The sequence below is a fragment of the Scyliorhinus torazame genome, chromosome 20 (assembly GCF_047496885.1).
Source record: "Scyliorhinus torazame isolate Kashiwa2021f chromosome 20, sScyTor2.1, whole genome shotgun sequence".
In the NCBI taxonomy this organism is placed as follows: Eukaryota; Metazoa; Chordata; class Chondrichthyes; order Carcharhiniformes; family Scyliorhinidae; genus Scyliorhinus; species Scyliorhinus torazame.
The window spans coordinates 32,674,853-32,815,121 of record NC_092726.1 but is presented as its reverse complement, the minus strand read 5'-3'; the positions used below and the strand labels follow the sequence as shown (position 1 = coordinate 32,815,121).

General features: G+C 48.9%; 1 protein-coding gene, 31 non-coding genes and 5 pseudogenes across 32 annotated transcripts; 18 read left to right on the top strand and 19 right to left on the bottom strand.

Moving 5' to 3' along the window:
* Positions 1-258: 258 nt before the first annotated feature.
* LOC140397105 (U2 spliceosomal RNA) lies at positions 259-448 on the top strand. Its single transcript, XR_011936702.1, has one exon. It is a non-coding gene; the product is annotated as a U2 spliceosomal RNA (small nuclear RNA).
* Positions 449-6,593: 6,145 nt separating this feature from the next.
* Positions 6,594-6,778, top strand: LOC140397305 (U2 spliceosomal RNA). The gene has a single exon (XR_011936809.1). It is a non-coding gene; the product is annotated as a U2 spliceosomal RNA (small nuclear RNA).
* Positions 6,779-12,922: 6,144 nt separating this feature from the next.
* LOC140397232 (U2 spliceosomal RNA) lies at positions 12,923-13,107 on the top strand. Its single transcript, XR_011936775.1, has one exon. It is a non-coding gene; the product is annotated as a U2 spliceosomal RNA (small nuclear RNA).
* Positions 13,108-19,183: 6,076 nt separating this feature from the next.
* Positions 19,184-19,367, top strand: LOC140397331 (U2 spliceosomal RNA). Its single transcript, XR_011936821.1, has one exon. It is a non-coding gene; the product is annotated as a U2 spliceosomal RNA (small nuclear RNA).
* Positions 19,368-25,516: 6,149 nt separating this feature from the next.
* Positions 25,517-25,701, top strand: LOC140397187 (U2 spliceosomal RNA). The gene has a single exon (XR_011936751.1). It is a non-coding gene; the product is annotated as a U2 spliceosomal RNA (small nuclear RNA).
* Positions 25,702-32,175: 6,474 nt separating this feature from the next.
* LOC140397164 (U2 spliceosomal RNA) lies at positions 32,176-32,361 on the top strand. The gene has a single exon (XR_011936735.1). It is a non-coding gene; the product is annotated as a U2 spliceosomal RNA (small nuclear RNA).
* Positions 32,362-33,146: 785 nt separating this feature from the next.
* LOC140397485 (U2 spliceosomal RNA) lies at positions 33,147-33,337 on the top strand. Its single transcript, XR_011936921.1, has one exon. It is a non-coding gene; the product is annotated as a U2 spliceosomal RNA (small nuclear RNA).
* A 785-nt stretch (positions 33,338-34,122) lies between these two features.
* On the top strand, positions 34,123-34,313 carry LOC140397754 (U2 spliceosomal RNA). Its single transcript, XR_011937183.1, has one exon. It is a non-coding gene; the product is annotated as a U2 spliceosomal RNA (small nuclear RNA).
* Positions 34,314-35,098: 785 nt separating this feature from the next.
* LOC140397616 (U2 spliceosomal RNA) lies at positions 35,099-35,289 on the top strand. The gene has a single exon (XR_011937049.1). It is a non-coding gene; the product is annotated as a U2 spliceosomal RNA (small nuclear RNA).
* A 785-nt stretch (positions 35,290-36,074) lies between these two features.
* On the top strand, positions 36,075-36,265 carry LOC140397644 (U2 spliceosomal RNA). The gene has a single exon (XR_011937077.1). It is a non-coding gene; the product is annotated as a U2 spliceosomal RNA (small nuclear RNA).
* A 785-nt stretch (positions 36,266-37,050) lies between these two features.
* On the top strand, positions 37,051-37,241 carry LOC140397764 (U2 spliceosomal RNA). The gene has a single exon (XR_011937192.1). It is a non-coding gene; the product is annotated as a U2 spliceosomal RNA (small nuclear RNA).
* Positions 37,242-38,026: 785 nt separating this feature from the next.
* LOC140397742 (U2 spliceosomal RNA) lies at positions 38,027-38,217 on the top strand. The gene has a single exon (XR_011937171.1). It is a non-coding gene; the product is annotated as a U2 spliceosomal RNA (small nuclear RNA).
* Positions 38,218-44,365: 6,148 nt separating this feature from the next.
* LOC140397204 (U2 spliceosomal RNA) lies at positions 44,366-44,547 on the top strand. Its single transcript, XR_011936757.1, has one exon. It is a non-coding gene; the product is annotated as a U2 spliceosomal RNA (small nuclear RNA).
* A 785-nt stretch (positions 44,548-45,332) lies between these two features.
* LOC140397759 (U2 spliceosomal RNA) lies at positions 45,333-45,523 on the top strand. Its single transcript, XR_011937187.1, has one exon. It is a non-coding gene; the product is annotated as a U2 spliceosomal RNA (small nuclear RNA).
* Positions 45,524-46,310: 787 nt separating this feature from the next.
* Positions 46,311-46,501, top strand: LOC140397112 (U2 spliceosomal RNA). The gene has a single exon (XR_011936709.1). It is a non-coding gene; the product is annotated as a U2 spliceosomal RNA (small nuclear RNA).
* A 386-nt stretch (positions 46,502-46,887) lies between these two features.
* On the top strand, positions 46,888-47,053 carry LOC140397327 (U2 spliceosomal RNA; annotated as a pseudogene).
* An 816-nt stretch (positions 47,054-47,869) lies between these two features.
* On the top strand, positions 47,870-61,171 carry LOC140397081 (scavenger receptor cysteine-rich type 1 protein M130-like). The gene is made up of 5 exons (XM_072486114.1): positions 47,870-48,230; positions 51,696-52,010; positions 53,107-53,424; positions 53,657-53,839; positions 60,978-61,171. Exons 1-5 carry the CDS (start codon positions 47,870-47,872, stop codon positions 61,169-61,171), a joined length of 1,371 nt encoding a protein of 456 aa, XP_072342215.1.
* Positions 61,172-75,295: 14,124 nt separating this feature from the next.
* On the top strand, positions 75,296-75,486 carry LOC140397836 (U2 spliceosomal RNA). The gene has a single exon (XR_011937262.1). It is a non-coding gene; the product is annotated as a U2 spliceosomal RNA (small nuclear RNA).
* A 3,289-nt stretch (positions 75,487-78,775) lies between these two features.
* Positions 78,776-78,966, bottom strand: LOC140397835 (U2 spliceosomal RNA). The gene has a single exon (XR_011937261.1). It is a non-coding gene; the product is annotated as a U2 spliceosomal RNA (small nuclear RNA).
* A 785-nt stretch (positions 78,967-79,751) lies between these two features.
* Positions 79,752-79,943, bottom strand: LOC140397275 (U2 spliceosomal RNA). Its single transcript, XR_011936799.1, has one exon. It is a non-coding gene; the product is annotated as a U2 spliceosomal RNA (small nuclear RNA).
* Positions 79,944-86,087: 6,144 nt separating this feature from the next.
* Positions 86,088-86,265, bottom strand: LOC140397272 (U2 spliceosomal RNA; annotated as a pseudogene).
* Positions 86,266-92,414: 6,149 nt separating this feature from the next.
* LOC140397884 (U2 spliceosomal RNA) lies at positions 92,415-92,604 on the bottom strand. The gene has a single exon (XR_011937307.1). It is a non-coding gene; the product is annotated as a U2 spliceosomal RNA (small nuclear RNA).
* A 5,805-nt stretch (positions 92,605-98,409) lies between these two features.
* LOC140397119 (U2 spliceosomal RNA) lies at positions 98,410-98,584 on the bottom strand (annotated as a pseudogene).
* A 6,146-nt stretch (positions 98,585-104,730) lies between these two features.
* LOC140397501 (U2 spliceosomal RNA) lies at positions 104,731-104,921 on the bottom strand. The gene has a single exon (XR_011936936.1). It is a non-coding gene; the product is annotated as a U2 spliceosomal RNA (small nuclear RNA).
* A 785-nt stretch (positions 104,922-105,706) lies between these two features.
* LOC140397263 (U2 spliceosomal RNA) lies at positions 105,707-105,897 on the bottom strand. Its single transcript, XR_011936791.1, has one exon. It is a non-coding gene; the product is annotated as a U2 spliceosomal RNA (small nuclear RNA).
* Positions 105,898-106,682: 785 nt separating this feature from the next.
* LOC140397640 (U2 spliceosomal RNA) lies at positions 106,683-106,873 on the bottom strand. The gene has a single exon (XR_011937073.1). It is a non-coding gene; the product is annotated as a U2 spliceosomal RNA (small nuclear RNA).
* Positions 106,874-107,657: 784 nt separating this feature from the next.
* On the bottom strand, positions 107,658-107,848 carry LOC140397515 (U2 spliceosomal RNA). The gene has a single exon (XR_011936950.1). It is a non-coding gene; the product is annotated as a U2 spliceosomal RNA (small nuclear RNA).
* Positions 107,849-108,633: 785 nt separating this feature from the next.
* LOC140397541 (U2 spliceosomal RNA) lies at positions 108,634-108,824 on the bottom strand. The gene has a single exon (XR_011936976.1). It is a non-coding gene; the product is annotated as a U2 spliceosomal RNA (small nuclear RNA).
* A 785-nt stretch (positions 108,825-109,609) lies between these two features.
* On the bottom strand, positions 109,610-109,796 carry LOC140397169 (U2 spliceosomal RNA). The gene has a single exon (XR_011936739.1). It is a non-coding gene; the product is annotated as a U2 spliceosomal RNA (small nuclear RNA).
* A 6,136-nt stretch (positions 109,797-115,932) lies between these two features.
* On the bottom strand, positions 115,933-116,122 carry LOC140397847 (U2 spliceosomal RNA). The gene has a single exon (XR_011937272.1). It is a non-coding gene; the product is annotated as a U2 spliceosomal RNA (small nuclear RNA).
* Positions 116,123-121,918: 5,796 nt separating this feature from the next.
* On the bottom strand, positions 121,919-122,109 carry LOC140397725 (U2 spliceosomal RNA). The gene has a single exon (XR_011937154.1). It is a non-coding gene; the product is annotated as a U2 spliceosomal RNA (small nuclear RNA).
* Positions 122,110-122,895: 786 nt separating this feature from the next.
* Positions 122,896-123,086, bottom strand: LOC140397789 (U2 spliceosomal RNA). Its single transcript, XR_011937217.1, has one exon. It is a non-coding gene; the product is annotated as a U2 spliceosomal RNA (small nuclear RNA).
* Positions 123,087-123,869: 783 nt separating this feature from the next.
* Positions 123,870-124,044, bottom strand: LOC140397308 (U2 spliceosomal RNA; annotated as a pseudogene).
* Positions 124,045-125,511: 1,467 nt separating this feature from the next.
* LOC140397528 (U2 spliceosomal RNA) lies at positions 125,512-125,702 on the bottom strand. Its single transcript, XR_011936963.1, has one exon. It is a non-coding gene; the product is annotated as a U2 spliceosomal RNA (small nuclear RNA).
* A 785-nt stretch (positions 125,703-126,487) lies between these two features.
* LOC140397333 (U2 spliceosomal RNA) lies at positions 126,488-126,662 on the bottom strand (annotated as a pseudogene).
* Positions 126,663-128,129: 1,467 nt separating this feature from the next.
* LOC140397414 (U2 spliceosomal RNA) lies at positions 128,130-128,311 on the bottom strand. Its single transcript, XR_011936861.1, has one exon. It is a non-coding gene; the product is annotated as a U2 spliceosomal RNA (small nuclear RNA).
* A 6,140-nt stretch (positions 128,312-134,451) lies between these two features.
* LOC140397890 (U2 spliceosomal RNA) lies at positions 134,452-134,641 on the bottom strand. Its single transcript, XR_011937313.1, has one exon. It is a non-coding gene; the product is annotated as a U2 spliceosomal RNA (small nuclear RNA).
* Between the last annotated feature and the right edge of the window lie 5,628 nt (positions 134,642-140,269).

Sequence of the window (140,269 nt, the reverse complement as noted above, 5' to 3'; positions counted from 1 at the left end):
GTGGCTAATCCACCTACCTCTCACATCTTTGAGTTGTGGGGTGAGACTCACGCAGAACCGGGGAGAACGTGCAAACTCCACGCGGCCAGTGACCCGGGGCCGGGGTCGCAATGTGGACTGGGAACTTAAGGAAATTAGGAGAGCAAAAACGGTACAAGAAAGGATACAGGCAGGTAAAATGAACGAACGTCCTAAGTAATTTTACCAGCTCATTAAGGGTAAAAGGATAACTCTGGATATAGCCGGAAAACATGGGCTATCGCATCTCGGCCTTTTGGTTCAGATCAAGTGTAGTATCTGTTCTTATCAGTTTAATATCTGGAATGTCCCCTTCGGGTGACCGAATATTAAATTGATTTTTGGGACACGGAGATGGTTCAGGGGCTTTCTTGCTCCGCTCCAGGCATCAACCTGGTCTTGCAATGTTTCCAGGAATGGTGCCTTCACCCCGCTTTGGGCACAAATAGTGCAAAAGCAGAAAATGGCGCAAAACCTGGCTTCCCCTCTTCTGTCTTGTCCAGTTGTCTCATCCTGACCAATTAAAACATTTTCAGGCTCCAGAGCATTGCTAGCTTTTCTGCTGGCGGGCGCTTCGCGCACTAATGTCGTGAGCCTATGGGCTCGCGGACTTGCGGCAGCCAGGCTCCGTTTTCAGCTGATATGCCAAACAGATTTCCTGCTGCTTTTTACAGGCCACTCACTCTCACCCTCGGATGCCGACTTGCCTTCTCCTCACTTCAGTTACCACATCCCTTCATCCTGCACAACGGGGAAGTGTGGCGACAGACTGAACGGCATCCTGATTTGGATGTAGGTATACCTTCACGGCATCTCTTTTCGTTCTCCTGACTCCACGACTAACACGCCAGGGTGGAGCTCAGGGAGACTAGACATTGCCCTCTGTTGGATTCCGCCAGTACTTGCTGCTTGCACGGATTGCCCTTTGTTCGGCAAAGGTGGAGATTTTTTCGACTCCCTCCGTTGGGTGTCATTGGGACTTCACAGCGTCTCCATTTAATCTGGTGACGACAGGGGGCGGCTTGCCAGACGATGTCTTCCTATTGTGTTTTACTGGTTCTGCATGCACAGACTCCACCGTGCTCGGCCAAGCTGGAGGCCTCTTGACCAACAGTGACCGTAGACTAAAAGTTCCAAAGCACAGTCGAGCGCAGCAAGGTGCTCCTGAATGTCGGTGGACGAGGAGGACAAGAGCCATAGCCGGAAAATAATGGCTATCGCTTCTCGGTCTTTTGGCTGAGATCAAGTGTAGTCTCATTTGATCGAGGGAAGCTGAGGATCTCGATGACGATCGTGGATTGGAGAACTCGGAGGGATTGAAGTCGTCAAAGAGGAAACGTTTGGAGCTTGGCTGCTATTGGTGGATCTACATGCTGTCCTAAACCTCGGGTTTAGGCCTAACGCCGATACAGTTTCACACCCAACGTACGAGCTATGGATGCAGCTGCATCCCGACCACCAGGCTGGGGAGTGCGAAACACTGTCCGAGTCACAGTAAAGAAAATGGAGGGAGAGTCACCTTTGAACCGGAAACACTTCGTGAAGAGGGTGCTGCTCGAGTGTTGTGGGTTTAAAGCAACAGAGATCTTCTGCTTGCAAAACTTCCCAAAGAATGGTTTCTTTGATGTCACCTTCAAGAGCGTCGCAGCGTGCATCAAATTCTTGAACGCCTTCAAGGAAAAAGGTGACCAGAGTCCCCTGTCGATCCTGACTGCGGAGCCTCTGTTTACGCTACCGGCACAGCGAAATCGGGTTGTTACACTGCACACGTACAATCCCCACGTCCCTGTGTCTGATGTGCTCACGTTCCTCGCCAGGTACGCTGAGCTGAAAAGTGACAGCGTGCAAGTGAAAGACACCTTCGGCATCTGGACAAGTGAGCACCAGGTCAAGGTGACCCTAAGAACGGACAGCAACGGAGCCATCCTGCATCCCCCCTCCAATTTCGCTATTGGAGTAAATCGTGGCTACCTCTACTACGTGGGACAGCCACGAGTATGCCACACCTGTGGCAAAACGGGGCATGTTGCCGCAAGCTGCAGTGTGACCTTCTGCAAGAACTGCAGGCAGGAGGGACACATGACTAAGGACTGCAAGGAAGACAAGTGCTGCAACCTGTGTGGGGAGGCCGGCCATCTTTACAGGGCCTGCCCGAAACGCGGGGCAACATACGCTGAAATCATCATCAGCGGAGTTAAAAAGGCGACCAGAGAGGAGGTGCATACACCCTCCACCGAAAAAGACACCACGGCTCAGAATGAGGAAAAGCAACAAAAGGGCCCCCAACAAAAAGAAGAGGCCCCAGCACCTCCTGACAACCCAACCCCAGCCCCATCTGATGAGGAACACTCAATGGAAGAGGAAGAGGATGGGACAAAGAATAAAGAGCCCTGGGAAACAGTGAACAGGGACAAACGAAAGCGGAAACAAAAAAACTAACTGAAGAACCCCCCGAGGGGTAGTGGCAAAAAGAGACACCTCTCAGCCGGCGCACTTAGCGCCGACACCTCATCCGATGAGGGAAAACAGGACAAGAATCGGCCTCAAATAAAGAGGCAAAGCACCAACGTGGAACGGAAGGCACAGACCCCCCAGACCACCGACCGGGAAGGAAACAAGGTCACAGACCAACCCCCGATAGTAACGAGCAGCAACAACCCAGGTGAAGACCGGCCTGCAACCCCAACACCTACTGACTGCCATGACGAACGCCAGGGCTACATCACCCCCCCAATGCATCTGCATCAAAATCACGGGGCCAGTACGGACCAGAACAGCTTTCTCAGCCCTGCAACTGTGCTAAAGTTTGCGAGCACCACCGGCATGCTGGGGAACATCGAACAGCTGGAACAGCCAACTGTATAGACTCTGGACTCTTGAGACTGGTAAATCTATCTTTTTTATAATGGGTTTAAAAATTGCATCCATAAATGTGCGAAGCATCAAAGATACTTCGCGGTGTGTAGCCACACTCAACTATTTGGCAAATGTAAAAGCTGACCTACTGTTCCTGCAGGAGTGCGGAATTCCGCACCTCAGCAACTACAGGCGCTGGTCGAGCTGGTGGTCCCACGGGCCATCCATCTGGTCAGGAGGAAACGACTGCCGCTCCTCCGGCCTGGGTATTCTGCTGCGGGGGGGCAACTTCACCATCTCCGACGTTAAGGAGGTGGTGGGCGGGCGCCTCCTCGTAGCAGACGTGAAATACAAAAACACCCCTCTCAGACTTATTAATGTGTACGCCCCGGCCGTAAAAAGTGAGCGGCTGGCAGTTCTTCAGCAACTCCCACTGCTGTTGGCCACCTCCAAGCCGGTCATCCTGGGTGGTGACTTCAACTGCATCATCGATGCGGCTGGACGATCCAGCAAAGCCGACAGCAAACTAGACGCTACGTCCAGACTCCTGATGGAAACGGTAAAAGACGCCAAGCTGCTCGACGTCTGCAGCAACCCTGCAGACGGCGCGCAGCGTAGATACACGTGGTCACGGCCAGACGGGTCCGTCCGCTCCAGGATAGACTTCTTTTTTGTGTCCCGAGCTTTCACGGTCAGGTCCACCGACGTAACGCCGGTGTTCTTCTCTGACCACTGCCTCCTACTGGCCGACTGCCACCTGCAGGAAGACCAGGGGGTAGGCAGGGGGACGTGGAAGCTAAATGTAAAACTGCTGACCCCTGAGAACATCGAGGAACTCAGGAGGGATTACAAAGGTTGGAGAACCGTGAAACCCCTCTTTGAGGCCCCACATCTCTGGTGGGAAGCAATCAAGGGGAATATCAAGAGGTTTTTCATCCTCAAGGGCGTTCAAAAGGTGAGAGAGAGACGAGGGGTCATGTCCAGGCTCCAGAAAAGTATGCAAAATTTGCTCCAGCTGCAGTCGATGGGGGTGGATGTCAAGGAGGATCTCCAAGAGGTGAAGAGCCAGCAAGCCTCGCTCTACACCTCGGAGGCCTCCAAGGTTATCTTCCGTTCCAGAGTCCGCTCCGTGGAGCAGGACGAAAAGTGCTCACGCTTCTTCTTCCAAAAGGTGCACAGAGACACCTCTGTGATCAGCAGCCTGAAGGAAGAAGATGGCTCTGAAAAGTCATCGCAGTCTGACATCCTGAGGATCAGCCAATCCTTTTATGCCGGACTGTATGACCTGAAGCCAACAGATAGCACTGTTTCCCAGACCTTCCTGTCGACTATCACGGAGGTCATAGGCGACAGCGAGCTGGAAAACCTGGACAAACCACTAACTCTGGACGAGCTGACAAAGGCCGCCAAGTCCTTCGAGACGAGTAAAACTCCCGGAAGCGACGGCTTACCGGTTGAGTTGTATTCGGCTCTGTGGGACTGGATGGGCCCAGACCTGCTGGAAGTGTACGAGAGTATGCTTCTGGAAGGCAGCATGTCAGAGTCCATGAGGAAAGGCATCATCACCCTCATCTACAAGCAGAAGGGGGAAAGGGAAGAAATTCGAAATTGGCGACCCATTTCACTGTTGAATGTGGACTACAAAATTCTAGCAAAGGTCATCGCCAATCGGGTCAGGTCTGCTCTGGAGTCGGTGATCCACCCTGACCAGACCTGTGCTGTACCCGGCAGGAAGATCTCTGATAGCCTCGCGCTACTCAGGGATACGATCGCCTACGTGCAGGACAGGGGGGTGGACACTTGCCTCATCAGCCTTGACCAGGAGAAGGCTTTTGACAGAATATCACACACCTACATGGTGGATGTGCTCTCCAAAATGGGGTTTGGGGAGGGAATTCGCAATTGGATCAAACTGCTCTACACAAACATCTATAGCGCAGTCTCAATCAATGGGTGGGAATCAGAAAAGTTCCAGATCAAATCTGGAGTCAGGCAGGGCTGCCCTCTCTCCTCTGCCCTTTTTGTGTGCTGCATAGAACCTTTTGCCGAGTCCATCAGGAGGGATCCGGGCATAAGAGGAGTGACGATCCCAGGCAGTGGAGGCATGCAAGTCAAGGCCTCCCTGTACATGGACGACGTTGCCGTCTTCTGCTCGGATCCTGCGTCTGTACGCAGGCTCTTAACCACCTGCGACCAGTTTGAACTGGCCTCTGGAGCCAAGGTAAACCGGGGCAAGAGCGAGGCCATGTTCTTTGGGAACTGGGCCGACCGGTCCTTTGTCCCCTTCACTGTCAGGTCAGATTACCTGAAGGTGCTGGGGATATGGTTCGGAGCTGCTGGGGCGTGCACCAAAAACTGGGAGGAGCGCATAGGAAAGGTAAGACAGAAACTGGGCTGGTGGGAGCAACGCTCCCTCTCCATTGCGGGCAAAACCCTGGTCATCAGGTGTGAGGTACTCTCGGTGCTACTGTACGTGGCGCAGGTCTGGCCCATAACCCGACCCTACGCCACAGCAGTCACCCGGGCCATCTTCAAATTTATCTGGCGATCCAAGATGGACCGTGTCCGAAGGGACACCATGTACAAACCTCTGGAGAAGGGAGGGCGGAACGTACCCAACGCCTCCCTCATCCTGTTGGCCACCTTTGTGTCCAGCTGCATCAAGCTGTGCGTGGACCCCCAGTATGCAAACACCAAGTGTCACTACATACTGAGGTTCTACCTGTCCCCGGTGTTGCGAAGGATGGGCCTGGCCTCATTGCCGCGGAACGCTACAAGTAGTTGGACCGTACCGTACCACCTGTCCTTTGTGGAAAAGTTTTTGAAAGAAAACACCTTTGACCACAAGGCAATGAAGCAGTGGTCAGCACGTAATGTCCTCGAGGCCCTCAGGGAAAAAGAGACCGTGGAGGACGTTGGATGGGTCCCTGAGCAGACTGCCAGAGTCATCTGGCAGAACGCCTCATCACCAGAACTTTCAAACAAGCACCAAGACCTAGCTTGGCTGGTGGTGAGAAGGGCCCTCCCTGTCAGATTCTTCATGCACACCCGAAGGCTCTGCACCAATGCACGCTGCCCTCGGAGTGGCTGTGGGGGAAATGAGACGGTCACACACCTCCTTGTGGAATGTGCCTTTGCAAAGAAGGTCTGGAGAGAGATGCAGTGGTATTTGTCAAGGTTTATCCCAAATAGATCTGTGACACAGGACTCTGTGCTCCACGGACTGTTTCCAGGGACACACACCGAGACAAATATCAACTGCTGCTGGAAGGTCATCAACTCGGTGAAAGACGCTCTTTGGTCTGCCCGAAACTTGCTGATCTTCCAGTGCAAAGAATTGTCCTCGACCGAGTGTTGCAGACTGGCACATTCCAAGGTCCAGGACTACGTGCTGAGGGACGCACTCCAGCTTGGGGCAGCTGCCGCCAAGGCGCAATGGGGAAAGACCACTGTGTAAAGTCTTTCCAGCAAATGTACACCGAGGGGCGGGTAACAGTGTAAAGCCCCTCGGTCGGGGCAACCAACACTACAATGTATAAAACAAACATGCCACTGTAAATATTTAAGAAGGAATGGTAATGTAAAGAGTGATATGTGTACGACAATATCAAAATTGAATGGAAGAAAGTCAAGGCAACATGTAACCCTGCCGGAAATGTACAGTCAAGACAATTTGAAATGTTTCTGTAACGCTCATGATAAATTTTTATGAATAAAGTATATTTTTTTGAATAAAAAAAAAAAAAAAAAATCTGTTCTTATCAGTTTAATATCTGATATGTCCTCAATCTGGGGACCGAATATTAAATTGATTTTTAGGACTCGGAGATGGTTCAGGGGCTAACTCCTTCCGCTCCACGCATCAACCTGGTCTTGCAGTGCTTCCAGGAATGGTGCCTTCACCCTGCTTTGGGGCGAGAATGTATAAAAGCAGAAAATGCTGCAAAACCTGGCTACCCCTTTTCTTTGTTATCCAGTTGCCTCATCCTGACCAATTTAAGGCATTTCAAGCTCCAAAGCATTGCTAGCTTTTCTGCTGGCGGGAGCTTCGTGCACGAATGTTGCGAGCCGATGGACTCGCGGACGTGCGGCAGCCAGGCTCCGTTTTCAGCTGATATGCCACACAGATTTCCTGCTGCTTTTTACAGGCCACTCACCTTCACCCTCGGATGCCGACTTGCCTTCTCCTCACTTCAGTTACCACATCCCTTCATCCTGCACAACGGGGAAGTGTGGCGACAGACTGAACGGCATCCTGTTTGGATGTAGGTACACCTTCACGGCGTCTCTTTTCGTTCTCCTGACACCACGACCAACACGCCAGGGTGGAGCTCAGGGAGATTAGAGATTGCGCTCTGTTGGATTCCGCCAGTACTTGCTGCTTGCACGGATTGCCCTTTGTTCGGCAAAGGTGGAGATTACTTCGACTCCCTCCGTTGGATGTCACTGGGCCTTCACAGCGTCTCCATTTCACCTGGTGACGACAGGGGACGGCTTGCCAGACGATGTCTCCCTGTTGTGTTTTACTGGTTCTGCATGCACAGACTCCACCGTGCTCGGCCAAGCTGGAGGTTTCTTGACCAACAGTGAGCGTAGACTAAAAGTTCCAAAGCACAGTCGAGCGCAGCAAGGTGCACCTGAATGTCGGTGGACGAGGAGGACAAGAGCCATTGCCGGAAAATATGGGCTATCGCTTCTCGGCCTTTTGGTTAAGATCAAGTGTAGTCTCATTTGATCGAGGGAAGCTGAGGATTTCGATGACGATCGTGGATTGGAGAACTCGGAGGGATTGAAGTCGTCCAAGAAGAAACGTTTGGAGCTTGGCTGCTATTGGTGGATCTACATGCTGGCCTAAACCTCGGGTTTAGGCCTAACGCCGATACAGTTTCACACCCAACGTACGAGCTATGGATGCAGCTGCATCCCGACCACCAGGCTGGGGCGTGCGAAACACTGTCCGAGTCACAGTGAAGAAAACGAATGGAGAGTCACCTTTGGACCGGAAACACTTCGTGAAGAAGGTGCTGCTCGAGTGCTGTGGGTTTAAAGCAACAGAGATCTTCTGCTTGCAAAACTTCCCCAAGAATGGTTTCTTTGATGTCACCTTCAAGAGCGTCGCAGCGTGCATCAAATTCTTGAACGTCTTCAAGGAAAAAGGTAACCAGAGTCCCTTGTCGATCCTGACTGCGGAACCTCTGTTTACGCTACCGGCACAGCGAAATCGGGTTGTTACACTGCACACGTACAACCCCCACGTCCCTGTATCTGATGTGCTCACGTTCCTCGCCAGGTACGCTGAGCTGAAAAGTGACAGCGTGCAAGTGAAAGACACCTTCGGCATCTGGACAAGTGAGCACCAGGTCAAGGTGACCCTAAGAACGGACAGCAACGGAGCCATCCTGCATCCCCCCTCCAATTTCGCTATTGGAGTAAATCGTGGCTACCTCTACTACGTGGGACAGCCACGAGTATGCCACACCTGTGGCAAAACGGGGCATGTTGCCGCAAACTGCAGTGTGACCTTCTGCAAGAACTGCAGGCAGGAGGGACACATGACTAAGGACTGCAAAGAAGACAAGTGCTGCAACCTGTGTGGGGAGGCCGGCCATCTTTACAGGGCCTGCCCGAAACGCGGGGCGACATACGCTGAAATCATCAGCAGCGGAGTTAAAAAGGCGACCAGAGAGGAGGTGCATACACCCTCCACCGAAAAAGACACCACGGCTCAGAATGAGGAAAAGCAACAAAAGGGCCCCCAACAAAAAGAAGAGGCCCCAGCACCTCCTGACAATCCAACCCCAGCCCCATCTGATGAGGAACACTCAATGGAAGAGGAAGAGGATGGGACAAAGAATAAAGAGCCCTGGGAAACAGTGAACAGGGACAAACGAAAGCGGAAACAAAAAAACAAACTGAAGAACCCCCCGAGGGGTAGCGGCAAAAAGCGACACCTCTCAGCCGGCGCACTTAGCGCCGACACCTCATCCGATGAGGGAAAACAGGACAAGAATCGGCCTCAAATAAAGAGGCAAAGCACCAACGTGGAACGGAAGGCACAGACCCCCCAGACCACCGACCGGGAAGGAAACAAGGTCACAGACCAACCCCCGATAGTAACGAGCAGCAACAACCCAGGTGAAGACCGGCCTGCAACCCCAACACCTACTGACTGCCATGACGAACGCCAGGGCTACATCACCCCCCCAATGCATCTGCATCAAAATCACGGGGCCAGTACGGATCAGAACAGCTTTCTCAGCCCTGCAACTGTGCTAAAGTTTGCGAGCACCACCGGCATGCTGGGGAACATCGAACAGCTGGAACAGCCAACTGTATAGACTCTGGACTCTTGAGACTGGTAAATCTATCTTTTTTATAATGGGTTTAAAAATTGCATCCATAAATGTGCGAAGCATCAAAGATACTTCGCGGTGTGTAGCCACACTCAACTATTTGGCAAATGTAAAAGCTGACCTACTGTTCCTGCAGGAGTGCGGAATTCCGCACCTCAGCAACTACAGGCGCTGGTCGAGCTGGTGGTCCCACGGGCCATCCATCTGGTCAGGAGGAAACGACTGCCGCTCCTCCGGCCTGGGTATTCTGCTGCGGGGAGGCAACTTCACCATCTCCGACGTTAAGGAGGTGGTGGGCGGGCGCCTCCTCGTAGCAGACGTGAAATACAAAAACACCCCTCTCAGACTTATTAATGTGTACGCCCCGGCCGTAAAAAGTGAGCGGCTGGCAGTTCTTCAGCAACTCCCACTGCTGTTGGCCACCTCCAAGCCGGTCATCCTGGGTGGTGACTTCAACTGCATCATCGATGCGGCTGGACGATCCAGCAAAGCCGACAGCAAACTAGACGCTACGTCCAGACTCCTGATGGAAACGGTAAAAGACGCCAAGCTGCTCGACGTCTGCAGCAACCCTGCAGACGGCGCGCAGCGTAGATACACATGGTCACCGCCAGACGGGTCCGTCCGCTCCAGGATAGACTTCTTTTTTGTGTCCCGAGCTTTCACGGTCAGGTCCACCGACGTAACGCCGGTGTTCTTCTCTGACCACTGCCTCCTACTGGCCGACTGCCACCTGCAGGAAGACCAGGGGGTAGGCAGGGGGACGTGGAAGCTAAATGTAAAACTGCTGACCCCTGAGAACATCGAGGAACTCAGGAGGGATTACAAAGGTTGGAGAACCGTGAAACCCCTCTTTGAGGCCCCACATCTCTGGTGGGAAGCAATCAAGGGGAATATCAAGAGGTTTTTCATCCTCAAGGGCGTTCAAAAGGTGAGAGAGAGACGAGGGGTCATGTCCAGGCTCCAGAAAAGTATGCAAAATTTGCTCCAGCTGCAGTCGATGGGGGTGGATGTCAAGGAGGATCTCCAAGAGGTGAAGAGCCAGCAAGCCTCGCTCTACACCTCGGAGGCCTCCAAGGTTATCTTCCGTTCCAGAGTCCGCTCCGTGGAGCAGGACGAAAAGTGCTCACGCTTCTTCTTCCAAAAGGTGCACAGAGAGACCTCTGTGATCAGCAGCCTGAAGGAAGAAGATGGCTCTGAAAAGTCATCGCAGTCTGACATCCTGAGGATCAGCCAATCCTTTTATGCCGGACTGTGTGACCTGAAGCCAACAGATAGCACTGTTTCCCAGACCTTCCTGTCGACTATCACGGAGGTCATAGGCGACAGCGAGCTGGAAAACCTGGACAAACCACTAACTCTGGACGAGCTGACAAAGGCCGCCAAGTCCTTCGAGACGAGTAAAACTCCCGGAAGCGACGGCTTACCGGTTGAGATGTATTCGGCTCTGTGGGACTGGATGGGCCCAGACCTGCTGGAAGTGTACGAGAGTATGCTTCTGGAAGGCAGCATGTCAGAGTCCATGAGGAAAGGCATCATCACCCTCATCTACAAACAGAAGGGGGAAAGGGAAGAAATTCGAAATTGGCGACCCATTTCACTGTTGAATGTGGACTACAAAATTCTAGCAAAGGTCATCGCCAATCGGGTCAGGTCTGCTCTGGAGTCGGTGATCCACCCTGACCAGACCTGTGCTGTACCCGGCAGGAAGATCTCTGATAGCCTCGCGCTACTCAGGGATACGATCGCCTACGTGCAGGACAGGGGGGTGGACACTTGCCTCATCAGCCTTGACCAGGAGAAGGCTTTTGACAGAATATCACACACCTACATGGTGGATGTGCTCTCCAAAATGGGGTTTGGGGAGGGAATTCGCAATTGGATCAAACTGCTCTACACAAACATCTATAGCGCAGTCTCAATCAATGGGTGGGAATCAGAAAAGTTCCAGATCAAATCTGGAGTCAGGCAGGGCTGCCCTCTCTCCTCTGCCCTTTTTGTGTGCTGCATAGAACCTTTTGCCGAGTCCATCAGGAGGGATCCGGGCATAAGAGGAGTGACGATCCCAGGCAGTGGAGGCATGCAAGTCAAGGCCTCCCTGTACATGGACGACGTTGCCGTCTTCTGCTCGGATCCTGCGTCTGTACGCAGGCTCTTAACCACCTGCGACCAGTTTGAACTGGCCTCTGGAGCCAAGGTAAACCGGGGCAAGAGCGAGGCCATGTTCTTTGGGAACTGGGCCGACCGGTCCTTTGTCCCCTTCACTGTCAGGTCAGATTACCTGAAGGTGCTGGGGATATGGTTCGGAGCTGCTGGGGCGTGCACCAAAAACTGGGAGGAGCGCATAGGAAAGGTAAGACAGAAACTGGGCTGGTGGGAGCAACGCTCCCTCTCCATTGCGGGCAAAACCCTGGTCATCAGGTGTGAGGTACTCTCGGTGCTACTGTACGTGGCGCAGGTCAGGCCCATAACCCGACCCTACGCCACAGCAGTCACCCGGGCCATCTTCAAATTTATCTGGCGATCCAAGATGGACCGTGTCCGAAGGGACACCATGTACAAACCTCTGGAGAAGGGAGGGCGGAACGTACCCAACGCCTCCCTCATCCTGTTGGCCACCTTTGTGTCCAGCTGCATCAAGCTGTGCGTGGACCCCCAGTATGCAAACACCAAGTGTCACTACATACTGAGGTTCTACCTGTCCCCGGTGTTGCGAAGGATGGGCCTGGCCTCATTGCCGCGGAACGCTCCAAGTAGTTGGACCGTACCGTACCACCTGTCCTTTGTGGAAAAGTTTTTGAAAGAAAACATCTTTGACCACAAGGCAATGAAGCAGTGGTCAGCACGTAATGTCCTCGAGGCCCTCAGGGAAAAAGAGACCGTGGAGGACGTTGGATGGTTCCCTGAGCAGACTGCCAGAGTCATCTGGCAGAACGCCTCATCACCAGAACTTTCAAACAAGCACCAAGACCTAGCTTGGCTGGTGGTGAGAAGGGCCCTCCCTGTCAGATTCTTCATGCACACCCGAAGGCTCTGCACCAATGCACGCTGCCCTCGGAGTGGCTGTGGGGGAAATGAGACGGTCACACACCTCCTTGTGGAATGTGCCTTTGCAAAGAAGGTCTGGAGAGAGATGCAGTGGTATTTGTCAAGGTTTATCCCAAATAGATCTGTGACACAGGACTCTGTGCTCTACGGACTGTTTCCAGGGACACACACCGAGACAAATATCAACTGCTGCTGGAAGGTCATCAACTCGGTGAAAGACGCTCTTTGGTCTGCCCGAAACTTGCTGATCTTCCAGTGCAAAGAATTGTCCTCGACCGAGTGTTGCAGACTGGCACATTCCAAGGTCCAGGACTACGTGCTGAGGGACGCACTCAAGCTTGGGGCAGCTGCCGCCAAGGCGCAATGGGGAAAGACCACTGTGTAAAGTCTTTCCAGCAAATGTACACCGAGGGGCGGGTAACAGTGTAAAGCCCCTCGGTCGGGGCAACCAACACTACAATGTATAAAACAAACATGCCACTGTAAATATTTAAGAAGGAATGGTAATGTAAAGAGTGATATGTGTACGACAATATCAAAATTGAATGGAAGAAAGTCAAGGCAACATGTAACCCTGCCGGAAATGTACAGTCAAGACAATTTGAAATGTTTCTGTAACGCTCATGATAAATTTTTATGAATAAAGTATATTTTTTTGAATAAAAAAAAAAAAAAAAAATCTGTTCTTATCAGTTTAATATCTGATATGTCCTCAATCTGGGGACCGAATATTAAATTGATTTTTAGGACTCGGAGATGTTTCAGGGGCTAGCTCCTTCCGCTCCACGCATCAACCTGGTCTTGCAGTGCTTCCAGGAATGGTGCCTTCATCCTGCTTTGGGGCGAAAATGTATAAAAGCAGAAAATGCCGCAAAACCTGGCTACCCCTTTTCTTTGTTGTCCAGTTGCCTCATCCTGACCAATTTAAAGCATTTCAAGTTCCAAAGCATTGCTAGCTTTTCTGCTGGCGGGAGCTTCGTGCACTTATGTTGCGAGCCGATGGACTCGAGGACTTTCGGCAGCCAGGCTCCGTTTTCAGCTGATATGCCGCACAGATTTCCTGCTGCTTTTTACAGGCCACTCACCCTCACCCTCGGATGCCGACTTGCCTTCTCCTCACTTCAGTTACCACATCCCTTCATCCTGCACAACGGGGAAGTGTGGCGACAGACTGAACGGCATCCTGTTTGGATGTAGGTACACCTTCACGGCGTCTCTTTTCGTTCTCCTGACTCCACGACCAACACGCCAGGGTGGAGCTCAGGGAGACTAGACATTGCCCTCTGTTGGATTCCGCCAGTACTTGCTGCTTGCACGGATTGCCCTTTGTTCGGCAAAGGTGGAGATTTCTTCGACTCCCTCCGTTGGGTGTCACAGGGCCTTCACAGCGTCTCCATTTCATCTGGTGACGACAGGGGACGGCTTGCCAGAGGATGTCTTCGTGTTGTGTTTTACTGGTTCTGCATGCACAGACTCCACCGTGCTCGGCCAAGCTGGCGGTTTCTTGACCAACAGTGAGCGTAGACTAAAAGTTCCAAAGCACAGTCGAGCGCAGCAAGGTGCACCTGAATGTCGGTGGACGAGGAGGACAAGAGCCATTGCCGGAAAATATGGGCTATCGCTTCCCGGTCTTTTGCCTAAGATCAAGAGTGGTCTCATTTGATTGAAGGAAGCGGAGGATTTCGATGTCGATCGCGGATTGGAGAACTCGGAGGGATTGAAGTTGTCCAAGAGGAAATGTTTGGAGCTTGGCTGCTATTGGTGTATCTACATGCTGGCCTAAACCTCTGGTTTATGCCTAACGCCGATACAGTTTCACACCCAACGTACGAGCTATGGATGCAGCTGCATCCCGACCACCAGGCTGGGGAGTGCGAAACACTGTCCGAGTCACAGTGAAGAAAACGGAAAGAGAGTCACCTTTGGATCGGATACTCTTCGTGAAGCGGGTGCTGCTCGAGTGTTGTGGGTTTAAAGCAACATAAATCTTCTGCTTGCAAAACTTCCCCAAGAATGGTTTCTTTGATGTCACCTTCAAGAGCGTCGCAGCGTGCATCAAATTCTTGAACGTCTTCAAGGAAAAAGGTAATCAGAGTCCCTTGTCGATCCTGACTGCGGAGCCTCTGTTTACGCTACCGGCACAGCGAAATCGGGTTGTTACACTGCACACGTACAACCCCCACGTCCCTGTGTCTGATGTGCTCACGTTCCTCGCCATGTACGCTGAGCTGAAAAGTGACAGCGTGCAAGTGAAAGACACCTTCGGCATCTGGACAAGTGAGCACCAGGTCAAGGTGACCCTAAGAACGGACAGCAAAGGAGCCATCCTGCATCCCCACTCCAATTTCGCTATTGGAGTAAATCGTGGCTACCTCTACTACTTGGGACAGCCACGGGTATGCCACACCTGTGGCAAAACGGGGCATGTTGCCGCAAACTGCAGTGTGACCTTCTGCAAAAACTGCAGGCAGGAGGGACACATGACTAAGGACTGCAAGGAAGACAAGTGCTGCAAACCTGTGTGGGGAGGCCGGCCATCTTTACAGGGCCTGCCCGAAACGCGGGGCGACATACGCTCAAATCATCAGCAGCGGAGTTAAAAAGGCGACCAGAGAGGAGGTGCATACACCCTCCACCGAAAAAGACACCACGGCTCAGAATGAGGAGAAGCAACAGAAGGGCCCCCAACAAAAAGAGGAGGCCCCAGCACCTCCTGACAACCCAACCCCAGCCCCATCTGATGAGGAACACTCAATGGAAGAGGGAGAGGATGGGACAAAGAATAAAGAGCCCTGGGAAACAGTGAACAGGGACAAACGAAAGAGAAAACAAAAAAACAAACTGAAGAACCCCCCGAGGGGTAGTGGCAAAACGCGACACCTCTCAGCCGGCGCACTTAGCGCCGACACCTCATCCGATGAGGGAAAACAGGACAAGAATCGGCCTCAAATAAAGAGGCAAAGCACCAACGTGGGACGGAAGGCACAGACCCCCCAGACCACCGACCGGGAAGAAAACAAGGTCACAGACCAACCCCCGATAGCAACGAGCAGCAACAGCCCAGGTGAAGACCGGCCTGCAACCCCAACACCTACTGACTGCCACGACGAACCCCAGGGCTACACCCCCCCCCCCCGCCCAATGCATCTGCATCAAAACCACGAGGCCAGGACGGACCAGAACAGCTTTCTCAGCCCTGCAACTGTGCTAAAGTTTGCGAGCACCACTGGCATGCTGGGCAACATTCAACAGCTGGAACAGCCAACTGTATAGACTCTGGACTCTTGAGACTGATAAATCTACCTTGTTATAATGGGTTTAAAAATTGCATCCATAAATGTTCGAAGCATCAAAGATACTTCGCGGTGTGTAGCCACACTCAACTATTTGGCAACTGTAAAAGCTGACCTACTGTTCCTGCAGGAGTGCGGAATTCCGCACCTCAGCAACTACAGGCGCTGGTCGAGTTGGTGGTCCATTTAGTCATGAGGAAACGACTGCCGCTCCTCTGGCCTGGGTATTCTGCTGCGGGGAGGCAACTTCAAAAAACCCCTCTCAGACTTATTAATGTGTACGCCCCGGCCGTAAAAAGTGAGCGGCTGGCAGTCCTTCAGCAACTCCCACTGCTGTTGCCCACCTCCAAGCTGGTCATCCTGGGTGGTGACTTCAACTGCATCATCGATGCGGCTGAACGATCCAGCAAAGCCGACAGCAAACTAGACGCTACGTCCAGACTCCTGATGGAAACGGTAAAAGACGCCAAGCTGCTCGACGTCTTCAGCAACCCTGCAGACGGCGCGCAGCGTAGATACACATGGTCACGGCCAGACGGGTCCGTCCGCTCCAGGATAGACTTCTTTTTTGTGTCCCGAGCTTTCACGGTCAGGTCCACCGACGTAACGCCGGTGTTCTACTCTGACCACTGCCTCCTACTGGCCGACTGCCACCTGCAGGAAGACCAGGGGGTAGGCAGGGGGACATGGGAGCTAAATGTAAAACTGCTGACCCCTGAGAACATCGAGGAACTCAGGAGGGATTACAAAGGTTGGAGAACCGTGAAACCCCTCTTTGAGGCCCCACATCTCTGGTGGGAAGCAATCAAGGGGAATATCAAGAGGTTTTTCATCCTCAAGGGCGTTCAAAAGGTGAGAGAGAGACGAGGGGTCATGTCCAGGCTCCAGAAAAGTATGCAAAATTTGCTCGACCTGCAGTCGATGGGGGTGGATGTCAAGGCGGATTTCCAAGAGGTGAAGAGCCAGCAAGCCTCGCTCTACACCTCGGAGGCCTCCAAGGTTATCTTCCGTTGCAGATTCCGCTCCGTGGAGCAGGACGAAAAGTGCTCACGCTTCTTCTTCCAAAAGGTGCACAGAGAGACATCTGCGATCAGCAGCCTGAAGGAAGAAGATGGCCCTGAAAAGTCATCGCAGTCTGACATCCTGAGGATCAGCCAATCCTTTTATGCCGGACTCTATGACCTGAAGCCAACAGATAGCCCTGTTTCCCAGACCTTCCTGTCGACTATCACGGAGGTCATAGGCGACAGCGAGCTGGAAAACCTGGACAAACCACTAACTCTGGACGAGCTGACAAAGGCCGCCAAGTCCTTCGAGGCGAGTAAAACACCCGGAAGCGACGGCTTACCGGTTGAGTAGTATTCGGCTCTGTGGGACTGGATCGGCACAGACCTGCTGGAAGTGTACGAGAGTATGCTTCTGGAAGGCAGCATGTCAGAATCCGTGAGGAAATGCATCATCACCCTCATCTACAAGCAGAAGGGGGAAAGGGAAGAAATTCGAAATTGGCGACCCATTTCACTGTTGAATGTGGACTACAAAATTCTAGCCAAGGTCATAGCCAATCGGGTCAGGTCTGCTCTGGAGTCGGTGATCCATCCTGACCAGACCTGTGTTGTACCCGGCAGGAAGATCTCTGATAGCCTCGCGCTACTCAGGGATACGATCGCCTACGTGCAGGACAGGGGGGTGGACACTTGCCTCATCAGCCTTGACCAGGAGAAGGCTTTTGACAGAATATCACACACCTACATGATGGATGTGCTCTCCAAAATGGGGTTTGGGGAGGGAATTCGCAATTGGATCAAACTGCTCTACACAAACATCTATAGCGCAGTCTCAATCAATGGGTGGGAATCAGAAAAGTTCCAGATCAAATCTGGAGTCAGGCAGGGCTGCCCTCTCTCCTCTGCCCTTTTTGTGTGCTGCATAGAACTTTTTGCGGAGTCCATCAGGAGGGATCCGGGCATAAGAGGAGTGACGATTCCAGGCAGTGGAGGCATGCAAGTCAAGGCCTCCCTGTACATGGACGACGTTGCCGTCTTCTGCTCGGATCCTGCGTCTGTGCGCAGGCTCTTGACCACCTGCGACCAGTTTGAACTGGCCTCTGGAGCCAAGGTAAACCGTGGCAAGAGCGAGGCCATGTTCTTTGGGAACTGGGCCGACCGGTCCTTTGTCCCCTTCACTGTCAGGTCAGATTACCTGAAGGTGCTGGGGATATGGTTCGGAGCTGCTGCGGCGTGCACCAAAAACTGGGAGGAGCGCATAGGAAAGGTAAGACAGAAACTGGGCTGGTGGGAGCAACGCTCCCTCTCCATTGCGGGCAAAACCCTGGTCATCAGGTGTGAGGTACTCTCGGTGCTACTGTACGTGACGCAGGTCTGGCCCATAACCCGACCCTACGCCACAGCAGTCACCCGGGCCATCTTCAAATTTATCTGGCGATCCAAGATGGACCGTGTCCGAAGGGACACCTTGTACAAACCTCTGGAGGAGGGAGGGCGGAACGTACCCAACGCCTCCCTCATCCTGTTGGCCACCTTTGTGTCCAGCTGCATCAAGCTGTGCGTGGACCCCCTGTATGCAAACACCAAGTTTCACTACATACTGAGGTCCTACCTGTCCCCGGTGTTACGAAGGATGGGCCTGGCCTCATTGCAGCGGAACGCTCCAAGTAGTTGGACCGTACCGTACCACCTGTCCTTCGTGGAAAAGTTTTTGAAGAAAAACACCTTTGACCACAAGGCAATGAAGCAGTGGTCAGCACGTAATGTCCTCGAGGCCCTCAGGGAAAAGGAGATCGTGGAGGACGTTGGATGGTTCCCTGAGCAGACTGCCAGAGTCATCTGGCAGAACGCCTCATCACCAGAACTTTCAAACAAGCACCAAGACCTAGCTTGGCTGGTGGTGAGAAGCGCCCTCCCTGTCAGATTCTTCATGCACACCCGAAGGCTCTGCACCAATGCACGCTGCCCTCGGAGTGGCTGTGGGGGAAATGAGACGGTCACACACCTCCTTGTGGAATGTGCCTTTGCAAAGAAGGTCTGGAGAGAGATGCAGTGGTATTTGTCAAGGTTTATCCCAAACAGATCTGTGACACAGGACTCTGTGCTCTACGGGCTGTTTCCAGGGACACACACCGAGACAAATATCAACTGCTGCTGGAAGGTCATCAACTCGGTAAAAGACGCTCTTTGGTCTGCCCGAAACTTGCTGATCTTCCAGTGCAAAGAATTGTCCTCGACCGAGTGTCGCAGACTGGCACATTCCAAGGTCCAGGACTACGTGCTGAGGGACGCACTCAAGCTTGGGGCAGCTGCCGCCAAGGCGCAATGGGGAAAGACCACTGTGTAAAGTCTTTCCAGCAAATGTACACCGAGGGGCGGGTAACAGTGTAAAGCCCCTCGGTCGGGGCAACCAACACTCCAATGTACAAAACAAACTGGCACTGTAAATATTTAAGAAGGAATTGTAATGTAAAGAGTGATATGTGTATGACAATATCAAAATTGAATGGAAGAAAGTCAAGGCAACATGTAACCCTGCCGGAAATGTACAGTCAAGACAATTTGAAATGTTTCTGTAATGCTCATGATAATTTTTTATGAATAAAGTATATTTTTTTGGAAAAAAAAAAAAAAAAAATTCTGTTCTTATCAGTTTAATATCTGATATGTCTTCAATCTGAGGACCGAATATTAAATTGATTTTTGGGACTCGGAGATGGTGCAGGGGCTTGTTCCTTCCGCTCCACGCATCACCCTGGTCTTGGAGTGCTTCCAGGAATGGTGCCCTCTCCCCGCTTTGGGGCGAAAATGTATAAAAGCAGAAAATGCCGCAAAACCTGGCTACCCCTTTTCTCTGTTGTCCAGTTGCCTCATTCTGACCAATTTAAGGCATTTCAAGCTCCAAAGCATTGCTAGCTTTTCGGCTGGCGGGAGCTTCGTGCACGAATGTTGCGAGCCGTTGGACTCGCGGACTTGCGGCAGCCAGGCTCCGTTTTCAGCTGATATGCCGCACAGATTTCCTGCTGCTTTTTACAGGCCACTCACCTTCACCCTCGGATGCCGACTTACCTTCTCCTCACTTCAGTTACCACATCCCTTCATCCTGCACAACGGGGAAGTGTGGCGACAGACTGAACGGCATCCTGTTTGGATGTAGGTACACCTTCACGGCGTCTCTTTTCGTTCTCCTGACTCCACGACCAAAACGCCAGGGTGGAGCTCAGGGAGACTAGACATTGCCCTCTGTTGGATTCCGCCAGTACTTGCTGCTTGCACGGATTGCCCTTTGTTCGGCAAAGGTGGAGATTACTTCGACTCCCTCCGTTGGGTGTCACTGGGCCTTCACAGCGTCTCCATTTCATCTGGTGACGACAGGGGACGGCTTGCCAGACGATGTCTTCGTGTTGTGTTTTACTGGTTCTGCATGCACAGACTCCACCGTGCTCGGCCAAGCTGGAGGTTTCTTGACCAACAGTGAGCGTAGACTAAAAGTTCCAAAGCACAGTCTAGCGCAGCAAGGTGCACCTGAATGTCGGTGGACGAGGAGGACAAGAGCCATTGCAGGAAAATATGGGCTATCGCTTCTCCGCCTTTTGGCTAAGATCAAGTGTAGTCTCATTTGATCGAGGGAAGCTGAGGATTTCGATGACGATCGTGGATTGGAGAACTCGGAGGGATTGAAGACGTCAAAGAAGAAACGTTTGGAGCTTGGCTGCTATTGGTGGATCTACATGCTGGCCTAAACCTCGGGTTTAGGCCGAACGCCGATACAGTTTCACACCCAACGTACAAGCTATGGATGCAGCTGCATCCCGACCACCAGGCTGGGGAATGCGAAACACTGTCTGAGTCACAGTAAAGAAAACGGAGGGAAAGTCACCTTTGGACCGGAAACACTTCGTGAAGAGGGTGCTGCTCGAGTGTTGTGGGTTTAAAGCAACAGAGATCTTCTGCTTGCAAAACTTCCCCAAGAATGGTTTCTTTGATGTCACCTTCAAGAGCGTCGCAGCGTGCATCAAATTCTTGAACGTCTTCAAGGAAAAAGGTAACCAGAGTCCCCTGTCGATCCTGACTGCGGAGCCTCTGTTTACGCTACCGGCACAGCGAAATCGGGTTGTTACACTGCACACGTACAAACCCCACGTCTCTGTGTCTGATGTGCTCACGTTCCTCGCCAGGTACGCTGAGCTGAAAAGTGACAGCGTGCAAGTGAAAGACACCTTCGGCATCTGGACAAGTGAGCACCAGGTCAAGGTGACCCTAAGAACGGACAGCAACGGAGCCATCCTGCATCCCCCCTCCAATTTCGCTATTGGAGTAAATCGTGGCTACCTCTACTACGTGGGACAGCCACGAGTATGCCACACCTGTGGCAAAACGGGGCATGTTGCCGCAAACTGCAGTGTGACCTTCTGCAAGAACTGCAGGCAGGAGGGAGACACGACTAAGGACTGCAAGGAAGACAAGTGCTGCAACCTGTGTGGGGAGGCCGGCCATCTTTACAGGGCCTGCCCGAAACGCGGGGCGACATATGCACAGATCAAAAGCAGCGGAGTCAAAAGGCGACCAGAGAGGAGGTGCATACACCCTCCACCGAAAAAGACACCACGGTTCAGAATGAGGAAAAGCAACAGAAGGGCCCCCAACAAAAAGAGGAGGCCCCAGCACCTCCTGACAACCCAACCCCAGCCCCATCTAATGAGGAACACTCAATGGAAGAGGAAGAGGATGGGACAAAGAATAAAGAGCCCTGGGAAACCGTGAACAGGGACAAACGAAAGAGAAAACAAAAAAACAAACTGAAGAACCCCCTGAGGGGTAGTGGCAAAAAGCGACACCTCTCAGCCGGCGCACTTAGTGCCGACACCTCATCCGATGAGGGAAAACAGGGCAAGAATCGGCCTCAGATAAAGAGGCAAAGCACCAACGTGGAACGGAAGGCACAGACCCCCCAGACCACCGACCGGGAAGGAAACAAGGTCACAGACCAACCCCCGATAGTAACGAGCAGCAACAACCCAGGTGAAGACCGGCCTGCAACCCCAACACCTACTGACTGCCATGACGAACGCCAGGGCTACATCACCCCCCCAATGCATCTACATCAAAATCACGGGGCCAGTACGGACCAGAACAGCTTTCTCAGCCCTGCAACTGTGCTAAAGTTTGCGAGCACCACCGGCATGCTGGGGAACATCGAACAGCTGGAACAGCCAACTGTATAGACTCTGGACTCTTGAGACTGGTAAATCTATCTTTTTTATAATGGGTTTAAAAATTGCATCCATAAATGTGCGAAGCATCAAAGATACTTCGCGGTGTGTAGCCACACTCAACTATTTGGCAAATGTAAAAGCTGACCTACTGTTCCTGCAGGAGTGCGGAATTCCGCACCTCAGCAACTACAGGCGCTGGTCGAGCTGGTGGTCCCACGGGCCATCCATCTGGTCAGGAGGAAACGACTGCCGCTCCTCCGGCCTGGGTATTCTGCTGCGGGGAGGCAACTTCACCATCTCCGACGTTAAGGAGGTGGTGGGCGGGCGCCTCCTCGTAGCAGACGTGAAATACAAAAACACCCCTCTCAGACTTATTAATGTGTACGCCCCGGCCGTAAAAAGTGAGCGGCTGGCAGTTCTTCAGCAACTCCCACTGCTGTTGGCCACCTCCAAGCCGGTCATTCTGGGTGGTGACTTCAACTGCATCATCGATGCGGCTGGACGATCCAGCAAAGCCGACAGCAAACTAGACGCTACGTCCAGACTCCTGATGGAAACGGTAAAAGACGCCAAGCTGCTCGACGTCTGCAGCAACCCTGCAGACGGCGCGCAGCGTAGATACACATGGTCACGGCCAGACGGGTCCGTCCGCTCCAGGATAGACTTCTTTTTTGTGTCCCGAGCTTTCACGGTCAGGTCCACCGACGTAACGCCGGTGTTCTTCTCTGACCACTGCCTCCTACTGGCCGACTGCCACCTGCAGGAAGACCAGGGGGTAGGCAGGGGGACGTGGAAGCTAAATGTAAAACTGCTGACCCCTGAGAACATCGAGGAACTCAGGAGGGATTACAAAGGTTGGAGAACCGTGAAACCCCTCTTTGAGGCCCCACATCTCTGGTGGGAAGCAATCAAGGGGAATATCAAGAGGTTTTTCATCCTCAAGGGCGTTCAAAAGGTGAGAGAGAGACGAGGGGTCATGTCCAGGCTCCAGAAAAGTATGCAAAATTTGCTCCAGCTGCAGTCGATGGGGGTGGATGTCAAGGAGGATCTCCAAGAGGTGAAGAGCCAGCAAGCCTCGCTCTACACCTCGGAGGCCTCCAAGGTTATCTTCCGTTCCAGAGTCCGCTCCGTGGAGCAGGACGAAAAGTGCTCACGCTTCTTCTTCCAAAAGGTGCACAGAGACACCTCTGTGATCAGCAGCCTGAAGGAAGAAGATGGCTCTGAAAAGTCATCGCAGTCTGACATCCTGAGGATCAGCCAATCCTTTTATGCCGGACTGTATGACCTGAAGCCAACAGATAGCACTGTTTCCCAGACCTTCCTGTCGACTATCACGGAGGTCATAGGCGACAGCGAGCTGGAAAACCTGGACAAACCACTAACTCTGGACGAGCTGACAAAGGCCGCCAAGTCCTTCGAGACGAGTAAAACTCCCGGAAGCGACGGCTTACCGGTTGAGTTGTATTCGGCTCTGTGGGACTGGATGGGCCCAGACCTGCTGGAAGTGTACGAGAGTATGCTTCTGGAAGGCAGCATGTCAGAGTCCATGAGGAAAGGCATCATCACCCTCATCTACAAGCAGAAGGGGGAAAGGGAAGAAATTCGAAATTGGCGACCCATTTCACTGTTGAATGTGGACTACAAAATTCTAGCAAAGGTCATCGCCAATCGGGTCAGGTCTGCTCTGGAGTCGGTGATCCACCCTGACCAGACCTGTGCTGTACCCGGCAGGAAGATCTCTGATAGCCTCGCGCTACTCAGGGATACGATCGCCTACGTGCAGGACAGGGGGGTGGACACTTGCCTCATCAGCCTTGACCAGGAGAAGGCTTTTGACAGAATATCGCACACCTACATGATGGATGTGCTCTCCAAAATGGGGTTTGGGGAGGGAATTCGCAATTGGATCAAACTGCTCTACACAAACATCTATAGCGCAGTCTCAATCAATGGGTGGGAATCAGAAAAGTTCCAGATCAGATCTGGAGTCAGGCAGGGCTGCCCTCTCTCCTCTGCCCTTTTTGTGTGCTGCATAGAACCTTTTGCCGAGTCCATCAGGAGGGATCCGGGTATAAGAGGAGTGACGATCCCAGGCAGTGGAGGCATGCAAGTCAAGGCCTCCCTGTACATGGACGACGTTGCCGTCTTCTGCTCGGATCCTGCGTCTGTACGCAGGCTCTTAACCACCTGCGACCAGTTTGAACTGGCCTCTGGAGCCAAGGTAAACCGGGGCAAGAGCGAGGCCATGTTCTTTGGGAACTGGGCCGACCGGTCCTTTGTCCCCTTCACTGTCAGGTCAGATTACCTGAAGGTGCTGGGGATATGGTTCGGAGCTGCTGGGGCGTGCACCAAAAACTGGGAGGAGCGCCTAGGAAAGGTAAGACAGAAACTGGGCTGGTGGGAGCAACGCTCCCTCTCCATTGCGGGCAAAACCCTGGTCATCAGGTGTGAGGTACTCTCGGTGCTACTGTACGTGGCGCAGGTCTGGCCCATAACCCGACCCTACGCCACAGCAGTCACCCGGGCCATCTTCAAATTTATCTGGCGATCCAAGATGGACCGTGTCCGAAGGGACACCATGTACAAACCTGTGGAGAAGGGAGGGCGGAACGTACCCAACGCCTCCCTCATCCTGTTGGCCACCTTTGTGTCCAGCTGCATCAAGCTGTGCGTGGACCCCCAGTATGCAAACACCAAGTGTCACTACATACTGAGGTTCTACCTGTCCCCGGTGTTGCGAAGGATGGGCCTGGCCTCATTGCCGCGGAACGCTCCAAGTAGTTGGACCGTACCGTACCACCTGTCCTTTGTGGAAAAGTTTTTGAAGGAAAACACCTTTGACCACAAGGCAATGAAGCAGTGGTCAGCACGTAATGTCCTCGAGGCCCTCAGGGAAAAGGAGACCGTGGAGGACGTTGGATGGTTCCCTGAGCAGACTGCCAGAGTCATCTGGCAGAACGCCTCATCACCAGAACTTTCAAACAAGCACCAAGACCTAGCTTGGCTGGTGGTGAGAAAGGCCCTCCCTGTCAGATTCTTCATGCACACCCGAAGGCTCTGCACCAATGCACGCTGCCCTCGGAGTGGCTGTGGGGGAAATGAGACGGTCACACACCTCCTTGTGGAATGTGCCTTTGCAAAGAAGGTCTGGAGAGAGATGCAGTGGTATTTGTCAAGGTTTATCCCAAACAGATCTGTGACACAGGACTCTGTGCTCTACGGACTGTTTCCAGGGACACACACCGAGACAAATATCAACTGCTGCTGGAAGGTCATCAACTCGGTAAAAGGCGCTCTTTGGTCTGCCCGAAACTTGCTGATCTTCCAGTGCAAAGAATTGTCCTCGACCGAGTGTTGCAGACTGGCACATTCCAAGGTCCAGGACTACGTGCTGAGGGACGCACTCAAGCTTGGGGCAGCTGCCGCCAAGGCGCAGTGGGGAAAGACCACTGTGTAAAGTCTTTCCAGCAAATGTACACCGAGGGGCGCGTAACAGTGTAAAGCCCCTCGGTCTGGGCAACCAACACTCCAATGTATAAAACAAACATGACACTGTAAATATTTAAGAAGGAATTGTAATGTAAAGAGTGATATGTGTGTGACAATATCAAAACTGAATGAAAGAAAGTCAAAGTCAAGGCAACATGTAACCCTGCCGGAAATGTACAGTCAAGACAATTTGAAATGTTTCTGTAATGCTCATGATAAATTTTTATGATTAAAGTATATTTTTTTGAAAAAAAAAAAAAAAAAAAAATCTGTTCTTATCAGTTTAATATCTGATATGTCCTCAATCTGGGGACCGAAAGTTAAATTGATTTTTAGTACTCGGAGATGGTTCAGGGGCTTGCTCCTTCCGCTCCACGCATCAACCTGGTCTTGCAGTGCTTCCAGGAATGGTGCCTTCACTCTGCTTTGGGGCGAAAATGTATAAAAGCAGAAAATGCCGCAAAACCTGCCTACCCCTTTTCTCTGTTGTCCAGTTGCTTCGTCCTGACCAATTTAAGGCATTTCAAGCTCCAAAGCATTGCTAGCTTTTCTGCTGGCGGGAGCTTCGTGCACTAATGCTGCGAGCCGATGGACTCGAGGACTTTCGGCAGCCAGGCTCCGTTTTCAGCTGATATGCCGCACAGATTTCCTGCTGCTATTTACAGGCCACTCACCCTCACCCTCGGATGCCGACTTGCCTTCTCCTCACTTCAGTTACCACATCCCTTCATCCTGCACAACGGGATAGTGTGGCGACAGACTGAACGGCATCCTGTTTGGATGTAGGTATACCTTCACGGCGTCTCTTTTAGTTCTCCTGACTCCACGACCAACACGCCAGGGTGGAGCTCAGGGAGACTCGACATTGCCCTCTGTTGGATTCCGCCAGTACTTGCTGCTTGCACGGATTGCCCTTTGTTCGGCAAAGGTGGAGATTACTTCGACTCCCTCCGTTGGGTGTCACTGGGCCTTCACAGCGTCTCCATTTCATCTGGTGACGACAGGGGACGGCTTGCCAGACGATGTCTTCGTGTTGTGTTTTACTGGTTCTGCATGCACAGACTCCACCGTGTTCGGCCAAGCTGGAGGTTTCTTGACCAACAGTGAGCGTAGACTAAAAGTTCCAAAGCACAGTCGAGCGCAGCAAGGTGCACGTGAATGTCGGTGGACGAGGAGGACAAGAGCCATTGCCGGAAAATATGGGCTATCGCTTCTCGGTCTTTTGGCTAAGATCAAGTGTAGTCTCATTTGTTTGAGAGAAGCTGAGGATTTCGTTGTCGATTGTGGATTGGAGAACTCGGAGGGATTGAAGTCGTCAAAGAGGAAACGTTTGGAGCTTGGCTGCTATTGGTGGATCTACATGCTGGCCTAAACCTTGGGTTTAGGCTTAACGCCGATACATTTCCACACCCAACGTACGAGCTATGGATGCAGCTGCATCCCGACCACCAGGCTGGGGAGTGCGAAACACTGTCCGAGTCACAGTGAAGAAAACGGAGGGAGAGTCACCTTTGGACCGGAAACACTTCGTGAAGAGGGTGCTGCTCGAGTGTTGTGGGTTTAAAGCAACAGAGATCTTCTGCTTGCAAAACTTCCCCAAGAATGGTTTCTTTGATGTCACCTTCAAGAGCGTCGCAGCGTGCATCAAATTCTTGAACGCCTTCAAGGAAAAAGGTGACCAGAGTCCCCTGTCGATCCTGACTGCGGAGCCTCTGTTTACGCTACCGGCACAGCGAAATCGGGTTGTTACACTGCACACGTACAACCCCCACGTCCCTGTGTCTGATGTGCTCACGTTCCTCGCCAGGTATGCTGAGCTGAAAAGTGACAGCGTGCAAGTGAAAGACACCTTCGGCATCTGGACAAGTGAGCACCAGGTCAAGGTGACCCTAAGAACGGACAGCAACGGAGCCATCCTGCATCCCCCCTCCAATTTCGCTATTGGAGTAAATCGTGGCTACCTCTACTACGTGGGGCAGCCACGAGTATGCCACACCTGTGGCAAAACGGGGCATGTTGCCGCAAACTGCAGTGTGACCTTCTGCAAGAACTGCAGGCAGGAGGGACACATGACTAAGGACTGCAAGGAAGACAAGTGCTGCAACCTGTGTGGGGAGGCCGGCCATCTTTACAGGGCCTGCCCGAAACGCGGGGCGACATATGCACAGATCATCAGCAGCGGAGTCAAAAAGGCGACCAGAGAGGAGGTGCATACACCCTCCACCGAAAAAGACACCACGGTTCAGAATGAGGAAAAGCAACAGAAGGGCCCCCAACAAAAAGAGGAGGCCCCAGCACCTCCTGACAACCCAACCCCAGCCCCATCTGATGAGGAACACTCAATGGAAGAGGAAGAGGATGGGACAAAGAATAAAGAGTCCTGGGTAACCGTGAACAGGGACAAACGAAAGAGAAAACAAAAAAACAAACTGAAGAACCCCCTGAGGGGTAGTGGCAAAAAGCGACACCTCTCAGCCGGCGCACTTAGCGCCGACACCTCATCCGATGAGGGAAAACAGGACAAGAATCGGCCTCAAATAAAGAGGCAAAGCACCAACGTGGAACGGAAGGCACAGACCCCCCAGACCACCGACCGGGAAGGAAACAAGGTCACAGACCAACCCCCGATAGTAACGAGCAGCAACAACCCAGGTGAAGACCGGCCTGCAACCCCAACACCTACTGACTGCCATGACGAACGCCAGGGCTACATCACCCCCCCCAATGCATCTGCATCAAAATCACGGGGCCAGTACGGACCAGAACAGCTTTCTCAGCCCTGCAACTGTGCTAAAGTTTGCGAGCACCACCGGCATGCTGGGGAACATCGAACAGCTGGAACAGCCAACTGTATAGACTCTGGACTCTTGAGACTGGTAAATCTATCTTTTTTATAATGGGTTTAAAAATTGCATCCATAAATGTGCGAAGCATCAAAGATACTTCGCGGTGTGTAGCCACACTCAACTATTTGGCAAATGTAAAAGCTGACCTACTGTTCCTGCAGGAGTGCGGAATTCCGCACCTCAGCAACTACAGGCGCTGGTCGAGCTGGTGGTCCCACGGGCCATCCATCTGGTCAGGAGGAAACGACTGCCGCTCCTCCGGCCTGGGTATTCTGCTGCGGGGAGGCAACTTCACCATCTCCGACGTTAAGGTGGTGGTGGGCGGGCGCCTCCTCGTAGCAGACGTGAAGTACAAAAACACCCCTCTCAGACTTATTAATGTGTACGCCCCGGCCGTAAAAAGTGAGCGGCTGGCAGTTCTTCAGCAACTCCCACTGCTGTTGGCCACCTCCAAGCCGGTCATCCTGGGTGGTGACTTCAACTGCATCATCGATGCGGCTGGACGATCCAGCAAAGCCGACAGCAAACTAGACGCTACGTCCAGACTCCTGATGGAAACGGTAAAAGACGCCAAGCTGCTCGACGTCTGCAGCAACCCTGCAGACGGCGCGCAGCGTAGATACACATGGTCACGGCCAGACGGGTCCGTCCGCTCCAGGATAGACTTCTTTTTTGTGTCCCGAGCTTTCACGGTCAGGTCCACCGACGTAACGCCGGTGTTCTTCTCTGACCACTGCCTCCTACTGGCCGACTGCCACCTGCAGGAAGACCAGGGGGTAGGCAGGGGGACGTGGCAGCTAAATGTAAAACTGCTGACCCCTGAGAACATCGAGGAACTCAGGAGGGATTACAAAGGTTGGAGAACCGTGAAACCCCTCTTTGAGGCCTCACATCTCTGGTGGGAAGCAATCAAGGGGAATATCAAGAGGTTTTTCATCCTCAAGGGCGTTCAAAAGGTGAGAGAGAGACGAGGGGTCATGTCCAGGCTCCAGAAAAGTATGCAAAATTTGCTCCAGCTGCAGTCGATGGGGGTGGATGTCAAGGAGGATCTCCAAGAGGTGGAGAGCCAGCAAGCCTCGCTCTACACCTCGGAGGCCTCCAAGGTTATCTTCCGTTCCAGAGTCCGCTCCGTGGAGCAGGACGAAAAGTGCTCACGCTTCTTCTTCCAAAAGGTGCACAGAGACACCTCTGTGATCAGCAGCCTGAAGGAAGAAGATGGCTCTAAAAAGTCATCGCAGTCTGACATCCTGAGGATCAGCCAATCCTTTTATGCCGGACTGTATGACCTGAAGCCAACAGATAGCACTGTTTCCCAGACTTTCCTGTCGACTATCACGGAGGTCATAGGCGACAGCGAGCTGGAAAACCTGGACAAACCACTAACTCTGGACGAGCTGACAAAGGCCGCCAAGTCCTTCGAGACGAGTAAAACTCCCGGAAGCGACGGCTTACCGGTTGAGTTGTATTCGGCTCTGTGGGACTGGATGGGCCCAGACCTGCTGGAAGTGTACGAGAGTATGCTTCTGGAAGGCAGCATGTCAGAGTCCATGAGGAAAGGCATCATCACCCTCATCTACAAACAGAAGGGGGAAAGGGAAGAAATTCGAAATTGGCGACCCATTTCACTGTTGAATGTGGACTACAAAATTCTAGCAAAGGTCATCGCCAATCGGGTCAGGTCTGCTCTGGAGTCGGTGATCCACCCTGACCAGACCTGTGCTGTACCCGGCAGGAAGATCTCTGATAGCCTCGCGCTACTCAGGGATACGATCGCCTACGTGCAGGACAGGGGGGTGGACACTTGCCTCATCAGCCTTGACCAGGAGAAGGCTTTTGACAGAATATCGCACACCTACATGATGGATGTGCTCTCCAAAATGGGGTTTGGGGAGGGAATTCGCAATAACATAGAACATACAGTGCAGAAGGAGGCCATTCGGCCCATCGAGTCTGCACCGACCCACATTAATCCCTCACTTCCACCTTATCCCCGCAACCCAATAACCCCTCCCAATCCTTATGGACACTACGGGTAATTTAGCATGGCCAATCCACCTAACCTGCACGTCTTTGGACTGTGGGAGGAAACCGGAGCACCCGGAGGAAACCCACGCGGACACGGGGAGAACGTGCAAACTCCGCACAGACAGTGACCCAGCAGGGAATCGAACCTGGGACCCTGGCGCTGTGAAGCCACAGTGCTAATCACTTGTGCTACCGTGCTGCCCAAAATTGGATCAAACTGCTCTACACAAACATCTATAGCGCAGTCTCAATCAATGGGTGGGAATCAGAAAAGTTCCAGATCAGATCTGGAGTCAGGCAGGGCTGCCCTCTCTCCTCTGCCCTTTTTGTGTGCTGCATAGAACCTTTTGCCGAGTCCATCAGGAGGGATCCGGGTATAAGAGGAGTGACGATCCCAGGCAGTGGAGGCATGCAAGTCAAGGCCTCCCTGTACATGGACGACGTTGCCGTCTTCTGCTCGGATCCTGCGTCTGTACGCAGGCTCTTAACCACCTGCGACCAGTTTGAACTGGCCTCTGGAGCCAAGGTAAACCGGGGCAAGAGCGAGGCCATGTTCTTTGGGAACTGGGCCGACCGGTCCTTTGTCCCCTTCACTGTCAGGTCAGATTACCTGAAGGTGCTGGGGATATGGTTCGGAGCTGCTGGGGCGTGCACCAAAAACTGGGAGGAGCGCATAGGAAAGGTAAGACAGAAACTGGGCTGGTGGGAGCAACGCTCCCTCTCCATTGCGGGCAAAACCCTGGTCATCAGGTGTGAGGTACTCTCGGTGCTACTGTACGTGGCGCAGGTCTGGCCCATAACCCGACCCTACGCCACAGCAGTCACCCGGGCCATCTTCAAATTTATCTTGCGATCCAAGATGGACCGTGTCCGAAGGGACACCATGTACAAACCTCTGGAGAAGGGAGGGCGGAACGTACCCAACGCCTCCCTCATCCTGTTGGCCACCTTTGTGTCCAGCTGCATCAAGCTGTGCGTGGACCCCCAGTATGCAAACACCAAGTGTCACTACATACTGAGGTTCTACCTGTCCCCGGTGTTGCGAAGGATGGGCCTGGCCTCATTGCCGCGGAACGCTCCAAGTAGTTGGACCGTACCGTACCACCTGTCCTTTGTGGAAAAGTTTTTGAAAGAAAACACCTTTGACCACAAGGCAATGAAGCAGTGGTCAGCACGTAATGTCCTCGAGGCCCTCAGGGAAAAGGAGACCGTGGAGGACGTTGGATGGTTCCCTGAGCAGACTGCCAGAGTCATCTGGCAGAACGCCTCATCACCAGAACTTTCAAACAAGCACCAAGACCTAGCTTGGCTGGTGGTGAGAAAGGCCCTCCCTGTCAGATTCTTCATGCACACCCGAAGGCTCTGCACCAATGCACGCTGCCCTCGGAGTGGCTGTGGGGGAAATGAGACGGTCACACACCTCCTTGTGGAATGTGCCTTTGCAAAGAAGGTCTGGAGAGAGATGCAGTGGTATTTGTCAAGGTTTATCCCAAACAGATCTGTGACACAGGACTCTGTGCTCTACGGACTGTTTCCAGGGACACACACCGAGACAAATATCAACTGCTGCTGGAAGATCATCAACTCGGTAAAAGACGCTCTTTGGTCTGCCCGAAACTTGCTGATCTTCCAGTGCAAAGAATTGTCCTCGACCGAGTGTTGCAGACTGGCACATTCCAAGGTCCAGGACTACGTGCTGAGGGACGCACTCAAGCTTGGGGCAGCTGCCGCCAAGGCGCAATGGGGAAAGACCACTGTGTAAAGTCTTTCCAGCAAATGTACACCGAGGGGCGCGTAACAGTGTAAAGCCCCTCGGTCTGGGCAACCAACACTCCAATGTATAAAACAAACATGACAATGTAAATATTTAAGAAGGAATTGTAATGTAAAGAGTGATATGTGTATGACAATATCAAAATTGAATGAAAGAAAGTCAAGGCAACATGTAACCCTGCCGTAAATGTACAGTCAAGACCATTTGAAATGTTTCTGTAATGCTCACGATAAATTTTTATGAATAAAGTATATTTTTTTGAAAAAAAAAATAAAAAAAAAAATCTGTTCTTATCAGTTTAATATCTGATATGTTCTCAATTTGGGGACCGAATATTAAATTGATTTTTAGGACTCGGAGATGGTTCAGGGGCTTGCTCCTTCCGCTCCACGCATCAACCTGGTCTTGCAGTGCTTCCAGGAATGGTGCCTTCACCCTGCTTTGGGGCTAAAATGTATAGAAGCAGAAAATGCCGCAAAACCTGACTACCCCTTTTCTTTGTTATCCAGTTGCCTCATCCTGACCAATTTAAGGCATTTCAAGCTCCAAAGCATTGCTAGCTTTTCTGCTGGCGGGATCTTCGTGCACGAATGTTGCGAGCCGATGGACTCGCGGACTCGCGGCAGCCAGGCTCCGTTTTCAGCTGATATGCCACACAGATTTCCTGCTGCTTTTTACAGGCCACTCACCTTCACCCTCGGATGCCGACTTGCCTTCTCCTCACTTCAGTTACCACATCCCTTCATCCTGCACAACAGGATAGTGTGGCGACAGACTGAACGGCATCCTGTTTGGATGTAGGTATACCTTCACGGCGTCTCTTTTAGTTCTCCTGACTCCACGACCAACACGCCAGGGTGGAGCTCAGGGAGACTAGACATTGCCCTCTGTTGGATTCCGCCAGTACTTGCTGTTTGCACGGATTGCCCTTTGTTCGGCAAAGGTGGAGATTACTTCGACTCCCTCTGTTGGGTGTCACTGGGCCTTCACAGCGTCTCCATTTCATCTGGTGACGACAGGGGACGGCTTGCCAGACGATGTCTTCGTGTTGTGTTTTACTGGTTCTGCATGCACAGACTCCACCGTGCTCGGCCAAGCTGGAGGTTTCTTGACCAACAGTGAGCGTAAACTAAAAGTTCCAAAGCACAGTCGAGCGCAGCAAGGTGCACTTGAATGTCGGTGGACGAGGAGGACAAGAGCCATTGCCGGAAAATATGGGCTATCGCTTCTCGGCCTTTTGGCTCAGATCAAGTGTAGTATCTGTTCTTATCAGTTTAATATCTGATATGTCCTCAATCTGGGGACCGAATATTAAATTGATTTTTAGGACTCGGAGATGGTTCAGGGGCTAGCCCCTTTCGCTCCACGCATCAACCTGGTCTTGCAGTGCTTCCAGGAATGGTGCCTTCACCCTGCTTTGGGGCGAAAATGTATAAAAGCAGAAAATGCCGCAAAACCTGACTACCCCTTTTCTTTGTTATCCAGTTGCCTCATCCTGACCAATTTAAGGCATTTCAAGCTCCGACGCATTGCTTGCTTTTCTGCTGGCGGGAGCTTCGTGCACGAATGTTGCGAGCCGATGGACTCGCGGACTTGCGGCAGCCAGGCTCCGTTTACAGCTGATATGCCGCACAGATTTCCTGCTGCTTTTTACAGGCCACTCACCTTCACCCTCGGATGCCGACTTGCCTTCTCCTCACTTCAGTTACCACATCCCTTCATCCTGCACAACGGGGAAGTGTGGCGACAGACTGAACGGCATCCTGTTTGGATGTAGGTACACCTTCACGGCGTCTCTTTTAGTTCTCCTGACTCCACGACCAACACGCCAGGGTGGAGCTCAGGGAGACTAGACATTGCCCTCTGTTGGATTCCGCCAGTACTTGCTGTTTGCACGGATTGCCCTTTGTTCGGCAAAGGTGGAGATTACTTCGACTCCCTCTGTTGGGTGTCACTGGGCCTTCACAGCGTCTCCATTTCATCTGGTGACGACAGGGGACGGCTTGCCAGACGATGTCTTCGTGTTGTGTTTTACTGGTTCTGCATGCACAGACTCCACCGTGCTCGGCCAAGCTGGAGGTTTCTTGACCAACAGTGAGCGTAGACTAAAAGTTCCAAAGCACAGTCGAGCGCAGCAAGGTGCACCTGAATGTCGGTGGACGAGGAGGACAAGAGCCATTGCAGGAAAATATGGGCTATCGCTTCTCGGCCTTTTGGCTCAGATCAAGTGTAGTATCTGTTCTTATCAGTTTAATATCTGATATGTTCTCAATCTGGGGACCGAATATTAAATTGATTTTTAGTACTCGGAGATGGTTCAGGGGCTAGCTTCTTCCGGTCCACGCATCAACCTGGTCTTGCAGTGCTTTCAGGAATGGTGCCTTCACCCTGCTTTGGGGCGAAAATGTATAAAAGCAGAAAATGCCGCAAAACCTGGCTACCCCTTTTCTTTGTTATCCAGTTGCCTCATCCTGACCAATTTAAGGCATTTCAAGCTCCAAAGCATTGCTAGCTTTTCTGCTGGCGGGAGCTTCGTGCACGAATGTTGCGAGCCGATGGACTCGCGGACTTGCGGCAGCCAGGCTCCGTTTTCAGCTGATATGCCACACAGATTTCCTGCTGCTTTTTACAGGCCACTCACCTTCACCCTCGGATGCCGACTTGCCTTCTCCTCACTTCAGTTACCACATCCCTTCATCCTGCACAACGGGGAAGTGTGGCGACAGACTGAACGGCACCCTGTTTGGATGTAGGTACACCATCACGGCGTCTCTTTTAGTTCTCCTGACACCACGACCAACACGCCAGGGTGGAGCTCAGGGAGATTAGAGATTGCGCTCTGTTGGATTCCGCCAGTACTTGCTGTTTGCACGGATTGCCCTTTGTTCGGCAAAGGTGGAGATTACTTCGACTCCCTCCGTTGGATGTCACTGGGCCTTCACAGCGTCTCCATTTCATCTGGTGACGACAGGGGACGGCTTGCCAGACGATGTCTTCGTGTTGTGTTTTACTGGTTCTGCATGCACAGACTCCACCGTGCTCGGCCAAGCTGGAGGTTTCTTGACCAACAGTGAGCGTAGACTAAAAGTTCCAAAGCACAGTCGAGCGCAGCAAGGTGCACCTGAATGTCGGTGGACGAGGAGGACAAGAGCCATTGCCGGAAAATATGGGCTATCGCTTCTCGGCCTTTTGGCTCAGATCAAGTGTAGTATCTGTTCTTATCAGTTTAATATCTGATATGTCCTCAATCTGGCGACCGAATATTAAATTGATTTTTAGGAGTCGGGGATGGTTCAGGGGCTTGCTCCTTCCGCTCCACGCATCAACCTGGTCTTGCAGTGCTTCCAGGAATGGTGCTTTCACCCTGCTTTGGGGCGATAATGTATAAAAGCAGAAGATGCCGCAAAACCTGCCTACCCCTTTTCTTTGTTGTCCAGTTGCCTCATCCTGACCAATTTAAAGCATTTCAAGTTCCAAAGCATTGCTAGCTTTTCTGCTGGCGGGAGCTTCGTGCACTTATGTTGCGAGCCGATGGACTCGAGGACTTTCGGCAGCCAGGCTCCGTTTTCAGCTGATATGCCGCACAGATTTCCTGCTGCTTTTTACAGGCCACTCACCCTCACCCTCGGATGCCGACTTGCCTTCTCCTCACTTCAGTTACCACATCCCTTCATCCTGCACAACGGGATAGTGTGGCGACAGACTGAACGGCATCCTGTTTGGATGTAGGTATACCTTCACGGCGTCTCTTTTAGTTCTCCTGACTCCACGACCAACACGCCAGGGTGGAGCTCAGGGAGACTAGACATTGCCCTCTGTTGGATTCCGCCAGTACTTGCTGCTTGCACGGATTGCCCTTTGTTCGGCAAAGGTGGAGATTACTTCGACTCCCTCTGTTGGGTGTCACTGGGCCTTCACAGCGTCTCCATTTCATCTGGTGACGACAGGGGACGGCTTGCCAGACGATGTCTTCGTGTTGTGTTTTACTGGTTCTGCATGCACAGACTCCACCGTGCTCGGCCAAGCTGGAGGTTTCTTGACCAACAGTGAGCGTAGACTAAAAGTTCCAAAGCACAGTCGAGCGCAGCAAGGTGCACCTGAATGTCGGTGGACGAGGAGGACAAGAGCCATTGCAGGAAAATATGGGCTATCGCTTCTCGGCCTTTTGGCTCAGATCAAGTGTAGTATCTGTTCTTATCAGTTTACTATCTGATATGTCCTCAATCTGGGGACCGAATATTAAATCGAATTTTAGCACTCGGAGATGGTTCAGGGGCTTGCTCCTTCCGCTCCACGCATCAACCTGGTCTTGCAGTGCTTCCAGGCATGGTGCCTTCACCCTGCTTTGGGGCGAAAATGTATAAAAGCAGAAAATGCCGCAAAACCTGGCTACCCCTTTTTTTTGTTATCCAGTTGCCTCATCCTGACCAATTTAAGGCATTTCAAGCTCCAAAGCATTGCTAGCTTTTCTGCTGGCGGGAGCTTCGTGCACTTATGTTGCGAGCCGATGGACTCGAGGACTTTCGGCAGCCAGGCTCCGTTTTCAGCTGATATGCCGCACAGATATCCTGCTGCTTTTTACAGGCCACTCACCCTCACCCTCGGATGCCGACTTGCCTTCTCCTCACTTCAGTTACCACATCCCTTCATCCTGCACAACGGGATAGTGTGGCGACAGACTGAACGGCATCCTGTTTGGATGTAGGTATACCTTCACGGCGTCTCTTGTGGTTCTCCTGACTCCACGACCAACACGCCAGGGTGGAGCTCAGGGAGACTAGACATTGCCCTCTGTTGGATTCCGCCAGTACTTGCTGCTTGCACGGATTGCCCTTTGTTCGGCAAAGGTGGAGATTACTTCGACTCCCTCCGTTGGATGTCACTGGGCCTTCACAGCGTCTCCATTTCATCTGGTGACGACAGGGGACGGCTTGCCAGACGATGTCTTCGTGTTGTGTTTTACTGGTTCTGCATGCACAGACTCCACCGTGCTCGGCCAAGCTGGAGGTTTCTTGACCAACAGTGAGCGTCGACTAAAAGTTCCAAAGCACAGTCGAGCGCAGCAAGGTGCACCTGAATGTCGGTGGACGAGGAGGACAAGAGCCATTGCCGGAAAATATGGGCTATCGCTTCTCGGCCTTTTGGCTCAGATCAAGTGTAGTATCTGTTCTTATCAGTTTAATATCTGATATGTCCTCAATCTGGGGACCGAATATTAAATTGATTTTTATGAGTCGGAGATGGTTCAGGGGCTTGCTCCTTCCTCTCCACGCATCAACCTGGTCTTGCAGTGCTTCCAGGAATGGTGCCTTCACCCTGCTTTGGGGCGAAGATGTATAAAAGCAGAAAATGCCGCAAGACCTGCCTACCCCTTTTCTTTGTTGTCCAGTTGCCTCATCCTGACCAATTTAAAGCATTTCAAGTTCCAAAGCATTGCTTGCTTTTCTGCTGGCGGGAGCTTCGTGCACTTATGGTGCGAGCCGATGGACTCGAGGACTTTCGGCAGCCAGGCTCCGTTTTCAGCTGATACGCCGCACAGATTTCCTGCTGCTTTTTACAGGCCACTCACCCTCACCCTCGGATGCCGACTTGCCTTCTCCTCACTTCAGTTACCACATCCCTTCATCCTGCACAACGGGATAGTGTGGCGACAGACTGAACGGCATCCTGTTTGGATGTAGGTATACCTTCACGGCGTCTCTTTTAGTTCTCCTGACTCCACGACCAACACGCCAGGGTGGAGCTCAGGGAGACTAGACATTGCCCTCTGTTGGATTCCGCCAGTACTTGCTGTTTGCACGGATTGCCCTTTGTTCGGCAAAGGTGGAGATTACTTCGACTCCCTCTGTTGGGTGTCACTGGGCCTTCACAGCGTCTCCATTTCATCTGGTGACGACAGGGGACGGCTTGCCAGACGATGTCTTCGTGTTGTGTTTTACTGGTTCTGCATGCACAGACTCCACCGTGCACGGCCAAGCTGGAGGTTTCTTGACCAACAGTGAGCGTAGACTAAAAGTTCCAAAGCACAGTCGAGCGCAGCAAGGTGCACCTGAATGTCGGTGGACGAGGAGGACAAGAGCCATTGCAGGAAGATATGGGCTATCGCTTCTCGGCCTGTTGGCTCAGACCAAGTGTAGTATCTGTTCTTATCAGTTTAATATCTGATATGTCCTCAATCTGGGGACCGAAAGTTAAATTGATTTTTAGTACTCGGAGATGGTTCAGGGGCTTGCTCCTTCCGCTCCACGCATCAACCTGGTCTTGCAGTGCTTCCAGGAATGGTACCTACACCCTGCTTTGGGGCGAAAATGTATAAAAGCAGAAAATGCCGCAAAACCTGCCTACCCCTTTTCTTTGTTGTCCAGTTGCTTCATCCTGACCAATTTAAGGCATTTCAAGCTCCAAAGCATTGCTAGCTTTTCTGCTGGCGGGAGCTTCGTGCACTAATGCTGCGAGCCGATGGACTCGAGGATTTTCGGCAGCCAGGCTCCGTTTTCAGCTGATATGCCACACAGATTTCCTGCTGCTATTTACAGGCCACTCACACTCACCCTCGGATGCCGACTTGCCTTCTCCTCACTTCAGTTACCACATCCCTTCATCCTGCACAACGGGATAGTCTGGCGACAGACTGAACGGCATCCTGTTTGGATTTAGGTATACCTTCACGGCGTCTCTTTTAGTTCTCCTGACTCCACGACCAACACGCCAGGGTGGAGCTCAGGGAGATTAGACATTGCCCTCTGTTGGATTCCGCCAGTACTTGCTGCTTGCACGGATTGCCCTTTGTTCGGCAAAGGTGGAGATTACTTCGAGTCCCTCCGTTGAGTGTCACTGGGCCTTCACAGCGTCTCCATTTCATCTGGTGACGACAGGGGACGGCTTGCCAGACGATGTCTTCGTGTTGTGTTTTACTGGTTCTGCATGCACAGACTCCACCGTGCTCGGCCAAGCTGGAGGTTTCTTGACCAACAGTGAGCGTAGACTAAAAGTTCCAAAGCACAGTCGAGCGCAGCAAGGTGCACCTGAATGTCGGTGGACGAGGAGGACAAGAGCCATTGCCGGAAAATATGGGCTATCGCTTCTCGGCCTTTTGGCTAAGATCAAGTGTAGTCTCATTTTTTTGAGAGAAGCTGAGGATTTCGATGTCGATTGTGGATTGGAGAACTCGGAGGGATTGAAGTCGTCAAAGAGGAAACGTTTGGAGCTTGGCTGCTATTGGTGGATCTACATGCTGGCCTAAACCTTGGGTTTAGGCCTAACGCCGATACAGTTCCACACCCAACGTACGAGCTATGGATGCAGCTGCATCCCGACCTCCAGGCTGGGGAGTGCGAAACACTGTCCGAGTCACAGTGAAGAAAACGGAGGGAGAGTCACCTTTGGACCGGAAACACTCCGTGAAGAGGGTGCTGCTCGAGTGTTGTGGGTTTAAAGCAACATAGATCTTCTGCTTGCAAAACTTCCCCAAGAATGGTTTCTTTGATGTCACCTTCAAGAGCGTCGCAGCGTGCATCAAATTCTTGAACGCCTTCAAGGAAAAAGGTGACCAGAGTCCCCTGTCGATCCTGACTGCGGAGCCTCTGTTTACGCTACCGGCACAGCGAAATCGGGTTGTTACACTGCACATGTACAACCCCCACGTCCCTGTGTCTGATGTGCTCACGTTCCTCGCCAGGTACGCTGAGCTGAAAAGTGACAGCGTGCAAGTGAAAGACACCTCCGGCATCTGAACAAGTGAGCACCAGGTCAAGGTGACCCTAAGAACGGACAGCAACGGAGCCATCCTGCATCCCCCCTCCAATTTCGCTATTGGAGTAAATCGTGGCTACCTCTACTACCTGGGACAGCCACGAGTATGCCACACCTGTGGCAAAACGGGGCATGTTGCCGCAAACTGCAGTGTGACCTTCTGCAAGAACTGCAGGCAGGAGGGACACATGACTAAGGACTGCAAGGAAGACAAGTGCTGCAACCTGTGTGGGGAGGCCGGCCATCTTTACAGGGCCTGCCCGAAACGCGGGGCGACATATGCACAGATCATCAGCAGCGGAGTCAAAAAGGCGACCTGAGAGGAGGTGCATACACCCTCCACCGAAAAAGACACCACGGTTCAGAATTAGGAAAAGCAACAGAAGGGCCCCCAACAAAAAGAGGAGGCCCCAGCACCTCCTGACAACCCAACCCCAGCCCCATCTGATGAGGAACACTCAATGGAAGAGGAAGAGGATGGGACAAAGAATAAAGAGCCCTGGGTAACCGTGAACAGGGACAAACGAAAGAGAAAACAAAAAAACAAACTGAAGAACCCCCTGAGGGGTAGTGGCAAAAAGCGACACCTCTCAGCCGGCGCACTTAGTGCCGACACCTCATCCGATGAGGGAAAACAGGACAAGAATCGGCCTCAGATAAAGAGGCAAAGCACCAACGTGGAACGGAAGGCACAGACCCCCCAGACCACCGACCGGGAAGAAAACAAGGTCACAGACCAACCCCCGATAGCAACGAGCAGCAACAACCCAGGTGAAGACCGGCCTGCAACCCCAACACCTACTGACTGCCACGACGAACCCCAGGGCTACACCACCCCCCCCCCCCCAATGCATCTGCATCAAAATCACGGGGCCAGTACGGACCAGAACAGTTTTCTCAGCCCTGCAACTGTGTTAAAGTTTGCGAGCACCACCGGCATGCTGGGGAACATTCAACAGCTGGAACAGCCAACTGTATAGACTCTGGACTCTTGAGACTGGTAAATCTATCTTTTTATAATGGGTTTAAAAATTGCATCCATAAATGTGCGAAGCATCAAAGATACTTCGCGGTGTGTAGCCACACTCAACTATTTGGCAAATGTAAAAACTGACCTACTGTTCCTGCAGGAGTGCGGAATTCCGCACCTCAGCAACTACAGGCGCTGGTCGAGCTGGTGGTCCCACGGGCCATCCATCTGGTCAGGAGGAAACGACTGCCGCTCCTCCGGCCTGGGTATTCTGCTGCGGGGAGGCAACTTCACCATCTCCAACGTTAAGGAGGTGGTGGGCGGGCGCCTCCTCGTAGCAGACGTGAAATACAAAAACACCCCTCTCAGACTTATTAATGTGTACGCCCCGGCCGTAAAAAGTGAGCGGCTGGCAGTTCTTCAGCAACTCCCACTGCTGTTGGCCACCTCCAAGCCGGTCATCCTGGGTGGTGACTTCAACTGCATCATCGATGCGGCTGGACGATCCAGCAAAGCCGACAGCAAACTAGACGCTACGTCCAGACTCCTGATGGAAACGGTAAAAGACGCCAAGCTGCTCGACGTCTGCAGCAACCCTGCAGACGGCGCGCAGCGTAGATACACACGGTCACGGCCAGACGGGTCCGTCCGCTCCAGGATAGACTTCTTTTTTGTGTCCCGAGCTTTCACGGTCAGGTCCACCGACGTAACGCCGGTGTTCTTCTCTGACCACTGCCTCCTACTGGCCGACTGCCACCTGCAGGAAGACCAGGGGGTAGGCAGGGGGACGTGGAAGCTAAATGTAAAACTGCTGACCCCTGAGAACATCGAGGAACTCAGGAGGGATTACAAAGGTTGGATAACCGTGAAACCCCTCTTTGAGGCCCCACATCTCTGGTGGGAAGCAATCAAGGGAAATATCAAGAGGTTTTTCATCCTCAAGGGCGTTCAAAAGGTGAGAGAGAGACGAGGGGTCATGTCCAGGCTCCAGAAAAGTATGCAAAATTTGCTCCAGCTGCAGTCGATGGGGGTGGATGTCAAGGAGGATCTCCAAGAGGTGAAGAGCCAGCAAGCCTCGCTCTACACCTCGGAGGCCTCCAAGGTTATCTTCCGTTCCAGAGTCCGCTCCGTGGAGCAGGACGAAAAGTGCTCACGCTTCTTCTTCCAAAAGGTGCACAGAGAGACCTCTGTGATCAGCAGCCTGAAGGAAGAAGATGGCTCTGAAAAGTCATCGCAGTCTGACATCCTGAGGATCAGCCAATCCTTTTATGCCGGACTGTATGACCTGAAGCCAACAGATAGCACTGTTTCCCAGACCTTCCTGTCGACTATCACGGAGGTCATAGGCGACAGCGAGCTGGAAAACCTGGACAAACCACTAACTCTGGACGAGCTGACAAAGGCCGCCAAGTCCTTCGAGGCGACAAAAACTCCCGGAAGCGACGGCTTACCGGTTGAGTTGTATTCGGCTCTGTGGGACAGGATCGGCCCAGACCTGCTGGAAGTGTACGAGAGTATGCTTCTGGAAGGCAGCATGTCAGAGTCCATGAGGAAAGGCATCATCACCCTCATCTACAAGCAGAAGGGGGAAAGGGAAGAAATTCGAAATTGGCGACCCATTTCACTGTTGAATGTGGACTACAAAATTCTAGCAAAGGTCATCGCCAATCGGGTCAGGTCTGCTCTGGAGTCGGTGATCCACCCTGACCAGACCTGTGCTGTACCCGGCAGAAAGATCTCTGATAGCCTCGCGCTACTCAGGGATACGATCGCCTACGTGCAGGACAGGGGGGTGGACACTTGCCTCATCAGCCTTGACCAGGAGAAGGCTTTTGACAGAATATCGCACACCTACATGATGGATGTGCTCTCCAAAATGGGGTTTGGAGAGGGAATTCGCAATTGGATCAAACTGCTCTACACAAACATCTATAGCGCAGTCTCAATCAATGGGTGGGAATCAGAAAAGTTCCAGATCAGATCTGGAGTCAGGCAGGGCTGCCCTCTCTCCTCTGCCCTTTTTGTGTGCTGCATAGAACCTTTAGCCGAGTCCATCAGGAGGGATCCGGGTATAAGAGGAGTGACGATCCCAGGCAGTGGAGGCATGCAAGTCAAGGCCTCCCTGTACATGGACGACGTTGCCGTCTTCTGCTCGGATCCTGCGTCTGTACGCAGGCTCTTGACCACCTGCGACCAGTTTGAACTGGCCTCTGGAGCCAAGGTAAACCGTGGCAAGAGCGAGGCCATGTTCTTTGGGAACTGGGCCGACCGGTCCTTTGTCCCCTTCACTGTCAGGTCAGATTACCTGAAGGTGCTTGGGATATGGTTCGGAGCTGCTGGGGCGTGCACCAAAAACTGGGAAGAGCGCTTAGGAAAGGTAAGGCAGAAACTGGGCTGGTGGGAGCAACGCTCCCTCTCCATTGCGGGCAAAACCCTGGTCATCAGGTGTGAGGTACTCTCGGTGCTACTGTACGTGGCGCAGGTCTGGCCCATAACCCGACCCTACGCCACAGCAGTCACCCGGGCCATCTTCAAATTTATCTGGCGATCCAAGATGGACCGTGTCCGAAGGGACACCATGTACAAACCTCTGGAGAAGGGAGGGCGGAACGTACCCAACGCCTCCCTCATCCTGTTGGCCACCTTTGTGTCCAGCTGCATCAAGCTGTGCGTGGACCCCAGTATGCAAACACCAAGTGTCACTACATACTGAGGTTCTACCTGTCCCCGGTGTTACGAAGGATGGGCCTGGCCTCATTGCCGCGGAACGCTCCAAGTAGTTGGACCGTACCGTACCACCTGTCCTTCGTGGAAAAGTTTTTGAAGAAAAACACCTTTGACCACAAGGCAATGAAGCAGTGGTCAGCACGTAATGTCCTCGAGGCCCTCAGGGAAAAGGAGACCGTGGAGGACGTTGGATGGTTCCCTGAGCAGACTGCCAGAGTCATCTGGCAGAACGCCTCATCACCAGAACTTTCAAACAAGCACCAAGACCTAGCTTGGCTGGTGGTGAGAAAGGCCCTCCCTGTCAGATTCTTCATGCACACCCGAAGGCTCTGCACCAATGCACGCTGCCCTCGGAGTGGCTGTGGGGGAAATGAGACGGTCACACACCTCCTTGTGGAATGTGCCTTTGCAAAGAAGGTCTGGAGAGAGATGCAGTGGTATTTGTCAAGGTTTATCCCAAACAGATCTGTGACACAGGACTCTGTGCTCTACGGACTGTTTCCAGGGACACACACCGAGACAAATATCAACTGCTGCTGGAAGGTCATCAACTCGGTAAAAGACGCTCTTTGGTCTGCCCGAAACTTGCTGATCTTCCAGTGCAAAGAATTGTCCTCGACCGAGTGTTGCAGACTGGCACATTCCAAGGTCCAGGACTACGTGCTGAGGGACGCACTCAAGCTTGGGGCAGCTGCCGCCAAGGCGCAATGGGGAAAGACCACAGTGTCAAGTCTTTCCAGCAAATGTACACCGAGGGGCGTGTAACAGTGTAAAGCCCCTCGGTCTGGGCAACCAACACTCCAATGTATAAAACAAACATGCCACTGTAAATATTTAAGAAGGAATTGTAATGTAAAGAGTGATATGTGTACGACAATATCAATATTGAATGAAAGAAAGTCAAGGCAAAATGTAACCCTGCCGAAAATGTACAGTCAAGACAATTTGAAATGTTTCTGTAATGCTCATGATAAATTTTTATGAATAAAGTATATTTTTTTGGAAAAAAAAATAAATAAATCTGTTCTTATCAGTTTAATATCTGATATGTCCTCTATCTGGGGACCGAATATTAAATTGGTTTTTAGGACTCGGAGATGGTTCAGGGGCTTGCTCCTTCCGCTCCACGCATCAACCTGGTCTTGCAGTGCTTCCAGGAATGGTGCTCTCTCCCCGCTTTGGGGCGAAAATATATAAAAGCAGAAAATGCCGCAAAACCTGGCTACCCCTTTTCTCTGTTGTCCTGTTGCCTCATTCTGACCAATTTAAGGCATTTCAAGCTCCAAAGCATTGCTAGCTTTTGTGCTGGCGGGAGCTTCGTGCACTAATGTTGCGAGCCGATGGACTCGAGGACTTTCGGCAGCCAGGCTCCGTTTTCAGCTGATATGCCGCACAGATTTCCTGCTGCTTTTTACAGGCCACTCACCCTCACCCTCGGATGCCGACTTGCCTTCTCCTCACTTCAGTTACCACATCCCTTCATCCTGCACAACGGGGAATTGTGGCGACAGACTGAACGGCATCCTGGTTGGATGTAGGTATACCTTCACGGCGTCTCTTTTCGTTCTCCTGACTCCACGACCAACACGCCAGGGTGGAGCTCAGGGAGACTAGACATTGCCCCCTGTTGGATTCCGCCAGTACTTGCTGCTTGCACGGATTACCCTTTGTTCGGCAAAGGTGGAGATTACTTCGACTCCCTCCGTTGGGTGTCACTGGGCCTTCACAGCGTCTCCATTTCATCTGGTGACGACAGGGGGCGGCTTGCCAGACGATGCTTTCCTGTTGTGTTTTACTGGTTCTGCATGCACAGACTCCACCGTGCTCGGCCAAGCTGGAGGTTTCTTGACCAACAGTGAGCGTAGACGAAAAGTTCCAAAGCACAGTCGAGCGCAGCAAGGTGCACCTGAATGTCGGTGGACGAGGAGGACAAGAGCCATAGCCAGAAACTATGGGCTATTGTTTCTCGGCCTTTTGGCTCAGATCAAGTGTAGTATCTGCTCTTATCAGTTTAATATCTGATATGTCCTCTATCTGGGGACTGAATATTAAATGAATTTTTTGAACTCGGTGATGGTTCAGGGGCTTGCTCCTTCTGCCCCACGTATCAACCTGGTCTTGCCGTGCTTCCAGGAATGGTGCCTTCACCCTGCTTTGGGGCGTAAAATGTATAAAAGCAGAAAATGCCGCAAAACCGTGCTTCCCCTTTTCTCTCTTGTCCAGTTGTCTCATCCTGACCAATTTAAGGACTATCAGGCTCCAAAGCATTGCTAGCTTTTCTGCTGGCGGGAGCTTCGTGCACTGATGTTGCGAGCCAATGGACTCGCGGACTTGCGGCAGCCAGGCTCCGTTTTCAGCTGATATGCCACACAGATTTCCTGCTGCTTTTTACAGGCCACTCACCCTCACCCCCGGATGCCGACTTGCCTTCTCCTCACTTCAGTTACCACATCCCTTCATCCTGCACAAAAGGGAAGTGTGGCGACAGACTGAACGGCATCCTGATTTGGATGTAGGTATACCGTCACGGCGTCTCTTTTCGTTCTCCTGACTCCACGACCAACACGCCAGGGTGGAGCTGAGGGAGACTAGACATTGCCCCCTGTTGGATTCCGCCAGTATTTGCTGCTTGCACAGATTGCCCTTTGTTCGGCAAAGGTGGAGATTTCTTCGACTCCCTCCGTTGGGTGTCACTGAGCCTTCACAGCGTCTCCATTTCATCTGGTGACGACAGGGGACGGCTTGCCAGACGATGTCTTCCTGTTGTGTTTTACTGGTTCTGCATGCACAGACTCCACCGTGCTCGGCCAAGCTGGAGGTCTCTTGACTAACAGTGACCGTAGACTAAAAGTTCCAAAGCACAGTCGAGCGCAGCAAGGTGCACCTAAATGTCAGTGGACGAGGAGGACAAGAGCCATTGCCGGAAAATAGGGCCTATCGCTTCTCGGCCTTTTAGCTCTGATCAAGTGTAGTATCTGTTTTTATCAGTTTAATATCTGGTATGTTTTCTGTCGGGCGACCGAATATTAAATTGAATTTTGGGACTGGGAGATGGCTCAGGGGATTGCTCCTTCCTATCCACGCATCAACCAGGTCTTGTCATGTTTTTAGGAATGGTGCCTTCACCCCGCTTTGGGGAGCAAAAGGTACACAAGCCGAAAATGGCGCAAAACCTGGCTTCCCTTTTTCTCTCTTGTCCAGTTGTCTCATCCTGACCAATTTAAGGCCCTTCAGGCTCCTAAGCATTGCTAGCTTTTCTGCTGGCGGGAGCTTTGTGCACTGATGTTGCGAGCCGATGCACTCGCGGACTTTCGGCAGCGAGGCTCCGTTTTCAGCTGATATGCCACACAGTTTTCTTTATGCTTTTTACAGCCCACTCACCCTCACCCTCGGATGCCGACTTGCCTTCTCCTCACTTCAGTTACCACATCCCTTCATCCTGCACAACAGGGAAGTGTGGCGACAGACTGAAAGGCATCCTGATTGGATGTAGGTATACGGAAAATATGGGTTATCGCTACTCAGCCTTTTGGCTCAGATCAAGTGTAGTATCTGTTCTTATCAGTTTAATATCTGCTGTGTCCTCTCTCTGGGGACCGAATATTAAATTGATTTTTGGGACTGGGAGATGGTTCATCGCCAGGCACGCTGAGCTGAAAAGTGACAGCGTGCAAGTGAAAGACACCTTCGGCATCTGGACAAGTGAGCACCAGGTCAAGGTGATCCTAAGAACGGACAGCAACGGAACAATCCTGCATGCCCCCTCCAGTTTAGCTATTGGAGTAAATCGTGGTTACCTCTACTACGTGGGACAGCCACGAGTATGCCACAAAACGGGGCATGTTGCCGCAAACTGCAGTGTGACCTTCTGCAAAAACTGCAGGCAGGAGGGACACATCTTTACAGGGCCTGCCCGAAACGCGGGGCGACACATGCACAGATCATCAGCAGCGGAGTTAAAAAGGCGACCAGAGAGGAGGTTCATACACCCTCCACCGTAAAAGACACCACGGCACAAAATGCGGAAAAGCAACACAAGGGCCCCCAACAAAAACAGGAGGCCCCCCCGACGATTCTCCCGGCCCCGATGGACCGAGTGGTCGTAAAGCTTTGCCCAGTCCTGCCGGCATGAATTACTCACCTCACACACAGCGGGACCTGGCAGGTAAGTGTGCGGGGGTCATCCTGTGGTGGTGGGGGTGGGCGGGGGGGGGCGGGGTATCCTGACCCGCGATCGCCGCCTACTGATCTGCTTAATTAAACAGCTTATACTTAGTTGGAATCTATACAATGTCGCCTTTAAACCCTCTATAATCGGTAATATTCCATCAGATTGATTTTCAGGATGAACACTCACATTTGAGTTGAGGCAGCTTCTTAAAAGTGTCCCGCACCATTTTAACTCCTTTAAAATGATTATTTGGTGAACATGAGCAGTGGGTATAGGTGCCTTGGTATCATTTACTTTCCTTACTTTTGACGTGTGACTATTCTAATGGATATCTACAAGTTACGTGGGTCCGTGTTTAAATCCGAAACAGGACAACATGGTCCCCGATTGGTTGGTGGCCAGGACAGGTGCTCAGGACGGGACGAGGTGTTACACGGAGACCGCTGGGGGACGCTGTGTGATGTTTACTTTGGTTTAGAAGCCGCCAGTATGATCTATGAGCATCTTCAGTGCGGGGCGGTAAAGAACATCATGAGAGGTGCTCCCTTTGGAAAGGGAACCGGCCCAGTGTGGAAGGAGAACTACAGGTGCGGCGGGAGCGAGTCCAGGTTGTGGCAGTGTCCGCTTTCATCCGTGTTCGATTTTAGCTGCTCCCATGGAAATGAAGCCAATGTCATCTGCTCGGGTGAGTGCCCTCAATCCAGATAATCAGAGCAAAGTACAATGTGGCACAGAAAATGAAGCGGCCATTCGTTCCATCGTGACCGTGCAAGCGTTTTGGAAATGTAACTCAACTTTTCGCAACTCTGGAGTGCCTTCACAGACCAGTGTTATTTCCCTTCCACATAATTGATCAATTCTCTTTTCAATTACATGATTGATCTTCACCTCCATTATACCCACGCTGTCCATTTCCGATCCAAACCACTCACTGCCTATGAAAGTACTCTGAGGTCACAATTGTTATTTTGTCAAATATCTTAAACCTGCCCCTCCTCCCATCCTCGCCCTATGCCGACGGGAACATTGCGTCCATATCTGTGTTTCACAGAACTCTCAGGATTCTGAACACCCGGTCAAATCGGGAAGTTAAAAAATCCTCAGCACTACATTGAGGGTAATTAGAGGAGATGTCCGGCGTGTCCACTCCTGTATTTTGTTTCACTCAATATCACACAGGACAGATTATTGGCCACTCTCACATGGCTGTTTTCGGGACTTTGGTCTCCTCCTTAATGTCTCTATTTTCTTTTTCATTTTGCATATTCCTGCAGCTGTTTGAGACAATTCACCGTTGCAATGGCAGAATAATAGTTCTCGTATTCGGCACTACAGGCAAATTCTTTCCCACACTCTGAATTTACATACCTAGACTGCAAGCATAATTTCAAAGGAGTTACAGTCTCTTCTCCTGTAATCCCAGATAATGCCGCAATATTCCCTCCTCTCGTGCGAGCTGCCTGTACCGATTCTCTGCACGTGATTGATTTCCCCTAATGTTACCTCATAGCTCCAAAATGCCTTCCAAATCTGTCCTGACCATACCGATGGAACTAGCCAATTGAATGGGGGTTGATGAAAAGATTGATGAATGGGGGTAGCAGGTGTGATGGCCGAGTGGAGATTTACTACAACCGCAGCTGGGGCAGAGTCCAGGAGAGCCTATGGGACCTGAATGACACTGACGTGGTCTGTAGACAGCTGGGCTGCGGAGCCGCGATAGCCGCATATAACTCTTCACAATACGGAGAGGGTGAAGGGTCAGTGTGGGTGAATTATGTCCATTGTAAAGGAAACGAATCGCATCTCTGGAACTGCAGCTCAATCCCACCGAAGTCGCCTCACACTGACAGCATCGACGTAGGTGTTCTGTGTTCAGGTGAATAAACAGGTCACTGTGACTGAAATGAATGGGACATGTGTCATGGGCAATGGGAACATGTTATTTCTTCCTCAGGGGCCTGTGGACCAATTATTTAACATTGGAGCCAGGATGAACATGGGCAGTAATAACACATATTTGGAACTATGCTGACAGATTGAACAACGTTATAAATCTCTAGGTCCCGCCCCACAGTAAATACAGACAAAGCCAATAAGGACCAATGACAACGATGACAAATGAATTGGCCAAAGGGGTAGGTTTCAACAGCGCAACTGAAAGGGAGAGGAAAGGTTTATGATTTATTTGTTCTTAAGGGCAGCACGGTAGCATTGTGGAGAGCACAATGCTTCACAGCTCCAGGGTCCCAGGTTCGATTCCGGCTTGGGTCACTGTCTGTGCGGAGTCTGCACGTCCTCCCCTTGTCTGCGTGGGTTTCCTCCGGGTGCTCCGGTTTCCTCCCACAGTCCAAAGATGTGCAGGTTAGGTGAATTGGCCAATGATAAATTGCCCTTAATGTCCAAAATTGTGCTTGGTGTTGGGTAGAGGTGTTGAGTTTGGGTAGGGTGCTCTTTCCAGGAGCCGGTGCAGACTCAAATGGCATCCTTCTGCACTGTAAATTCAATGATAATCTATGATTAATCTACGACAAAGGTTCGGCACAACATCGTGGGCCGAAGGGCCTGTTCTGTGCTGTATTTTCTATGTTCGATGTTCTATGTAAAGGAATTCTGATATTGTCTGTCAAAAGCCAATGTCGGGGCTGTTGATTTTCTTTGTTCGTTCTTGTGGTGTGGGCGTCGCTGTCTGGGCCAGCAATTGTTACCCAAATCTAATTGCCCTTGAACTGAGTTGAGTGCTAGACTATTTCAGACTGGGGGAAGTTAAGACTGAACCGAATTGGTGTGTGGGGCGATAGTCACATGTAGGTCAGAGCGGGTTAGGACAACAGATTTCCTCCCTGAGGTATATTAGTGAATGAGATGCGTTTTTACGACAATCGACAATGGTGACATGGTCATCAACAGACGTCCAATTACAGATTTTAGTTGAATTCAAATTCCACCATTTCGCAAGATGGGATTAGAAGCCGCGGCCCCAGAGCTATCCCCAGGTCTCTGCATTAGTAGTCCAGTAACAATACCACTACGAAGACGCCTCCTCATTAAGTATGTGGGGTCGATTGATGTATTTGTGCATTTGAACATGACAATGATATTCTAAAGCTAAATTATATTATGGGATGAAAGTGCAGGATAGATCAAATAGGTGATTTTGGTAGGCGGGGGGGGAGTGTGTGAGGCAATGTAATTGCGGTGGGCATTATTGGTGAGATCAAATTTGCGCGGTTCGCTTTGGAAAGTGTAGTTTGCATTAGCGTTTTTGAAGGGAGCAAGATTGGTTTCCCAGCTAGGCATTTGAGAAATCCTCCTGTCTTGAAAGAACATGGATCTTCTGAAACTTTCAGCCGGAAGTGTGGTGAATTCGCGGGGAGGGTCAGTGCTTGAGCGGTTAAGCCGCTTTTTCTCTCAATGATGCTACCAACCCATTGAACATTTTCTGATTTGTACCATTAAGAACGTTATGGCGATATCTGATGAAATATGGGCAGCAAAACAGTATGCAGTGAAAAACATAACATAAAATGTTTGCTTAAAGGGATTGTGTTTAGACTCATTAATTAGTATAATTAGACAATTGCGGGCGAACCATTCTATCCAGCATAGAACGGGCCAATCCCGAAAACCACGGTGCAGATTTTATAAAATAAATTGAGAGTACCCACTAATTTTTTCCAATTAACGGGCAATTTAGCGTGACCAAATCACCATATGCTATCCAGGTTTGGGTTGTGGGTGTGAGAACAACGCAGACACGGGGATAATGTGAATTCTCCACATTGCCAGTGACCCAGGGCCGGGATTAATCCTGGGACCGCTGCGCGGTGAGGCAGCGGTGCTAACCACTGCGCGCTTTATCAATTTCCAAATGATTTGTATCGGTTGATTCAGATTTTCGGAACAGGCATTTCCCTACGTCCCATTGAAGAGCAGTTCCACATTGCCTTCACGGCGTTATTTTCCAGTCACCATATTATACATTTAGGTAAGACTACAAACGTGTTGGACAACAAGTATTCATTTACCTGTGAACAGCAGCTTGAAAGGGAGATTTTAATTCAGCCGGCTATTACACAATAGTTTGAATTAAACAGTGATATGAATTTGTGTTAGAAGGATAATATTCCACTGCATTATTTTCTATCAGGACACAAACAGTTAAGGCTGTCTGACGGGGCAAGCCGGTGTGCTGGCCGATTGGAGATTTATTACTCTGGGACCTGGGGCTCAGTTTGTGACGATTCCTGGGACCTGACAGACGCTGAAGTGGTTTGCAAACAGCTGGGTTGTGGAAATGCATTGCAGCTTCCATTTCCTGCTCCGTCTGGACCAGGCACAGGCACCATTTGGCTTGATGAGCTGGACTGCTCCGGGAACGAATCGTCTATCTGGCAATGCCCCCATGCATTGTGGGGAAAGCACGACTGTAATCATAAAGAAGATGTGGAGATCATGTGCTCAGGTAAAGATCGTATTTCCTTCAGTTATAAGCGAAGTTTCATACTGAAGATATATCCCCGAATTTGGTCGGAACAGCACTGACGTAGGTTAGTCGGACTAACCCCGAGTGTGGCGTTTATTCTGCACACAAATAGCTTTAAAACGTTGGTTCAGCCTACCGGATCTATGTTCCCTTCCGATTCTTTCTCCTCTCACTTCCGTTTATACTCTCAGTGTAAAAGCATCGGTGCTGTCCGCCTCAAGTATCTTATGTTTTCTGAGTTTCACTTTCTGCCAACTTTCTGGCAATCAGAAGAAAAACATGTTCTCCTGAACTCACTGTGAATGTTATTCGTACAACAGATGGTCGTAACAGGGTCATACAGATCCACAGTACAGAAAAGACCTCTCGGCCCATCGTGTCTGTTATATATTGTGCAGTCCTCTTCAGAATTAACTGCTTGCCCCATTTTCTGCCTCCTATAAATTTGGAACTTTTACTTGTGAGGGCAAAGTACGACGAGTTGATGTATATCATCAGGAACAGTAACACCTGCACCAATCCATGTGAACATCCCGTTCGTACTTCTGCTATTTAACTAACAGAATAATTTACAGCTAATTTTACAGCAACTTTCCTACTGACTCGCTGGTTTCTCATTTTCTGACATGAGTTAACAATGTGGGAACTTGTCAAAGCTCTGCTGACAATCCAGGCTGATTTAAAGGAACGCATTCATCATAGATTATCATAGAATTTTCAGTGAAGAAGGACGCCATTGGGCCCATCGAGTCTTCACCGGCTCTTGGAAAGAGCACCCTACCCAAGGTCAACACCTGCACACCCAATCCCCATAACCTAGTAACTCCACCCAACAATAAATTTTGCAAAGTTTCCTAGTCATTCAATGCGGTACATCATGTAAATATCTGGTTTGGAATTCACATTTACTTATTATGGACTGTATCGTTTGATTTCAGCTGCTCGTTTCCGTTAATTTTCTGAAATAATATCAATGAAAATGTTAACTCAACTGGCGCAACATATATATTGCAGTGCACTCTGGATACACAATTGGTCAGTAGAAGCAACTAGATGTTTGTTATTTCATTGATAGAGCACAAAGAGATACGTCTGGTTAATGGAAAGCATCGCTGTGAGGGGAGCGTGGAAGTGTTCTACAATGGGACCTGGGGCACAGTGTGCTCTGACAAACTGGAGAACCGTGACGCAGATGTGATCTGTAAACAGTTAGAGTGCGGCACCGCCGATTTCATTGACTATGACGCAAAATCATTTGGAATGGGTACCGGCCACATTTGGCTCGATGAGATCGAATGTCTGTCACATGAGACGACGCTTTGGCAATGTCAGGGAGACCCGTGGGGTGAACACAACTGTGAACATCGGGAAGATGCGGGTATTGTTTGTTCAGGTAACACAATGAACTACTTTGTTTGCAGATGTAATTTCACATATTAATGTCATCTTCATTCAACATGTCTGTCTTATCAACAGGGGGAAACACAATAAAGGGACCACACTACAGTCTCAAGGACTGCGGTGGAGAATCAGGTTCTCCTTCATCTTTTCTAACAGCTGCCTGATTGTATTCTGCGCTTGTGTCACGTCAGGTGTAATAATTATTTTTTCTTTGACAAATTCAGGACAAATCTTGCGCTTGGCTGGAGGTGACACCAAATGCTCCGGGCGAGTGGCGATATTGTGTAACAACACTTGGGGTACGGTATGTGATGAATCCTGGGATATGAACGATGCCAGAGTTGTGTGCAGGCAGATGGATTTTAGTCCCCCTCTATTGGCCACAGGAGGGGCCGCTTTTGGCCAGGGTAATGGTACTACTTGGCTGGATGAGGTGAAGTGCACTGGAAATGAATTCTTTCTCTCTGATTGTCCTTTATTATTGTGGCCTCAAAGCTGACTGTGATCACAAGGAAGACGCCAGTGTGGTTTGTTCCGGTAAGCATCGCACAGAGTGGTGGGAGCTTGAGCTGGACAGGGGTGTTTGGTTCTTGGTGCTGAATTTGAAGCACGTATATAAATTAAGATTAACAGCTGAATTTCGAACATCAAACCCAAATAATTGTTTATTTTTCATCTCGTTGATAGAAACCATTCAATATTATTGTTATTTTTATATTCGGGGAATAATTGGACATTGGAATTGCCTTGTTGCGAGGATTTCTCAAAATGATAATCATGTAAACATTGAAAATTACACGGTGAAACCTTTATCTGTGAAAACTTTCCTGAATCTTTAATACAGCTCCTGAAGATGAAAGCACTTCCATTCCTCTTGTTATCTGCATATGACTCGGAGTCCTATTGATCTGTGAGTTACTCGCCCTGGTGACAGTAATGCAGAGGAAGATGTCAATAAAAGGTGCGGCTCGAATCGGATTGTGAACCTCACACTGAATTTTGAATGTTGCTTTATCTTCTCTTCAATGACTCTTTCCCCAAACTGTACCCAGTCGGTTGTAAGACAGAAAATAACATGCTATTGGTCAGTCATTTCGTTCAAGGTATTCGAGAAACAGTAACATCATAGAATCATAAAAACTGTACAGTACAGAGAGACCAGTCGCCCCATCGAATCGGCACCAACCCTCCGAAAGAGCACCCGACGTAGGCCTGATCCAACCCTCTATTCCCGTACCCGCACCTAACCATAGGCACTAAGGGGAAATTTAGAATGGTCAATCCGACTAACCTCCACATCTTTGAATAGATTCAAAACATTACACTTAAAATAGGGAATTTTCATCAGCCGTCCAGGAGACTCGAAATTAGTTTCATTTCGTAACAATAGATCAACACATTGAATGAAAACACTTTAAACTCTGAGCTCAGTATTTTGTTTAGCTGCTTATATATATTATTCCATTCAGTGTTCGTTGTAAGCCTGCACAGTCTGTGCCAATGTCCACTGTCAACTTCTCTGAATGGAATCAGCCGCCATTTTCAGAAGTGATGGAACATTTCCTATCTTTTACATTCTGCACCCCAGCACAACAAACACTCTGATATCAGTGGATCTCTGCTGGTGGTGCAGTGAGAACTGGGCCCACAGCCGAGTCAGAAGCTCCGCTTCAGGTTCAAAGACTTCCTATACCAAGGAATATCAAAACACCTTGAAAGTTCTTTCCAAGGCCACAATGACACACGGTAAAGTGGGGGAAAGTCCTGCTCCGTCAAGCTTGGTATGGATTAGTGACCGTTTGGCGACAGGCTGGCGACATTTTCCAGACAGAATTTTGGCTATAGAATCTGATGAACCTTTGTCTTGTGAACCACTATGATTGGGGCTGAGAAACAAAACAGCTCCCCGTATCTTAACTCGCACCAAGTTATTTTGATTCATATCTGATGGACAGAACAATAGTGGCCCGGAAATCCCTCCGTCACTGATCCTTGAAATCGAGTCAGTGGAATTATTACTGGGCCAATCATCCAGAGACACAAAGTAATTCTCTGTGTTCCCTGGTACAAATACAGCCTCGGCAAAGAGGGAGATTTGAAATGAGTCAATCTGGAATTATATGTCTAACTATGATTGTAACAATATGCTAATCGTTCCGCTCTCCCGCCAACAGGTCCTCTCACTGGCGGCTGGGACTCACCACCTGGTTTCTACCAACCAATTTATGCAGAAATATATAATACTCCACCTGACAAGGTTTCCATCCAGACCCGTGCTTCAGGTTTGCATTCTGTATTCACTTCCAACCCAAGTTACAAGGGCAAATGCCGCTTCAGGTTTAACAAGTTTAATTTTCAGTGCACTGGATGCACAACACCATTCTCGTGCAACAAGGAGATCTGTATTTCTTCATCTTCAGATGACGAATGATTTTGATTCGATTCCCACTCTCCCGAATTGTTCCAGAATGTTTTTTGGCAGCCAGTGCATAACCTAGAGAGGACCGTAGGAGTTTCCCTCAAGGCTGCACCGCGGCTCCATTTGCCTCCACCAACGTTCAGCTTCAAATAAGTATCGGCAAAGCGGCTGCTGGAGTATGTAAATGAACAGCAGCACGGTAAATTGGGGCAGCACGGTAGCCTTGTGGATAGCACAATTGCTTCACAGCTCCAGGGTCCCAGGTTCGATTCCAGCTTGGGTCACTGTCTGTGCGGAGTCTGCACATCCTCCCCGTGTCTGCATGGGTTTCCTCCGGGTGCTCCGGTTTCCTCCCACAGACCAAAGATGTGCGGGTTAGGTGGATTGGCCATGATAAATTGCCCTTAGTGTTGGGTGGGGTTACTGGGTTATGGGGATAGGGTGGCGGTGTTGACCTTGGGTAGGGTGCTCTTTCCAAGAGCCGGTGCAGACCCGATGGGCCGAATGGCCTCCTTCTGCACTGTAAATTCTATGATAATCTATGAACATTTCAAAGCTTGCAGATGATACCAAGTAAGGTGGGAGGGTGAACTGTGACGAGGATGCCGGAATCCAACAGCATGCTCTGGACAGGTTGGGGGAGTGGGGAAATCAATGGCAGATGCAGTATAATTTGGATAAGTGTGAGGTTAATCACTTTGGAAGCAAAAGCAGGAAGGCAGATTACCACCTGAATTGTTGTAATTTGGGAAAGGGGAGTGTGCAGCGGGACCTGGGAGTCATTGCGCACCAGTCGCTGAAGGTAAGCATGCAGATGCACAGGCGGTAAAGGAGGTTAAGGGCTGGATGAGCTCAGTGGGCTCGACCGTTGGTTTCTAGTGCAGAACAAGGCCAGCAGCGTGGGTTCAATCCCCGTACCAGCTTACGCGAACAGGCGCCGTAATGTGGCAACGAGGGGCTTTTCGCAGTAACTTCATACATGTGACAATAAAAGATTAGTATTATATTATGATATTTTGGCCTTCATTGCAAGAAATGTCGAGTACAGATGCCGGGATGTGTTGTTGCCACACCTCGAATATTGTGCACAGTTTTGGTATCCCTTTCTGAGAAAGGATGTTCTTGCTCTCGAGGTAGTGGAACGAAAGTTTATCAGACTGATCCCAGGTATGGACTGATACCAACAATGGTTGACCTGTCAAATGCGGAGAGATTCAGTACGTTAGGATTGTCCTCTCTGAAGTTCAGGAAAATGATCTCATCGAGACTTACAAAATTCTCACAGGTCTAGACAGGGTAGATGCAGGGAAGATGTTACCAATAATGAGTGTGTCCACAACCAGGAGTCACAGTCTGAGGATTCAGGGTAAACTTTTTCGGACAGAGATGAGGACACGTTTCTTCACCCAATGTGTGGTGAGCCTGTGGAATCCATTCCCACAGAATGTATTCACGAGGCGGCAAGATATAGCACTTGGGGAGAGTGGGACATAAATGGAAAAGATAGCAGAGGCAGTACTGCAGTTATTTACTAATCATGACTAAAGGTGTAATGTCAGGCTCCTAGCGGAAAGCTAGGGATATTACTAATAAATAATATTACTAAAGGATATTACTAATAAAGGATGAGAAGAATGTCTAGGAAAATAAACATCAATCCGCTGAACATTATCGAGAGGAAAATTCCGACTAAAGGAGGGAAGAAAATCAATACAAATAAAAGAATATTAGAACGGTCAGCGTATCAATCAAATAGGATAATCAACAACACCGAATTGTTTTAAAGGCGCCGGAGCAGATATGGTTTACACTGTAAATCTTGGTGTCTAATATTAGGCTAGAAGTTAGCACCTAATACACTAATGAATGAGACCAGAGCACAGCTGTCAGCTAGGTGATAAGTAGGTGCAATGTGGCCTCTGAGTCAGACGTTTTCAGGTTCAGGTTCCACCCCAGAACTTGGACAGATAAATGAAGTCTGGCACTGCGGTGCATTGCTGAGCGGGGAGCTGTGCATCTTCGGATGTCAGCTTTCATTGGAGCTATTGAAGAGAGTAACATCATGTCCTCTGTTCTGAGTATAAAGTATCAATTGACCATGCTGAAGAAGTCTTGAAGGTTTGCCGTTTTGACCTGACCAATAATGACCCCTGTCACAAATTCACACAATCAGGTGACATGTTCTTTTTGTTGAAATGCTGTGATGTCAGTGGTATATTGCAATTCACAAATTGACTGCTCTGTTCCCATATTGTAACAGCGACTAATTTTAATTGTACATCTTTAGCTGCAAAGAGTTTAAAACCTGCTGATCATGAAAAACACGAAAAACAAGTGGTTATTTCATGAGTATGAAGTCACGTGACAAGCAGAAGAATTAGTCCCAGTTGGTGCTGATCGAAGGACAAAATTCTGGGAATAAATGCATCCATATAGACGGAAATAGGTTAGGAATGTGTACTGCATGAATAGGCGCTAAGATGAATGTTGTTTGTAATTTGTTGGATCAACTTTGAGTTTGGAGTCAAAACTCCATTTTAACGATGGTCTCAAATTGTGGTAGGCGGAGATGTACTGACTTGATAGAATAGATATACGATTGGAAAATTAATTTTCACATAAGTAACTAACATAAATGAAAACTTTGTGAGAAAAGGCACCATGTCATGTATTAAATTAAGAATAATTTAAATGACATACTTACTAAAAGGGGTTAAGAACACAAAGGTAGAATAGTAATCTGATGTAAAGTAAAAAGGTCAACTAAAACCAAATAAAACACAAATGTTCATTTCTAACACCGGGAAAACAGACATTTCCGGACAAAGTCAGCAGGTGTGGCAGGATTCTGGGCGAGACCAACAAATCCAACACTTTGAGACCATGTGACTCTTCCTGCTAGACCATCTAACTGTGACATAATTTGTTTTTCAGCATCCGCAGTATGTTGCTTTTATAAAAGTTTATTTTTAACCAGGTATAACTGGAAGGTAGAAGAATGAAGATCAAGTCAATCGAACTTTCGTTGGATGCAATTGGTGTAGATTGTATGGCTCTGAACAGGATATTACGAATGTGCAAGAACAGTTAAGGGGAGGGCTGAACACAATGTACAAGAGCGTGAACAGTATTGAGGGGTGCTGTTTATCCAGAATGGCTGAACAGAAAGGAAGCAAAATGATCGCATTTGGCGCATTCTGGCTCTTCTCTGAACCATTGCCCGCGGGTTCCACGATCTAAATCCACTTCTGATGTATTTACCGTCAGTGATATTGAAACAGAGGGAATTATTGTGGGAGGGGAAGCGGTTCTGTATCAAACACCCAACGGCTGATGCAGACCTCACGGATTATGCCTTATATTATTTAATCCACTGGGATATCTGACACATTAACTATCCGAACGGACGGAACTGTTAGATGACAGAAGTGACATTTATTGTTCACCTGATGGACATAAATAACAAACCAGTCATTTTCTGGAACACAGGGTTTACTGCAGAAACTCAGTATTAGTAAGGAGGTGGAGATAGGAAACTGATGACAGTGAAGGCCGATAAATATCAGGACTTGATAATATACATTCCACGCTACTTACCAACGTGGCGCTAGATCTTGTTGATGCATTGTGCGTCATCTATTATGATGATTTGCACTTTGTAATTAATTATTGGAGGATAGCTCATGTAATCCCATTATCCAGAAGGAGAGGGTGAGTGAAAATGGGAAATGATAGATCAGTACACCTAACGTCAGTAGTGGGGAAAATTCTAGAGTCATTATGAAAAACTTAATAGCAGGCCACTTATAAAACAGTGATAAAATCGTGCAGAGTCATCATGGTTTTACGAAAAGGAAAACATGCTTATGAGCACGACTGGAATTATTTGAGCATATAATCAGTAGAATATATAAGGTGGGACAGTGGGCCTGGTTTACCTAGACTTTCGAAGGGTTTCTACAATGACCCTCACCCGATTATTAGCAAGTGACATTGAAGCCCAAACGATTAGGAGGAGGATATTAAGATGAATGGAATTTTGTTTGGCAGAAAAGAAGCAGAAGAGTAGGGATAAAAAAAAAATCAGAACGGTAGTCATGCCCATTGAGGTATTGCATGTTTCAGTGCTGGGACCCAAGCTGTTCACAATATACACTAATGATTTAAAGAATGCAATATGCCCAACACTTCAGATGACACACGCTGGGTGAGAGGGTGAGCTATAAGGAGGATGGATACAAAGATGTTTCAGTGTGATTTGGCCGAGCTGAGTGGGAAAATTCAGGGAATATGCAGTGTTATGTGGATAAATGTGAGGTTGGCAGCAAAAGTAAGAAGACAGAATATTACCTGATTGGTTATAAATTGAGAGAGGGGTTTGTGCAACGAGACCCGGGTGTCTTCTCACACCAGTTGCTGAAGGTAATCCTGCAGGTACAGCAGGTGGAACAGAAGGCAACTGGTTTGCTGGCGATAAAAGTAGAAGAACAGGATGTCATGCTGCAATTATAAAGTGCCTTCGTGAGACCACACCAGGAATATTGTACAGTTTTGGTCACCTTATCTGAGGGGTGATTTGTTTTTGCCATAAAGGGGGTGCAACGAATATTTACCAGATGGATCCCTATAATGGTGGGTCTGACATATGAGGAAAGATTGAGTCCTTTACGATAATTTACGCTTGAGTTCAGAAGAATGCAGAGCGTTTGTGGCATCTGTCTGAAACCTATAAAATGCAATCAGGATTACTTCCTTCACTTGGATATGATATTGTGTAATTTGCTACTACAAAAAGTAATTGAGCCCAAAACACATATGATGATTTCCAGAACGAATTAGAAGGGCCGAATGGCCCACTCTTGCTCCTACGTTCCATATTTCTATGTCTCTCTATATCCCTCTGTATAGTTGTCCTGAAACGTTTGTGCAGTTTCTTCGCCTGATCTCCCAAAGCTGAATGTTCTTCCAAAGTGGAGTCATGTATCAATTCCAGGACAGTGTCACAATGATGGTGAAGTTATTGATACCTCGCCTCTGATTGATTGAAATATTATGTGTCGTGATGAATTTATGATGACTCCACCACAAACAACTGATCCATTAACCAATCACTTTCTGTTCAGCAGATTCTGCAACGATTAACACTCTTAACCAGATTGAATATTACAGCAGTCACAGTTTGGGTGACACTGATCCTGGATCCGCATATCCTGAAGATGAATGCTCAAATATGCAGGGTATGTCGAAATTTACTTTCCACCATCTCGTTTCAGATCTTCACTCTGTAATATCTGAAATACCAAAACAGATCAACTATTAAATGAGAGATTCAAGGATCTCAGGTATTGCACAATGATTTCAGTAACCGAAACATCAAAACTGCTTGAGTCTGAAACAACGTCTTATCATTTCTCCCAATAAAATAAATAAATTAAAAATAAACGTTTCCTTGTGATTCTACACAAGCCTATGGAGGCTGTGAAATGTTTGCAGGTTGGTGGGATGTACATTTTCTGCGAACAGTATGAATTTAAACTAAAATTGAAAATACTGCCGCCCAAGCTGGCCCAATAACTCGCTCCACTCAAACTCAATGACATCATACCGTAATCGATCTACTTTCCTGCCCCGGTATTACTTGGGAGAGAATGATTAAAGTATATCATTCTAACTGTCCTTTGGACGTAAGTAACTTCAACTGCAAACACCTGTGCCTCTCAGCTCCTGTTTCTGCGACGATGACGATGCTGAGACTGAAACCATTGATGCCCAGGGTGGACACTTGCTGCAGGATCCTAGGTCTGAGGATCGCATTACATTGGGAAAGTTCAGCGGTGATATCCACACTCTGGGTAAGATAATCCTTTGATTCTTCTGTTTCTTTGAGAATCGCTCGGTTCCGTCGATGATTTTCTCCCGCTCCGCTGAGATAGGCTCTAGGATGAACGATGAGTCCAATGGACGACCTGCAGATTTTGCTACATCTGGGGCACGCTACGCCTGATAAAAGTCCAACAGATTTGATTCGAATTACTAGCTTTCGGACCTCAGCTCCATTCTCAGGTGAAGGAGCTGCACTCCGAAAGCTAGTAATTCGAAACAAATCTCTTGGACATTAACCTGGTGTTGTTAGACACCTTACTGCCCAGTTATTGAGCCCGTACATCATGTATTCGAGGAACAGCGATCACTGCATTCTCCCAGCAGCCAAGTCCCACACATTCATTCCAGCACTGCCCCTGACAATCGGTTCCTGAAGGCTGCAATCAGAATTTAACGTAGTTTTCTCACTTTAATTCCACAATTTGTATATTCATTTCCATTAGTGTTGCCCCACTCAAGAGATCATCGGCAGTATCACGCAGTATCACCCAGTACTGGAGAGAATTCTTCGAGACAGGATCTGCTCACATTTGATTATCATAGAATTTACAGTTCAGAAGGAGGCCATACGAATCATCGAGTCTGCACCGGCTCTTGGAAAGAGCGCCCTACCCAAGGTCAACACCTCCACCCTATCCCCATAACCCAGTAACCCCACCCAACACTAAGGGCAATTTTGGACACTAAGGGCAATTTATCATGGCCAATCCACCTCACCTGCACATCTTTGGACTGTGGGAGCAAACCAGAGCACCTGGAGAAAACCCGCGCACACACGGGGAGGATGTGCAGACTCCGAACAGACAGTGACCCAAGCCGGAATCGAACCTGGGACCCTGGAGCTGTGAAGCAATTGTGCTATCCACAATGCTACCGTGCTGCCCATTTGAAAGCAAATGGACGTGTTAGCGAGAGGCAGCATGGTTTTGTGAAGGAGAGGTCGTATCTCACTAAATTGATAGTTTTTCGAGGAGGTCACAAAGATGATTGATGAAGGTAGGGCAGTGGATGTTGTCTATATGGACTTCAGTAAGGCCTTTGACAAGGTCCCTCATGGCAGACTAGTACAAAAGGTGAAGTCACACGGCTGAGCTGGCAAGGTGGATATAGAACTGGCTAGATCATAGAAGGCAGAGAATAGCAATGGGAGGATGCTTTTCTAATTGGAGGGCTGTGACTAGTGGTTTTCCGCAGGGATCAGTGCTGGGACCTTTGCTGTTTGTAGTATATATAAATGATTTGGAGGAAAATGTAACTGGTCTGATTAGTAAGTTTTCAGACGACACAAAGGTTGGTGGAATTGCGGATAGCGATGAGGACTGTCAGAGGATACAGCAGGATTTAGATTGTTTGGAGATTGGGCGGAGAGATGGCAGATGGAGTTTAATCCGGACAAATGTGAGGTAAGGCATTTTGGAAGGTCTAATGCAGGTAGTGAATATACAGTGAATGGTAGAACCCTCAAAAGTATTGAAAGTCAGAGAGATCTAGGTGTACAGGTACACAGGTCACTGAAAGGGGCAACACAGGCGAAGAAGGTAGTCAAGAAAGCATACGGCATGCTTGCCTTCATTGGCCGGGGCATTGAGTATAAGAATTGGCAAGTCATGTTGCAGCTGTATAGAACCTTAGTTAGGCCACACTTGGAGTATAGTGTCCAATTCTGGTCGTCACACTACCAGAAGGATGTGGAGGCTTTAGAGAGGGTGCAGAAGAGATTTACCAGAATGTTGCCTGCTATGGAGGGCATTAGCTATGAGGAGGGTCAAAGACAGAGTGGCTAGACAGAGCTTTTTCCCAGGGTAGAGGGGTCAATTACTAGGGGCATAGGTTTAAGGTGCGAGCGGCAAGGTACAGAGTAGATGTACGAGGCATGTTTTTTACGCAGAGGGTAGTGGGTGCCTGGAACTCGCTGCCGGAGGAGGTGATATTTAAGGGGCATCTTGACAAATACGTGAATAGGATGGGAATATATGGATACGGACCCAGGAAGTGTAGAAGATTGTAGTTTAGCCGGGCAGGATGGTCGGCACGGGATTGGAGGCCGAAGGGACTGTTCCTGTGCTGTACGTGTCTTTATTCTTCTTCCTTATAAACAGTGCCCTAAAGTAAACGAAAGGCTTTTGAACAGGGCCCTCCAGTAAATCATTACATTTAAACCGTGTCCTCCAGCAAACAAAATGTATTTAAACAGTACCCGACATAAAACAAGTGCATTTAAACAGTGCACCTACAGTGAATCAAATGTATTTAAACTGTGCCCTAGAGTAACTCAAATGTATTTATACCGTACCCTAAAGTAAATCAATCACATTTAAACAGTTCCCGACAGTAAACCAAATGCATTTAAACAGTGCTGTATAGTAAATCAAATGCATTTAAACAGTGCGCTACAGTAAATCAAATGCATTTCAACTGTGCCCCACAGTAAATCAAATGTTCTTAAATATTGCCCTAGGCAATACAAATGCAGTTGAACAGTGCCCTGCACTAAATCAAATGCATTAAGAAAGTGTGCAGCAGTAAACCAAATGCATTTAAACAGTGCCCTACAGTCAATCAAATGTATTTCAAAAGTGCCCGACACTAAAGCAAATGCATTTAAACAGTGCCCTACAGTAAATAAAAGTGCCCGACTGAAAATCAAATGCATTTAAACAGTGTCCAAAAGTAAACTAAAGGCAGTTAAACAGTGCCCGTCACTAAATCTAGTGCATTTAAACAGTGCCCTACAGTAATTAAAATGCAGTTAAAGTGCCCTACTGAAAATCAAATGCATTTAAACAGTCTCCAACAGTAAACTAAAGGCAGTTAAACAGTGCCCGTCACTAAATCAAATGACTTGAAACAGTGCTCTACTGTAAATCAAATTTATTTAAACAGTGCCCTCCAGTAAATCAAATGCATTTAAACAGTGTCCTACAGTAAATCAAATGCATTCAAACCGTGTCCTACCGTAACCCAAATGCGTTTGAACAGTGATCTACGTTAAATCAAATGCATTTAAACTGGACCCTCCAGTAAATAAAATGTATTTAAACAGTGCCCGACAGTAAATCAAAGATAGTGAAACAGGGCCCTGCAGAAAATCAAATGCATTTGAACAGTGCCCCCGAGTAAATCCAATGTATTTAAACAGTGCCCGACGGTAAATCAAATGCATTTAAACAGTGCCCTACAGTAAGTCAAACACATTTAAACAGTGCCCTACGGTAAATCAAATGCATTTAAACAGTGCCCTACAGTAAATCAAACAAATTTAAACAGTGCCCGACAGTAAATCAAAGATAGTTAAACAGGGCCCTGCAGAAAATCAAATGCATTTGGACAGTGCCCCCGAGTAAATCAAATGCATTTAAACAGTGCCCTACAGTAACTCAAATGCTTTTAAATAGTGTCCGACAAAAACCAAATGCCCTTAAAGTGTCTTACAGTAAATCAAACAAATTTAAACAGTGGAATGAAATGAAAATCGCTTATTGTCACAAGTAGGCTTCAAAGGAAGTTACTGTGAAAAGCCCCTCGTCGCCACATTCCGATGCCTGTTCGGGGAGTCGGTACGGGAAATACGGGAAACAGTGCCCTGAAGTAAACCAAATACATTTCAACAGTGCACAACAAAAAATCTAATGTATTTAAACAGTGCCCTAGGATTTAAACAGTGCCCTACGGTAAGTCAAATGCATTTAAACAGTGCCCTACAGTAAGTCAAATGCATTTAAACAGCGCCATGCAGAAAATCAAATGTATTTAAACACTGCCCTGCGGTAAGTCAAATGCATTTAAACAGCGCCCTATAGCAAATAAAATGCATTTAAACAGTGCCCTACAGTATATCAATCGCATTTAAACAGTGCCCTCAGTAAATCAATCGCTTTTACAAAGTGCCCTCCAGTAAACCAAAAGCTCTTAAATAGTGCCCTACAGTTTTTCAATCGCATATAAACCGTGCCTCTAAGTAAATAAATCACATTTAAACAGTTCCATGCAGTGAACCAAATGTTTTTAAACAGTGCTTTATAGTAAATCAAATGCATTTACAGTGCCCTGCAGTAAACCAAATGCATTTCAACTGTGCCCTACAGTAAATTAAATGTGCTTAAATACTGCCATGCACAACACAAATGCAGTTGAACAGTGGCCCACACTCAATCAAATGCATTTGGAAAGTGCTCTGCAGTAAACCAAATGCATTTAAACAGCGCGCCAGAGTAAATAAAATGCATGAAAACAGCGGCCTACAATAAACCAAATACGTTTATCCAGTGCACTACAGTAAATCAAATGCATTTATACAGTGCACCACAGTAAATCAAATTTATTTAAAAAGTGCCCGACACTAAAGCAAATGCATTTAAATTGTGCTCTGAAGAAAATCAAATGCATTTAATCAGTGCCCTACAGCAAACCAAACGTATTTAACCAGTGCCCTGATGCAAAATCATTTGGAATTAAACTGTGCCCTACAGTAAATCAAATGCATTTAAACAGTGCCCTACAGTAAATCAAATACATTTAAACAGTGCCCGACAGTTAACTGAAGGCAATTAAACAGTGGCCGACATTAAACCAAATGCATTTAATCAGTGCCCTACTGTACATCAATCGCATTTAAACAGTGTCCTACAATATACCAAATGCACTTAAATAGTGCCTACAGTACATCAATCTTATTTATTATTGGCCAGGGTTTAGAGATTCCCAAAGTGTATCATGAAGTTCACCTCACGCACCTGACCCAGAACTTTTAATAGCCTGTGGTATGGGAGCACACGGCCCACTCTACAGGAGGTACAGCAGAAATGGAAAATATATTTTAAAAAACAAATCGATGTTTATTCTATGAATTTAAGTTAACCTTTTTAAAACATACAGTGAACTTCTTAGCAACCATTAATTCAACTACAACCCCCAAAGAATACAACACTAAGTAATGCTTACGCTGTCCTTTTAACATCCAGAAGACTTACAAAAAACAGAACCTTTAACAGAAGCACATCTGGTTAACGTCACTCCTGAAAACGTTTATAATTCTGACTTCACCAAATAATCAAGAGATAGACGCTTCATGGCCGAGAGCTCAAGAGTACACCTGCTCTGTCTGGCTTCCGCTCCAACACTGAAACTAAAACACACCCTGCAGCAAACAGCCGAAAACGAAAGTAAAAAGCTGCCAGACAGCCCAGCTCCACCCATACTCTGACATCACTGATAAACACCCGTTTCTTAAAGGTACATTTCTTAAACACCCATTTCTTAAAGGTACTCTCACATGATACCTCCGCCCAAGAAAAAATATAAACCATCAACTTCAAGATGGTTTCATTTTTCACCTTGTCACTATCCTTTAAGAAATGCACGAAGTAAACACACTTTTGCGTTTCTAAAAACAACACACGCTAACAGGGATAATAATATAGTCCATTTTTGTTCTTCTTCCTTCAACTGAAGCCCTTCTCGATTGACAGTCACTTTCAAAATGAAATTTTACTTAAATGTTTAATGAAATTCACTCATGCCAAGAAATCGCATTATTTCCCTACGTTTGAGGGTAGCGGAAACTTCGCAATGAAAGTGACTTGGGTTTTTCCAAATTCACTTTTGGCTAGGTTTATCACCAAACCCGCCTCCAGAAGTCGATCGAATAATTCCATCAGACGTTTCAACTGTTCTTTCCATGCCTGGCTGAAAACTATCAGATCGTCGATGTATACCACACAATTGGGTAATCCTGAAACAACTTTGTTAGTTAACCATTTAAATGTGGTTGGGCGTTTTTCATGCCAAATGGCATAACTTTGAATTGTTATATACCATCTGGAGTCACAAAAGCTGAAATCTCCTTCGCCCTTTCGGATAAAGGTACCTGCCAGTAACTCTTAAGTAAATCCAGTTTGGAAATAAAAGCTGATTGTCCCACTTTCTCAATGCAATTCTCCAAACGTGGGATAGGGTAAGAGCCCGTTCTTGTAACTGCATTAACCTTTCTATTGTCTACACACAACTGTTGGGTACCGTCTGGTATTGGTATCATCACTATGGGCGAGCTCCATTGGCTGCAACCCACTTCAATTATGCCATTTTAAAGCATAATCACCATCTCTTTGTTAACCTGTGCCAATTTTAAAGGATTAAGTCTACATGGATGTCGTTTGATTGGAACAGCATTTCCCACATCTACATCATGTATAGCCATTTTAGTACTTCCCAATTTATGTCCACAAACTTGCCCATGTGATAACTTTCAGGTCAGTCCGTTTTTCCTCTGGAAGGTAACTCTACAATTTATCCCAATTTTTAAGAACATCCCCGTTTTCCAATATAATTTGAGGTGTGTCAAATTCACAGTCATCTGGATTTGGTTGGTCATTTTGAGTTAGAATCATTAAAACCTTTTTCTCTCCTTCCCTTTCCAAGCACCTTTTAAGCATATTCACATGACACACTCGGTGAGTCTTCCTTTTATCTGGTATTGTTACCACGTAATTCATTTCACTTAATTTCCTTTCAATCTGATATGGTCCACAAAACCTAGCTTTTAAAAGTTCACCTCCCACTTGGAACAATACTAAAGCTTGATCTCCACAGGCGAAACTACAAACTTTGGATTTCTTGTCCGCTACCCGTTTCATCGCATTTTGTGCAACTTTTAAATGTTGTCTAGCCAATTGACCTGCTCTATTTAATAGTTCCCTAAAATTTGACACGTAATCCAATAATGTAATTTCTGATTACTCACTCACCAATTTTTCCTTACTCAATTTAAGTGACCCTCGTACCTCATGACGAAAGGTTAGTTCAAAAGACTAAATTTGGTTGACTCAGTAGGTGCATCCATAATTGCAAACAGTACAAATGGAATTTCTTTCTCAAAATCCTCTCAATAATCGTGACACGAAGCCCTCAACAGTGTCCTTAATTTCTGACATCACCTTTCTAATACTCCCTGCGATTCTGGGTGGTACGCAGTTGATTTAAATTGTTTTATTCCTAAACTATCCATAACTTCTTTGAATAATCAGGAGGTAAAATTTGACCCTTGATCCGGTTGTATTTCTGTGGGTCGTCTATTGCTAGTAAATAATTTAAGTAATTCCTCCAGAATCTTTTTAGCTGTAATGTTACTGGAATGGCCTCCGGAAACCTAGTAGACACCTCCATTATCGCCAAAAGATATTGATTCCAACATTTTGTTTTAGGAAGTTGTCCTACGCAATCAATTAGGACCCTTGGAAAAGGTTCCTCAAATGCTGCAACGGGTATTAAGGGCGCTGCTTTTATCACTGCTTGAGGTTTCCCTATCATTTGACATGTGTGACATGACTGACAACATTTAATTACATCTTTCTGGCGTACAGGCCAATAAAATTGTTTTTGTATTTTAGCTTAAGTTTTCCTTATTCCCAAATGACCTCCCACTGGTACCTCATGTGAAACTCGCAACACCTCCTTTCCATACCCAACGGCAATACTACTTGATGAACTTCTGCCCACTTTTCATCCGCCTGCATATGTACAGGTCTCCATTTTCTCATCAAGCCATTACTTTAACGGTCATAACACTCTGTTATACACTCTTCCGTGTATGTTTCTGATACATCCGTTTTATTTCTACACCTTTCTGTTGTAACTCTGCCAATTTTCCTGAACTAAAAATATCCGCCTCATCCTCCACCTTTGTCAACCATCTGATCAAAAATCCTTTCTGATAATTGCACTTCAACTTCATCTTCACTCTCTGAATTCCCCTCCTGTCTTAACCTGTGACTTTGCGACCTTGTAACGACAGAATCCGGAAAAATACTTCGACACTTCAGTTGTCTGATTTTCCACTGGATTATCAACCACCGTGGGCATCACTCCCACCTGCGATTCAGCTATATCATTACCCAAGATAAACTGTATTCCTGGACAAGATAGTTTCTCTATTACTCCTACTACCACCTCACGCCTCTTCACTGGACTTTCCAACCTTACCTTATATAATTGGACACTACTCCTCTCACCCTGAATTCCACATATTACCACCTTTTCTGGCAGCATTCTTCCCAAACTACATAACTCCTCATCTCCTACCATTAAAGATTGATTAGCTCCCGTATCTCTTAAAATTGTGACTTCTTTACCTACTCCTCATGATACACATGAGTAACCTTTACCAACACAAGTAAATTCTTTAAAGAGATCTGGCACCATTTGATCAATTACCTCTTGATCAGGTGTACAATCGTTTGCACCTCCTTCGCTTCATTTGGGCTTTCCTTTACCACTTTAACGACCCCCACTGTCTTACCACATCTTACCCCTGTTTTACCACATCAGCCTTCCCAGCGCTTTTCTTCAAGCACCAACACTGTGACTTTACATGGCCTAGTTTATTACAGTGAAAACATTTGAACCTTTTCAAGTCTCTTCCACCCTCCTGGATTTTTACTCTGAGGTACACTCTCCTTATTATATCCCATCACATCACCTTTACTTTTACCACTTGAGTATTTCTCATGTCCCCAGTTTCTATCCCTCACAGGCTGAAACTGATGTCGGAAACCAAGCTTTGATTTATGAACTAATTCATAATCATCTGCCATTTTGCTGCTAATCTCGCAATTTTAACCCTCTGTTCTTGCACATGAGTGCTTACTGCATCAGGAATTCAATTTTAAACTCCTCCAAAAGTATAATTTCTCTGAGAGCTTTGTACGTTTGGTCTATTTTCAAATCCCTTATCCACCTATCAAAATTAATTTGTTTGAGCCTTTCAAACTCCATGTATGTATGACCAAATTCTTTCTTTAATTTTCTAAACCTTTGTCAGTGAGCTTCGTGCCCGAGTTCATATGCACCTACGATGGATTTTGTCACCTCCTCATACGTCCCAGATACCTCCTGCGGTAGTGATGCAAACACTTCACTGGCTCTACCTTCCAGCTTTGTTTGAATCAGTAATACCCACATGTCCTGTGGCCATTTTATTTGTTTTGCCACCTTCTCAAATTAAATGAAAAAGGCTTCTACCTCCTTCTCGTCAAACCTTGGCAATGCTTGGACATATTAAAAAACTATTCCACCAAGCCTTCAACTTTGACGCTCTTTCTCACTATCCTCATCACTATCATCCAACTGTACGTTTCCCTTTGCGTCTACCAATTTTAACTGACTGTCATGTTTCATGGCTATTTTCTGAAGTTCAAACTCTCTCTCTTTATTTTTCCCCCTGATCTGTATCTCCCTTTCTCTTTCTCTTTGTTCTGCTGGGGCTATTCTTCCTTTTCTACTTTCTTCTCTCGCTTTTTCTATTTCTTCTCTCTCTCTCATTCATTTCCGTCTCTCTCCCTTTCTTATTCCTCTCTATCTCTTTCTTTCTCCCTTTCTTTTTCCTACAGCAAACTAAAGGCATTTAATCAGTGCCCTACAGTAAATCAAATGTACAGAAACAGTGCCCAGAATAAATCCAAAGTATTTAAACAGTGCACTGCAGTAAATCAAATATAATTAAATAGCGCACAACAGTCCATCAATTGTATTTAAACAGTGCCCTCGAGTCAATTAAATGCATTTCAACAGTGCCCGACTGTAAATCAAATGCATTTAATCAGTGCCCTAAGTTAAATCAAATGTATTTAAACAATGCCCTGCAGTAAACCAAACGTTTTTGAACAGTGCTTTATAGTAAATCAAATGCATTTAAATAGTGCCCGACAGTAAATGAAATGCATTTAAACAGCGACACAGTAAATCAAATGTATTTAAACAGGCGCTGCAATAAATCAAATGCGTTTAAACAATGCCCTACCGGAAACTAAATGCATTTAAAAAGTGCCCTGAAGTAAATCAAATGCATTCAAACAGTGCCCTACAGTGAGCCAAATATATTTAAATCGTGATTTATAGTAAATGAATTGCATTTAAACAGTGCCTGACAGTAAATCAAAAGTATTTAAATTTGTGCCCTAGAATAAATTAAATGCGTTTACACAGTGTCCGACACGAAATCAAACGCATTGAAACAATGCCCTACAGTAAGTCAAGTGCATTTAAACAGTGCCCGACAGCAAACTAACGGCATTTAAACAGTGCCCTGCAGTAAATCAAATGCATTTAAACAGTGCCCCAGAATACATCCAAAGTATTTAAACAGTGTACTGCAGTAAATCAAATATAATTAAATAGCGCACAACAGTCCATCAAATGTATTTAAACAGTGCCCTCGAGTCAATTATGCATTTAAACAGTGCCCTACAGTAAATCAAATGCATTTGAACAGTGGCCTAAAATAAGTCAATTATATCTAAACAGTGCCAAATGTATTTAAACAGTTCTTTATAGTAAATTAAATGCATTTAAACAGTGCCGACAATAAATCAAATGTATTTAAACAGTGCCCCGACAGTCAATTAAATGCGTTTAAACACTGCGCTAGAGTAAAACAAATACTTTTAAACAGTGCACCACAGTAAATTAAATGCATTTAAACAGTGCCCTCCAGTAAATCAAATGCATTTAAACAGTGCCCGATACTCAAATGCATTTAAACATTGCCCTCCTGTAAATCAAAAGCATTTAAACAGTGTTCTACGTTAAATCAAATGCATTTAAAAAGTGCCCTACAGTAAATCAAATGCATTTAAACCGTGCCCTACAGTAAATCAAATGCATTTTAACAGTGCCCAACAGTAAATCAAATGCATTTAGTTCCCTACAGTAAACTAATTGCATTTAAACAGTGCCCGATACTCAAATGCATTTAAACATTGCCCTCCTGTAAATCAAAAGCATTTAAACAGTGTTCTACGTTAAATCAAATGCATTTAAACAGTGCCCTACAGTAAATCAAATGCATTTAAACAGTGACATAGTAAATCAAATGTTTTTAAACAGGCGCTACAATAATTCAAATACATTTAAACAGTATCCTACAGTGAACTAAATGCATTTAAAAAATGCCCTGCATTGAATCAAATGCATTCAAACAGTGCCCTACAGTATACGAAATGCTTTTAAACAGTTTCTGACAGTTAACTAAATGCATTTAAAGAGTTCCCAACACTCAAATGCATATAATTAGTGCCCTACAGTAAATTAAATGAATTTAAACAGTGCCCTGTTGTAAACCAAATGCGTTTAAATAGTGCAGTGAAGTAAGTGAAATGCATTTAAACTGTGCCTTACAATAAATCAAATGCATTTTAACAGTGCCCATAGTAAATAAATGCATTTAAACAGTGCCCTATAGTCAATCAAATGTATTTAAACAGTGCCCTACAGTCAAACGGACCTTATTTAAACAGAGCCTTACAGTAACACACCAATTAAAAGTGCCCTACTGTAATCGGACTTAAAATGTGCCCGATAATAAATCATGTTTTTAAACATTAAACATGTTTATGTCAAGCGAATTTCTTTGGAGACCTAAAACACACCTTTCCCGAGGCCAGTATATGCCCTTCCAGAAACTGAACGGCATCCAGCCAAAATAATACTGTTCCATATTTCTATCCAGCATATTAATTCTGCTCCATTTTAATATGCAGCCATATTAAAACGGCTCCATATTAATACTGTTCCATATTAATACTCTTCCACATTAATACTGTTCCATATTAATACTGTTCCATATTCGTGCTGCTTCATTTTAAGACCGTTGCAAATGAGTACTGTTATATATTTATGTCCAGCATATAAACATTGTTCCATTTTAATACTCGCTCATATTATAACTTTTCAATATTAGTAGTGTTCCATATTAATACTGTTCTATATGATTACTGTTCCATATTAATATCCAGCCATGTTAACACTGCTCCATATTAGTACTGTTCCATATTAATATCTGGCCATTTTAAAAGCCGGCTATATTAACACTGTTCCACAGTAATACAGTTCCATATTAACATCCAGTCACATTCCATATTAATAATAATTATCTTTGTCACAAGTAGTCTTACATTAACACAACAACGAAGTTACTGTGAAAAGCCCTTCGTCGCCACATTCTGGCGCCTGTTCGGGTACACAGAGGGAGAATTCAGAATGTCCAATTCACCTAACAAGCACGTCTTTCGCGCATTGTGGGAGGAAACCGGAGCACCCGCAGGAAATTCACGCAGACACCGGGAGAACATGCAGGTTCCGCAAAGAGAGTGACCCAAGCTCGGAATCAAATCTGGGACCCTGGAGCTGTGGAGATATGGTTCCATATTAATACTGTTCCATATTAGTGCTGTTCCATATTGATATTCAGCCATATTAATACTATTCCATATTAATACGGTTCCAAGTTAATATGCAGCCATATTAATACTGCTCCATATGAATAATGTTCCATATTAATATCCAGCCACATTAATGCTGTTCCATATCAATATGGTTCCATATTAATATGCAGCCAGATTAATACGTTTTTGCTCAATGCCTGCTACCCCGCCCCCCACATGGAGGTTGGACATGGCCCGACATGCCCATAAGGCTTTGTGCAAGAAAATATCACAGGCCACAGATGACTATATTGTTAATAACTAGAATGGGGAAGTCCCGCCCTTCACGCACTGGGAGGCCACGAAGGCTGTGATCAGGGGTGATATCATGGCGAAGAACGCACGTAGAGATAAGGTAGAGAGGGCGGCTAGGCGACAGTTGTGGACTCCATACTGGAGGTAGACAGGCGATACTCTGAGATCCCGACAAAGGAACTCCTGGCGGAGGGGAAAAAGCTACAAATGGTCTTTGATCTGCTCTCCACGAGGGAAGCATTACAGCAACTCCGCCAGGTACGGGAGACCCTTTACGAACACGGAGATAAAGCCAGCCACTGCTGGTTCGCCAGCTGAGAAAGCAGGCAGCCACGGGGGTAATAGCTCAGATTAGAAGCAGCAGACCGAATCCAGTGGCAGAGCCAAAAAATGTCTATGAGGCATTTGAGACCTTCTACCGGGGGCTATTCACCTACAAGCCCTCAGCTTAGGGATGAAACAGTTCATCGATGGACGGGACACGCCAGTTGTGAGACAGGCTGAAAATGGGACTGGAAGCACCAGTAAAACTGGGAGAAGGATAGCGCAGTGGTGAGCCCTCGTTCCCCATGGTCCCGCCCGCCCCACACATCGCTGTGACGATGGATGTGGCTGTCCTGCAACCCAGTTGTGTGTAGAAGCTGGGATTCGTCTTTCTGGAGCGCAGGAGGTTATGGGGAATTTAAACAAGTCTTCAACGTCATAAAGATTTTTTTTTAATGATAGAAATGGATAGATCCTCTGCCCCCAATTGCTCGACTGCATAAATCCCACCTTAGTTAGTGTCCCGATCCACCGGACTTTCCACAATAGCATATCCAGCAAAACTCAGGAAGAATAATTGTTTTCCTATCCAGCCGACTGTTCTATATTGAAGAAGCTGGTGAACTTTAGAAGGACAATTCTGCCTTCCTATCCACACTGGTAATTAGGAGAGCAAAAACGGTACATGAAAGCATACAGGCAGGTAAAATGAACGAACGTCCTAATTAATTTTACCAGCTCATTAAGGGTAAAAGGATAACTAGGGAAATAGCCGGAAAACATGGGCTATCGCTTCTCGGCCTTTTGGTTCAGATCAAGTGTAGTATCTGTTCTTATCAGTTTAATATCTGGTATGTCCTTTATCGGGGGACAGAATATTAAATTGATTTTTGGGACACGGAGATGGTTCAGGGGCTTTCTTGCTCCGCTCCAGGCATCAACCTGGTCTTGCAATGTTTCCAGGAATGGTGCCTTCACCCCGCTTTGGGTACAAATAGTGCAAAAGCAGAAAATGGCGCAAAACCTGGCTTCCCCTCTTCTCTCTTGTCCAGTTGTCTCATCCTACCCCTGGTCTTCCTGCAGGTGGCAGTCGGCCAGTAGGAGGCAGTGGTCAGAGAAGAACACCGGCGTTACGTCGGTGGACCTGACCGTGAAAGCTCGGGACACAAAAAAGAAGTCTATCCTGGAGCGGACGGACCCGTCTGGCCGTGACCATGTGTATCTACGCTGCGCGCCGTCTGCAGGGTTGCTGCAGACGTCGAGCAGCTTGGCGTCTTTTACCGTTTCCATCAGGAGTCTGGACGTAGCGTCTAGTTTGCTGTCGGCTTTGCTGGATCGTCCAGCCGCATCGATGATGCAGTTGAAGTCACCACCCAGGATGACCGTCTTGGAGGTGGCCAACAGCAGTGAGAGTTGCTGAAGAACTGACAGCCGCTCACTTTTTACGGCCGGGGCGTACACATTAATAAGTCTGAGAGGGGTGTTTTTGTATTTCACGTCTGCTACGAGGAGGCGCCCGCCCACCACCTCCTTAACGTCGGAGATGGTGAAGTTGCCTCCCCGCAGCAGAATACCCAGGCCGGAGGAGCGGCAGTCGTTTCCTCCTGACCAGATGGATGGCCCGCGGGACCACCAGCTCGACCAGCGCCTGTAGTTGCTGAGGTGCGGAATTCCGCACTCCTGCAGGAACAGTAGGTCAGCTTTTACATTTGCCAAATAGTTGAGTGTGGCTACACACCGCGAAGTATCTTTGATGCTTCGCACATTTATGGATGCAATTTTTAAACCCATTATAAAAAGATAGATTTACCAGTCTCAAGAGTCCAGAGTCTATACAGTTGGCTGTTCCAGCTGTTGAATGTTCCCCAGCATGCCGGTGGTGTTCGCAAACTTTAGCACAGTTGCAGGGCTGAGAAAACTGTTCTGGTCCGTACTGGCCCCGTGATTTTGATGCAGATGCATTGGGGGGGGGGGGGTGTATCCCTGGGGTTCGTCGTGGCAGTCAGTAGGTGTTGGGGTTGCAGGCCGGTCTTCACCTGGGTTGTTGCTGCTCGTTGCTATCGGGGGTTGGTCTGTGACCTTGTTTTCTTCCCGGTCGGTGGTCTGGGGGGTCTGTGCCTTCCGTTCCACGTTGGTGCTTTGCCTCTTTATCTGAGGCCGATTCTTGTCCTGTTTTCCCTCATCGGATGAGGTGTCGGCACTAAGTGCGCCGGCTGAGAGGTGTCGCTTTTTGCCACTACCCCTCAGGGGGTTCTTCAGTTTGTTTTTTTGTTTCCTCTTACGTTTGTCCCTGTTCACGGTTTCCCAGGGCTCTTTATTCTTTGTCCCCTCCTCTTCCTCTTCCATTGAGTGTTCCTCATCAGATAGGGCTGGGGTTGGGTTGTCAGGAGGTGCTGGGGCCTCCTCTTTTTGTTGGGGGCCCTTCTGTTGCTTTTCCTCATTCTGAACCGTGGTGTCTTTTTCGGTGGAGGGTGTATGCACCTCCTCTCTGGTCGCCTTTTTAACTCCGCTGCTGATGATTTGAGCGTATGTCGCCCCGCGTTTCGGGCAGGCCCTGTAAAGATGGCCGGCCTCCCCACACAGGTTGCAGCACTTGTCTTCCTTGCAGTCCTTAGTCATGTGTCCCTCCTGCCTGCAGTTCTTGCAGAAGGTCACACTGCAGTTTGCGGCAACATGCCCCGTTTTGCCACAGGTGTGGCATACTCGTGGCTGTCCCACGTAGTAGAGGTAGCCACGATTTACTCCAATAGCGAAATTGGAGGGGGGATGCAGGATGGCTCCGTTGCTGTCCGTTCTTAGGGTCACCTTGACCTGGTGCTCACTTGTCCAGATGCCGAAGGTGTCTTTCACTTGCACGCTGTCACTTTTCAGCTCAGCGTACCTGGCGAGGAACGTGAGCACATCAGACACAGGGACGTGGGGGTTGTACGTGTGCAGTGTAACAACCCGGTTTCGCTGTGCCGGTAGCGTAAACAGAGGCTCCGCGGTCAGGATCGACAGGGGACTCTGGTTACCTTTTTCCTTGAAGACGTTCAAGAATTTGATGCACGCTGCGACGCTCTTGAAGGTGACATCAAAGAAACCATTCTTGGGGAAGTTTTGCAAGCAGAAGATCTCTGTTGCTTTAAACCCACAACACTCGAGCAGCACCCTCTTCACGAAGTGTTTCCGGTCCAAAGGTGACTCTCCGTCCGTTTTCTTTACTGTGACTCGGACAGTGTTTCGCACTCCCCAGCCTGGTGGTCGTGATGCAGCTGCATCCATAGCTCGTACGTTGGGTGTGAAACTGTATCGGCGTTAGGCCTAACCCCGAGGTTTAGGCCAGCATGTAGATCCACCAATAGCAGCCAAGCTCCAAACATGTCCTCTTTAACGACTTCAATCTCTCCGAGTTCTCCAATCCACGATCGTCATCGAAATCCTCAGTTTTCCTCGATCAAATGAGACTACACTTGATCTTAGCCAAAAGGCCGAGAAGCGATAGCCCATATTTTCCGGCAATGGCTCTTGTCCTCCTCTTCCACCGACATTCAGGTGCACCTTGCTGCGCTCGACTGTGCTTTGGAACTTTTAGTCTACGCTCACTGTTGGTCAAGAAACCTCCAGCTTGGCCGAGCACGGTGGAGTCTGTGCATGCAGAACCAGTAAAACACAACACGAAGACATCATCTGGCAAGCCGTCCCCTGTCGTCACCAGATGAAATGGAGACGCTGTGAAGGCCCAGTGACACCCAACAGAGGGAGTCGAAGTCATCTCCACCTTTGCCGAACAAAGGGCAATCCGTGCAAACAGCAACTACTGGCGGAATCCAACAGAGGGCAATGTCTAGTCTCCCTGAGCTCCACCCTGGCGTGTTGGTCGTGGAGTCAGGAGAACTAAAAGAGACGCCGTGAAGGTATACCTACATCCAAACAGGATGCCGTTCAGTCTGTCGCCACACTTCCCCGTTGTGCAGGATGAAGGGATGTGGTAACTGAAGTGAGGAGTAGGCAAGTCGGCATCCGAGTGTGAAGGTGAGTGGCCTGTAAAAAGCAGCAGGAAATCTGAGTGGCATATCAGCTGAAAACGGAGCCTTGCTGCCGCAAGTCCGCGAGTCCATCGGCTCGCAACATTCGTGCACGAAGCTCCCGCCAGCAGAAAAGCTAGCAATGCTTTGGAGCCTGAAAGGCCTTAAATTGGTCAGGATGAGACAACTGGACAAGAGAGAAAAGAGGAAGCCAGGTTTTGCGGCATTTTCTGCTTTTATACATTTTGCGCCCCACAGCGGGGAGACGGCACCATTCCTGGAAGCACTGCAAGACCGGGTTGATGCGTGGAGCGGAAGGAGCAAGCCCCTGAACCATCTCCGAGTCCTGAAAATCAATTTAATATTCGGTCCCCAGATTGAGGACATATCAGATATTAAACTGATAAGAACAGATACTACACTTGCTCTGAACCAAAAGGCCGACAAGCGATAGCCCATATTTTCCGGCAATGGCTCTTGTCCTCCTCGTCCACCGACATTCAGGTGCACCTTGCTGCGCTCGACTGTGCTTTGGAACTTTTAGTCTACGCTCACTGTTGGTCAAGAGACATCCAGCTTGGCCGAGCACGGTGGAGTCTGAGCATGCAGAACCAGTAAAACATAACAGGAAGACATTGTCTGGCAAGCCGTCACCTGTCGTCACCAGATGAAATGGAGACGCTGTGAAGGCCAGTGACACCCAACGGAGAGAGTCGAAGAAATCTCCACCTTTGCCGAACAAAGGACAATCCGTGCAAGCAGCAAGTACTGGCGGTATCCAACAGGGGGCAATGTCTAGTCTCCCTGAGCTCCACCCTAGCGTGTTGGTCGTGGAGTCAGGAGAACGAAAAGAGACGCCGTGAAGGTATACCTACATCCAAAGAGAATGCCGTTCAGTCTGTCGCCACACTTCCCCGTTGTGCAGGATGAAGGGATGTGGTAACTGAAGTGAGGAGAAGGCAAGTCGGCATCCGAGTGTGAAGGTGAGTGGCCTGTAAAGAGCAGCAGGAAATCTGTGTGGCATATCAGCTGAAAACGGAGCCTGGCCGCCGCAAATCCGCGAGTCCATCGGCTCACAACATTCGTGCACGAAGCTCCCGCCAACAGAAAAGCTAGCAATGCTTTGGAGCCTGAAAGGCCTTAAATTGGTCAGAATGAGACAACTGGACAAGAGAGAAAAGAGGAAGCCAGGTTTTGCGGCATTTTCTGCTTTTATACATTTTGCGCCCCAAAGCGGGGAGAGAGCATCATTCCTGGAAGCACTGCAAGACCAGGTTGACGCGTGGAGCGGAAGGAGCAAGCCCCTGAACCATCTCCGAGTCCTAAAAATCAATTTAATATTCGGTCCCCAGATTGAGGACATATCAGATATTAAACTGATATGAACAGATTTTTTTTTTTTTTTTTTTTTTTTTATTCAAAAAAATATACTTTATTCATAAAAATTTATCATGAGCATTACAGAAACATTTCAAATTGTCTTGACTGTACATTTCCGGCAGGGTTACATGTTGCCTTGACTTTCTTTCATTCAATTTTGATATTGTCATACACATATCACTCTTTACATTACAATTCCTTCTTAAATATTTACATTGTCATGTTTGTTTTATACATTGGAGTGTTGGTTGCCCAGACCGAGGGGCTTTACACTGTTACGCGCCCCTCGGTGTACATTTGCTGGAAAGACTTTACACAGTGGTCTTTCCCCATTGCGCCTTGGCGGCAGCTGCCCCAAGCTTGAGTGCGTCCCTCAGCACGTAGTCCTGGACCCTGGAATGTGCCAGTCTGCAACACTCGGTCGAGGACAATTCTTTGCACTGGAAGATCAGCAAGTTTCGGGCAGACCAAAGAGCGTCTTTTACCGAGTTGATGACCTTCCAGCAGCAGTTGATATTTGTCTCGGTGTGTGTCCCTGGAAACAGTCCGTAGAGCACAGAGTCCTGTGTCACAGATCTGTTTGGGATAAACCTTGACAAATACCACTGCATCTCTCTCCAGACCTTCTTTGCAAAGGCACATTCCACAAGGAGGTGTGTGACCGTCTCATTTCCCCCACAGCCACTCCGAGGGCAGCGTGCATTGGTGCAGAGCCTTCGGGTGTGCATGAAGAATCTGACAGGGAGGGCCCTTCTCACCACCAGCCAAGCTAGGTCTTGGTGCTTGTTTGAAAGTTCTGGTGATGAGGCGTTCTGCCAGATGACTCTGGCAGTCTGCTCAGGGAACCATCCAACGTCCTCCACGGTCTCCTTTTCCCTGAGGGCCTCGAGGACATTACGTGCTGACCACTGCTTCATTGCCTTGTGGTCAAAGGTGTTTTCCTTCAAAAACTTTTCCACAAAGGACAGGTGGTACGGTACGGTCCAACTACTTGGAGCGTTCCGCGGCAATGAGGCCAGGCCCATCCTTCGCAACACCGGGGACAGGTAGAACCTCAGTATGTAGTGACACTTGGTGTTTGCATACTGGGGGTCCACGCACAGCTTGATGCAGCTGGACACAAAGGTGGCCAACAGGATGAGGGAGGCGTTGGGTACGTTCCGCCCTCCCTTCTCCACAGGTTTGTACATGGTGTCCCTTCGGACACGGTCCATCTTGGATCGCCAGATAAATTTGAAGATGGCCCGGGTGACTGCTGTGGCGTAGGGTCGGGTTATGGGCCAGACCTGCGCCACGTACAGTAGCACCGAGAGTACCTCACACCTGATGACCAGGGTTTTGCCCGCAATGGAGAGGGAGCGTTGCTCCCACCAGCCCAGTTTCTGTCTTACCTTTCCTATGCGCTCCTCCCAGTTTTTGGTGCACGCCCCAGCAGCTCCGAACCATATCCCCAGCACCTTCAGATAATCTGACCTGACAGTGAAGGGGACAAAGGACCGGTCGGCCCAGTTCCCAAAGAACATGGCCTCGCTCTTGCCACGGTTTACCTTGGCTCCCGAGGCCAGTTCAAACTGGTCGCAGGTGGTCAAGAGCCTGCGCACAGACGCAGGATCCGAGCAGAAGACGGCAACGTCGTCCATGTACAGGGAGGCCTTGACTTGCATGCCTCCACTGCCTGGGATCGTCACTCCTCTTATCCCCGGATCCCTCCTGATGGAGTCGGCAAAAGGTTCTATGCAGCACACAAAAAGGGCAGAGGAGAGAGGGCAGCCCTGCCTGACTCCAGATCTGATCTGGAACTTTTCTGATTCCCACCCATTGATTGAGACTGCGCTATAGATGTTTGTGTAGAGCAGTTTGATCCAATTGCGAATTCCCTCCCCAAACCCCATTTTGGAGAGCACATCCATCATGTAGGTGTGCGATATTCTGTCAAAAGCCTTCTCCTGGTCAAGGCTGATGAGGCAAGTGTCCACCCCCCTGTCCTGCACGTAGGCAATCGTATCCCTGAGTAGCGCGAGGCTATCAGAGATCTTCCTGCCGGGTACAGCACAGGTCTGGTCAGGGTGGATCACCGACTCCAGAGCAGACCTGACCCGATTGGCGATGACCTTTGCTAGAATTTTGTAGTCCACATTCAACAGTGAAATGGGTCGCCAATTTCGAATTTCTTCCCTTTCCCCCTTCTGTTTGTAGATGAGGGTGATGATGCCTTTCCTCATGGACTCTGACATGCTGCCTTCCAGAAGCATACTCTCGTACACTTCCAGCAGGTCTGGGCCCATCCAGTCCCACAGAGCCGAATACAACTCAACCGGTAAGCCGTCGCTTCCGGGAGTTTTACTCGTCTCGAAGGACTTGGCGGCCTTTGTCAGCTCGTCCAGAGTTAGTGGTTTGTCCAGGTTTTCCAGCTCGCTGTCGCCTATGACCTCCGTGATAGTCGACAGGAAGGTCTGGGAAACAGTGCTATCTGTTGGCTTCAGGTCATACAGTCCGGCATAAAAGGATTGGCTGATCCTCAGGATGTCAGACTGCGATGACTTTTCAGAGCCATCTTCTTCCTTCAGGCTGCTGATCACAGAGGTGTCTCTGTGCACCTTTTGGAAGAAGAAGCGTGAGCACTTTTCGTCCTGCTCCACGGAGCGGACTCTGGAACGGAAGATAACCTTGGAGGCCTCCGAGGTGTAGAGCGAGGCTTGCTGGCTCTTCACCTCTTGGAGATCCTCCTTGACATCCACCCCCATCGACTGCAGCTGGAGCAAATTTTGCATACTTTTCTGGAGCCTGGACATGACCCCTCGTCTCTCTCTCACCTTTTGAACGCCCTTGAGGATGAAAAACCTCTTGATATTCCCCTTGATTGCTTCCCACCAGAGATGTGGGGCCTCAAAGAGGGGTTTCACGGTTCTCCAACCTTTGTAATCCCTCCTGAGTTCCTCGATGTTCTCAGGGGTCAGCAGTTTTACATTTAGCTTCCACGTCCCCCTGCCTACCCCCTGGTCTTCCTGCAGGTGGCAGTCGGCCAGTACGAGGCAGTGGTCAGAGAAGAACACCGGCGTTACGTCGGTGGACCTGACCGTGAAAGCTCGGGACACAAAAAAGAAGTCTATCCTGGAGCGGACGGACCCGTCTGGCCGTGACCATGTGTATCTACGCTGCGCGCCGTCTGCAGGGTTGCTGCAGACGTCGAGCAGCTTGGCGTCTTTTACCGTTTCCATCAGGAGTCTGGACGTAGCGTCTAGTTTGCTGTCGGCTTTGCTGGATCGTCCAGCCGCATCGATGATGCAGTTGAAGTCACCACCCAGGATGACCGGCTTGGAGGTGGCCAACAGCAGTGGGAGTTGCTGAAGAACTGCCAGCCGCTCACTTTTTACGGCCGGGGCGTACACATTAATAAGTCTGAGAGGGGTGTTTTTGTATTTCACGTCTGCTACGAGGAGGCGCCCGCCCACCACCTCCTTAACGTCGGAGATGGTGAAGTTGCCTCCCCGCAGCAGAATACCCAGGCCGGAGGAGCGGCAGTCGTTTCCTCCTGACCAGATGGATGGCCCGTGGGACCACCAGCTCGACCAGCGCCTGTAGTTGCTGAGGTGCGGAATTCCGCACTCCTGCAGGAACAGTAGGTCAGCTTTTACATTTGCCAAATGGTTGAGTGTGGCTACACACCGCGAAGTATCTTTGATGCTTCGCACATTTATGGATGCAATTTTTAAACCCATTATAAAAAGATAGATTTACCAGTCTCAAGAGTCCAGAGTCTATACAGTTGGCTGTTCCAGCTGTTGAATGTTCCCCAGCATGCCGGTGGTGCTCGCAAACTTTAGCACAGTTGCAGGGCTGAGAAAACTGTTCTGGTCCGTACTGGCCCCGTGATTTTGATGCAGATGCATTGGGGGGGTGGTGTAGCCCTGGGGTTCGTCGTGGCAGTCAGTAGGTGTTGGGGTTGCAGGCCGGTCTTCACCTGGGTTGTTGCTGCTCGTTGCTAGCGGGGGTTGGTCTGTGACCTTGTTTTCTTCCCGGTCGGTGGTCTGGGGGGTCTGTGCCTTCCGTTCCACGTTGGTGCTTTGCCTCTTTATCTGAGGCCGATTCTTGTCCTGTTTTCCCTCATCGGATGAGGTGTCGGCACTAAGTGCGCCGGCTGAGAGGTGTCGCTTTTTGCCACTACCCCTCAGGGGGTTCTTCAGTTTGTTTTTTTGTTTCCTCTTACGTTTGTCCCTGTTCACGGTTTCCCAGGGCTCTTTATTCTTTGTCCCATCCTCTTCCTCTTCCATTGAGTGTTCCTCATCAGATGGGGCTGGGGCTGGGTTGTCAGGAGGTGCTGGGGCCTCCTCTTTTTGTTGGGGGCCCTTTTGTTGCTTTTCCTCATTCTGAGCCGTGGTGTCTTTTTCGGTGGAGGGTGTATGCACCTCCTCTCTGGTCGCCTTTTTAACTCCGCTGCTGATGGTCTGTGCATATGTCGCCCCGCGTTTCGGGCAGGCCCTGTAAAGATGGCCGGCCTCCCCACACAGGTTGCAGCACTTGTCTTCTTTGCAGTCCTTAGTCATGTGTCCCTCCTGCCTGCAGTTCTTGCAGAAGGTCACACTGCAGTTTGCGGCAACATGCCCCGTTTTGCCACAGGTGTGGCATACTCGTGGCTGTCCCACGTAGTAGAGGTAGCCACGATTTACTCCAATAGCGAAATTGGAGTGGGGATGCAGGATGGCTCCGTTGCTGTCCATTCTTAGGGTCACCTTGACCTGGTGCTCACTTGTCCAGATGCCGAAGGTGTCTTTCACTTGCACGCTGTCACTTTTCAGCTCAGCGTACCTGGCGAGGAACGTGAGCACATCAGATACAGGGACGTGGGGGTTGGACGTGTGCAGTGTAACAACCCGATTTCGCTGTGCCGGTAGCGTAAACAGAGGTTCCGCAGTCAGGATCGACAAGGGACTCTGGTTACCTTTTTCCTTGAAGACGTTCAAGAATTTGATGCACGCTGCGACGCTCTTGAAGGTGACATCAAAGAAACCATTCTTGGGGAAGTTTTGCAAGCAGAAGATCTCTGTTGCTTTAATCCCACAGCACTCGAGCAGCACCTTCTTCACGAAGTGTTTCTGGTCCAAAGGTGACTCTCCATCCGTTTTCTTCACTGTGACTCGGACAGTGTTTCGCACGCCCCAGCCTGGTGGTCGGGATGCAGCTGCATCCATAGCTCGTACGTTGGGTGTGAAACTGTATCGGCGTTAGGCCTAAACCCGAGGTTTAGGCCAGCATGTAGATCCACCAATAGCAGCCAAGCTCTAAACGTTTCTTCTTTGACGACTTCAATCCCTCCGAATTCTCCAATCCACGATCGTCATCGAAATCCTCAGCTTTCCTCGATCAAATGAGACTGCACTTGATCTTAGCCAAAAGGCCGAGAAGCGATAGCCCATATTTTCCGGCAATGGCTCTTGTCCTCCTCTTCCACCGACATTCAGGTGCACCTTGCTGCCCTCGACTGTGCTTTGGAACTTTTAGTCTACGCTCACTGTTGGTCAAGAAACCTCCAGCTTGGCCGAGCACGGTGGAGTCTGTGCATGCAGAACCAGTAAAACACAACACGAAGACATCATCTGGCAAGCCGTCCCCTGTCGTCACCAGATGAAATGGAGACGCTGTGAAGGCCCAGTGACACCCAAGAGAGGGAGTCGAAGTCATCTCCACCTTTGCCGAACAAAGGGCAATACGTGCAAACAGCAACTACTGGCGGAATCCAACAGAGGGCAATGTCTAGTCTCCCTGAGCTCCACCCTGGCGTGTTGGTCGTGGAGTCAGGAGAACGAAAAGAGACGCCGTGAAGGTATACCTACATCCAAACAGGATGCCGTTCAGCCTGTCGCCACACTTCCCCGTTGTGCAGGATGAAGGGATGTGGTAACTGAAGTGAGGAGTAGGCAAGTCGGCATCCGAGTGTGAAGGTGAGTGGCCTGTAAAAAGCAGCAGGAAATCTGAGTGGCATATCAGCTGAAAACGGAGCCTGGCTGCCGCAAGTCCGCGAGTCCATCGGCTCGCAACATTCGTGCACGAAGCTCCCGCCAGCAGAAAAGCTAGCAATGCTTTGGAGCCTGAAAGGCCTTAAATTGGTCAGGATGAGACAACTGGACAAGAGAGAAAAGAGGAAGCCAGGTTTTGCGGCATTTTCTGCTTTTATACATTTTGCGCCCCAAAGCGGGGAGACGGCACCATTCCTGGAAGCACTGCAAGACCGGGTTGATGCGTGGAGCGGAAGGAGCAAGCCCCTGAACCATCTCCGAGTCCTAAAAATCAATTTAATATTCGGTCCCCAGATTGAGGACATATCAGACATTAAACTGATAAGAACAGATTTTTTTTTTTTTTCAAAAAAATATACTTTATTCATAAAAATTTATCATGAGCATTTCAGAAACATTTCAAATTGTCTTGACTGTACATTTTCGGCAGGGTTACATGTTGCCTTGACTTTCTTTCATTCAATTTTGATATTGTCGTACACATATCACTCTTTACATTACAATTCCTTCTTACATATTTACAGTGGCATGTTTGTTTTATACATTGGAGTGTTGATTGCCCAGACCGAGGGGCTTTACACTGTTACGCGCCCCTCGGTGTACATTTGCTGGAAAGACTTTACACTGTGGTCTTTCCCCATTGCGCCTTGGCGGCAGCTGCCCCAAGCTTGAGTGCGTCCCTCAGCACGTAGTCCTGGACCTTGGAATGTGCCAGTCTGCAACACTCGGTCGAGGACAATTCTTTGCACTGGAAGATCAGCAAGTTTCGGGCAGACCAAAGAGCGTCTTTTACCGAGTTGATGACCTTCCAGCAGCAGTTGATATTTGTCTCGGTGTGTGTCCCTGGAAACAGTCCGTAGAGCACAGAGTCCTGTGTCACAGATCTGTTTGGGATAAACCTTGACAAATACCACTGCATCTCTCTCCAGACCTTCTTTGCAAAGGCACATTCCACAAGGAGGTGTGTGACCGTCTCATTTCCCCCACAGCCACTCCGAGGGCAGCGTGCATTGGTGCAGAGCCTTCGGGTGTGCATGAAGAATCTGACAGGGAGGGCCCTTCTCACCACCAGCCAAGCTAGGTCTTGGTGCTTGTTTGAAAGTTCTGGTGATGAGGCGTTCTGCCAGATGACTCTGGCAGTCTGCTCAGGGAACCATCCAACGTCCTCCACGGTCTCCTTTTCCCTGAGGGCCTCGAGGACATTACGTGCTGACCACTGCTTCATTGCCTTGTGGTCAAAGGTGTTTTTCTTCAAAAACTTTTCCACGAAGGACAGGTGGTACGGTACGGTCCAACTACTTGGAGCGTTCCGCGGCAATGAGGCCAGGCCCATCCTTCGCAACACCGGGGACAGGTAGAACCTCAGTATGTAGTGACACTTGGTGTTTGCATACTGGGGGTCCACGCACAGCTTGATGCAGCTGGACACAAAGGTGGCCAGCAGGATGAGGGAGGCGTTGGGTACGTTCCGCCCTCCCTTCTCCAGAGGTTTGTACATGGTGTCCCTTCGGACACGGTCCATCTTGGATCGCCAGATAAATTTGAAGATGGCCCGGGTGACTGCTGTGGCGTAGGGTCGGGTTATGGGCCAGACCTGCGCCACGTACAGTAGCACCGAGAGTACCTCACACCTGATGACCAGGGTTTTGCCCGCAATGGAGAGGGAGCGTTGCTCCCACCAGCCCAGTTTCTGTCTTACCTTTCCTATGCGCTCCTCCCAGTTTTTGGTGCACGCCCCAGCAGCTCCGAACCATATCCCCAGCACCTTCAGGTAATCTGACCTGACAGTGAAGGGGACAAAGGACCGGTCGGCCCAGTTCCCAAAGAACATGGCCTCGCTCTTGCCCCGGTTTACCTTGGCTCCAGAGGCCAGTTCAAACTGGTCGCAGGTGGTCAAGAGCCTGCGTACAGACGCAGGATCCGAGCAGAAGACGGCAACGTCGTCCATGTACAGGGAGGCCTTGACTTGCATGCCTCCACTGCCTGGGATCGTCACTCCTCTTATACCCGGATCCCTCCTGATGGACTCGGCAAAAGGTTCTATGCAGCACACAAAAAGGGCAGAGGAGAGAGGGCAGCCCTGCCTGACTCCAGATCTGATCTGGAACTTTTCTGATTCCCACCCATTGATTGAGACTGCGCTATAGATGTTTGTGTAGAGCAGTTTGATCCAATGGCGAATTCCCTCCCCAAACCCCATTTTGGAGAGCACATCCATCATGTAGGTGTGCGATATTCTGTCAAAAGCCTTCTCCTGGTCAAGGCTGATGAGGCAAGTGTCCACCCCCCTGTCCTGCACGTAGGCGATCGTATCCCTGAGTAGCGCGAGGCTATCAGAGATCTTCCTGCCGGGTACAGCACAGGTCTGGTCAGGGTGGATCACCGACTCCAGAGCAGACCTGACCCGATTGGCGATGACCTTTGCTAGAATTTTGTAGTCCACATTCAACAGTGAGATGGGTCGCCAATTTCGAATTTCTTCCCTTTCCCCCTTCTGTTTGTAGATGAGGGTGATGATGCCTTTCCTCATGGACTCTGACATGCTGCCTTCCAGAAGCATACTCTCGTACACTTCCAGCAGGTCTGGGCCCATCCAGTCCCACAGAGCCGAATACAACTCAACCGGCAAGCCGTCGCTTCCGGGAGTTTTACTCGTCTCGAAGGACTTGGCGGCCTTTGTCAGCTCGTCCAGAGTTAGTGGTTTGTCCAGGTTTTCCAGCTCGCTGTCGCCTATGACCTCCGTGATGGTCGACAGGAAGGTCTGGGAAACAGTGCTATCTGTTGGCTTCAGGTCATACAGTCCGGCATAAAAGGATTGGCTGATCCTCAGGATGTCAGACTGCGATGACTTTTCAGAGCCATCTTCTTCCTTCAGGCTGCTGATCACAGAGGTCTCTCTGTGCACCTTTTGGAAGAAGAAGCGTGAGCACTTTTCGTCCTGCTCCACGGAGCGGACTCTGGAACGGAAGATAACCTTGGAGGCCTCCGAGGTGTAGAGCGAGGCTTGCTGGCTCTTCACCTCTTGGAGATCCTCCTTGACATCCACCCCCATCGACTGCAGCTGGAGCAAATTTTGCATACTTTTCTGGAGCCTGGACATGACCCCTCGTCTCTCTCTCACCTTCTGAACGCCCTTGAGGATGAAAAACCTCTTGATATTCCCCTTGATTGCTTCCCACCAGAGATGTGGGGCCTCAAAGAGGGGTTTCACGGTTCTCCAACCTTTGTAATCCCTCCTGAGTTCCTCGATGTTCTCAGGGGTCAGCAGTTTTACATTTAGCTTCCACGTCCCCCTGCCTACCCCCTGGTCTTCCTGCAGGTGGCAGTCGGCCAGTAGGAGGCAGTGGTCAGAGAAGAACACCGGCGTTACGTCGGTGGACCTGACCGTGAAAGCTCGGGACACAAAAAAGAAGTCTATCCTGGAGCGGACGGACCCGTCTGGCCGTGACCATGTGTATCTACGCTGCGCGCCGTCTGCAGGGTTGCTGCAGACGTCGAGCAGCTTGGCGTCTTTTACCGTTTCCACCAGGAGTCTGGACGTAGCGTCTAGTTTGCTGTCGGCTTTGCTGGATCGTCCAGCCGCATCGATGATGCAGTTGAAGTCACCACCCAGGATGACCGGCTTGGAGGTGGCCAACAGCAGTGGGAGTTGCTGAAGAACTGCCAGCCGCTCACTTTTTACGGCCGGGGCGTACACATTAATAAGTCTGAGAGGGGTGTTTTTGTATTTCACGTCTGCTACGAGGAGGCGCCCGCCCACCACCTCCTTAACGTCGGAGATGGTGAAGTTGCCTCCCCGCAGCAGAATACCCAGGCCGGAGGAGCGGCAGTCGTTTCCTCCTGACCAGATGGATGGCCCGTGGGGCCACCAGCTCGACCAGCGCCTGTAGTTGCTGAGGTGCGGAATTCCGCACTCCTGCAGGAACAGTAGGTCAGCTTTTACATTTGCCAAATAGTTGAGTGTGGCTACACACCGCGAAGTATCTTTGATGCTTCGCACATTTATGGATGCAATTTTTAAACCCATTATAAAAAGGTAGATTTACCAGTCTCAAGAGTCCAGAGTCTATACAGTTGGCTGTTCCAGCTGTTGAATGTTCCCCAGCATGCCGGTGGTGCTCGCAAACGTTAGCACAGTTGCAGGGCTGAGAAAGCTGTTCTGGTCCGTACTGGCCCCGTGATTTTGATGCAGATGCATTGGGGGGGGGGGGGGTGGTGTAGCCCTGGGGTTCGTCGTGGCAGTCAGTAGGTGTTGGGGTTGCAGGCCGGTCTTCACCTGGGTTGTTGATGCTCGTTACTATCGGGGGTTGGTCTGTGACCTTGTTTTCTTCCCGGTCGGTGGTCTCGAGGGTCTGTGCCTTCCGTTCCACGTTGGTGCTTTGCCTCTTTATTTGAGGCCGATTCTTGTCCTGTTTTCCCTCATCGGATGAGGTGTCGGTGCTAAGTGCGCCGGCTGAGAGGTGTCGCTTTTTGCCACTACCCCTCGGGGGGTTCTTCAGTTTGTTTTTTTGTTTTCTCTTTCGTTTGTCCCTGTTCACTGTTTCCCAGGGCTCTTTATTCTTTGTCCCATCCTCTTCCTCTTCCATTGAGTGTTCCTCATCAGATGGGGCTGGGGTTGGGTTGTCAGGAGGTGCTGGGGCCTCCTCTTTTTGTTGGGGGCCCTTCTGTTGCTTTTCCTCATTCTGAGCCGTGGTGTCTTTTTCGGTGGAGGGTGTATGCACCTCCTCTCTGGTCGCCTTTTTAACTCCACTGCTGATGATTTGAGCGTATGTCGACCCGCGTTTCGGGCAGGCCCTGGAAAGATGGCCGGCCTCCCCACACAGGTTGCAGCACTTGTCTTCCTTGCAGTCCTTAGTCATGTGTCCCTCCTGCCGCAGTTTTTGCAGAAGGTCACACTGCAGTTTGCGGCAACATGCCCCGTTTTGCCACAGGTGTGGCATACTCGTAGATGTCCCACGTAGTAGAGGTAGCCACGATTTACTCCAATAGCGAAGTTGGAGGGGGGATGCAGGATGGCTCCGTTGCTGTCCGTTCTTAGGGTCACCTTAACCTGGTGCCCACTTGTCCAGATGCCGAAGGTGTCTTTCACTTGCACGCTGTCACTTTTCAGCTCAGCGTACCTGGCGAGGAACGTGAGCACATCAGACACAGGGACGTGGGGGTTGTACGTGTGCAGTGTAACAACCCGATTTCGCTGTGCCGGTAGCGTAAACAGAGGCTCCGCAGTCAGGATCGACAGGGGACTCTGGTTACCTTTTTCCTTGAAGACGTTCAAGAATTTGATGCACGCTGCGACGCTCTTGAAGGTGACATCAAAGAAACCATTCTTGGGGAAATTTTGCAAGCAGGAGATCTCTGTTGCTTTAAACCCACAACACTCGAGCAGCACCCGCTTCACGAAGAGTATCCGATCCAAAGGTGACTCTCCTTCCGTTTTCTTCACTGTGACTCGGACAGTGTTTCGCACTCCCCAGCCTGGTGGTCGGGATGCAGTTGCATCCATAGCTCGTACGTTGGGTGTGAAACTGCATACGCGTTAGGCCTAAACCAGAGGTTTAGGCCAGCATGCAGATCCACCAATAGCAGACAAGCTCCAAACGTTTCCTCTTTGACGACTTCAATCCCTCCGAGTTCTCCAATCCACGACCGACATGGAAATCCTCAGCTTCTCTCGATCAAATGAGACTACACTTGATCTAAGCCAAAAGGCCGAGAAGCGTTAGCCCATATTTCGCGGCAATGGCTCTTGTCCTGCTCGTCCACCGACATTCAGGTGCACGTTGCTGCGCTCGACTGTGCTTTGGAACTTTTAGTCTACGCTCACTGTTGGTCAAGAGACATACAGCTTGGCCGAGCACGGTGGAGTCTGTGCATGCAGAACAAGTAAAACACAACAGGAAGACATCGTCTGGCAAGCCGTCCCCTGTCGTCACCAGATGAAATGGAGACGCTGTGAAGGCCCAGTGACACCCAACGGAGGGAGTCGAAGTAATCTCCACCTTTGCCGAACAAAGGGCAATCCGTGCAAGCAGCAAGTACTGGCGGAATCCAACAGAGGGCAATGTCTAGTCACCCTGAGCTCCACCCTGGCGTGTTGGTCGTGGAGTCAGGAGAACGAAAAGAGACGCCGTGAAGGTGTACCTACATCCAAACAGGATGCCGTTCAGTCTGTCGCCACTCTTCCCCGTTGTGCAGGATGAAGGGATGTGGTAACTGAAGTGAGGAGAAGGCAAGTCGGCATCCGAGGGTGAGGGTGAGTGGCCTGTAAAAAGCAGCAGGAAATCTGTGTGGCATATCAGCTGAAAACGGAGCCTGGCTGCCGCAATTCCGCGTTTCCATCGGCTCACAACATTCGTGCACGAAGCTCCCGCCAGCAGAAAAGCTAGCAATGCTTTGGAGCCTGAAAATTTTTTAATTGGTCAGGATGAGACAACTGGACAAGACAGAAGAGGGGAAGCCAGGTTTTGCGCCATTTTCTTCTTTTGCACTATTTGTGCCCAAAGCGGGGTGAAGGCACCATTCCTGGAAACATTGCAAGACCAGGTTGATGCCTGGAGCGGAGCAAGAAAGCCCCTGAACCATCTCCGTGTCCCAAAAATCAATTTAATATTCGGTCCCCCGAAGGGGGCATACCAGATATTAAACTGATAAGAACAGATACTACACTTGATCTGAACCAAAAGGCCGAGAAGCGATAGCCCATGTTTTCCGGCTATTTCCCGAGTTATCCTTTTACCCTTAATGAGCTGGTAAAATTACTTAGGACGTTCGTTCATTTTACCTGCCTGTATACTTTCATGTACCGTTTTTGCTCTCCTAATTTCCTGAAGTTCCCAGTCCACATTGCGACCCCGGCCCCGGGTCACTGGCCGCGTGGAGTTTGCACATTCTCCCCGGTTCTGCGTGAGTCTCACCCCACAACTCAAAGATGTGAGAGGTAGGTGGATTAGCCACCATAAATTGGAAAAATTATTGACTACTCTAAATTTTAAGAACTGTGTATTTCATTGTAAAACAAAAAAGAGGCTGTCAGAGACCCCAGAGATTGTCCTACACGGTGAATCTGTGCAGTGCAGAGTCCAGGAGGCTGCAATCCGGTGTCACAGTAGTTTGCACGCTTGCCTCAGCGCGCCAGCAACCCAGGTTCAATTCCAGCCTCGGATGTCTGTCCATGTGGAGTTTGCACTTTCTCTGACACGGTTTCCTCTGGGTTCTCTGTTTTCCTCCCACAGTCCAAATATGTGCAAGTCAGGTGGATTCGCCGTGCTAAATTGCCCTTTAGGTTAGTTTGGGTTGCGGGAATGTGGATAGGGTGGCGGTGTGGGCTTAAATAGGTTGCTCTTTCTAAGGGCTGGTGCAGACTCGTTGGGCCGAATGACCCGCCTTCCGCTCTGTAGGGATTCTATGATTCTATAAAGAATCGTAACCTGCATTCGAGCCTGACGTGGGATTTCGAAACAATCCAAGGCGAATGGCACAGGCAGATTGGCTTCTGAAGTACAGCTTGGGTCAGTGTGGACAGTGGTTGGGAAATGAAACACATACATGTTCGGCTGCAGGGCAGGTGCATGTGTCCGTTGGACCACCAGGTTAGAACGGAAGAGCGAAATATTACTCCAGACTATATCTGGATGTGTTCAGCAGAGTGCACTGGGGACACGCAGATCTCGTACAGCTCAGCTTGATCTGTTTTTATGAACAATAGAGCCAAAAATGACACAGAAAAGTCAGTCCAAAGTATATCTCGACGTAGTGCACTGATGTGTGAACAGCAGTGTGGATAGGAAGGCAGAATTGTCCTTCTAAAGTTCACCAGCTTCTTCAATATAGAACAGTCGGCTGGATAGGAAAACAATTATTCTTCCTGAGCATAGCTGGATATGGTATTGTGGAAAGTCCGGTGGATTGGGACACTAACTAAGGTGGGATTTATGCAGTCGAGCAATTGGGGGCAGAGGATCTATCCATTGCTATCATTAAAAAAAAATCTTTATGACGTGGAAGACTTGTTTAAATTCCCCCTAACCTCCTGCGCTCCAGAAAGACGAATCCCAGCTTCTACACAAAACTGGGTTGCAGGACAGCCACATCCATCGTCACAGGGATGTGTGGGGCGGGCGGGACCATGAGGAACGAGGGCTCACCACTGCGCTATCCTTCTCCCAGTTTTACAGGTGCTTCCAGTCCCATTTTCAGCCTGTGTCACAACTGGCGTGTCCCATCCATCGATGAACTGTTTCATCCCTAAGCTGAGGGCTTGTAGGTGAATAGCCCCCGGTAGAAGGTCTCAAATGCCTCGTAGACATTTTTTGGCTCTGCCACTGGATTCGGTCTGCTGCTTCTAATCTGAGCTATTACCCCCGTGGCTGCCTGCTTTCTCAGCTGGCGAACCAGCAGTGGCTGGCTTTATCTCCGTGTTCGTAAAGGGTCTCCCGTACCTGGCGGAGTTGCTGCAATGCTCCCCTCGTGGAGAGCAGATCAAAGTCCATTTGTAGCTTTTTCCTCTCCGCCAGGAGTTCTTTGTTCGGGCCCTCAGAGTATCGCCTGTCTACCTCCAGTATGGAGTCCACAACTGTCGCCTAGCCGCCCTCTCTACCTTGTCTCTACGTGCGTTCTTGGCCATGATATCACCCCTGATCTCAGCCTTCGTGGCTTCCCAGAGCGTGAAGGGCGGGACTTCCCCATTCTAGTTATTAATAATATAGTCATCTGTGGCCTGTGATATTTTCTTGCACAAAGCATTCTGGGCAAGTCGGGCCATGTCCAACCTCCATGTGGGGGGCGGGGTAGCAGGCATTGAGCAAAAACGTATTAATCTGGCTGCATATTAATATGGAACCATATTGGTATGGAACAGCATTAATGTGGCTGGATATTAATATGGAACATTATTCATATGGAGCAGTATTAATATGGCTGCATATTAACTTGGAACCGTATTAATATGGAATAGTATTGATATGGCTGAATATTAATATGGAACAGTACTAATATGGAACAGTATTAATATGGAACCATATCTTCACAGCTCCAGGGTCCCAGATTTGATTCCTCGATTGGGTCACTCTCTTTGCGGAGCCTGCATGTTCTCCCGGTGTCTGCGTGCATTTCCTGCGGGTGCTCCGGTTTCCTCCCACAAGGCCCGAAAGACGTGCTTGTTAGGTGAATTGGACATTCTGAATTCTCCCTCTGTGTCCCCGAACAGGCGCCAGAATGTGGCGACGAAGGGCTTTTCACAGTAACTTCGTTGTTGTGTTAATGTAAGACTACTTGTGACAAAGATAATTATTATTAATATGGAATGTGGCTGGATGTTAATATGGAACTGTATTAGTATGGAACAGCGTTAATATAGCCGGATATTAAAATGGCCAGATATTAATATGGAACAGTACTAATATGGAACAGCGTTAACATGGCTGGATATTAATATGTAACAGTAATCATATAGAACAGTATTAATATGGAACACTACTAATATGGAAAAGTTATAATATGAGCGAATATTAATATGGAACAATGTTTATATGCTGGACATTAATAGGGAACAGTACTCATTTGTAACGGTCTTAAAATGAAGCAGCACGAATATGGAACAGTATTAATATGGAACAGTATTAATGTGGAAGAGTATTAATATGGAACAGTATTAATATGGAGCCGTTTTAATATGGCTGCATATTAAAATGGAGCAGAATTAATATGCTGGATAGAAATATGGAACAGTATTATTTTGGCTGGATCCCGTTCAGTTTTTGGAAGGGCATATACTGGCCTCGGGAAAGTTGTTTTTTAGGTCTCCAAAGCAATTCGCTTTACATAAACATGTTTAATGTTTAAAAACATGATTTATTATCGGGCACATTTTAAGTCCGATTACAGTAGGGCACTTTTAATTGGTGTGTTACTGTAAGGCTCTGTTTAAATAAGGTCCGTTTGACTGTAGGGCACTGTTTAAATACATTTGATTGACTATAGGGCACTGTTTAAATGCATTTGGTTTACTGTAGCGCACTGTATAAATACATTTGATTTCCTGTAGGGCACTGTTTACATGCATTGATTTACTATGGGCACTGTTAAAATGCGTTTGATTTATTGTAGGGCACAGTTTAAATGCATTTCATTTACTTCACCGCACTATTTAAACGCATTTGGTTTACAACAGGGCACTGTTTACATTCATTTAATTTACTGTAGGGCACTACTTATATGCATTTGAGTGTTGGGCACTCTTTAAATGCATTCAGTTAACTGTCAGAAACTGTTTAAAAGCATTTCGTTTACTGTAGGGCACTGTTTGAATGCATTTGATTCACTGCAGGGCATTTTAAAAATGCATTTAGTTCACTGTAGGATAATTTTTAAATGCATTTGATTTATTGTAGCGCCTGTTTAAAAACATTTGATTTACTATGTCACTGTTTAAATGCATTTGGTTTACTGTAGGGCACTGTTTAAATGCATTTGATTTAACGTAGAACACTGTTTAAATGCTTTTGATTCACAGGAGGGCAATGTTTAAATGCATTTGAGTATCGGGCACTATTTAAATGCAATTAGTTTACTGTAGGGAACAAAATGCATTTGATTTACTGTTGGGCACTGTTTAAATGCATTTGATTTACTGTAGGGCACTGTTTAAATGCATTTGATTTACTGTAGGGCACTGTTTAAATGCATTTGATTTGCTGTGGTGCACTGTTTAAAAGTATTTGTTTTACTCTTGCGCAGTGTTTAAACGCATTTGATTGACTGTCGGGGCACTGTTTAAATACATTTGATTTATTGTCGGCACTGTTTAAATGCATTTAATTTACTATAAAGAACTGTTTAAATACATTTGGCACCGTTTAGATATAATTGATTTATTTTAGGCCACTGTTCAAATGCATTTGATTTACTGTAGGGCACTGTTTAAATGCATTTAATTGACTCGAGGGCAATGTTTAAATGCATTTGATGGACTGTTGTGCGCTATTTAATTATATTTGATTTACTGCAGTACACTGTTTAAATACTTTGGATTTATTCTGGGGCACTGTTTAAATACATTTGATGGACTGTTGTGCGCTATTTAATTATATTTTATTCACTGCAGTACACTGTTTAAATACTTTGGATGTATTCTGGGGCACTGTTTAAATACATTTGATTTACTGTCGGGCAGTTTAAATGCATTTGATTTACTGCAGGGCACTGTTTAAATGCCTTTAGTTTGCTGCCGGGCACTGTTTAAATGCACTTGACTTACTGGAGGGCATTGTTTCAATGCGTTTGATTTCGTGTCGGACACTGTGTAAACGCATTTAATTTATTCCAAGGCGCAAATTTAAATACTTTTGATTTACTGTCAGGCACTGTTTAAATGCAATTAATTTACTATAAATCACGATTTAATATATTTGGCTCACTGTCGGGCACTGTTTGAATGCATTTGATTTACTTCATGGCACTTTTTAAATGCATTTAGTTTCCGGTAGGGCACTGTTTAAACGCATTTAATTTATTGCAGCGCCTGTTTAAATACATTTGATTTACTGTGTCACTGTTTAAATGCATTTCATTTACTGTAGGGCACTATTTAAATACATTTGATTTACTAGAAAGCACTGTTCAAAAACGTTTGGTTTACTGTAAGGCATTGTTTGAATGCATTTGATTTAACTTAGGGCACTGTTTAAATGCATTTGATTCACAATCGGGCACTGTTGAAATGCATTTAATTGACTCGAGGGCACTGTTTAAATACAATTGATGGACTGTTGTGCGCTATTGCTGCGCTCGACTGTGCTTTGGAACTTTCAGGCTACGCTCACTGTTGGTCAAGAGACATCCAGCTTGGCCGAGCACGGTGGAGTCTGAGCATGCAGAACCAGTAAAACACAACAGGAAGACATCGTCTGGCAAGCCGTCCCCTGTCGTCACCAGATGAAATGGAGACGCTGTGAAGGCCAGTGTCACCCAACGGAGGGAGTCGAAGAAATCTCCATCTTTGCCGAACAAAGGACAATCCGTGCAAGCAGCAAGTACTGGCGGTATCCAACAGGGGGCAATGTCTAGTCTCCCTGAGCTCCACCCTAGCGTGTTGGTCGTGGAGTCAGGAGAACGAAAAGAGACGCCGTGAAGGTATACCTACATCCAAAGAGAATGCCGTTCAGTCTGTCGCCACACCTCCCCGTTGTGCAGGATGAAGGGATGTGGTAACTGAAGTGAGGAGAAGGCAAGTCGGCATCCGAGTGTGAAGGTGAGTGGCCTGTAAAAAGCAGCAGGAAATCTGTGTGGCATATCAGCTGAAAACGGAGCCTGGCTGCCGCAAGTCCGCGAGTCCATCGGCTCGCAACATTCGTGCACGAAGCTCCCGCCAGCAGAAAAACTGGCAATGCTTTGGAGCCTGAAAGGCCTTAAATTGGTCAGGATGAGACAACTGGACAAGAGAGAAAAGGGGAAGTCAGGTTTTGCGGCATTTTCTGCTTTTATACATTTTGCGCCCCAAAGCGGGGAGAGGGCACCATTCCTGGAAGCACTGCAAGACCAGGTTGATGCGTGGAGCGGAAGGAGCAAGCCCCTAAACCATCTCCGAGTACTAAAAATCAATTTAATATTCGGTCCCCAGATTGAGGACATATCAGATATTAAACTGATAAGAACAGATTTTTTTTTTTCAAAAAAATATACTTTATTCATAAAAATTTATCATGAGCGTTACAGAAACATTTCAAATTGTCTTGACTGTACATTTCCGGCAGGGTTACATGCTGCCTTGACTTTCTTTCATTCAATTTTGATATTGTCGGACACATATCACTCTTTACATTTCCATTCCTTCTTAAATATTTACAGTGGCATGTTTGTTTTATACATTGGAGTGTTGGTTGCCCCGACCGAGGGGCTTTACACTGTTACCCGCCCCTCGGTGTACATTTGCTGGAAAGACTTTACACAGTGGTCTTTCCCCATTGCGCCTTGGCGGCAGCTGCCCCAAGCTTGAGTGCGTCCCTCAGCACGTAGTCCTGGACCTTGGAATGTGCCAGTCTGCAACACTCGGTCGAGGACAATTCTTTGCACTGGAAGATCAGCAAGTTTCGGGCAGACCAAAGAGCGTACTTTACCGAGTTGATGACCTTCCAGCAGCAGTTGATATTTGTCTCGGTGTGTGTCCCTGGAAACAGTCCGTAGAGCACAGAGTCCTGTGTCACAGATCTGTTTGGGATAAACCTTGACAAATACCACTGCATCTCTCTCCAGACCTTCTTTGCAAAGGCACATTCCACAAGGAGGTGTGTGACCGTCTCATTTCCCCCACAGCCACTCCGAGGGCAGCGTGCATTGGTGCAGAGCCTTCGGGTGTGCATGAAGAATCTGACAGGGAGGGCCCTTCTCACCACCAGCCAAGCTAGGTCTTGGTGCTTGTTTGAAAGTTCTGGTGATGAGGCGTTCTGCCAGATGACTCTGGCAGTCTGCTCAGGGAACCATCCAACGTCCTCCACGGTCTCTTTTTCCCTGAGGGCCTCGAGGACATTACGTGCTGACCACTGCTTCATTGCCTTGTGGTCAAAGGTGTTTTCTTTCAAAAACTTTTCCACAAAGGACAGGTGGTACGGTACGGTCCAACTACTTGGAGCGTTCCGCGGCAATGAGGCCAGGCCCATCCTTCGCAACACCGGGGACAGGTAGAACCTCAGTATGTAGTGACACTTGGTGTTTGCATACTGGGGGTCCACGCACAGCTTGATGCAGCTGGACACAAAGGTGGCCAACAGGATGAGGGAGGCGTTGGGTACGTTCCGCCCTCCCTTCTCCAGAGGTTTGTACATGGTGTCCCTTCGGACACGGTCCATCTTGGATCGCCAGATAAATTTGAAGATGGCCCGGGTGACTGCTGTGGCGTAGGGTCGGGTTATGGGCCAGACCTGCGCCACGTACAGTAGCACCGAGAGTACCTCACACCTGATGACCAGGGTTTTGCCCGCAATGGAGAGGGAGCGTTGCTCCCACCAGCCCAGTTTCTGTCTTACCTTTCCTATGCGCTCCTCCCAGTTTTTGGTGCACGCCCCAGCAGCTCCGAACCATATCCCCAGCACCTTCAGGTAATCTGACCTGACAGTGAAGGGGACAAAGGACCGGTCGGCCCAGTTCCCAAAGAACATGGCCTCGCTCTTGCCACGGTTTACCTTGGCTCCTGAGGCCAGTTCAAACTGGTCGCAGGTGGTCAAGAGCCTGCGTACAGACGCAGGATCCGAGCAGAAGACGGCAACGTCGTCCATGTACAGGGAGGCCTTGACTTGCATGCCTCCACTGCCTGGGATCGTCACTCCTCTTATACCCGGATCCCTCCTGATGGACTCGGCAAAAGGTTCTATGCAGCACACAAAAAGGGCAGAGGAGAGAGGGCAGCCCTGCCTGACTCCAGATCTGATCTGGAACTTTTCTGATTCCCACCCATTGATTGAGACTGCGCTATAGATGTTTGTGTAGAGCAGTTTGATCCAATTGCGAATTCCCTCCCCAAACCCCATTTTGGAGAGCACATCCATCATGTAGGTGTGCGATATTCTGTCAAAAGCCTTCTCCTGGTCAAGGCTGATGAGGCAAGTGTCCACCCCCCCTGTCCTGCACGTAGGCGATCGTATCCCTGAGTAGCGCGAGGCTATCAGAGATCTTCCTGCCGGGTACAGCACAGGTCTGGTCAGGGTGGATCACCGACTCCAGAGCAGACCTGACCCGATTGGCGATGACCTTTGCTAGAATTTTGTAGTCCACATTCAACAGTGAAATGGGTCGCCAATTTCGAATTTCTTCCCTTTCCCCCTTCTGTTTGCAGATGAGGGTGATGATGCCTTTCCTCATGGACTCTGACATGCTGCCCTCCAGAAGCATACTCTCGTACACTTCCAGCAGGTCTGGGCCCATCCAGTCCCACAGAGCCGAATACAACTCAACCGGTAAGCCGTCGCTTCCGGGAGTTTTACTCGTCTCGAAGGACTTGGCGGCCTTTGTCAGCTCGTCCAGAGTTAGTGATTTGTCCAGGTTTTCCAGCTCGCTGTCGCCTACGACCTCCGTGATAGTCGACAGGAAGGTCTGGGAAACAGTGCTATCTGTTGGCTTCAGGTCATACAGTCCGGCATAAAAGGATTGGCTGATCCTCAGGATGTCAGACTGCGATGACTTTTCAGAGCCATCTTCTTCCTTCAGGCTGCTGATCACAGAGGTGTCTCTGTGCACCTTTTGGAAGAAGAAGCGTGAGCACTTTTCGTCCTGCTCCACGGAGCGGACTCTGGAGCGGAAGATAACCTTGGAGGCCTCCGAGGTGTAGAGCGAGGCTTGCTGGCTCTTCACCTCTTGGAGATCCTCCTTGACATCCACCCCCATCGACTGCAGCTGGAGCAAATTTTGCATACTTTTCTGGAGCCTGGACATGACCCCCTCGTCTCTCTCTCACCTTTTGAACGCCCTTGAGGATGAAAAACCTCTTGATATTCCCCTTGATTGCTTCCCACCAGAGATGTGGGGCCTCAAAGAGGGGTTTCACGGTTCTCCAAACTTTGTAATCCCTCCTGAGTTCCTCGATGTTCTCAGGGGTCAGCAGTTTTACATTTAGCTTCCACGTCCCCCTGCCTACCCCCTGGTCTTCCTGCAGGTGGCAGTCGGCCAGTAGGAGGCAGTGGTCAGAGAAGAACACCGGCGTTACGTCGGTGGACCTGACCGTGAAAGCTCGGGACACAAAAAAGAAGTCTATCCTGGAGCGGACGGACCCGTCTGGCCGTGACCATGTGTATCTACGCTGCGCGCCGTCTGCAGGGTTGCTGCAGACGTCGAGCAGCTTGGCGTCTTTTACCGTTTCCATCAGGAGTCTGGACGTAGCGTCTAGTTTGCTGTCGGCTTTGCTGGATCGTCCAGCCGCATCGATGATGCAGTTGAAGTCACCACCCAGGATGACCGGCTTGGAGGTGGCCAACAGCAGTGGGAGTTGCTGAAGACCTGCCAGCCGCTCACTTTTTACGGCCGGGGCGTACACATTAATAAGTCTGAGAGGGGTGTTCTTGTATTTCACGTCTGCTACGAGGAGGCGCCCGCCCACCACCTCCTTAACGTCGGAGATGGTGAAGTTGCCTCCCCGCAGCAGAATACCCAGGCCGGAGGAGCGGCAGTCGTTTCCTCCTGACCAGATGGATGGCCCGTGGGACCACCAGCTCGACCAGCGCCTGTAGTTGCTGAGGTGCGGAATTCCGCACTCCTGCAGGAACAGTAGGTCAGCTTTTACATTTGCCAAATAGTTGAGTGTGGCTACACACCGCGAAGTATCTTTGATGCTTCGCACATTTATGGATGCAATTTTTAAACCCATTATAAAAAGGTAGATTTACCAGTCTCAAGAGTCCAGAGTCTATACAGTTGGCTGTTCCAGCTGTTCGATGTTCCCCAGCATGCCGGTGGTGCTCGCAAACTTTAGCACAGTTGCAGGGCTGAGAAAGCTGTTATGGTCCGTACTGGCCCCGTGATTTTGATGCAGATGCATTGGGGGGGGTGATGTAGCCCTGGCGTTCGTCATGGCAGTCAGTAGGTGTTGGGGTTGCAGGCCGGTCTTCACCTGGGTTGTTGCTGCTCGTTACTATCGGGGGTTGGTCTGTGACCTTGTTTCCTTCCCGGTCGGTGGTCTGGGGGGTCTGTGCCTTCCGTTCCACGTTGGTGCTTTGCCTCTTTATTTGAGGCCGATTCTTGTCCTGTTTTCCCTCATCGGATGAGGTGTCGGCGCTAAGTGCGCCGGCTGAGAGGTGTCGCTTTTTGCCACTACCCCTCGGGGGGTTCTTCAGTTTGTTTTTTTGTTTCCGCTTTCGTTTGTCCCTGTTCACTGTTTCCCAGGGCTCTTTATTCTTTGTCCCATCCTCTTCCTCTTCCATTGAGTGTTCCTCATCAGATGGGGCTGGGGTTGGGTTGTCAGGAGGTGCTGGGGCCTCTTCTTTTTGTTGGGGGCCCTTATGTTGCTTTTCCTCATTCTGAGCCGTGGTGTCTTTTTCGGTGGAGGGTGTATGCACCTCCTCTCTGGTCGCCTTTTTAACTCCGCTGCTGATGATTTCAGCGTATGTCGCCCCGCGTTTCGGGCAGGCCCTGTAAAGATGGCCGGCCTCCCCACACAGGTTGCAGCACTTGTCTTCTTTGCAGTCCTTAGTCATGTGTCCCTCCTGCCTGCAGTTCTTGCAGAAGGTCACACTGCAGTTTGCGGCAACATGCCCCGTTTTGCCACAGGTGTGGCATACACGTGGCTGTCCCACATAGTAGAGGTAGCCACGATTTACTCCAATAGCGAAATTGGAGGGGGGATGCAGGATGGCTCCGTTGCTGTCCGTTCTTAGGGTCACCTTGACCTGGTGCTCACTTGTCCAGATACCGAAGGTGTCTTTCACTTGCACGCTGTCACTTTTCAGCTCAGCGTACCTGGCGAGGAACGTGAGCACATCAGATACAGGGACGTGGGGGTTGTACGTGTGCAGTGTAACAACCCGATTTCGCTGTGCCGGTAGCGTAAACAGAGGTTCCGCAGTCAGGATCGACAAGGGACTCTGGTTACCTTTCTCCTTGAAGACGTTCAAGAATTTGATGCACGCTGCGACGCTCCTGAAGGTCACATCAAAGAAGCCATTCTTGGGGAAGTTTTGCAAGCAGAAGATCTCTGTTGCTTTAAACCCACAGCACTCGAGCAGCACCTTCTTCACGAAGTGTTTCCGGTCCAAAGGTGACTCTCCATCCGTTTTCTTCACTGTGACTCGGACAGTGTTTCGCACGCCCCAGCCTGGTGGTCGGGATGCAGCTGCATCCATAGCTCGTACGTTGGGTGTGAAACTGTATCGGCGTTAGGCCTAAACCCGAGGTTTAGGCCAGCATGTAAATCCACCAATAGCAGCCAAGCTCCAAACGTTTCTTCTTTGACGACTTCAATCCCTCCGAGTTCTCCAATCCACGATCGTCATCGAAATCCTCAGCTTCCCTCGATCAAATGAGACTACACTTGATCTTAGCCAAAAGGCCGAGAAGCGATAACCCATATTTTCAGGCAATGGCTCTTGTCCTCCTCGTCCACCGACATTCAGGTGCACCTTGCTGCGCTCGTCTGTGCTTTGGAACTTTTAGTCTACGCTCACTGTTGGTCAAGAGACATCCAGCTTGGCCGAGCACGGTGGAGTCTGAGCATGCAGAACCAGTGAAACACAACAGGAAGACATCGTCTGGCAAGCCGTCACCTCTCGTCACCAGATGAAATGGAGACGCTGTGAAGGCCAGTGACACCCAACGGAGAGAGTCGAAGAAATCTCCACCTTTGCCGAACAAAGGACAATCCGTGCAAGCAGCAAGTACTGGCGGTATCCAACAGGAGGCAATGTCTAGTCTCCCTGAGCTCCACCCTAGCGTGTTGGTCGTGGAGTCAGGAGAACGAAAAGAGACGCCGTGAAGGTATACCTACATCCAAAGAGAATGCCGTTCAGTCTGTCGCCACACTTCCCCGTTGTGCAGGATGAAGGGATGTGGTAACTGAAGTGAGGAGAAGGCAAGTCGGCATCCGAGTGTGAAGGTGAGTGGCCTGTAAAAAGCAGCAGGAAATCTGTGTGGCATATCAGCTGAAAACGGAGCCTGGCTGCCGCAAGTCCGCGAGTCCATCGGCTCGCAACATTCGTGCACGAAGCTCCCGCCAGCAGAAAAACTAGCAATGCTTTGGAGCCTGAAAGGCCTTAAATTGGTCAGGATGAGACAACTGGACAAGAGAGAAAAGGGGAAGCCAGGTTTTGCGGCATTTTCTGCTTTTATACATTTTGCGCCCCAAAGCAGGGAGAGGGCACCATTCCTGGAAGCACTGCAAGACCAGGTTGATGCGTGGAGCGAAAGGAGCAAGCCCCTGAACCATCTCCGAGCCCTAAAAATCAATTTAATATTCGGTCCCCAGATTGAGGACATATCAGATATTAAACTGATAAGAACAAATACTACACTTGATCTGAGCCAAAAGGCCGAGAAGCGATAGCCCATATTTTCCGGCAATGGCTCTTGTCCTCCTCGTCCACCGACATTCAGGTGCACCTTGCTGCGCTCGACTGTGCTTTGGAACTTTTAGTCTACGCTCACTGTTGGTCAAGAGACATCCAGCTTGGCCGAGCACGGTGGAGTCTGAGCATGCAGAACCAGTAAAACACAACAGGAAGACATCGTCTGGCAAGCCGTCACCTGTCGTCACCAGATGAAATGGAGACGCTGTGAAGGCCAGTGACACCCAACGGAGAGAGTCGAAGAAATCTCCACCTTTGCCGAACAAAGGACAATCCGTGCAAGCAGCAAGTACTGGCGGTATCCAACAGGGGGCAATGTCTAGTCTCCCTGAGCTCCACCCTAGCGTGTTGGTCGTGGAGTCAGGAGAACGAAAAGAGACGCCGTGAAGGTATACCTACATCCAAAGAGAATGCCGTTCAGTCTGTCGCCACACTTCCCCGTTGTGCAGGATGAAGGGATGTGGTAACTGAAGTGAGGAGAAGGCAAGTCGGCATCCGAGTGTGAAGGTGAGTGGCATGTAAAAAGCAGCAGGAAATCTGTGTGGCATATCAGCTGAAAACGGAGCCTGGCTGCCGCAAGTCCGCGAGTCCATCGGCTCGCAACATTCGTGCACGAAGCTCCCGCCAGCAGAAAAACTAGCACTCCTTTGGAGCCTGAAAGGCCTTAAATTGGTCAGAATGAGACAACTGGAGAAGAGAGAAAAGGGGAAGCCAGGTTTTGCGGCATTTTCTGCTTTTATACATTTTGCGCCCCAAAGCAGGGAGAGGGCACCATTCCTGGAAGCACTGCAAGACCAGGTTGATGCGTGGAGCGGAAAGAGCAAGCCCCTGAACCATCTCCGAGTCCTAAAAATCAATTTAATATTCGGTCCCCAGATTGAGGACATATCAGATATTAAACTGATAAGAACAGATACTACACTTGATCTGAGCCAAAAGGCCGAGAAGCGATAGCCCATATTTCCCGGCAATGGCTCTTGTCCTCCTCGTCCACCGACATTCAGGTGCACCTTGCTGCGCTCGACTGTGCTTTGGAACTTTTAGTCTACGCTCACTGTTGGTCAAGAGACATCCAGCTTGGCCGAGCACGGTGGAGTCTGAGCATGCAGAACCAGTAAAACACAACAGGAAGACATCGTCTGGCAAGCCGTCACCTGTCGTCACCAGATGAAATGGAGACGCTGTGAAGGCCAGTGACACCCAACGGAGAGAGTCGAAGAAATCTCCACCTTTGCCGAACAAAGGACAATCCGTGCAAGCAGCAAGTACTGACGGTATCCAACAGGGGGCAATGTCTAGTCTCCCTGAGCTCCACCCTAGCGTGTTGGTCGTGGAGTCAGGAGAACGAAAAGAGACGCCGTGAAGGTATACCTACATCCAAAGAGAATGCCGTTCAGTCTGTCGCCACACTTCCCCGTTGTGCAGGATGAAGGGATGTGGTAACTGAAGTGAGGAGAAGGCAAGTCGGCATCCGAGTGTGAAGGTGAGTGGCCTGTAAAGAGCAGCAGGAAATCTGTGTGGCATATTAGCTGGAAACGGAGCCTGGCTGCCGCAAATCCGCGAGTCCATCGGCTCACAATATTCGTGCACGAAGCTCCCGCCAGCAGAAAAGCTAGCAATGCTTTGGAGCCTGAAAGGCCTTAAATTGGTCAGGATGAGACAACTGGACAAGAGAGAAAAGGGGAAGCCAGGTTTTGCGCCATTTTCTGCTTTTATACATTTTGCGCCCCAAAGCGGGGAGAGGGCACCATTCCTGGAAGCACTGCAAGACCAGGTTGATGCGTGGAGCGGAAGGAGCAAGCCCCTGAACCATCTCCGAGTCCTAAAAATCAATTTAATAATCGGTCCCCAGATTGAGGACATATCAGATATTAAACTGATAAAAACAGATACTATACTTGATCTGAGCCAAAAGGCCGAGAGGCGATAGCCCATATTTTCCGGCAATGGCTCTTGTCCTCCTCGTCCACCGACATTCAGATGCACCTTGCTGCGCTCGACTGTGCTTTGGAACTTTTAGTCTACGCTCACTGTTGGTCAAGAGACATCCAGCTTGGCCGAGCACGGTGGAGTCTGAGCATGCAGAACAAGTGAAACACAACAGGAAGACATCGTCTGCAAGCCGTCACCTGTCGTCACCAGATGAAATGGAGACGCTGTGAAGGCCAGTGACACCCAACGGAGAGAGTCGAAGAAATCTCCACCTTTGCCGAACAAAGGACAATCCGTGCAAGCAGCAAGTACTGGCGGTATCCAACAGGGGGCAATGTCTAGTCTCCCTGAGCTCCACCCTGGCGTGTTGGTCGTGGAGTCAGGAGAACGAAAAGAGACGCCGTTAAGGTATACCTACATCCAAAGAGAATGCCGTTCAGTCTGTCGCCACACTTCCCCGTTGTGCAGGATGAAGGGATGTGGTAACTGAAGTGAGGAGAAGGCAAGTCGGCATCCGAGTGTGAAGGTGAGTGGCCTGTAAAAAGCAGCAGGAAATCTGTGTGGCATATCAGCTGAAAACGGAGCCTGGCTGCCGCAAGTCCGCGAGTCCATCGGCTCGCAACATTCGTGCACGAAGCTCCCGCCAGCAGAAAAACTAGCAATGCTTTGGAGCCTGAAAGGCCTTAAATTGGTCAGGATGAGACAACTGGAGAAGAGAGAAAAGGGGAAGCCAGGTTTTGCGGCATTTTCTGCTTTTATACATTTTGCGCCCCAAAGCGGGGAGAGGGCACCATTCCTGGAAGCACTGCAAGACCGGGTTGATGCGTGGAGCGGAAAGAGCAAGCCCCTGAAACATCTCCGAGTCCTAAAAATCAATTTAATATTCGGTCCCCAGATTGAGGACATATCAGATATTAAACTGATAAGAACAGATACTACACTTGATCTGAGCCAAAAGGCCGAGAAGCGATAGCCCATATTTTCCGGCAATGGCTCTTGTCCTCCTCGTCCACCGACATTCAGGTGCACCTTGCTGCGCTCGACTGTGCTTTGGAACTTTTAGTCTACGCTCACTGTTGGTCAAGAGACATCCAGCTTGGCCGAGCACGGTGGAGTCTGAGCATGCAGAACCAGTAAAACACAACAGGAAGACATCGTCTGGCAAGCCGTCACCTGTCGTCACCAGATGAAATGGAGACGCTGTGAAGGCCAGTGACACCCAACGGAGAGAGTCGAAGAAATCTCCACCTTTGCCGAACAAAGGACAATCCGTGCAAGCAGCAAGTACTGGCGGTATCCAACAGGGGGCAATGTCTAGTCTCCCTGAGCTCCACCCTAGCGTGTTGGTCGTGGAGTCAGGAGAACGAAAAGAGACGCCGTGAAGGTATACCTACATCCAAAGAGAATGCCGTTCAGTCTGTCGCCACACTTCCCCGTTGTGCAGGATGAAGGGATGTGGTAACTGAAGTGAGGAGAAGGCAAGTCGGCATCCGAGTGTGAAGGTGAGTGGCCTGTAAAGAGCAGCAGGAAATCTGTGTGGCATATCAGCTGAAAACGGAGCCTGGCTGCCGCAAATCCGCGAGTCCATCGGCTCACAACATTCGTGCACGAAGCTCCCGCCAGCAGAAAAGCTAGCAATGCTTTGGAGCCTGAAAGGCCTTAAATTGGTCAGGATACGACAACTGGACAAGAGAGAAAAGGGGAAGCCAGGTTTTGCGGCATTTTCTGCTTTTATACATTTTGCGCCCCAAAGCGGGGAGAAGGCACCATTCCTGGAAGCACTGCAAGACCAGGTTGATGCGTGGAGCGGAAGGAGCAAGCCCCTGAACCATCTCCGAGTCCTAAAAATCAATTTAATACTCGGTCCCCAGATTGAGGACATATCAGATATTAAACTGATATGAACAGATACTACACTTGATCTGAGCCAAAAGGCCGAGAAGCGATAGCCCATATTTTCCGGCAATGGCTCTTGTCCTCCTCTTCCACCGACATTCAGGTGCACCTTGCTGCGCTCGACTGTGCTTTGGAACTTTTAGTCTACGCTCACTGTTGGTCAAGAAACCTCCAGCTCGGCCGAGCACGGTGGAGTCTGTGCATGCAGAACCAGTAAAACACAACACAAAGACATCATCTGGCAAGCCGTCCCCTGTCGTCACCAGATGAAATGGAGACGCTGTGAAGGCCCAGTGACACCCAACAGAGGGAGTCGAAGTCATCTCCACCTTTGCCGAACAAAGGGCAATCCGTGCAAACAGCAACTACTGGCGGAATCCAACAGAGGGCAATGTCTAGTCTCCCTGAGCTCCACCCTGGCGTGTTGGTCGTGGAGTCAGGAGAACTAAAATAGACGCCGTGAAGGTATACCTACATCCAAACAGGATGCCGTTCAGTCTGTCGCAACAGTATCCCGTTGTGCAGGATGAAGGGATGTGGTAACTGAAGTGAGGAGAAGGCAAGTCGGCATCCGAGGGTGAGGGTGAGTGGCCTGTAAAAAGCAGCAGGAAATCTGTGCGGCAGATCAGCTGAAAACGGAGCCTGGCTGCCGAAAGTCCTCGAGTCCATCGACTCGCAACATTAGTGCACGAAGCTCCCGCCAGCAGAAAAGCGAGCAATGCTTTGGAGCTTGAAATGCCTTAAATTGGTCAAGATGAGGCAACTGGACAACAGAGAAAAGGGGTAGGCCGGTTTTGCGGCATTTTCTGCTTTTATACATTTTCGCCCCAAAGCGGGGTGAAGGCACCATTCCTGGAAGCACTGCAAGCCCAGGTTGATGCGTGGAGCGGAAGGAGCAAGCCCCTGAACCATCTCCGAGTCCTAAAAATCAATTTAATATTCGGTCCCCAGATTGAGGACATATCAGATATTAAACTGATAAGAACAGATTTTTTTAAATTTTTTTTTTTCAAAAAAAAATATACTTTATTCATAAAAATTTATCATGAGCATCACAGAAACATTTCAAATTGTCTTGACTGTACATTTCCGGCAGGGTTACATGTTGCCTTGACTTTCTTTCATTCACTTTTGATATTGTCGTACACATATCACTCTTTACATTACAATTCCTTCTTAAATATTTTCAGTGGCATGTTGGTTTTATACATTGGAGTGTTGGTTGCCCCGACCGAGGGGCTTTACACTGTTACCGGCCCCTCGGTGTACATTTGCTGGAAAGACTTTACACAGTGGTCTTTCCCCATTGCGCCTTGGCGGCAGCTGCCCCAAGCTTGAGTGCGTCCCTCAGCACGTAGTCCTGGACCTTGGAATGTGCCAGTCTGCAACACTCGGTCGAGGACAATTCTTTGCACTGGAAGATCAGCAAGTTTTGGGCAGACCAAAGAGCGTCTTTTACCGAGTTGATGACCTTCCAGCAGCAGTTGATATTTGTCTCGGTGTGTGTCCCTGGAATCAGTCCGTAGAGCACAGAGTCCTGTGTCACAGATCTGTTTGGGATAAACCTTGACAAATACCACTGCATCTCTCTCCAGACCTTCTTTGCAAAGGCACATTCCACAAGGAGGTGTGTGACCGTCTCATTTCCCCCATAGCCACTCCGAGGGCAGCGTGCATTGGTGCAGAGCCTTCGGGTGTGCATGAAGAATCTGACAGGGAGGGCCCTTCTCACCACCAGCCAAGCTAGGTCTTGGTGCTTGTTTGAAAGTTCTGGTGATGAGGCGTTCTGCCAGATGACTCTGGCAGTCTGCTCAGGGAACCATCCAACGTCCTCCACGGTCTCTTTTTCCCTGAGGGCCTCGAGGACATTACGTGCTGACCACTGCTTCATTGCCTTGTGGTCAAAGGTGTTTTCCTTCAAAAACTTTTCCACAAAGGACAGGTGGTACGGTACGGTCCAACTACTTGGAGCGTTCCGCGGCAATGAGGCCAGGCCCATCCTTCGCAACACCGGGGACAGGTAGAACCTCAGTATGTAGTGACACTTGGTGTTTGCGTACTGGGGGTCCACGCTCAGCTTGATGCAGCTGGACACAAAGGTGGCCAACAGGATGAGGGAGGCGTTGGGTACGTTCCGCCCTCCCTTCTCCAGAAGTTTGTACATGGTGTCCCTTTGGAAACGGTCCATCTTGGATCGCCAGATAAATTTGAAGATGGCCCGGGTGACTGCTGTGGCGTAGGCTCGGGTTATGGGCCAGACCTGCGCCACGTACAGTAGCACCGAGAGTACCTCACACCTGATGACCAGGGTTTTGCCCGCAATGGAGAGGGAGCGTTGCTCCCACCAGCCCAGTTTCTGTCTTACCTTTCCTATGCGCTCCTCCCAGTTTTTGGTGCACGCCCCAGCAGCTCCGAACCATAGCCCCAGCACCTTCAGGTAATCTGACCTGACAGTGAAGGGGACAAAGGACCGGTCGGCCCAGTTCCCAAAGAACATGGCCTCGCTCTTGCCCCGGTTTACCTTGGCTCCCGAGGCCAGTTCAAACTGGTCGCAGGTGGTCAAGAGCCTGCGTACAGACGCAGGATCCGAGCAGAAGACGGCAACATCGTCCATGTACAGGGAGGCATTGACTTGCATGCCTCCACTGCCTGGGATCGTCACTCCTCTTATACGCGGATCCCTCCTGATGGACTCGGCAAAAGGTTCTATGCAGCACACAAAAAGGGCAGAGGAGAGAGGGCAGCCCTGCCTGACTCCAGATCTGATCTGGAACTTTTCTGATTCCCACCCATTGATTGAGACTGCGCTATAGATGTTTGTGTAGAGCAGTTTGATCCAATTGCGAATTCCCTCCCCAAACCCCATTTTGGAGAACACATCCATCATGTAGGTGTGCGATATTCTGTCAAAAGCCTTCTCCTGGTCAAGGCTGATGAGGCAAGTGTCCACCCCCCTGTCCTGCACGTAGGCGATCGTATCCCTGAGTAGCGCGAGGCTATCAGAGATCTTCCTGCCGGGTACAGCACAGGTCTGGTCAGGGTGGATCACCGACTCCAGAGCAGACCTGACCCGATTGGCGATGACCTTTGCTAGAATTTTGTAGTCCACATTCAACAGTGAAATGGGTCGTCAATTTCGAATTTCTTCCCTTTCCCCCTTCTGCTTGTAGATGAGGGTGATGATGCCTTTCCTCATGGACTCTGACATGCTGCCTTCCAGAAGCATACTCTCATACACTTCCAGCAGGTCTGGGCCCATCCAGTCCCACAGAGCCGAATACAACTCAACCGGTAAGCCGTCGCTTCCGGGAGTTTTACTCGTCTCGAAGGACTTGGCGGCCTTTGTCAGCTCGTCCAGAGTTAGTGGTTTGTCCAGGTTTTCCAGCTCGCTGTCGCCTATGACCTCCGTGATAGTCGACAGGAAGGTCTGGGAAACAGTGCTATCTGTTGGCTTCAGGTCATACAGTCCGGCATAAAAGGATTGGCTGATCCTCAGGATGTCAGACTGCGATGACTTTTCAGAGCCATCTTCTTCCTTCAGGCTGCTGATCACAGAGGTCTCTCTGTGCACCTTTTGGAAGAAGAAGCGTGAGCAGTTTTCGTCCTGCTCCACGGAGCGGACTCTGGAACGGAAGATAACCTTGGAGGCATCCGAGGCTTGCTAGCTCTTCACCTCTTGGAGATCCTCCTTGACATCTACCCCCATCGACTGCAGCTGGAGCACATTTTGCATACTTTTCTGGATCCTGGACATGACCCCTCGTCTCTCTCTCACCTTTTGAACGCCCTTGAGGATGAAAAACCTCTTGATATTCCCCTTGATTGCTTCCCACCAGAGATGCGGGGCCTCAAAGAGGGGTTTCACGGTTCTCCAACCATTGTAATCCCTCCTGCGTTCCTCGATGTTCTCAGGGGTCAGCAGTTTTACATTTAGCTTCCATGTCCCCCTGCCTACCCCCTGGTCTTCCTGCAGGTGGCAGTCGGCCAGTAGGAGGCAGTGGTCAGAGAAGAACACCGGCGTTACGTCGGTGGACCTGACCGTGAAAGCTCGGGACACAAAAAAGAAGTCTATCCTGGAGCGGACGGACCCGTCTGGCCATGACCATGTGTATCTACGCTGCGCGCCGTCTGCAGGGTTGCTGCAGACGTCGAGCAGGTTGGCGTCTTTTACCGTTTCCATCAGGAGTCTGGACGTAGCGTCTAGTTTGCTGTCGGCTTTGCTGGATCGTCCAGCCGCATCGATGATGCAGTTGAAGTCACCACCCAGGATAACCGGCTTGGAGGTGGCCAACAGCAGTGGGAGTTGCTGAAGGACTGCCAGCCGCTCACTTTTTACGGCCGGGGCGTACACATTAAAAAGTCTGAGAGGGCTGTTTTTGTATTTCACGTCTGCTACGAGGAGGCGCCCGCCCACCACCTCCTTAACGTCAGAGATGGTGAAGTTGCCTCCCCGCAGCAGAATACCCAGGCCGGAGGAGCGGCAGTCGTTTCCTCCTGACCAGATGGATGGTGCGTGGGACCACCAGCTCGACCAGCGCCTGTAGTTGCTGAGGTGCGGAATTCCGCACTCCTGCAGGAACAGTAGGTCAGCTTTTGCATTTGCCAAATAGTTGAGTGTGGCTACAGACCGCGAAGTATCTTTGATGCTTCGCACATTTATGGATGCAATTTTTAAACCCATTATAAAAAGGTAGATTTACCAGTCTCAAGAGTCCAGAGTCTATACAGTTGGCTGTTCCAGCTGTTGAATGTTCCCCAGCATGCCGGTCGTGCTCGCAAACTTTAGCACAGGTGCAGGGCTGAGGAAGCTGTTCTGGTCCGTACTGGCCCCGTGGTTTTGATGCAGATGCATTGGGGGGGGGGGGGGGTGTATTCCTGGGGTTCGTCGTGGCAGTCAGTAGGTGTTGGGGTTGCAGGCCGGTCTTCACCTGGGTTGTTGCTGCTCGTTAGTTTCGGGGGTTGGTCTGTGACCTTGTTTTCTTCCCGGTCGGTGGTCTGGAGGGTCTGTGCCTCCCGTTCCACGTTGGTGCTTTGTCTGTTTATTTGAGGCCGATTCTTGTCCTGTTTTCCCTCATCGGATGAGGTGTCGGCGCTAAGTGCGCCGGCTGAAAGGTGTCGCTTTTTGCCACTACCCCTCGGGGGGTTCTTCAGTTTGTTTTTTTGTTTCCGCTTTCGTTTGTCCCTGTTCACTGTTTCCCAGGGCTCTTTATTCTTTGTCCCATCCTCTTCCTCTTCCATTGAGTGTTCCTCATCAGATGGGGCTGGGGCTGGGTTGTCAGGAGGTGCTGGGGCCTCCTCTTTTTGTTGGGGGCCCTTCTGTTGCTTTTCCTCATTCTGAGCCGTGGTGTCTTTTTCGGTGGACGGTGGATGCACCTCCTCTCTGGTCGCCTTTTTAACTCCGCTGCTGATGATTTGAGCGTATGTCGCCCCGCGTTTCGGGCAGGCCCTGTAAAGATGGCCGGCCTCCTCACACAGGTTGCAGCACTTGTCTTCCTTGCATTCCTTAGTCATGTGTCACTCCTGCCTGCAGTTTTTGCAGAAGGTCACACTGCAGTTTGCTGCAACATGCCCCGTTTTGCCACAGGTGTGGCATACTCGTGGCTGTCCCACGTAGTAGAGGTAGCCACGATTTGCTCCAATAGCGAAACTGGAGGGGGGATGCAGGATGGTTCATTTGCTGTCTGTTCATAGAGTCACCTTGACCTGGTGCTCACTTGTCCAGATGCCGAAGGTGTCTTTCACTTGCACGCTGTCACTTTTCAGTTCAGCGTACCTGGCGAGGAACGTCGGCACATCAGACACAGGGACGTGGGGGTTGTACGTGTGCAGTGTAACAACCCGATTTCGCTGCGACGGTAGCGTAAACAGAGGATCCACAGTCAGGATCGACAAGGGACTCTGGTTACCTTTTTCCTTGAAGACAATCAAGAATTTGATGCACGCTGCGACGCTCTTGAAGGTGACATCAAAAAAAACATTGTTGGGGAAGTTTTGCAAGCAGAAGATGTCTGTTGCTTTGAACCCTCAACACTCGAGCAGCACCCTCTTCACGAAATGTTTCCTGTCCACAGGTGACTCTTCTTCCGTTTTCTTCTCTGTGACTCGGACAGTGTTTCGCACTCCCCAGCCTGGTGGTCGGGATGAAGCTGCATCCATAGCTCGTACGTTGGGTCTGAACTGTATCGGCGTTAGGCCTAAACCAGAGATTTAGGCCAGTATGCAGATCCACCAATAGCAGCCGGGCTCCAAACGTTTCCTCTTTGACGACTTCAATCCCTCCGAGTTCTCCAATCCACGATCGTCATCGAGATCCTCAGCTTCCCTCGATCAAATGAGACTACACTTGATCTCAGCCAAAAGGCCGAGAAGCGATAGCCAATATTTCCCGGCTATGGCTCTTGTCCTCCTCGTCCACCGACTTTCAGGAGCACCTTGCTGCGCTCGACTGTGCTTTGGAACTTTTAGTCTACGGTCACTGTTGGTCAAGAGACCTCCAGCTTGGCCGAGCACGGTGCAGTCTGTGCATGCAGAACCAGTAAAACACAACAGGAAGACATCGTCTGGCAAGCCGCCCCCTGTCGTCACCAGATTAAATGGAGACGCTGTGAAGGCCCAGTGACACCCAACGGAGGGAGTCGAAGAAATCTCCACCTTTGCCGAACAAAGGGCAATCCGTGCAAGCAGCGAGTACTGGCGGAATCCAACAGGGGGCAATGTCTAGTCTCCCTGAGCTCCACCCTGGCGTGTTGGTCGTGGAGTCACGAGAACGAAAAGAGACGCCGTGAAGGTATACCTACATCCAAATCAGGATGCCGTTCAGTCTGTCGCCACACTTCCCCGTTGTGCAGGATGAAGGGATGTGGTAACTGAAGTGAGGAGAAGGCAAGTCGGCATCCGAGGGTGAGGCTGAGTGGCCTGTAAAAAGCAGCAGGATATCTGTTTGGCATATCAGCTTAAAACGGAGCCTGGCTGCCGCAAGTCCGCGAGCCCATAGGCTCACGACATTAGTGCGCGAAGCGCCCGCCATCAGAAAAGCTAGCAATGCTATGGAGCCTGAAAATTTTTTAATTGGTCAGGATGAGACAACTGGACAAGACAGAAGAGGGGAAGCCAGGTTTTGCGCCATTTTCTGCTTTTGCACTATTTGTGCCCAGAGCGGGGTGAAGGCACCATTCCTGGAAACATTGCAAGACCAGGTTGATGCCTGGAGCGGAGCAAGAAAGCCCCTGAACCATCTCCGTGTCCCAAAAATCAATTTAATATTCGGTCCCCCGAAGGGGACATACCAGATATTAAACTGATAAGAACAGATACTACACTTGATCTGAACCAAAAGGCCGAGAAGCGATAGCCCATGTTTTCCGGCTATTTCCCGAGTTATCCTTTTACCCTTAATGAGCTGGTAAAATTACTTAGGACGTTCGTTCATTTTACCTGCCTGTATACTTTCTTGTACCGTTTTTGCTCTCCTAATTTCCTGAAGTTCCCAGTCCACATTGCGACCCCGGCCCCGGGTCACTGGCCGCGTGGAGTTTGCACATTCTCCCCGGTTCTGCGTGAGTCTCACCCCACAACTCAAAGATGTGAGAGGTAGGTGGATTAGCCACCATAAATTGGAAAAATTATTGACTACTCTAAATTTTAAGAACTGTGTATTTCATTGTAAAACAAAAAAGAGGCTGTCAGAGACCCCAGAGATTGTCCTACACGGTGAATCTGTGCAGTGCAGAGTCCAGGAGGCTGCAATCCGGTGTCACAGCAGTTTGCACGCTTGCCTCAGCGCGCCAGCAACCCAGGTTCAATTCCAGCCTCGGATGTCTGTCCATGTGGAGTTTGCACTTTCTCTGACACGGTTTCCTCTGGGTTCTCTGTTTTCCTCCCACAGTCCAAATATGTGCAAGTCAGGTGGATTCGCCGTGCTAAATTGCCCTTTAGGTTAGTTTGGGTTGCGGGAATGTGGATAGGGTGGCGGTGTGGGCTTAAATAGGTTTCTCTTTCTAAGGGCTGGTGCAGACTCGTTGGGCCGAATGACCCGCCTTCCGCTCTGTAGGGATTCTATGATTCTATAAAGAATCGTAACCTGCATTCGAGCCTGACGTGGGATTTCGAAACAATCCAAGGCGAATGGCACAGGCAGATTGGCTTCTGAAGTACAGCTTGGGTCAGTGGGTGTGGACAATGGTTGGGAAATGAAACACATACATGTTCGGCTGCAGGGCAGGTGCATGTGTCCGTTGGAGCACCAGGTTAGAACGGAAGAGCGAAATATTACTCCAGACTATATCTGGATGTGTTCAGCAGAGTGCACTGGGGACACGCAGATCTCGTACAGCTCAGCTTGATCTGTTTTTATGAACAATAGAGCCAAAAATGACACAGAAAAGTCAGTCCAAAGTATATCTCGACGTAGTGCACTGATGTGTGAACAGCAGTGTGGATAGGAAGGCAGAATTGTCCTTCTAAAGTTCACCAGCTTCTTCAATATAGGACAGTCGGCTGGATAGGAAAACAATTATTCTTCCTGAGCATAGCTGGATATGGTATTGTGGAAAGTCCGGTGGATTGGGACACTAACTAAGGTGGGATTTATGCAGTCGAGCAATTGGGGGCAGAGGATCTATCCATTTCTATCATTTAAAAAAAATATTTATGACGTTGAAGACTTGTTTAAATTCCCCCTAACCTCCTGCGCTCCAGAAAGACGAATCCCAGCTTCTACACAAAACTGGGTTGCAGGACAGCCACATCCATCGTCACAGGGATGTGTGGGGCGGGCGGGACAATGAGGAACGAGGGCTCACCACTGCGCTATCCTTCTCCCAGTTTTACAGGTGCTTCCAGTCCCATTTTCAGCCTGTGTCACAACTGGCGTGTCCCATCCATCGATGAACTGTTTCATCCCTAAGCTGAGGGCTTGTAGGTGAATAGCCCCCGGTAGAAGGTCTCAAATGCCTCGTAGACATTTTTTGCCTCTGCCACTGGATTCGGTCTGCTGCTTCTAATCTGAGCTATTACCCCCGTGGCTGCCTGCTTTCTCAGCTGGCGAACCAGCAGTGGCTGGCTTTATCTCCGTGTTCGTAAAGGGTCTCCCGTACCTGGCGGAGTTGCTGCAATGCTTCCCTCGTGGAGAGCAGATCAAAGTCCATTTGTAGCTTTTTCCTCTCCGCCAGGAGTTCTTTGGTCGGGCCCTCAGAGTATCGCCTGTCTACCTCCAGTATGGAGTCCACAACTGTCGCCTAGCCGCCCTCTCTACCTTGTCTCTACGTGCGTTCTTGGCCATGATATCACCCCTGATCTCAGCCTTCGTGGCCTCCCAGAGCGTGAAGGGCGGGACTTCCCCATTCTAGTTATTAATAATATAGTCATCTGTGGCCTGTGATATTTTCTTGCACAAAGCATTCTGGGCAAGTCGGGCCATGTCCAACCTCCATGTGGGGGGCGGGGTAGCAGGCATTGAGCAAAAACGTATTAATCTGGCTGCATATTAATATGGAACCATACTGGTATGGAACAGCATTAATGTGGCTGGATATTAATATGGAACATTATTCATATGGAGCAGTATTAATATGGCTGCATATTAACTTGGAACCGTATTAATATGGAATAGTATTGATATGGCTGAATATTAATATGGAACAGTACTAATATGGAACAGTATTAATATGGAACCATATCTTCACAGCTCCAGGGTCCCAAATTTGATTCCTAGCTTGGGTCACTCTCTTTGCGGAGCCTGCATGTTCTCCCGGTGTCTGCGTGCATTTCCTGCGGGTGCTCCGGTTTCCTCCCACAAGGCCCGAAAGACGTGCTTGTTAGGTGAATTGGACATTCTGAATTCTCCCTCTGTGTCCCAGAATGTGGCGACGAAGGGCTTTTCACAGTAACTTCGTTGTTGTGTTAATGTAAGACTACTTGTGACAAAGATAATTATTATTAATATGGAATGTGGCTGGATGTTAATATGGAACTGTATTAGTATGGAACAGTGTTAATATAGCCGGATATTAAAATGGCCAGATATTAATATGGAACAGTACTAATATGGAACAGCTTTAACATGGCTGGATATTAATATGTAACAGTAATCATATAGAACAGTATTAATATGGAACACTACTAATATGGAAAAGTTATAATATGAGCGAATATTAATATGGAACAATGTTTATATGCTGGACATTAATAGGGAACAGTACTCATTTGTAACGGTCTTAAATGAAGCAGCACGAATATGGAACAGTATTAATATGGAACAGTATTAATGTGGAAGAGTATTAATATGGAACAGTATTAATATGGAGCCGTTTTAATATGGCTGCATATTAAAATGGAGCAGAATTAATATGCTGGATAGAAATATGGAACAGTATTATTTTGGCTGGATCCCGTTCAGTTTTTGGAAGGGCATATACTGGCCTCGGGAAAGTTGATTTTTAGGTCTCCAAAGCAATTCGCTTTACATAAACATGTTTAATGTTTAAAAACATGATTTATTATCGGGCACATTTTAAGTCCGATTACAGTAGGGCACTTTTAATTGGTGTGTTACTGTAAGGCTCTGTTTAAATAAGGTCCGTTTGACTGTAGGGCACTGTTTAAATACATTTGATTGACTATAGGGCACTGTTTAAATGCAATTGGTTTACTGTAGGGCACTGTATAAATGCATTTGATTCCCTGTAGGGTACTGTTTAAATGCATTGATTTACTATGGGCACTGTTAAAATGCGTTTGATTTATTGTAGGGCACAGTTTAAATGCATTTCATTTACTTCACCGCACTATTTAAACGCATTTGGTTTAGAACAGGGCACTGTTTACATTCATGTAATTTACTGCAGGGCACTACTTATATGCATTTGAGTGTTGGGCACTCTTTAAATGCATTCAGTTAACTGTCAGAAACTGTTTAAAAGCATTTCGTATACTGTAGGGCACTGTTTAAATGCATTTGATTCACTGCAGGGCATTTTAAACATGCATTTAGTTCACTGTAGGATACTGTTTAAATGCATTTGATTTATTGTAGCGCCTGTTTAAAAACATTTGATTTACTATGTCACTGTTTAAATGCATTTGGTTTACTGTAGGGCACTGTTTAAATGCATTTGATTTAACGTAGAACACTGTTTAAATGCTTTTGATTCACAGGAGGGCAATGTTTAAATGCATTTGAGTATCGGGCACTATTTAAATGCAATTAGTTTACTGTAGGGAACAAAATGAATTTGATTTACTGTTGGGCACTGTTTAAATGCATTTGATTTACTGTAGGACACTGTTTAAATGCATTTGATTTACTGTACGGCACTGTTTAAATGCATTTGATTTACTGTGGTGCACTGTTTAAAAGTATTTGTTTTACTCTTGCGCAGTGTTTAAACGCATTTGATTGACTGTCGGGGCACTGTTTAAATACATTTGATTCATTGTCGGCACTGTTTAAATGCATTTAATTTACTATAAAGAACTGTTTAAATACATTTGGCACCGTTTAGATATAATTGATTTATTTTAGGCCACTGTTCAAATGCATTTGATTTACTGTAGGGCACTGTTTAAATGCATTTAATTGACTCGAGGGCAATGTTTAAATGCATTTGATGGACTGTTGTGCGCTATTTAATTATATTTGATTTACTGCAGTACACTGTTTAAATACTTTGGATTTATTCTGGGGCACTGTTTAAATACATTTGATGGACTGTTGTGCGCTATTTAATTATATTTTATTCACTGCAGTACACTGTTTAAATACTTTGGATGTATTCTGGGGCACTGTTTAAATACATTTGATTTACTGTCGGGCAGTTTAAATGCATTTGATTTACTGCAGGGCACTGTTTAAATGCCTTTAGTTTGCTGCCGGGCACTGTTTAAACGCACTAGACTTACTGTAGGGCATTGTTTCAATGCGTTTGATTTCGTGTCGGACACTGTGTAAACGCATTTAATTTATTCCAAGGCGCAAATTTAAATACTTTTGATTTACTGTCAGGCACTGTTTAAATTCAATTAATTTACTATAAATCACGATTTAATATATTTGGGTCACTGGAGGGCACTGTTTGAATGCATTTGATTTACTTCATGGCACTTTTTAAATGCATTTAGTTTCCGGTAGGGCACTGTTTAAACGCATTTGATTTATTGCAGCGCCTGTTTAAATACATTTGATTTACTGTGTCACTGTTTAAATGCATTTCATTTACTGTAGGGCACTATTTAAATACATTTGATTTACTAGAAAGCACTGATCAAAAACGTTTGGTTTACTGTAGGGCATTGTTTGAATGCATTTGATTTAACTTAGGGCACTGTTTAAATGCATTTGATTCACAATCGGGCACTGTTGAAATGCATTTAATTGACTCGAGGGCACTGTTTAAATACAATTGATGGACTGTTGTGCGCTATTGCTACGCTCGACTGTGCTTTGGAACTTTCAGTCTACGCTCACTGTTGGTCAAGAGACATCCAGCTTGGCCGAGCACGGTGGAGTCTGAGCATGCAGAACCAAGTAAAACACAACAGGAAGACATCGTCTGGCAAGCCGTCCCCTGTCGCCACCAGATGAAATGGAGACGCTGTGAAGGCCAGTGACACCCAACGGAGGGAGTTGAAGAAATCTCCACCTTTGCCGAACAAAGGGCAATCCGTGCAAGCAGCAAGTACTGGCGGTATCCAACAGGGGGCAATGTCTCGTCTCCCTGAGCTCCACCCTAGCATGTTGGTCGTGGACTCAGGAGAACGAAAAGAGACGCCGTGAAGGTATACCGACATCCAAAGAGGATGCCGTTCAGTCTGTCGCCATACTTCCCCGTTGTGCAGGATGAAGGGATGTTGTAACTGAAGTGCGGAGAAGGCAAGTCGGCATCCGAGGGTGAGGGTGAGTGGCCTGTAAAAAGCAGCAGGAAATCTGTGCGGCATATCAGCTTAAAACGGAGCCTGGCTGCCGAAAGTCCTCGAGTCCATCGGCTCGCAACATTAGTGCACGAAGCTCCCGCCAGCAGAAAAGCTAGCAATGCTTTGGAGCTTCAAATGCCTTAAATTGGTCAGGATAAGGCAACTGGACAACAGAGAAAAGGGATAGGCAGGTTTTGCGGCATTTTCTGCTTTTATACATTTTCGCCCCAAAGCGGGGTGAAGGCACCATTCCTGGAAGCACTGCAAGACCAGGTTGATGCGTGGAGCGGAAGGTGCAAGCCCCTGAACCATCTCCGAGTTCTAAAAATCAATTTAATATTCGGTCCCCAGATTGAGAACATATCAGATATTAAACTGATAAGAACAGATACTACACTTGATCTGAGGCAAAAGGCCGAGAAGCGATAGCCCATATTTTCCGGAAATGGCTCTTGTCCTCCTCATCCACCGACATTCAGGTGCACCTTGCTGCGCTCGACTGTGCTTTGGAACTTTTAGTCTACGCTCACTGTTGGTCAAGAAACCTCCAGCTTGGCCGAGCACGGTGGAGTCTGTGCATGCAGAAACAGTAAAACACAACACGAAGACATCGTCTGGCAAGCCGTCCCCTGTCGTCACCAGATGAAATGGAGACGCTGTGTAGGCACAGTGACACCCAACGGAGGGAGTCGAAGTAATCTCCACCTTTGCCGAACAAAGGGCAATCCGTGCAAGCAGCAAGTACTGGCGGAATCCAACAGAGGGCAATGTCTAATCTCCCTGAGCTCCGCCCTGGCGTGTTGGTCGTGGAGTCAGGAGAACGAAAAGAGACGCCGTGAAGGTGTACCTACATCCAAACAGGATGCCGTTCAGTCTGTCGCCACACTTCCCCGTTGTGCAGGATGAAGGGATGCGGTAACTGAAGTGAGGAGTAGGCAAGTCGGCATCCGAGTGTGAAGGTGAGTGGCCTGTAAAAAGCAGCAGGAAATCTGTGTGGCATATCAGCTGAAAACGGAGCCTGGCTGCCACAAGTCCGCGACTCCATCGGCTCGCAACATTCGTGCACGAAGCTCCCGCCAGCAGAAAAGCTAGCAATGCTTTGGAGCCTGAAAAGCCTTAAATTGGTCAGGATGAGACAACTGGACAAGAGCGAAAAGGGGAAGCCAGGTTTTGCGGCATTTTCTGCTTTTATACATTTTGCGCCCCAAAGCTGGGAGAGGGCACCATTCCTGAAAGCACTGCAAGATCAGGTTGATGCGTGGAGCGGAAGGAGCAAGCCCCTGAACCATCTCGGAGTCCGAAAAATCAATTTAATATTCGGTCCCCAGATTGAGGACACATCAGATATTAAACTGATAAGAACAGATACTACACTTGACCTGAGCCAAAAGGCCGAGAAGCGATAGCCCATATTTTCCGGCAATGGCTCTTGTCCTCCTCGTCCACCGACATTCAGGTGCACCTTGCTGCGCTCGACTGTGCTTTGGAACTTTTAGTCTACGCTCACTGTTGGTCAAGAGACATCCAGCTTGGCCGAGCACGGTGGAGTCTGTGCATGCAGAACCAGTAAACACAACACGAAGACATCGTCTGGCAAGCCGTCCCCTGTCGTCACCAGATGAAATGGAGACGCTGTGAAGGCCCAGTGACACCCAACGGAGGGAGTCGAAGTAATCTCCACCTTTGCCGAACAAAGGGCAATCCGTGCAAGCAGCAAGTACTGGCGGAATCCAACAGAGGGCAATGTCTAATCTCCCTGAGCTCCACCATGGCGTGTTGGTCGTGGAGTCAGGAGAACGAAAAGAGACGCCGTGAAGGTGTACCTACATCCAAACAGGATGCCGTTCAGTCTGTCGCCACACTTCCCCGTTGTGCAGGATGAAGGGATGTGGTAACTGAAGTGAGGAGAAGGCAAGTCGGCATCCGAGTGTGAAGGTGAGTGGCTGTAAAAAGCAGCAGGAAATCTGTGTCGCATATCAGCTGAAAACGGAGCCTGGCTGCCGAAGTCCGCGAGTCCATCGGCTCGCAACATTCGTGCACGAAGCTCCCGCCAGCAGAAAAACTAGCAATGCTTTGGAGCCTGAAAGGCCTTAAATTGGTCAGGATGAGACAACTGGACAAGAGAGAAAAGGGGAAGCCAGGTTTTGCGGCATTTTCTGCTTTTATACATTTTGTGCCCCAAAGCGGGGAGAGGGCACCATTCCTGGAAGCACTGCAAGACCAGGTTGATGCGTGGAGCGGAAGAAGCAAGCCCCTGAACCATCTCCGAGTCCTAAAGATCAATTTAATATTCGGTCCCCAGATTGAGGACATATCAGATATTAAACTGATAAGAACAATTTTTTTTTTTCATAAAAAGTATACTTTATTCATAAAAATTTATCATAAGCATTACAGAAACATTTCAAATTGTCTTGAGTGTACATTTCCGGCACGGTTACATGTTGCCTTGACTTTCTTTTATTTAATTTTGATATTGTCATACACATATCACTCTTTACATTACAATTCCTTCTTAAATATTTACAGTGCCATGTTTGTTTTTGTACATTGGAGTGTTGGTTGCCCAGACCGAGGGGCTTTACACTGTTACCCGCCCCTCGGTGTACATTTGCTGGAAAGACTTTACACAGTGGTCTTTCCCCATTTTGCCTTGGCGGCAGCTGCCCCAAGCTTGAGAGCGTCCCTCAGCACGTAGTCCTGGACCTTGGAATGTGCCAGTCTGCAACACTCGGTCGAGGACATTTCTTTGCACTGGAAGATCAGCAAGTTTCGGGCAGACCAAAGAGCGTCTTTGACCGAGTTGATGACCTTCCAGCAGCAGTTGATATTTGTCTCGGTGTGCGGCCCTAGAAACAGTCCGTAGAGCACAGAGTCCTGTGTCACAGATCTGTTTGGGATAAACCTTGACAAATACCACTGCATCTCTCCCCAGACCTTCTTTGCAAATGCACATTACACAAGGAGGTGTGTGACCGTCTCATTTCCCCCACAGCCACTCCGAGGGCAGCGTGCATTGGCACAGAGCCTTCGGGTGTGCATGAAGAATCTGACAGGGAGGGCCCTTCTTTGCAAAGGCACATTCCACAAGGAGGTGCACCTAGCTGCGCTCGACTGTGCTTTGGAACTTTTAGTCTACGCTCACTGTTGGTCAAGAGACCGCCAGCTTGGCCGAGCACGGTGGAGCCTGTGCATGCAGAACCAGTAAAACACAACAGGAAGACATCTTCTGGCAAGCCGTCCCCTGTCGTCACCAGATGAAATGGAGACGCTGTGAAGGCCCAGTGACACCCAACGGAGGGAGTCGAAGTAATCTCCACCTTTGCCGAACAAAGGGCAATCCGTGCAAGCAGCAAGTACTGGCGGAATCCAACAGGGGGCTATGTCTAGTCTCCCTGAGCTCCACCCTGGCGTGTTGGTCGTGGAGTCAGGAGAACGAAAAGAGACGCCGTGAAGGTTTACCTACATCCAAATCAGGATGCCGTTCAGTCTGTCGCCACACTTCCCCGTTGTGCAGGATGAAGGGATGTGGTAACTGAAGTGAGGAAAAGGCAAGTCGGCATCCGGGGGAGAGGGTGAGTGGCCTGTAAAAAGCAGCAGGAAATCTGTGTGGCATATCAGCTGAAAACAGAGCCTGGCTGCCGATCGTCCGCGAGTCCATCGACTCACAACGTTAGTGCACGAAGCTCCCGCCAGCAGAAAAGCTAGCTGTGCTTTGGAGCCTGAAAGGCCTGAAATTGGTCAGGATGAGATAACTGGACAAGAGAGAAAAGGGGAAGCCAGGTTTTGCGGCATTTTCTGCTTTTATACATTTTGCGCCCCAAAGCTGGGAGAGGGCACCATTCCTGGAAGCACTGCAAGACCAGGTTGATGCGTGGAGCGGAAGAAGCAAGCCCCTGAACCATCTCCGAGTCCTAAAAATCAATTTAATATTCGGTCCCCAGATTGAGGACATATCAGATATTAAACTGATAAGAACAGATACTAAACTTGATCTGAGCCAAAAGGCCGAGAAACGATAGCCCATATTTTCCGGCAATGGCTCTTGTCCTCCTCGTCCACCGACATTCAGGTGCACCTTGCTGCGCTCGACTGTGCTTTGGAACGTTTAGTCTACGCTCACTGTTGGTCAAGAGACATCCAGCTTGGCCGAGCACGGTGGAGTCTGAGCATGCAGAACCAGTAAAACACAACAGGAAGACATCGTCTGGCAAGCCGTCACCTGTCGTCACCAGATGAAATGGAGACGCTGTGAAGGCCAGTGACACCCAACGGAGAGAGTCGAAGAAATCTCCACCTTTGCCGAACAAAGGACAATCCGTGCAAGCAGCAAGTACTGGCGGTATCCAACAGGGGGCAATGTCTAGTCTCCCTGAGCTCCACCCTTGCGTGTTGGTCGTGGAGTCAGGAGAACGAAAAGAGACGCCGTGAAGGTATACCTACATCCAAAGAGAATGCCGTTCAGTCTGTCGCCACACTTCCCCGTTGTGCAGGATGAAGGGATGTGGTAACTGAAGTGAGGAGAAGGCAAGTCGGCATCCGAGTGTGAAGGTGAGTGGCCTGTAAAGAGCAGCAGGAAATCTGTGTGGCATATCAGCTGAAAACGGAGCCCGGCTGCCGCAAGTCCGCGAGTCCATCGGCTCACAACATTCGTGCACGAAGCTCCCGCCAGCAGAAAAGCTAGCAATGCTTTGGAGCCTGAAAGGCCTTAAATTGGTCAGGATGAGACAACTGGACAAGAGAGAAAAGGGTAAGCCAGGTTTTGCGGCATTTTCTGCTTTTATACATTTTGCGCCCCAAAGCGGGGAGTGTGCACCATTCCTGGAAGCACTGCAAGACCAGGTTGATGCGTGGAGCGGAAGGAGCAAGGCCCTGAACCATCTCCGAGTCCTAAAGATCAATTTAATATTCGGTCCCCAGATTGAGGACATATCAGATATTAAACTGATAAGAACAAATTTTTTTTTTCATAAAAAGTATACTTTATTCATAAAAATTTATCATAAGCATTACAGAAACATTTCAAATTGTCTTGACTGTACATTTCCGGCACGGTTACATGTTGCCTTGACTTTCTTTTATTTAATTTTGATATTGTCATACACATGTCACTCTTTACATTACAATTCCTTCTTAAATATTTACAGTGCCATGTTTGTTTTTATACATTGGAGTGTTGGTTGCCCCGACCGAGGGGCTTTACATTGTTACCCGCCCCTCGGTGTACATTTGCTGGAAAGACTTTACACAGTGGTCTTTCCCCATTTTGCCTTGGCGGCAGCTGCCCCAAGCTTGAGAGCGTCCCTCAGCACGTAGTCCTGGACCTTGGAATGTGCCAGTCTGCAACACTCGGTCGAGGACATTTCTTTGCACTGGAAGATCAGCAAGTTTCGGGCAGACCAAAGAGCGTCTTTGACCGAGTTGATGACCTTCCAGCAGCAGTTGATATTTGTCTCGGTGTGTGTCCCTGGAAACAGTCCGTAGAGCACAGAGTCCTGTGTCACAGATCTGTTTGGGATAAACCTTGACAAATACCACTGCATCTCTCCCCAGACCTTCTTTGCAAATGCACATTCCACAAGGAGGTGTGTGACCGTCTCATTTCCCCCACAGCCACTCCGAGGGCAGCGTGCATTGGCACAAAGCCTTCGGGTGTGCATGAAGAATCTGACAGGGAGGGCCCTTCTTTGCAAAGGCACATTCCACAAGGAGGTGCACCTAGCTGCGCTCGACTGTGCTTTGGAACTTTTAGTCTACGCTCACTGTTGGTCAAGAGACCGCCAGCTTGGCCGAGCACGGTGGAGCCTGTGCATGCAGAACCAGTAAAACACAACAGGAAGACATCTTCTGGCAAGCCGTCCCCTGTCGTCACCAGATGAAATGGAGACGCTGTGAAGGCCCAGTGACACCCAACGGAGGGAGTCGAAGTAATCTCCACCTTTGCCGAACAAAGGGCAATCCGTGCAAGCAGCAAGTACTGGCGGAATCCAACAGGGGGCTATGTCTAGTCTCCCTGAGCTCCACCCTGGCGTGTTGGTCGTGGAGTCAGGAGAACGAAAAGAGACGCCGTGAAGGTTTACCGACATCCAAATCAGGATGCCGTTCAGTCTGTCGCCACACTTCCCCGTTGTGCAGGATGAAGGGATGTGGTAACTGAAGTGAGTAAAAGGCAAGTCGGCATCCGGGGGAGAGGGTGAGTGGCCTGTAAAAAGCAGCAGGAAATCTGTGTGGCATATCAGCTGAAAACAGAGCCTGGCTGCCGATCGTCCGCGAGTCCATCGACTCACAACGTTAGTGCACGAAGCTCCCGCCAGCAGAAAAGCTAGCTGTGCTTTGGAGCCTGAAAGGCCTGAAATTGGTCAGGATGAGATAACTGGACAAGATAGATAAGGGGAAGCCAGGTTTTGCACCATTTTCTGCATTTGTACATTTTGCTCCCCAAAGCATGGTGAAGGCAACTTTCCAAGAAGTATTACAATATCTGATTGATGCGTGGAGCGGAAAGAGTAAGCCCCAGAACCATCTCCCAGTCCTAAAAATCAATTTAATATTCGGTCCCCAGTTCGAGGACATATCAGATATTAAACTGAAAAGAACAGATTTTTTTTTTTTTTTTTTTTTTTAAATATACTTTATTCATAAAAATTTATCATGAGCATTACAGAAACATTTCAAATTGTCTTGATGTACATTTCCGGCAGGGTTACATGTTGCCTTGACTTTCTTCCATTCAATTTTGATATTGTCATACACATATCACTCTTGACATTACAATTCCTTCTTAAATATTTACAGTGCCAGTTTTTTTTGTACATTGGAGTGTTGGTTGCCCAGACCGAGGGGCTTTACACTGTTACCCGCCCCTCGGTGTACATTTGCTGGAAAGACTTTACACAGTGGTCTTTCCCCATTGCGCCTTGGCGGCAGCTGCCCCAAGCTTGAGTGCGTCCCTCAGCACGTAGTCCTGGACCTTGGAATGTGCCAGTCTGCAACACTCGGTCGAGGACAATTCTTTGCACTGGAAGATCAGCAAGTTTCGGGCAGACCAAAGAGCGTCTTTTACCGAGTTGATGACCTTCCAGCAGCAGTTGATATTTGTCTCGGTGTGTGTCCCTGGAAACAGTCCGTAGAGCACAGAGTCCTGTGTCACAGATCTGTTTGGGATAAACCTTGACAAATACCACTGCATCTCTCTCCAGACCTTCTTTGCAAAGGCACATTCCACAAGGAGGTGTGTGACCGTCTCATTTCCCCCACAGCCACTCCGAGGGCAGCGTGCATTGGTGCAGAGCCTTCGGGTGTGCATGAAGAATCTGACAGGGAGGGCCCTTCTCACCACCAGCCAAGCTAGGTCTTGGTGCTTGTTTGAAAGTTCTGGTGATGAGGCGTTCTGCCAGATGACTCTGGCAGTCTGCTCAGGGAACCATCCAACGCCCTCCACGGTCTCTTTTTCCCTGAGGGCCTCGAGGACATTACGTGCTGACCACTGCTTCATTGCCTTGTGGTCAAAGGTGTTTTCCTTCAAAAACTTTTCCACAAAGGACAGGTGGTACGGTACGGTCCAACTACTTGGAGCGTTCCGCGGCAATGAGGCCAGGCCCATCCTTCGCAACACCGGCGACAGGTAGAACCTCAGTATGTAGTGACACTTGGTGTTTGCATACTGGGGGTCCCAGCACAGCTTGATGCAGCTGGACACAAAGGTGGCCAACAGGATGAGGGAGACGTTGGGTACATTCCGCCCTCCCTTCTCCAGAGGTTTGTACATGGTGTCCCTTCGGACACGGTCCATCTTGAATCGCCAGATAAATTTGAAGAAGGCCCGGGTGACTGCTGTGGCATAGGGTCGGGTTATGGGCCAGGACTGCGCCACGTACAGTAGCACCGAGAGTACCTCACACCTGATGACCAGGGTTTTGCCCGCAATGGAGAGGGAGCGTTGCTCCCACCAGCCCAGTTTCTGTCTTACCTTTCCTATGCGCTCCTCCCAGTTTTTGGTGCACGCCCCAGCAGCTCCGAACCATATCCCCAGCACCTTCAGGTAATCTGACCTGACAGTGAAGGGGACAAAGGACCGGTCGGCCCAGTTCCCAAAGAACATGGCCTCGCTCTTGCCACGGTTTACCTTGGCTCCCGAGGCAAGTTCAAACTGATCGCAGGTGGTCAAGAGCCTGCGTACAGACGCAGGATCCGAGCAGAAGACGGCAACGTCGTCCATGTACAGGGAGGCCTTGACTTGCATGCCTCCACTGCCTGGGATCGTCAAACCTCTTATACCCGGATCCCTCCTGATGGAATCGGCAAAAGGTTCTATGCAGCACACAAAAAGGGCAGAGGAGAGAGGGCAGCCTGCCTGACTCCAGATTTGATCTGGAACTTTTGTGATTCCCACCCATTGATTGAGACTGCGCTATGGATGTTTGTGTAGAGCAGTTTGATCCAATTGCGAATTCCCTCCCCAAACCCCATTTTGGAGAGCACATCCATCATGTAGGTGTGCGATATTCTGTCAAAAGCCTTCTCCTGGTCAAGGCTGATGAGGCAAGTGTCCACCCCCCTGTCCTGCACGTAGGCGATCGTATCCCTGAGTAGCGCGAGGCTATCAGAGATCTTCCTGCCGGGTACAGCACAGGTCTGGTCAGGGTGGATCACCGACTCCAGAGCAGACCTGACCCGATTGGCGATGACCTTTGCTAGAATTTTGTAGTCCACATTCAACAGTGAAATGGGTCGCCAATTTCGAATTTCTTCCCTTTCCCCCTTCTGCTTGTAGATGAGGGTGATGATGTCTTTCCTCATGGACTCTGACATGCTGCCTTCCAGAAGCATACTCTCGTACACTTCCAGCAGGTCTGGGCCCATCCAGTCCCACAGAGCTGAATACAACTCAACCGGTAAGCCGTCGCTTCCGGGAGTTTTACTCGTCTCGAAGGACTTGGCGGCCTTTGTCAGCTCACCAGAGTTAGTGGTTTGTCCAGGTTTTCCAGCTCGCTGTCGCCTATGACCTCCGTGATAGTCGACAGGAAGGTCTGGGAAAAATTGCTATCTGTTGGCTTCAGGTCATACAGTCCGGCATAAAAGGATTGGCTGATCCTCAGGATGTCAGACTGCGATGACTTTTCAGAGCCATCTTCTTCCTTCAGGCTGCTGATCACAGAGGTCTCTCTGTGCACCTTTTGGAAGAAGAAGCGTGAGCACTTTTCGTCCTGCTCCACGGAGCGGACTCTGGAACGGAAGATAACCTTGGAGGCCTCCGAGGTGTAGAGCGAGGCTTGCTGGCTCTTCACCTCTTGGAGATCCTCCTTGACATCCACCCCCATCGACTGCAGCTGGAGCAAATTTTGCATACTTTTCTGGAGCCTGGACATGACCCCTCGTCTCTCTCTCACCTTTTGAACGCCCTTGAGGATGAAAAACCTCCTGATATTCCCCTTGATTGCATCCCACCAGAGATGTGTGGCCTCAAAGAGGGGTTTCACGGTTCTCCAACCTTTTGTAATCCCTCCTGAGTTCCTCGATGTTCTCAGGGGTCAGCAGTTTTACATTTAGCTTCCACGTCCCCCTGCCTACCCCCTGGTCTTCCTGCAGTTGGCAGTCGGCCAGTAAGAGGCAGTGGTCAGAGAAGAACACCGGCGTTACGTCGGTGGACGTGATCGTGAAAGCTCGGGACACAAAAAAGAAGTCTATCCTGGAGCGGACGGACCCGCCTGGCCATGACCATGTGTATCTACGCTGCGCGCCATCTGCAGGGTTGCTGCAGACGTCGAGCAGCTTGGCGTCTTTTACCGTTTCCATCAGGAGTCTGGACGTAGCGTCTAGTTTGCTGTCGGCTTTGCTGGATCGTCCAACCGCATCGATGATGCAGTTGAAGTCACCACCCAGGATGACCGGCTTGGAGGTGGCCAACAGCAGTGGGTGTTGCTGAAGGACTGCCAGCCGCTCACTTTTTACGGCCGGGGCGTACACATTAAAAAGTCTGAGAGGGCTGTTTTTGTATTTCACGTCTGCTACGAGGAGGCGCCCGCCCTCCACCTCCTTAACGTCAGAGATGGTAAAGTTGCCTCCCCGCAGCAGAATACCCAGGCCGGAGGAGCGGCAGTCGTTTCCTCCTGACCAGATGGATGGCCCGTGGGACCACCAGCTCGACCAGCGCCTGTAGTTGCTGAGGTGCGGAATTCCGCACTCCTGCAGGAACAGTAGGTCAGCTTTTGCATTTGCCAAATAGTTGAGTGTGGCTACACACCGCGAAGTATCTTTGATGCTTCGCACATTTATGGATGCAATTTTTAAACCCATTATAAAAAGGTAGATTTACCAGTCTCAAGAGTCCAGAGTCTATACAGTTGGCTTTCCAGCTGTTGGATGTTCCCCAGCATGCCGGTGGTGCTCGCAAACTTTAGCACAGGTGCAGGGCTGAGGAAGCTGTTCTGGTCCGTACTGGCCCCGTGGTTTTGATGCAGATGCATTGGGGGGGGGGGGTGTATTCCTGGGGTTCGTCGTGGCAGTCAGTAGGTGTTGGGGTTGCAGGCCGGTCTTCACCTGGGTTGTTGCTGCTCGTTACTATCGGGGTTGGTCTGTGACCTTGTTTTCTTCCCGGTCGGTGGTCTGGAGGGTCTGTGCCTCCCGTTCCACGTTGGTGCTTTGTCTGTTTATTTGAGGCCGATTCTTGTCCTGTTTTCCCTCATCGGATGAGGTGTCGGCGCTAAGTGCGCCGGCTGAAAGGTGTCGCTTTTTGCCACTACCCCTCGGGGGGTTCTTCAGTTTGTTTTTTTGTTTCCGCTTTCGTTTGTCCCTGTTCACTGTTTCCCAGGGCTCTTTATTCTTTGTCCCATCCTCTTCCTCTTCCATTGAGTGTTCCTCATCAGATGGGGCTGGGGCTGGGTTGTCAGGAGGTGCTGGGGCCTCCTCTTTTTGTTGGGGGCCCTTCTGTTGCTTTTCCTCATTCTGAGCCGTGGTGTCTTTTTCGGTGGACGGTGGATGCACCTCCTCTCTGGTCGCCTTTTTAACTCCGCTGCTGCTGATTTGAGCGTATGTCGCCCCGCGTTTCGGGCAGGCCCTGTAAAGATGGCCGGCCTCCCCACACAGGTTGCAGCACTTGTCTTCCTTGCATTCCTTAGTCATGTGTCACTCCTGCCTGCAGTTTTTGCAGAAGGTCACACTGCAGTTTGCTGCAACATGCCCCGTTTTGCCACAGGTGTGGCATACTCGTGGCTGTCCCACGTAGTAGAGGTAGCCACGATTTACTCCAATAGCGAAACTGGAGGGGGGATGCAGGATGGTTCATTTGCTCTCTGTTCATAGAGTCACCTTGACCTGGTGCTTACTTGTCCAGATGCCGAAGGTGTCTTTCACTTGCACGCTGTCACTTTTCAGTTCAGCGTACCTGGCGAGGAACGTAGGCACAACAGACACAGGGACGTGGGGGTTGTACGTGTGCAGTGTAACAACCCGATTTCGCTGCGACGGTAGCGTAAACAGAGGATCCGCAGTCAGGATCGACAAGGGACTCTGGTTACCTTTTTCCTTGAAGACAATCAAGAATTTGATGCACGCTGCGACGCTCTTGAAGGTGACATCAAAAAAAACATTGTTGGGGAAGTTTTGCAAGCAGAAGATTTCTGTTGCTTTAAACCCTCAACACTCGAGCAGCACCCTCTTCACGAAATGTTTCCTGTCCACAGGTGACTCTCCTTCCGTTTTCTTCACTGTGACTCGGACAGTGTTTCGCACTCCCCAGCCTGGTGGTCGGGATGAAGCTGCATCCATAGCTCGTACGTTGGGTCTGAACTGTATCGGCGTTAGGCCGAAACCAGAGGTTTAGGCCAGTATGTAGAGCCACCAATAGCAGCCGGGCTCCAAACGTTTCCTCTTTGACGACTTCAATCCCTCCGAGTTCTCCAATCCACGATCGTCATCGAGATCATCAGCTTCCCTCGATCAAATGAGACTACACTTGATCTCAGCCAAAAGGCCGAGAATCGATAGCCAATATTTTCCGGCTATAGCTCTTGTCCTCCTCGTCCACCGACATTCAGGAGCACCTTGCTGCGCTCGACTGTGCTTTGGAACTTTTAGTCTACGGTCACTGTTGGTCAAGAGACCTCCAGCTTGGCCGAGCACGGTGGAGTCTGTGCATGCAGAACCAGTAAAACACAACAGGAAGACATCGTCTGGCAAGCCGCCCCCTGTCGTCACCAGATTAAATGGAGACGCTGTGAAGGCCCAGTGACACCCAACGGAGGGAGTCGAAAAAATCTCCACCTTTGCCGTACAAAGGGCAATCCGTGCTAGCAGCAAGTACTGGCGGAATCCAACAGGGGGAAATGTCTAGTCTCCCTGAGCTCCACCCTGGCGTGTTGGTCGTGGAGTCACGAGAACGAAAAGAGACGCCGTGAAGGTGTACCTACATCCAAATCAGGATGCCGTTCAGTCTGTCGCCACACTACCCCGTTGTGCAGGATGAAGGGATGTGGTAACTGAAGTGAGGAGAAGGCAAGTCGGCATCCGAGGGTGAGGGTGAGTGGCCTGTAAAAAGCAGCAGGAAATCTGTGTGGCATATCAGCTGAAAACGGATCCTGGCTGCCGCAAGTCCGCGAGCCCATAGGCTCACGACATTAGTGCGCGAAGCGCCCGCCAGCAGAAAAGCTAGCAATGCTCTGGAGCCTGAAAATTTTTTAATTGGCCAGGATGAGACAACTGGACAAGACAGAAGAGGGGAAGCCAGGTTTTGCGCCATTTTCTGCTTTTGCACTATTTGTGCCCAAAGCGGGGTGAAGGCACCATTCCTGGAAACATTGCAAGACCAGGTTGATGCCTGGAGCGGAGCAAGAAAGCCCCTGAACCATCTCCGTGTCCCAAAAATCATTTTAATATTCGGTCCCCCGAAGGGGACATTCCAGATATTAAACTGATAAGAACAGATACTACACTTGATCTGAACCAAAAGGCCGAGAAGCGATAGCCCATGTTTTCCGGCTATATCCCGAGTTATCCTTTTACCCTTAATGAGCTGGTAAAATTACTTAGGACGTTCGTTCATTTTACCCGCCTGTATCCTTTCATGTACCGTTTTTGCTCTCCTAATTTCCTTAAGTTCCCAGTCCACATTGCGACCCCGGCCCGGGTCACTGGCCGCGTGGAGTTTGCACATTCTCCCCGGTTCTGCGTGAGTCTCACCCCACAACTCAAAGATGTGAGAGGTAGGTGGATTAGCCACCATAAATTGGAAAAATAATTGACAACTCTAAATTTTAAGAACTGTGTATTTCATTGTAAAACAAAAAAGAGGCTGTCAGAGACCCCAGAGATTGTCCTACACGGTGAATCTGTGCAGTGCAGAGTCCAGGAGGCTGCAATCCGGTGTCACAGTAGTTTGCACGCTTGCCTCAGCGCGCCAGCAACCCAGGTTCAATTCCAGCCTCGGATGTCTGTCCATGTGGAGTTTGCACTTTCTCTGACACGGTTTCCTCTGGGTTCTCTGTTTTCCTCCCACAGTCCAAATATGTGCAAGTCAGGTGGATTCGCCGTGCTAAATTGCCCTTTAGGTTAGTTTGGGTTGCGGGAATGTGGATAGGGTGGCGGTGTGGGCTTAAATAGGTTGCTCTTTCTAAGGGCTGGTGCAGACTCGTTGGGCCGAATGACCCGCCTTCCGCTCTGTAGGGATTCTATGATTCTATAAAGAATCGTAACCTGCATTCGAGCCTGACGTGGGATTTCGAAACAATCCAAGGCGAATGGCACAGGCAGATTGGCTTCTGAAGTATAGCTTGGGTCAGTGGGTGTGGACAGTGGTTGGGAAATGAAACACATACATGTTCGGCTGCAGGGCAGGTGCATGTGTCCGTTGGAGCACCAGGTTAGAACGGAAGAGCGAAATATTACTCCAGACTATATCTGGATGTGTTCAGCAGAGTGCACTGGGGACACGCAGATCTCGTACAGCTCAGCTTGATCTGTTTTTATGAACAATAGAGCCAAAAATGACACAGAAAAGTCAGTCCAAAGTATATCTCGACGTAGTGCACTGATGTGTGAACAGCAGTGTGGATAGGAAGGCAGAATTGTCCTTCTAAAGTTCACCAGCTTCTTTAATATAGAACAGTCGGCTGGATAGGAAAACAATTATTATTCCTGAGCATTGCTGGATATGGTATTGTGGAAAGTCCGGTGGATTGGGACACTAACTAAGGTGGGATTTATGCAGTCGAGCAATTGGGGGCAGAGGATCTATCCATTTCTATCATTTAAAAAAAATATTTATGACGTTGAAGACTTGTTTAAATTCCCCCTAACCTCCTGCGCTCCAGAAAGACGAATCCCAGCTTCTACACACAACTGGGTTGCAGGACAGCCACATCCATCGTCACAGGGATGTGTGGGGCGGGCGGGACCATGAGGAACGAGGGCTCACCACTGCGCTATCCTTCTCCCAGTTTTACTGGTGCTTCCAGTCCTATTTTCAGCCTGTCTCACAACTGGCGTGTCCCGTCCATCGATGAACTGTTTCATCCCTAAGCTGAGGGCTTGTAGGTGAATAGCTCCCGGTAGAAGGTCTCAAATGCCTCGTAGACATTTTTTGGCTCTGCCACTGGATTCGGTCTGCTGCTTCTCATCTGAGCTATTACCCCCGTGGCTGCCTGCTTTCTCAGCTGGCGAACCAGCAGTGGCTGGCTTTATCTCCGTGTTCGTAAAGGGTCTCCCGTACCTGGCGGAGTTGCTGCAATGCTTCCCTCGTGGAGAGCAGATCAAAGTCCATTTGTAGCTTTTTCCTCTCCGCCAGGAGTTCTTTGGTCGGGCCCTCAGAGTATCGCCTGTCTGCCTCCAGTATGGAGTCCACAACTGTCGCCTCGCCGCCCTCTCTACCTTGTCTCTACGTGCGTTCTTGGCCATGATATCACTCCTGATCACAGCCTTCGTGGCCTCCCATAGCGTGAAGGGCGGGACTTCCCCATTCTAGTTATTAATAATATAGTCATCTGTGGCCTGTGATATTTTCTTGCACAAAGCATTCTGGGCAAGTCGGGCCATGTCCAACCTCCATGTGGGGGGCGTGGTAGCAGGCATTGAGCAAAAACGTATTAATCTGGCTGCATATTAATATGGAACCATATTGATATGGAACAGCATTAATGTGGCTGGATATTAATATGGAACATTATTCATATGGAGCAGTATTAATATGGCTGCATATTAACTTGGAACCGTATTAATATGGAATAGTATTAATATGGCTGAATATTAATATGGAACAGTACTAATATGGAACAGTATTAATATGGAACCATATCTTCACAGCTCCAGGGTCCCAAATTTGATTCCTAGCTTGGGTCACTCTCTTTGCGGAGCCTGCATGTTCTCCCGGTGTCTGCGTGCATTTCCTGCGGGTGCTCCGGTTTCCTCCCACAAGGCCAGAAAGACGTGCTTGTTAGGTGAATTGGACATTCTGAATTCTCCCTCTGTGTACCCGAACAGGCGCCAGAATGTGGCGACGAAGGGCTTTTCACAGTAACTTCGTTGTTGTGTTAATGTAAGACTACTTGTGACAAAGATAATTATTATTAATATGGAATGTGGCTGGATGTTAATATGGAACTGTATTACTATGGAACAGTGTTAATATAGCCGGATATTAAAATGGCCAGATATTAATATGGAACAGTACTAATATGGAACAGCGTTAACATGGCTGGATATTAATATGTAACAGTAATCATATAGAACAGTATTAATATGGAACACTACTAATATGGAAAAGTTATAATATGAGCGAGTATTAATATGGAACAATGTTTATATGCTGGACATTAATATGGAACAGTACTCATTTGTAACGGTCTTAAAATGAAGCAGCACGAATATGGAACAGTATTAATATGGAACAGTATTAATGTGGAAGAGTATTAATATGGAACAGTATTAATATGGAGCCGTTTTAATATGGCTGCATATTAAAATGGAGCACAATTAATATGCTGGATAGAAATATGGAACAGTATTATTTTGGCTGGATCCCGTTCAGTTTTTGGAAGGGCATATACTGGCCTCGGGAAAGTTGTTTTTTAGGTCTCCAAAGCAATTCGCTTTACATAAACATGTTTAATGTTTAAAAACATGATTTATTATCGGGCACATTTTAAGTCCGATTACAGTAGGGCACTTTTAATTGGTGTGTTACTGTAAGGCTGTTTAAATAAGGTCCGTTTGACTGTCGGGCACTGTTTAAATACATTTGCTTGACTATAGGGCACTGTTTGAATGCATTTGGTTTACTGTAGGGCACTGTATAAATGCATTTGATTTCCTGTAGGGCACTGTTTAAATGCATTGATTTACTATGGGCACTGTTAAAATGCGTTTGATTTATTGGAGGGCACAGTTTAAATGCATTTCATTTACTTCACCGCACTATTTAAACGCATTTGGTTGACAACAGGGCACTGTTTAAATTCATTTAATTTACTGTAGGGCACTACTTATATGCGTTTGAGTGTTGGGCACTCTTTAAATACATTTAGTTAACTGTCAGAAACTGTTTAAAAGCATTTCGTATACTGGAGGGCACTGTTTGAATGCATTTGATTCACTGCAGGGCATTTTTAAAATGCATTTAGTTCACTGTAGGATACTGTTAAAATACATTTGATTTATTGTAGCGCCTGTTTAAAAACATTTGATTTACTATGTCACTGTTTAAATGCATTTGGTTTACTGTAGGGCACTGTTTAAATGCATTTGATTTAACGTAGAACACTGTTTAAATGCTTTTGATTCACAGGAGGGCAATGTTTAAATGCATTTGAGTATCAGGCACTGTTTAAATGCAATTAGTTTACTGGAGGGAACAAAATGCATTTGATTTACTGCTGGGCACTGTTTAAATGCATTTGATTTACTGTAGGGCACTGTTTAAATGCATTAGATTTACTGTAGGATACTGTTTAAATGCATTTGATTTATTGTACCGCCTGTTTAAAAACATTTGATTTACTATGTCACTGTTTAAATGCATTTGATTTACTGTTGGGCACTGTTTAAATGCATTTGATTTACTGTAGGGCACTGTTTAAATGCATTTGATTTACTGTAGGGCACTGTTTGAATGCATTTGATTTACTGTGGTGCACTGTTTAAAAGTATTTGTTTTACTCTTGCGCAGTGTTTAAACGCATTTGATTGACTGTCGGGGCACTGTTTAAATACATTTAATTTATTGTCGGCACTGTTTAAATGCATTTAATTTACTATAAAGAACTGTTTAAATACATTTGGCACCGTTTAGATATAATTGATTTATTTTAGGCCACTGTTCAAATGTATTTGATTTACTGTAGGGCACTGTTTAAATGCATTTAATTGACTCGAGGGCACTGTTTAAATGTATTTGATGGACTGTTGTGCGCTATTTAATTATATTTGATTTACTGCAGTACACTGTTTAAATACTTTGGATTTATTCTGGGGCACTGTTTAAATACATTTGATTTACTGTCGGGCAGTTTAAATGCATTTGATTTACTGCAGGGCACTGTTTAAATGCCTTTAGTTTGCTGCCGGGCACTGTTTAAATGCACTTGACTTACTGGAGGGCATTGTTTCAATGCGTTTGATTTCGTGTCGGACACTGTGTAAACGCATTTAATTTATTCTAGGGCGCAAATTTAACTACTTTTGATTTACTGTCAGGCACTGTTTAAATGCAATTAATTTACTATAAATCACGATTTAAATATATTTGGCTCACTGTGGGGCACTGTTTGAATGCATTTGATTTACTTCATGGCACTTTTTAAATGCATTTATTTTCCGGTAGGGCACTGTTTAAACGCATTTGATTTATTGCAGCGCCTGTTTAAATACATTTGATTTACTGTGTCACTGTTTAAATGCATTTCATTTACTGCAGGGCACTATTTAAATGCATTTGATTGATTATAAAGCACTGTTCAAAAACGTTTGGTTTACTGTAGGGCATTGTTCAAATGCATTTGATTTAACTTAGGGCACTGTTTAAATGTATTTGATTTACAGTCAGGCACTGTTGAAATGCATTTAATTGACTCGAGGGCACTGTTTAAATACAATTGATGGACTGTTGTGCGCTATTTAATTATATTTGATTTACTGCAGTGCACTGTTTAAATGCTTTGGATTAATTCTGGGGCACTGTTTCTGTACATTTGATTTACTGTAGGGCACTGATTAAATGCATTTAGTTTGCTGTAGGAAAAAGAAAGGGAGAAAGAAAGAGATAGAGAGGAATAAGAAAGGGAGAGAGACGGAAATGAATGAGAGAGAGAGAAGAAATAGAAAAGGTGAGAGAACAAAGTAGAAAAGGAAGAATAGCCCCAGCAGAACAAAGAGAAAGAGAAAGGGAGATACAGATCAGGGGAAAAAATAAAGAGAGAGAGTTTGAACTTCAGAAAATAGCCATGAAACATGACAGTCAGTTAAAATTGGTAGACGCAAAGGGAAACGTACAGTTGGATGATAGTGATGAGGATAGTGAGAAAGAGCGTCAAAGTTGAAGGCTTGGTGGAATTTCTTTTTAATATGTCCAAGCATTGCCAAGGTTTGACGAGAAGGAGGTA

Coding starts and splice junctions, on each gene's coding strand:
- LOC140397081 (XM_072486114.1), top strand. CDS start 47,870: ATGGATATCTACAAGTTACGTGGGTCCGTGTTTAAATCCGAAACAGGA. Junction 48,231..51,695: donor AGCCAATGTCATCTGCTCGG/GTGAGTGCCCTC, acceptor ATTTTCTATCAG/GACACAAACAGTTAAGGCTG. Junction 53,840..60,977: donor AGGGGCCGCTTTTGGCCAGG/GTAATGGTACTA, acceptor TCTGTTCAGCAG/ATTCTGCAACGATTAACACT.